We start from the raw sequence: 144,179 nt of genomic DNA, 5'->3' as shown, positions 1-144,179 counted from the left end.
TAACACACTGATGGTTTAGTTGTTGCTAAGTACTGCTTATGCTAGTCAAGGACTCTTCAGCTTCCCATGCTCTGCCAGGGGCACAAGAAACTGGGAGGGGGCACAGCCAGGATAGTTGATCCAAACTGACCAAAGGGCTATTCCATACCATATGACGTCATGCTCAGTATATAAACTGAGGGGGGGGGGGGGTTGGCCGGGGAGCCGCGGTCGCTGCTCGGGCACTGTCTAGGTATCAGTCAGCGGGTGATGAGCAATTGCATTGTGCATCACTTGCTTTGTATATTACTATTATTATTATCATCATTATGATATTGTTATTATTATCATTACTGTTTTACTTTATTTCAATTATTAAACTGTTCTTATCTCAACCCAGGAGTGTTTCTCACTCTTACTCCTCCGATTCTCTCCCCCATCCCATCGGGGTAGGGGGAGTGAGCGAGTGGCTGCGTGGTGCTTAGTTGCTGGCTGGGGCTAAACCACGACAATGTATTTTCTCAAAAAAAAAAAAAAAAAAAACCCAACCAAAAACACCAAAACAAACAAAAGAACCCCCCCCAAAACACCACAAAATGCCAAAACACACTCCTCACACCCAGTTGGGGATCTTCACTAGGCTGACTTCCTGAGGGCTCCTGACTTTTGAGATCTATGGAAATCATCATCATATCTACTTGAATTAGAGCTGGATTATCTCCTAAAGATCATTGGATTGGAATAACTAATCCTTTAGCATTAATTGCATATATAATACTACAGTAAATGTACTTTATTGCAGTATAGGGATTTACCCCTTCTTCTGTCAATAGAAAACAGTTTTATACCAATAACATTACTCATAAAATATGCACAACTTGGTCAATAATACAGAGTTGTGCTCTAACAGCATGTTTAAGTGGTTAAAATTCTGTATAACCTATCAGCCAAAGCATCACCAAACCTCTTTAGGGACACTATTTCTGTTTACCTCAGATTATACTCCTGGCAGACGAGGAACTGCTTACATGACTTTAGTTTGCCCTTACTTTTGTGAAATGAATTGGTACAGGTTATAAATATATTTTGCTATTGGTACAAGTGCATAGCAAAGATATTAAATCATAACCACCAAAAATAGGCTTCTTTTGTGGGCTCATTACATTATATACTACCCAGCAGAAATACAATTACATTAACCACAGTTTTACCTGACTTCTGAAACTACGGACTGCTTATAAAATTTGGAGAAAGAGGAAGCTGTGTAGACGAAGTTCATCTGAAAGAGAAAGTATTAAGCCAATGAAGATCTAGCATTTCTGAAAATCAGCCATACCTAGAGATATTATATGCCTAGGCTTTCCTAGAAATATCTTTTTTTCCCACCAAGAACATACAATCTGCACACATTTCCAGACATACAGCAGCCAAGCTAGGCAGAGCAGCAGACATGAACAAACCAGCTCTGCAATGTACCCATAAGAAGTCCAATATTCGCAGGGAACATCATATCTTCTGCCCATGGTCAGCTGACGTGTACAGCAATGCTTTTTCCAAATAAATGAGTTTTGAAAAGAGTGCACATTCTTTGCCCAGCAAATCCCATAGAGGGCTTCCCTATCCTGATGTTGAAACTTAGGGCCAGTCTTCAGGAAATAAGCATGTACTTTTTGTGTGTTGTTACTGAGATGCAGTTAACAGCACATATCAGAGCTTTTTCCACACAATCACAGAGATACTGAGATTGGAAGGGGCCTCTAGAGAGCATCTAGTCTAACCCCTCTGCTCAAAGCAGGATCAACTACACCGGGTTCCTCAGGCCCATATCCAGTTGCATATATCCAAGAATGGAGACTCCACAGCATCTCTGGACAACCTGTTCCAATGTTTGATCACCTTCACAGTTAAACATTTTTTTCTAATGCTTATATGGAATTTTCTTGCATTTCAATTCAATTTGTGTCTATTTTCTTCACTAACGGCTTAGTATTAACACATTTATTTCCAATACACAGTGTAATTAATTTCATGCTGTGGGACTGCCTTTGGGGAAAGCAAGCTCTCAGTTCCGCCAGTTCTCTTTGTATGCGTGTGATGATACCAGCGTGACAATAAATAACCTTCATTCCTCTTGTTCAGAGGCACACTTCTAAAGCCACAAGGTGGCATGTCCCTCAAGCTGTTCAGACCTCATCCTGCTGCTTAATGGTTAAAATTAATGCCCAAGGGGCTGTAACAGATTATTTTGAAGCAAAAGCTGTAAAAGTCACACTAACATTAGTCCCTAACTTTTAGCGTTTGACAAAAGAAGTTTGAACAATTATTTTAAGGGCCTAAATAAAATGGGTGGAGCTCAATCTTTCTCCAGATTAGGCTACAAGAGATTTTATGTATTACTGTTACTATCAAAGGGAAAAGGAGCCCATCTTGATAGGGTCTTCCACTATCATTCTGGGGGTCTCTGGGCCAGGAGTCATAAAGAATTGTTTCAAGGAGAAAAACAAAAAAAACCCTGAATTCCCTACATCCCTACTAGCAATTTTAGTCAACAGTCACATCACCAAGAAGTGCAGTTTCAGCAATGTAAAATCCTTCAGTGAGTTCAGGCAAAGTTTACAGGCAAAAAAGAAATTTCCAAGTTACATTCAAGTAGGAGGTGGTGACGTTGGCAGTTCACACCTGCTGTCACCTCTCTCCACTCTGTGTGACAACAGCAGGATGCTCTGGGACAAAAGCAAAATACAGGGCTCACAGCAGGTTAGAGCTGCTCCATGGAGAGTGGGGGAAGGACACGTCCTGCGCTGGTTGTCTGTCACCCCTGCCTGAAAGCACTTCAGTCCCTCATGTGCAGGACTGGGAAAACTAGACCGTCTGCTTTCAAGTCTTTTGTTATCCACCTTTGGGGGCAAGGGGGTGGGGTGGGGCAAAGGGAAGAGTCATCCCTCTTATCAGGAAAACAGGAACATGAGTTCATATTACAAGATGAAAAAAACTTAGCAATTATACAAGAATCTCTTGGTTGAATCTGACTATTTGTTTGCTTATCAATTTTCTTACTGTTGCTTGAATCCTTATGTGAACAGTGCTGCATTTCCTGATATTAATGTCTTTTTCCTCCCCACACCAAATGTCTTTAGAGTCAAATTCACTTTTAACCAAGATTTCCACTCCTCTCTTCCCACTGTAGAGCAGCCTTAACTTCCTACAACAGGGTGCTACTTCTGCTTTGACTGATGCAAAGTGTTTGGGAAGAATAATGGCCTTTAGAATACCTGGCATCAGAAAGAAATGTAAATGTAAATATGTTTGAGAGCTGTAGGGTAATTATAGATTTCTAAGGCAGAAGACTGGCAGCAGATAGCAATTTAAATGCAAAAGACTTCATTGCTTTAATGTCTCAAAAGTGGCAATTAGGTTTTGAAGGGCTTGTGTAAAGTTCTATTCATAGACTCTGATTTGTGGGGGGAAATAGTAAAATTTTTAATAAATGTGAAAGTTAAACAGACCTTTTCAAAACTCAGTTTGTGATTAACAAGCTGAAAGCACTCGGTTCCTTTCTGCCTCCGGACAGCCACCCCTTGTACACAGTCTTCCAATGGCGGGGGAGAAGCAGAACACCACAGTAGACTCAACAGCACCTGAAAGTTACACCTCTTGTTCACAGCTCTGATCTTTTTGCTAGCCAAACAGTCCACTCCTCTTACCACATGCTGCACATTCTGTGCCATGGAGAGGAATTCTTTCGACTCCTTCTGCCTATATTCTGGGAGAAACTCTATGTTGGCAACACGAAACAGTCCAACAAAATACAATGCATCTTTGTTTTCTGCCTGAACTGCAAGAAACAAAGACAACAGTTAGCCTCCAATTTTGAATTTTGTTTTAATGAGGTTTTTTTCTGATTAAATTCTAAACCAAATTAATCTATTCAGCCTTACAGTGGAAAGGACTACCAAATGAACACTACATTTTCACAGCCAGACTCTTCTCAATGAGTACCACAATATGAAGGCTAGTTGAGCACCTGTTCCACGCAAGATAAGATACCACCATACACATGAACCAGCAAAATGAAGGCAATATCAACATCCAGATTCTGGATCATCCCTAAGGAATCTTAGGCAATGTTAGCATCGGGGGTTTAAAGAGGAGAACATAGCTTTTACTGCTCACTTAGACACAACAAGCAAGAAGGAAACACTCCAGAGAAGTGATAATTTCTTGTCCTGTCCAGTGTTTTCACAGGTCTTAAAATAAATATTTGCCTTCTATATTCTACTCCCCTTTAATTTCTTTAAATGCATGAGAGACAAAGAACTCACTTGGCCTTCAGCAGGCCAAGAAACACAGTGGAAGTCAAAATTTGAGGTACCAATTTCATAGGAACTGTCGGGTCTGCGTAATTAGCGCATGCAAAAAAGTGTTTTGCATAAGACTTAAAATAAAAAGTCACACTTCCTAAAGCCAGCAGCTATGCCTGCTCTTATAATTACTTGTTAATTCAACTATCTGAAGTCTTAACAAAGACACCCAGAAGTCTTTCAGGCCCCATTTAAATAAGTTTCAGGTTTATTTTAGGAACAGCCTTCAGGACAAGTGAGATCCTAAACCCAGCTGAAACTGCTACTGGGGACAGTGATGTATGAAATTGGCATGAGCTTTCAGCAACTCACCAATGAAAAGCCACAGTAATGTCCAGGTTACAACTCCTAAAATGAACAGAATGAGGGTAAAGAGAATTATCTTGTTTTGAAAATTCCACAGCAACTTATCTTTTTTCTTCAATTTCAATTTGCCATGTTTTTTCCTTGCCAGAATCCTCTTTGCCAACTTGTCTTCTGCAGCTACCATTTGGACTGAGATGTTAGCTACCTAAAATAAGGTGAAAGACAAGAAAAAATGTGGAACATTTCTAACAGCAATTGACTGACCAACTAGGACAGATTTCCACACATATTTGACTGTTACTGCATGCACACAACTATAATTAACTTTGTGGCAGTTTAAAACTCCAGTCAGAAAGTAAGGTCCTTTTCTTCCAGACACTTGCTGATATAACAGAGTCAGTCCTTATTGCATAAGGGTGTAAAAAAACCAATGTACCTTAGGATAACAACTCACCATGCAGCAGCTACCCAGCATTAACCATCTGAATGAATGGTAATATCCTTGTGCCTCCCTCATTAGTGTAAATTAGCCCTCTTTAGTCCAAAAGGTAGACAACACTGAATTACCTTGCGCTGTCTGTAGCCAAGATGCATACATAGACAAGTATCGCAGAACAGCAGCTTTTCACCAGCAGCTTGGTAACATAACCTAGCAAGGTGTCTCATGACCAAAATAGTTGCTATGCTTACACAAGTTTGGTGCACACATTCAGCCATTCATTCCCTTTATGTGAAGTGAGAGGGAGGGGTTAGCATGATATTGAAATAGTCATTCCTTTTTCCTATACTATGGCTTGTCATTTCCCTGCTTAAGAACCAAGAGACAGACACATGCACACTATCATTGCTTCCTTCCAGTCCATGGTCAAAATGTCTCTGCTGTTTGAAAAAAAGCCACTTTCGGACCAGACCAGAACTATGTCAATACAAGTGTACTTAACCCATACATTCCTCATAAAAAAGTCTCCACTTCCTTTCAGGATGAGGAGCAGTGGGTACAGACATCTTTCTCCTGCATATCCAGCTCCGTCTGAGAAGTTCCCTCTAGTGAACAGGAGGACATGGTACACGTCTTGCCAGGATGGGACCTGGACAAGGTCATCACCTGGATATCCAGCCTCTTGACAGTTTATTTTGAACCACAGTCCCAGGTTTTCTAAAGCTAGATTCAAAATATCTCCTGACCATCTTATCTAGGCACAAAAGACTACTATGTGACCATTTCTGCATTTGCAGGAGCAGTTTCTGCCTACTCTAAGTATCTTATCTATCTACAGTTTGGTCTGTTCTGGAAAATCTGTTTGTACCAGACACTCCCCCAGACATTTTCCTCTGCAGGAGATAATCAATGCATTTAAGCATACAAATAATATCTATCCGTTGCTGCAGGAACAGCAAGAGCTGCCTAGGGAAATGTCTAGGACTTCATAGAATTCCCGCTTGGAGAGCTCCTATGACAGTCAAATGTTTTGTTGTGAGATCAGCGAGAGGCTCAATCAACTTTTCTCAAGTTAGTTCATTATCTTATCTATGCAGAGGTTAGCTGGTGAGCTCCTGGACCACTCAGGGCATTAATGACCAAGTGGACTGGGTATGAACACAAGCATAGCTGTGATACCCAGCTGCACCAGAAGTAGAACTATGAAAAACCTTGAATTTCCTCCCGATACCACAACTATAACGTAAGTTACATAATATTGCCACATCAATAAGGAACACTCAGGAAAAATATTCCAAAAACATGTCAATGCTGGTGAGAGGGAAGCTCTCAAGAGGCTGCCTTACAAAGCAGTGGGTTCTCCATGGCTGGAGGTGTTGACAAACACCAGTCGGCAATCAGCAGCAAGAGTTTTAGCGAGAAGCCTTCTATGAAGCACAAAACAGCCTTTGAGACAAAAAGACCTGGCTCAGGATCCCATATATACAAAGATAAAACTGAATTTCACCATTTTAAAGATGAAGACCAAAACAACAAAAGATATTTTTCCTTATCTTTGGAATAGCTTGATTCATTTTAAGGGCATCTTCAAAGTGGCCAAGTGCCAGGTCCTGCACTTGGGTCACAACAACCCCATGCAACGCTACAGGCTTGGGGAAGAGTGGCTGGGAAGCAGCCTGGCCAAAAAGGACCTGGGGGTGTTGGTAGACAGCCGGCTGAACATGAGCCAGCAGTGTGCCCAGGGGGCCAAGAAGGGCACCAGCATCCTGGCTTGTAGCAGGAATGCTGTGGCCAGCAGGAGCAGGGAGGTGATTGTCCCCCTGTACTCGGCGCTGGTGAGGCCGCACCTGGAATACTGTGTCCAGTTTTGGGCCCCTCAATACAAGAAAGATATTGAGGTGCTGGAGCGTGTTCAGAGAAGGGCAACGAAGCTGGTGAAGGGTCTGGAGCACAGGCCTTATGAGGAGCGGCTGAGGGAACTGGGGTTGTTTAGCCTGGAGAAGAGGAGGCTGAGGGGAGACCTTATCGCTCTCTACAACCCCCTGAAAGGAGGTTGTAGCGAGGTGGGTGTTGGTCTCTTCTCCCATGTAGTTAGCGACAGAATGAGAGGAAATGGGCTGAAGTTGCACCAGGGGAGGTTTAGGTTGGATATTAGGAAAAATTTCTTCACAGAAAGGGTAGTCAAGCATTGGAACAGGCTGCCCAGAGAGGTAGTGGAGTCACCATCCCTCTAAGTGTTCAAAAAACAGGTAGATGTGGCACTTTGGGACATGGTTTAGTGGGCATGGTGGTGTTGGGTTGACGATTGGAATGATGAGCTTAGAGGTCCTTTCCAATCTTAATGATTCCTAGGTTTTACTTCATTATAAATAATCCAGCCACCAAGCCAGGAAACATGAAATTGCTACTCTCCCCTTAATTGGTTTAGTGGTGGACTTGGTAATGTTAGGTTAATGGTTGGACTGGATGATCTTAAAGGTCTTTTCCAACCTAAATGATTCTATGATTCTAAAGTGGGTCTGCCCCACCTCACAGCTGATTTTATGCCACTTGTGGGCTAGGACCTGTGCAGAGGTACCTCATCTCTCAGCAGTGCAAATCAAGAATCTCTGACAGAAACCAAAAGATAACGTGTACAATTTGCTCGAGGTGCAGGTAGCCTCTCTCTGCTGAGGGACAAACCCCTGTCCCATCACCTATCCCCTTCTGTGCCCACACAGAAATACACCAAGGAATTCACAATCATGCTAGAACAGATGCACATACAACAGCACGGACCCTGACTTGGGCAGATCTGGCTGTTCCCTGTGCTCAATAGACCCTTCCTAGCCTCTGCAGAGCTTCAAGGAGTATACAGTGAGGAGAAAGGCTGCAACAAGCTGCCAGGGTATTTACCATCGTTACATTCTCTGAAGCCTCTCAGAAGGTACACTGCAGTGTGTGGCCTGTAGACTAGAAGGTGTGGACACAAGGCTCATTTTTCATCCCTACTAACTATATTTCACTTGAAGAGGGAGAAGACTATGAAAGTCGGCAAGTATCCAGCTAAGAACTGCACTCTGAGTTATCAATGTGGGATGCTAAGTTTAATACAGTGGCTACAAGAACTATGTGCTGGTGGAGTTTAATACCCAGGAAATGACAAGCATAGCCATTTGCAAAAGTGACGCTGTGAAATAATCTACCATAAGTGGTTGTCTCCTTCTGCCCAACACTAGCAGAACCACATGTGAAGTCTCTGTCCAGTTTTGGGCCCATCACAGTATAACAGAGATGTTGATAAACTGGAGTGATTCCAGGGGAGGGCCACCAAGAGGCTAGGGGCTGGAGGATGTGATGTACAGCAAAAAGCTGAGCGCCCTAGGATTGTTTAGCTGGAGACAAGAAGGCAAAGACAGTATGAGTAAATCTAATTATAGATTTCCCTAACTAACATGGGTCATGGAGAAGACAGAGCCACGCTTTTTTCACTGATGCACAGTGAAGGGACAGCCACACGCTGCAGCAGGGGAAATTCCAGTTTGGGGGGTGGGGGAGGTGGTGGCACTTGAATCTATTTCACCATGAGAGCCATGCACCTGAGCCATGCCCAGAGAGAGCAAGGAACCTCCATCTCTGGAGACATTCAAAACTCAATGGGACAACGCCCCAAGAAATCTGTTCTGGCTTTGATGTTAACCCTGTTTTTTAAAAATATAAAAAACTTCAGAAGTCCTCACCAACATAATTTTTTCTATGATTCTCTGATATTATGCCCTTGTAATGCTTTCCATAACAGAGCTCTGTGTATCCTCACAAAGGAAGCATACGCAACATCACCACAAATATCCTGCCAGTCCCATAGTCAAACACAATGGCTAGCAATCACTGACATCAGAGTAGAGGATGTTCAAAAATGAGAAGAAAAATGAGTAATAAGTAATAACGAGTAGAGTAATAAGACCCAGTAATACACTTTATAATTTCCTCAAACAAAATGTGAAAACACTGAACTGGAAGATTTCAGAATAATCTCTTCTATCTAGGTAATTAACTGCACTTGTTTTGCTTGTTCTCAAGAAGGACTCAATTTGCCCATCTTCTGTATTTTTTAACACCTTATTGAGTACAGTTCTGTTTAAGGATGAAAACCAAATTGCCTATTTGTTTGTTTAAAGCTCTGCTCTGTCATGTAAAGCTCCCTTATACACTCAGGTGTTCAATAGGACAGCTTGAGACAGCTCAATGAATGCTCAGTTCTGACATCTGAAATTTGGGCCACTTTGACCAAGATTCCCCCAATAATATTTTATATTTAAGTTTTCCCATGTCATTATTTTTTGTAGCTGCAGATCTAACCAGCCAGATTTATTCTTAAAAATTAGATCTTGTCAAGGGTTGTTAATGATTGCTCAAGATTGACATCACTGGACTGTAAGTATGCACTTGAAACAACTAATGTCTTCATTGCATCTACTGCAATTCTAACCTTATTGTAAAAAAATGTACTTCATGTATCAAGGCTTTCATGGCAAAATTCTGTTACACACAAGTCATAGGAATATTGAACACCATGCGCTACATTTTAAATATTTCCCTAGGTTATATTAGTTTACCATAAACATTTTATAGTAAGAAAAAAGGAAAAGTTGTTCTCTTCCCTCAGTAAGGATCACAATTATTAATTCAGCTTTCTTCTTTACTGCAAGTTAGTTCTTATATTCTAGAACTGGTTTCCAGCTAAAGCTGCAATTTGACTATCACCATACACTAAATTATTTAATTACTTCTTTGTCATGAGTTAACATTCATGCAATAATCCCCTTCTGTTTCTTCTCAGGGAAAAGCAAAATACTTTACCTACTTTAATGTTGCCTTTCTTGCTTAGAAATTGATTTCTTTTTGGAAAAATGTGCTGCCATGATACCAATATAAGCTTTTCTTATTGTCACACTGACATGCCCATTATTTCAATTGTCTGAAAAGTCAGGTTACTAGCAATCTGAAGATATACAAACATGTGTTGACATTTGCAGATTGAGTTATAAAACAGGAAATTATACCAAACCTAACTGTGATGTTAAGTTTAATACTTGAGAATTAGATCATAAGAGATCTAATAACATCAAGAAGTATAAGAAATCAAGATGCTTAAGTCACCTACTTACACTTAGTTCATCTTCAGGTTTAGCTGCTGGGTGATCATTTGTTTCATCCATTCCAGCAGAATTAATTTTATTGCTTGTCCCAGCTGAAAAAGAGCCTTGCACCTTTTCTCAGGCACCACTTCTACTTCTGAAGCTGAAGACAGCTAACAGCAATGTCCAGGACCAAAAGAGGCATCAATTTACTTTGACGAGTTTCCAATTGTAATCTCATCTGCCCTATTGCTCCTTTGCGAATATTAGAAGGATGCTGTCATGTAACTTTAGCCATCAAAGTCTGCCTGAATAAAATAGGCTTTTCATAGTCTTTTTAAGCTGAAATAGACTCCAAGTTGTTAAAACACAAAATCACAGTTCTAAAATCTATATATCATTAAAACTTCACAACATTAGTTGTCATGAAAAAGAAAAGTAGCAAGTAAAATGTAAATATGAGAGCAAAATCATGCAACTAAAAAGAAGGAAAATAAGTGTAAGCATCTTGAGTAAGAGTGCTGCAAATAGCAGATAACAACCGCAAACCAAGAATAGCATTTTGACTCTTTTCTAGAATTTTGTAATGTACCTTTTGAACACTCAAATTTTGTTATTTTATTGTAACCGAGAAATAAACAGCTCCAAGCAACATATTTGGTGTTGTTAAAATAGAATTATTGTAATCATATTGTTAAAGGCTTCAAACTGAGAAACCTTTTTTGTAATCAGATGCAGGAAGTCACTTGTACCATAACAGTTCCATCTGTTTTCTTTGGTAATTAAATATTTATAGAGGATGTAAAACAGTACTTTCCTCAATGGATACTAACTATAGAGCTGTCTTTACTTTTAAGTGATTAACAGCCTCAATGCCTTCCTTGGGTCAAGGAAATGCCTTTTTTTTAATTAAAAAAATAACTCTTCTATTAATTTATCTTTGAGGATATAAAACCCAGACTAGCAATCATAAAAACTTTAACAACACAGTAGTGTAGAGGTATAGAATAGAAAAGTAGTAGTCAGACCTCATAACAGGTGAGCTCCAGGCACAATCCATGTTCTGTCTGTGTAATCAGCAACGGATTACTTCAACTACAAGGCAAAAAATCCTACAGTTAGATAATGTATTTGTAATCCAAAATATTTCTTGTCTGTGTGTTAGTCTTTGGCTTATGCCCTGAAGTACAATATTTATGTCCTCAGTCATTATTATTAGTTCTAGAACTGCAACATATTTTGAACATACAAAGTGATACTTTAAGCTCTGGGCCTTACTGATGTATTAATAGCATAGGAAAATCTATTAATTTATTCCATATTACTATATATAATGTCTTCCAACTCCCACTTTTTTTTTTTTATTACACTTAATTTTTTGGGGACTACTGTGGTCTCTTAAAGTGTTCATGTAATTCCCAAAAGCCTTCCACTATCCTGTGCACAGGCAGATACTGTGATACAAATGGTGCTTCAGAAGCTGGTCCATAGATTAAAAGAGCATTGCATCTAAAAATACATTCCTTTTGACAGTATCAGTCTTTTACATCTTTATTGAATAAGTCCTCTATGCTCTGAGGAAGCACAGTTATCATCTCCAGATTTCACTTTTCTTCAGCTGTTTAACTTCACATATTTTCTCCTGAGAAGATAAAAATAACCACAATGTTTGTTATTGAAGTAGCAAAAAGAGTCAATCAAAATGTATAGTATTAAATGTGTGCTTTAAACCTGGTAAGAAAATTACATGCCATTTTCTCTAGATTACACAGAAAGACTGATTTGGAAGTTATTTCCATTCCTTTGATGAGGTAAATAACATTATTATGCACCTTTCACATACTTAAGGTGTATATGGGCTGCTTGTATGAAATAAATAAATGAAGCAAAAAAATAAAGTGATGGCGAAGGAGGAGGAGGTCCTCCAGCTGCCAGAGCAGAGATCCATGCTGCAGCCCATGGAGGAGACCATGCTGGAGCAGATGGATATTCCTGAAGGACTGCAGCCCATGGAAAGCCCATACTGGAGCAGAGGAAAAGAGTGAGAAAGAAGGCGCAGCAGAGAGAAACCACTGTATACTGACCATAACCCCTATCCTATGCGCTACTCGGGGTTTGGGGGGGGGGGGGGGGTGTTGTCAAGGGAGGCAGGCAAGTAGAGCAGTTGTGAGAGAAAAAATGAAGTGCAGCCTGGGAAAGGGGGGAGGAACAGTACTGCTTCAATGTTTGCCTTTTTGTTTCTCACTACCTAAAATAGTAGTTACATTTTTATTTTTCGGCAATAAATTAAGCCCATTATCTCAAGTTGAGTCTGGTTTGCCTGTGACAGTAATTGGCAAAAATCTCCCTGTCTTCACCTCAAACCATTCATTTTCTCTCCTTCCTGTTCTTCCCACTTTCTCCCCCAATCCTGCTGAGGAGGGGAGGGAGTTTGACTGAGCAGCTGGGTGGGAGTTTGGCTGATAGCCATGGCAAACCCACAACGATGTTGCAGTACCTGGTACTTACTTCCCCCCTCCTTCTTTTAAAAAGCAAAATTAGGGTTTGAGGTTTTTTCAAGTGCATTCTGTTTCCAAGTAAAACTAAGGATAAAGAGGTTGGCAAACTGAAATAAAACATGAAACACATTAGAAATAAAATCACCTTATGAAAGTAAGCACTGCTGTTTCCTTCTGTTTCATTAATTGCATGTTCTCTATATAAAAAAAAAAAAAAGTCTGAAGATCAAAAAATTTGAAGCCAATGCAAACCATAGGCTTACTCTTTCAGGTTCCCCTGATAGATACCAGTGATGCAAGGTCAGCTTGAAAAGTTAATATGAGCCAATTATTCCATTTCTGAGCTCTGTGGGGAAACATGCTTTCACATAGGTGCACCTGAAAGGGCTATTGGCTTTAAGCCATTACTCAGTATGCATGAACTGGTATTAAGCAGCTTGATTTTATCTCCCACAAGTAATGCATATCAAAACATGACTCTCATCTCTTTCTGACCCAAATCAGCATAACAACTATGTTGATTCATTTCAGAAGCATCCTATTTTATTGCCCTTGTCACGGCTTCCAGACCAGTTCTGCCTCCTCACACTTTCCTCCTACTGCAAAACCCACTGTCACAAACCACAGACCTCTCTGTTTATTCACACAATAGCAGTGATGCTTGGTTTTACTCACATCTTTCTCTCTTAGGGCTGTAGTTTCCTCATGCACATCTTCTTGGCAGCCTGACTTTCTGCTTCCCATCTCTCCAAGACCATCACACAACCAGGAGCAGTTTGCTAGTCTAATCTGTGACACCGCCCCCCCCCCCCCTCAAGTCCCTGATGAAGGGAAAAGCTGCAGCAGATCTGCACAACGGCCTCAAGGCACAGCTGTGATGTCTGCCTGCGTTACATAGATATCATGGAGGAAGCTGGGATACCAGTGATTGAGCTTTCTAGGAGAAAAAGCTTGTCTTGTGCTGCACAAACCTGGTGCTATGCTAGGAGAGAGATAGGGTTCATCTCACCTGTCTCGGACTGCCTAGAAGTTAGGCATATAAATCCAAGTTAGTTTTCTAGACTCAGTCTATACACAATGGTGACAGAGAAGCATTCAAAACAGAGACGATGAATCACACTTTCACCACTGAGTACAGATAGAAAAGAGGCAATTATCTTCTTTTATCAAACCTGTCATCTGTAAAATCTTCTCTGTGTAATAAAAGTCTTTCCCTTCTGACCAAAGCTGCCTTCATGATCAGTTCAGAGGCAGTCTGTTTTGCTCCTTTAACTGATAGGAGCCTAGAACCAGCTTGCCAGCAGCAGCCCATTAACACATCAGGGTGCTCTAGAGAGATACCAAACTCAACATGACATTTTTTCCAAACTGAACATCAAAAGTGACAGAGTTTGCTTGTATTTCAGGATCTCCCTTTGCTAAGCAGCAATGTCTAACAAGCTGCACAAAACCATGGGAGGAGGAAGAGTCCATACACAACACAAAGTTAATTCTACTAAAACCTGGGTTTAGCACCTATAAGAATTCCCTTGTGTATTGCTTGTATCTGTTTTTCTTTAATCAAAACTCAGGTAAAGCAGAGATCTTAACATGTCTGTAAAAACTAAACAAGGGTTTAAGTGATGATTTACAATAACATTTGAGAAGACATTCATGAAGATTCTTAATCAATTTTCATCAGAGCTGACACAGACTAATACTGTATGATTACATATTTTGTCCCTTGAATAATTTCTTCAAATTACAGCCAAGATTACTTCCAATAGAGGAAGAAAAGGTTTTGGCTGTCTTTCCCAATAACACAGCTGAATTTGTAATTCAGCTTCATTTTGAACCTAAAAGTCAAATACCTATACCTTTGATAAGTATGTACTACTAATAACTGGTATGGTATTAATAGTCTGCAAAGATCTGCATACACACAGGCAAGTCCTTAACATTTTGGATACATCTCTTCCATCACAGGAGACAGAATCTGCACACAATAGGCATTTCATTAATTTTTTGGAAGCTGAAATTGTGAGCAAGTTGAAGTGAAGCTTTTACCAAAGTATGGAGATAGGTACTAAATACCAAATTATTAATAATTGTCTACTAACGTGTACTTCAGTATCAACTGTGAACCTCTTTCTCCTCCCCCACTGAATGAATACCATGCTGCTTGCCTTCGAGATCTTTGTCATCTGGAGAGGCAGCTTCAAATCACAGTGCTCATGTTTATTTTTTCTTCTCCTTGATCTCTTACTTAATTTCCGATTCCTGACAATGCTTGACTATGCACTAGAGGCCTCTGATGTAACAAAACAGTCTCCAACAGACAAAATCATCTTGGAAAGTACAGGCAATTGAGCTGTCTTCAAAGATCCAGGCACGACACGTAACTGCCATTGACAGAGCATATCATCTGAAATGAAGCAGCTGACCGCCTTGCATAGCAGCCTCCTTAAGTGCTAATAGAGCTATTTTGCCTCGCCTACGTGTACTGAGAACAGCTTAGTTATTTGTATCCCCATCAATTTAAATTAAAACAAAAAGGCTAAGTAGCACATCTTTTGGCCACAGCATCCATTTATCAGTGTGGCATTTTAAGAACAGACAAGCCCTGCTATTCCATTAGTTAACGGTCTTGCACCACTCGCCTCCTGTTGGGGCCACTAGCTAATTTTACTCTCAATTTCTTTCTGGCTTATATGAAACTGGACAGCTATGTATGGCAGAGAGCAAGGCAAGTAATATTGGCACAGCGTACATGAATCATACTACTAGATTAAATATAACTTGTTAGGAGAATCACAGTGCTAGGAAATCTGCTGGATTTCAAGTAAAATAAATGATATATTAAAAAGATAGAGTTTCCACAATCAGGAAGTTGACCCAGTTGAGCTAGTGCTGAAGCCAATGATAATACCCTCTACAGAAGTCAAGTCATGGCAGCACTTCAGCCAAGCAAAAGCAACGTTTGTAGCTTTTCGGGTGATGAGATGTGCTGATGTGCAGACTCCCATTGTCCTGGTTTCAGCTGGAATAGAGTTAATTTTCTTCCTAGTAGCAGGCATAGTGCTGTGTTTTGGATTTAGTGTGAGAATAATGCTTATAACACACTGATGGTTTAGTTGTTGCTAAGTACTGCTTATGCTAGTCAAGGACTCTTCAGCTTCCCATGCTCTGCCAGGTGCACAAGAAACTGGGAGGGGGCACAGCCAGAATAGTTGATCCAAACTGACCAAAGGGCTATTCCATACCATATGACGTCATGCTCAGTATATAAACTGGGGGGGGTTGGCTGGGGAGCAGCGATCGCTGCTCGGGCACTGTCTAGGTATCAGTCAGTGGGTGATGAGCAATTGCATTGTGCATCACTTGCTTTGTATATTACTATTATTATTATCATCATTATTATATTGTTATTATTATCATTACTATTTTACTTTCTTTCAATTATTAAACTGTTCTTACGTCAACCCAGGAGTGTTTCTCACTCTTACTCCTCCGATTCTCTCGCCCATCCCATCGGGGTAGGGGGAGTGAGCGAGCGGCTGTGTGGTGCTTAGTTGCTGGCTGGGGCTAAACCATGACACCTATCCGAGTGGTCAGTCATGTGTGCTTGGATAGGTCAGGCCTGAGCAGAGTTTGAAAAGCCAGTTCCAAGCACTTACTCTTACTGGTGAATGTGTCTGTGCTTCTCCCTGCAAATCACACTTCATTTGGTGACCTGGTCCTTAATTGGTGCCCTGTTGAAAGTGAACAAAGATGAAATTTATAAGCTCCTTAAGGCTTCAGCTTATAAGCAGTGCTGTCCAAAAACATTAGTCCATGAGGCTAAGACTCCCAGAAGCTGTTATGATTAATGGGCACCCCATCCTCTATCATCAAACCCTATGTGCCATGTGGAAGGCAAACAGGAAAATATCTCTCTTCCCATGCTTTCATAGCAGTCAGTTGCCATAACAGATACCCAGCTGAAAAGAGGTTACTGTTTAGTGCAAGTGAACCAAAGATACGTCGCTCATGTACACAGGACTGCACGGTCTCCCCCAGGAAACACCGTGCCCAAGGCCTCCACAAGCCTTATGCGTCCTAGCCCCAGTGTTTGCCACAAATAAATTTCCCTATAAAATGCTAATGTAATATACTTGTCCTGCCTTTCCACAGTTGCATTTTCCTTGCAATTAAGCCGAGAATATCTTTGATACCCTGGAAGAAAACCAGCACTGGAAGTTTAACACCTTGTCTTCCATCCTCTCTTTCAAAAACATACCCATGACCCTTCCTTTCAGTCTTGACCTTTCATCTCATTTCTATTTCTCTGATCATCTAAGTAGGAGAACAGAACAAAAAAGCCTGAAAAAAACCCTGGCTCTTTTTCTCGCTCCATTACTTCCACCTGAAAAACTTCAGGAGGGCATTCAGGCCACCTGTGTCACTTTTATCTCTACTCTATCAGGTCTCGGAGTCCTGTGATGTTGTCATCCAGGCAGTGACAGACTACAGCAAGCACATACAATTTGAAACTGTTTAGGAGCAGAACAGATTTTTTTTTTTTAAATTTTTGGTTTTTAAAGCAAGTAACTTCAATTCACCTACTATTAAACAGTTAGATTATTTGCACTTCCAAGTGTTAAACAAGCTGTTTCACTCAGTCTGGTTTCAGTTTTGTTGTTCAGGGGTTATGGGGCAGCTCGACGTTCCAGTCCCTAGAAGTGACTGATGCTGCTGTTGTCATCCCTCACCCACCAAAAATTTTGATGAGTACCTAAAAGACCTGCAAAGGTTAATTCAAGTGCTAAAAAAAAGTACTTGACAGGGAGGGACACCAGGAAGTTAGTCAGTTAATTTGACAAGGAAAAGTTTAAACAAAAGTATTTTTAGCATTTTAATCACATAGCTCTGTTATTGGAAGGCTCCTCACCAGGCCAAAGAACATTGTAAGTGCTGGCAGAGACTGGGCAGTACAACTGGATAACTTACAAAGAAAATCTGATGTTCAGAATAAAAACCACGCACAAGCACAGACAAACCAGCCAAGATGAACCACCAGTGAGGGTTGTTAATCATGAATACAACTGACCAAGAATTGCACTGACTCCTGTTCACCAAATTGGATGGTGCCCTGCTCAAACTTTTTTTTCAGAGATGCTCCTGATGTTCTTTCTAGGTCATTGCAGTCCCCTCTGACCTTGACATCTTTGGGTATTTGCAGGCAACTGCTCTATCTCTGCTGCAGGGACACTAATCTTCATTAGGGGTTGATCACCAGCTTCAATGTCTGCTCATGCCCTTGGGCTGAGTGCAGTGAAATAACAGGCAGAAGTAAGAAGATCTGGACTGATGGAAACAAAAATGAAAGTCTAAATATAAAACTTGTTACTGTGATCCACATAAGCTGCATTCCACTCTCCTGCCTGCTTCTAGGTTCTGCATTACAGAGATTGCTGTTTGTATGTTGGTTAGCGCAGCAGGACTTCAGTGAGTTGGATATGGTTGTGATCTGTGTTTGGCAGTGTCCTTATGCATTCACTGCCACGTGATGAAATTGCAAGAACTGAAGAGCTGTTAACAGGAGGGAGCTACAGACCTGTCTGCTCCATTTACGATGTCATCACAAGGCCCTGACTAAAAAAACTGTTACTATAGTTTGAACTACAGCTAAGGGGCGGGGGGGTGTTTTGTTTTGTTTTAACCTTTTGTGTCTGCTGTGTGGAAGTTCAGCAGAGAGAAGCACCCTTTCCAGCCCTTGGGTCTCCATGCAGCCTCAACTCAAAGAGCTTGTGAACCTTCTTCCAGCACCATCACATTGTCCAGCTCCATCAGTCGACATCTCACAGCAACACTACTTGAGCCAGCTCTGTGGACAAAATCTTTATCTGGGATTTAAATGCTGTATTTTTCCACAAGCAGGCCCTACTACATACTCTTTCAAGCAGGTTCAACTCTCCCAATGTTAAAGCCAATCACCTCACAAAAGATACAATGAAGCTAATCAAGACTATTGAGGAAATCAGTCTGATCAGCCATTGGCCAAACTAGTGAGGATACCCAAGATTTGTTTAAGATCAGTACTTGAGGATCAGGAGGATATCACAGCAAACAGAAGCTGATCACACGTGTACAAGTACGGTGCCTAGTAAAGATAGCTGGTCACATAAGCTGCACTTGCTTATTGCAGCAAAATTTCAGTATCCTTTGTTCTCTGGGAAGCATGGGATAAGATCTCCACACTAAATTTTTTGTGTACAGTAATGTCAGAACCTGCCAAGATTCTGCGCTTCCTCCATGTAACAGAGCAGAGCTGAATGTCTGTGTGCCTTGACCTTCAGACACAGGGAGCTCCCTAAATCCACTTCCATGTTGGCTGGTCATCTTCCTATCTTTTGCCTGTCCAGACTTGTAGTGAATTTATTGTAACAGGCACGATGGATTCCTCATGGTGTTTCGCTAAGTCAAAAAGAGGGGAGAGCTAATTTAGGATCATCTGAGATGCATCCGAGGATGGCCACATAACAATACAAACAAGACAAGAAAGGCCTACACTTTTACGTGGACAGCCTGGACACCTCCTCATATAGCTTAGGATCTTCTGCAGCCTCATGGTGTCTTGGCTCTGAATCTTGCAAGTGACATGCACGGCTGTCAATATTTCTCCTCCAGAACCTTTACCGGGAGGCAGCTGTAAGGGCCCTGCTACCCTTCACGCTTACAGTGAAGCCATCGCATTGTTGGGATCCTGTTCAAGAGACCCAGTTTCTGAACTTGTCTCAGCCTGATCATTTCTCAAACTTTTCTCTAGTAACATTTTAAAGAATATATTTAGATGCCAGTTTCCCTGTGTTTCTTTGCGGGGGGCGGGGGAGGAACTGTATGTACAACATGATTCCTATAGTTTAAATTGGTTATAGAAATTGTATTTTTCAACAAGTCTTCACAATACATTGCATTTTCAGTGCAGCCCTCCTCCTGAGGATTTTAAAGGACTCCCAGACCATGATAAGTCTCAGAAGTGCTTTGCATTTGTAATGAATCCCGAGGGAGGAAACATGATTCATTCTGTAAAACACTGAGCAAACATCAATAGCCACAGCCTTTATCTCAAAGGACAAAATGTAGTTATGAGCGTGCAGCTCATAAGTAATGTTCTATAAAGAGCTATTTTTGGAGTTAATTTTCCTCACTCCAAGGAGATAAACAGTTTAAAAAAAAAATAAAAGAAAGAAAAAAAAATATTCCTGTTCTTTTGGAGGTCCTGGTTTCCTTTTAATGGATAGACACTTATCCATCTCAGAATAAAAAGACTTCATCAGGAACACTGTTTTTTGTTTCTTCAGATCAGTAGCTCCCACCGGACACAGGAACAGCTTATCCCAGCGCAGCAGCTTTGCCAGCAGAGGTGAGGTTCTGGAGAGAGCATGTGTGTTTTGCTGTGCATTCAGTCTTATTTTTAGACAGCCAAGTAAACAAACAAATGTCAGTTCTCTTTAAGCAATGTACATTACCGGTCTCCGCTATGAACAGCTTCCCACTAATGCGAATAAAGACCTGCCTTCCCTTGTTCCCAGCCAAGATGATAGGACTTTCACCTTCACCTGCTATATATAGGTTTTAAATTAGCAATATTAACTGAGAATATACAAGCATTGACCAAAGGGACAAGTAAAATTTGAGACCCTTGGTGACCTGTGGTGACAGAAGGAGTGGTATTGATAACATTAAGTCTGACTGTTTTATATTTCCATTTGTAGAGGTCATTCATCTTGTCTTCTTCCCAAATGAGGGGGATCCTTCTTTTTCTAATAGAGCAGCTGGTTCCCCCTCCTAGGGATCCCTTCCACTCTAGTAATTTTTTTTCTGAAAAGACCTTTTACACTGTCCATCTTTCCCTTTATTTCACAGGCTATTTCAAGCTGTTCATACATCTATTCTTCTAATTAATTTACTTTCTAATTTGCATTTCTTCCTAAAGACCCACCACATGTATAAAACAGGCAAGTCGGTAGCAGGTAGGAAATGTTTGCTTTTAGTTTTTCTTTTCTATCAGACTTTATTTCCCTACACACACCCACCCCCCCCCTCCAACAACCTCTTTTCAGGTTTAAATAAGGAGTCCAGTAATCAACAAAATGCTTTTGTTTTCTCTGCCCATTACAGGGCATCGCATGCATCATCACCCACTTAGGCCAGTCATGACCAGTGCAGTCCAGTCCCTTGCAGACTTTGCTGACCACGCAGTGCTCTGTTTGGGGCTCACATCTCACCACCATGACATTGCAAGCGAACAAAGAAAGCCAGCTGTTTCCATCCTCCATTTTCTGATAGTGATACTCTAAAAACATCACTGCAATGAAAGGTTTTGGAGTTTAAAGCACTCTGACTGTTCTCAGCTGGCCTTAATCACACATTATACCTACAGTACAGATTAAACTAACAATACCATTTTAAGAAGATAGTCCTAAACAGAGAGCTAAATCGCTCCTTTTGTTTCAAAATTATTATGAAGAAGGTAACATTTTCTGAAGTCTACTGTCTTCAAAAGTAAAGATTAATTCTAGATGAATGCTAAGGTTTATGATTCATCCCATTATAGCTAGTACACAGCCTCTTAAAGAAAGCAGACTGTGTTCAGGACTGAAACCTCCTTCCTCCATACTGCCTGCTTTTGTAAGAGGCAGCGCTTATACTTAGTTGAAGGGCACGAGCATCATCGCTCCTTCAGTTAAGTGCTCCCTGGGCCCATTTATCTCCAGCTAATAATCCAATTTGCCTGGATGTACTTGACTCCAGTGGGAGTGCAATTCACAGAGCAACTGCAGAAGGTAGTTCTTAAGGGATCATCATATTACACAGAGACAGACATTTTAAATAGAGAACATATTCTGCCAAAGTGATGTTCACTCATGCATCCTGCTTCAGTGACACTGCAGTACTATGGCTTGCTTTTATTTCACAACTCCCACTTAAAAAGCAAACGGCACAAAAACTGTTGAATCATTCATGGATTCATTTTACAGAATACAGAGGCTGCTGAATCTGGCTGTAAACAATAATTTTCCTTTTGATCCTCATCCTACATGAAGTATATAAAGAGAAAAAGACAGAGAAGTAATAGGAAAAAAGAAAAATAGCCAATTACTACAAATGCACTACTTTTTTTTTTTTTTTTACTTACTTTGACTCAACTGGTTACAGGTGTTTTACATCCAGAAAACAAAGAAACCTACCACAGCAATCACCTTCACATACTACTTCTCTTCGTGTTCTCTCTTGAAAGGTTATGGCAATAGCTTGACTTACTAACACATACCCACAAAAAAAAATCGTATCTGTTCCAGCCATTGTATTTGGCACCTTACAAAACAGCTTGGCTTATGGTAATGTTTCTGGGGGAAGGATTCACATAATTAAACATTTCACAGGAGGAAAAGAAAATAAATTTTGTTTTTCAGCAAGACCCCCAGGGCTAAGTAAATCTCTTACAAAACACACACCAGGATTTCAGTGGGTCTCTTTTTGAGATCCCAGCACAAATACTTTTTAATTACACTAAGAAATCCTAAAGAGTAAATCTCTGATACAAGTGGCAGAGAATCCAGTGCACAGGCGTCTGAAAAATAATTCCCAGGGCTCAGGAACTGCAGGTCCTTTCCTTAGGACTCACTACATTGACCTTCACCGGTGGTAGTCAGCACATACTAGCTGCAAGCCTTTCTTTCTCAAGTGAGCCAGCTGTCCTCTGCCCCCAGCAGCTCCTGCAGGGACCACACGTGCTCAGGAGACAGATGCCTTCATACAGTTGCACTCCTACACAGTTCACTTTCAGCTATGGTCATGCTGCCCCTGGTTAATAACAGCTCCAGCAATAAAATGCACTTAATAACAAACAGCCAAGAAGGATTAATAGCTGCTTTGCTACATTCCTAGCAGCCCCTGCCAATGCTGAGCCGCTTCAGGGATGCTGCCTCAGAGCAAAAGCCCCCACAACAGGAAAGCAAAATACACTTCAACTTAGGCACGTGAGCCTGAGTTTTGTTTACCTCATCTTATCTTCCCTCAGGCAAGGCCTAAACCTTTCACCGCAGTTCCTTCATGCAATCTAGCAACCAAATCCACCTGGCTACAGCTCACACTCTTGCTTTTCAGTAGTAAAACCTTCTCCAGCTGCTTGTGTGGGGACCCAGCTGTAGTCCATCTTCATAGAATCATTTAGGTTGGAAAAGACCCATAAGATCATCAAGTCCAACCATTAACCATGTTCCCAGATACCCTTCTGAGGTAGGGGGAATCCAAGAAATGCTGCTTTGATTTAATACCACTGCCACAACTGTGGCACAATGCTTGATTCATCTGAACTGTAGTGGCGGATCAGGGGAAAAGGTCTCTTTGGAGGATGCCGGGAGATGGTGATCACTCCTGGCAGATGCACAGATTCCCTTGATATCCCACTTACTCCTTCCAAACTGTACCTGAAGTATTGATTTTTCGTCCTTACGTCAAAAGCTTTTTCTATTCACTTGGAAAACCAATGTTGCCATGGTATCCAAGCACTTTAAAGACAGACCTGCATTTATGTGACTGTTTTTCTGCAAGATGTGGAAGTGGTTTTGTCTCCCTTTTACCAAGGACCAAACCCCAAAGACCAGGTCAGGTGCTCAGCAGCTCTGGGGGTGTTAAGGCACATCCATGGGGGGAGGCACTCCAGCACCTTTAAGAACCTGGTCAAAACAACATCTCTTGGTTTGCATGTTGGAAGGAGCTGGAAGCAGCAGAGCTACCCATCTGCATTATGTGTGGGAGCTAATACAAAGAAACTTAGAATGAATTGTTGACTCATAACGACACTAATGCAAAACCTGCTCCTAAAAACAACCCCTGCTCATTCTTGTCCTTCTCTTTTTCTGTGCCTTAACAAGAAATGAGAGAAGCAGAGCATTTAGCTGACTTTTGTGCAAACACAAAAGCTTTCATCCACCTCACATCTTTATTGACAAGATGACAATGCATACCCTTTCTTAAAATTCAGTTTGCAAATACCCAGTGGTCATTGGTCTCTCTCAGACACGTTGTGCTGCTTCAAGCCCCTGCAAGCCACATGCCTGCAGATGCCTGCTCCTTCCCTCTAGCGCTGCCTCTCCCCTCGCCAGGCGAGCCTGGCCCCGCAGATCCTCAGACCAGAGGAGAGCAGAGACCGCTCTTGCATTTCTGGACATCGCTTTTTCTGAACCTAAACATAAGCATTAAACGTGCCACGTGGTCTGCAGAGCACCGACTCACTAGGGCATAGGATTTACTCCTGCCCATTAACAGAGTAACATTTCTACCAAAGTGAGCCATTTAACAGAAATTTCATTAGGTAGAAAGGTCACCTCTCTAATTTCCCCTATAAATCCAATACGACTACAGACAAATGTATTTCTGCATCTGAGAAATGTCATTATAACTTTACTTGAATGTCACAGCATCGTGCACTGTGCTGTCACATGAACACTGCAAGATGAGGACAGAAAAATTTCCTTCCATCCAAGGCTGTGATTTTCCCCCTATAGTAATAGTTAATATCTTCTTCTTCATCCCCCCGCCTCCCATTTTACCTCGTGGTTTTCTATTGCTTGAGCTTAGTCACAGAACTGTGGTGGTTTTATTTTGGAGATTCAGGTAGGAAGAACAATCTCAGTGAAGTTTAAATAGGGAAATCTGTTTGTTAGAGAGGGGACAGGTGGCTGCCTGCACATGTTTTCCTAGCAGTTGCTTGTGCTGTCTTTGTGCCCATGTCACTTGCCTTTTCTGCAGGACACCAAGCCTCAAAGAAGGAAAAACAGATGTTTCCAGTCAAGAGCATAGTGTGTGCAAAACACATGCTGACAAAATTGTCTGTTCCTCTCCCCGTCTATTTGGGGATCACCTTAAATGTAGGGTGTTGCAGATTATTTGCCTTAGTAGCTTATGCGTGCATTACCAAATCAGCTTTTATGTTTCTTTTTAAATTTACAGAAGACAAAATAGCTGGAGGGGTTGTACACAGACTCGTCTGCAGCCTTGGTGGCTCCTCACTCCCTGGCTCAGGAACTACCATGGCAGTCACAGAAGGGGCTTAGAGTCAATGGCTGAATTTCTTTCATCTAAAGGTGCTCGCTTCCCTTCTCAAGGTATTTAAAGCTTATTTCTAGTTAGGAGACATTACCACATCACTGATCCTATTAATGCCTGAGCTGTTTGAGCCATCACTATTAAGTGAGCATTAGTCCTGCTTTCATACAAGAGAAACGGCAAAGCCAAACAGTGCAGCCAGAGCCAAATGCAATCGGTTGCTGACATAGAAATGAAACTGATGTCCTGAGTCCTCACCTTTCCACCCTGGTGGCTCGGTTTTGGCCTAAGCAGCTCGTAAAACAAGTCAGCTTGGTCTGAATGTGCTGTGGCAGGAGTGCGAACAACCCACGCTGGCAGCCTCACAGGCAGAAGGGAAGGGTCGGCTGGCGCCTGTCGCTGCCAGCAGCACCTTCTCCTTGCACCCCTGCCGAGCACGGGGGATGCTGTTCAGCAGAGGCAGGTTGCAAAGTGATGCACAGACAAATTTACTGAAGAGCAAAGCCTCTTCATGCCGTTCACCGTCGTTAGTTTTTATGTAAAACACATCATGTTATGTTAGCCTAATAGTCCTCAAGCTCCAGCTTAATTGAACTGGCTGAACTTAAATATTGACTTTGTGTTCATTGTATTTTCTTTCTGCTCTCCTTATAAATGGGGTTAAACTTGGATTCCATGCTCATGTATGTGGTTCTTCCTCACTCACACACCTATATAGCATCTTTTCAGGAGGCCATTAGATGCCACCTTAATGTTTAAAAGGAGTTACTAAGCAATTGTCCATAATGAGGTCACGGTCACAAAAGCTTCACAAAGGCAGATAAATGTCATTTATGTTTCTACAGGTATGGCAAACTGAAGCACGAGGGCAGCAATGTTTAAAGCATTTCTGGTCCAGCCTGCTATGATGGGGCTTTCTCTGGGGGGGAGGATATTTAATGCACTTTCTCACAAAAACCATTTTATTTTCGTTTTAAGCTGGGATAGTTGACCAAGTTACAGCCAGGCTGTAGGTTACAGGCAGCACGTGAGGGGTCTTGCCTTAGCTCATACTTGATAGCAAACTGAGTCCACAGCCTTGAGCGAGACGTTGTTCATCATCTGCAGATGCATTAGAGAGCCCAACAGCTGGGAGACGAAACACACCCCCACCCCTTCCCAAGCACTCACACCACACCCTTCAGTGCATTTTCAAAGCTCCTGTATGTCTCTATTCTAATGTATATCAAGCCTTTTAGTAGTAACAATGCAGAAGGTTGTCACAGAAACTAATTAGGCTTCTGGGAGACCTGCATAAGTGGTTTTGATGCAGTAGAAGCAAACTTAAAATAGCTTATTGTTAATATAAGAAAATTGATAATGTTTCCTGCTAACTTGGTTACTAAACTAGCCTTGTACTATATTAATTTACTTCTTAGCTTAAGATGTATGTAAACTTAGTAGTAAGGATGTTTTAATAGGAGAACATTAGTAGGCCAGAGCATGTTAATATTTAATTAATAATAACATTAGTATTTCTATATCCATCATATGGGAATATGGAAGGATAAAGTTAACCCACAGAATAAAGTATACTTCGCAGCATCTACTGCCAGATACTGACAGCCAGATTAGTTTGATGGTTTAAGGTAATGAAAGAATGCATTGTGAACTTGGGGAGAGGGTACAAAACATAAGATCCTGGGGAATCAGTCTTTTTTGCTGTTGTTCCCACACTAACCAGGTCCTGTGTCGGCAGCCATGGGGTATAGATTTTCTTTCCTGGAGCACTTAGCTGTTGTTGCTACCATGGTTTGTTAAAATTGCCATGTTTTTTTTTTTTCTGCTGCGCAAGCACACAATGTTTTCTATAACTTCAATCAGGCTGTTACAATGCCAAACCTAATGAAAGCACATTTAATTAGGGAATGTAGTTTTGATGAAAGAGCATTTAATTGGGGCATGGTCTTTACTCTGCTGGGGTGTACCCTATTGCAACCATCACAAGTGTTGATGGAGAAGGAAGGGCAGGGACCACAGAAAGCAGCTGGGCTCATGTGCTCTATCTAAGTAGCCTCTATCTAAGCTCTTAGCTCTATCTTAGCTCTGCGTAGTCTTTTGCCACTGCCTGAGGCAGAGCACCGGGCTAGAAGGACCACTGGTCCAACCAGTAGGTCTGCCTGCTCTTCTGAGTCAGCTGTGCTAATGGCTGGGACCTGAATTTGCCCATGTCCCCTCTGCTGGCTGTAAGGACAGGGAGAAAATTTGACAGAGAAGGAGGGGCAGGTGATGCCACAGCATGGCATCAGGGATACAGAAAATCAGTAACATACCCTGGGAATGCAATTGGCCCCTGGTACTTAAAAACAGTGTTTCCAGACATACAGAATGGCAATTCTGCAGCCAGACGGAGTGGGGAGACCCAGGTCACCAAGCTCAGGTCTGGCTCCTGCAGGCTGTGTCCCCCGTGCAGGTGGTGTGGGGCAGAGGGGTCAGGCTGTGACCTCTCAGACCTCTTACCTGCAAGGCAGTTCTTCTAGCTCCTCTCATCTGGCCGTTTTGTCTGCTGTGGCTGTGACTTTCTAGTTTCTACTAGGGGAAGATGGTTGCTGTTCACATTCACAAAGGTGAAATTTCTAGTGGCAGTCATTTGTCTTGCCATCAGCCCCGATTTTCTTAATCAGCTTATTTGCTTTTAGTAAGAAAAATTGCTATTCTCTTCACATTACACCTAATGTAGTATCTAGAGGGAATTTATGTGTTATACTTTGCACTGAGCTAACGCCCCACCACAGCTGAAAGGTGAGCTCCCTACCCGACATGCACCATCTGGGGTGGTCATCTGATCCTCTGCTGAGCTAGTTCACCTATATAAGAGAAAAATAGACATAAACAGGTAGTAAACAAGTGCTTGACAAGAGCACAGTGGAGGAGTTGAGATGCCCTGGCAGGTATAAGAGGAGGTACAAGTGGGGGCAGGACCTTTTCAGTGGCAGCTGCTATAGATCCCCTCGGCTCCAACCATGTAAGGTGACCTTTACGTCACTTCTCGCTTGCTGTGCTCCACAGTGCTTCAGCAAAGCTTGGTTGAAGTGGGGAGGTGTTATTCTCAACCTTCTCCTGACAGGGAGGATAGAGCTTCATCTGAGCTGGGGGAATCATCCCTTCAGGTTACTCAGAGGTAGAAGTTTTGAAGCCACATCGATCTGCGTGTCGCTGGCTCCAGGGCTACTTAGTGGGCAACTAGCTGCCACCATATGTCACTAGGTTCAAACCCAGACAGAAGTCACCCCTACCTATGTATGTAGGCACTCTGACAGCTGTCAGAAGAGATTACCCTTCATTACCTGCCCAGATATTATGTTTTCAGGCCTTCTTGGAAGTCTAATGAATTTTAAAAAAAAGCCCACAGAGTTCAATTATCATGTTTGCCTTCCCACTTGCCTGTGGGGAAGAAGTGATTGGGCTTTGTGAGTGAAGCCAGAAGAGATAGTTAACAGCAAGAAAACCCTGCAGAGAAAATAGTGTGCATCCCCCAAGTGTATGTGCCACACAGCCGCGAGGCAACCTGCACCGACTAGCAGGTCAACCTGTTCTGGTAAGCTTCTGTGGCCAGATGACTAGGTCAGCAAGTTCTTCTATTGCCTTTCCAGCAAACTGTCCCAAAATGAACACGAGCTGTGTTTACAGCCCATCACAGATTATTTGAATTTGCACTGTGAGCATTTTTCAGGTCAGAAGCATTCTGGCACTTCTATTCTTTTGCATTTAAAAACACACTTTGTGTTTTCTTTGATATAGTACCAACTATCACAAGGTAAAGCCTGTTCCCACCTCTGTCTGACAGACTGTCCTTTCATGGTGAAGAATTCCCTGAGGTTGGACATTCACCTGCTGCCGGGCGTACTGAGTCTGGCTGGGATGGAGTTAACCTTCTCCCCAGCAGCCTGTAGGGTGCTGTGCTTTGGATTTGTGACTAAAGCAGTGTTGATAACACACCAGTGCAGTGGCTATTGCTAAACGGTGCCTGCACAGTGTCAAGGTCTTCTCCTTTTTTCATTCTGCCCCCGCAGCTGGGGGTAGGCAAGAAGCTGGGAGGGGACACAGCTGGGACAGCTGACCCCAACTGACCAAAGGGATATCCCATACATATGGTGTCGTGGTCAGCAACAAAAGCTTGGGGAAAAGGAGAAGGAAGCGGGGATGTCTGTGGTAACAAGTAACTGTCATGCATGCTGGGGCCCTGCTTTCCAGGAAGCGGTTAAATGTCTGTCTGCCAATGGGAAGCAGTGAATTAATTCCTTATTTTGCTTTGTTTTCACACATAGCTTTTGCTTTCCCTATTAAACCGATTTTATCTCAATCCACAAGTTTGCCAGCTGCAGTCAACCCAGCACACTAGGTCAAGGGAAATCTGAGCTCAATTGGGTGGGACTACATGAATCAGACTCAATGGATAATAAATCTTTTCTTCTTTTTAGGAAAAATACATTGGGTGTGCCTTTAGACAAACGCTAAATTGAGCATGTAACAGACTGTAAACGCTATAGCAAGGAGTCACTCAGAGAAGGCTCTGGGTTAGAGACAAGACAGATCAACCATTCAAAACATTCAGCTCCTCAGCGCTGCACCATACATTTGTTGGTTTTAATTGCTTTTACCTCCTTTAAATAATGAGTCTAAGAAGTGTCTTTAATTTGTCTTTATTCTTAGGTCAAACAATATCATCACTGAATTGAAGAACGAGGTTACTGGTTGAAATACAAGTGCGGTGTGAGACAAATATGGAAGATAACACTTTGCAAATAAATTAATACAGAATAATTGTCTTTGCATAGTTCAGAAGTGAAAAGTAGGAGGCAGCAGTGCGCACGTGCTGTGAACTGACACACGCCACCACGAAAACCCAAGTGCCTACTTGAACTCTTGCAGCTGCAAATAAAACAAACCAAACCAAAAATACCCCGAACCTCAGAGAGCACTAACTATTAAAAAACAGGCAGAAAGGGAACTAATGAGCTTTTTTTTCTTTTTTTTCTTTTTTTTTTTTTTTTTAACAGACCATGCTGCAGAAGGAGTGTTTTCTCTACAGACAGAGATGCTTTTAGATAATCTGCCTTGGCATCCCATAGCCTGTCATACCCGACTGTGATGCTCCTTTGTTGCTGCCCATCTGAAGGCCTATTACGTTCTGTCCCTGACGAAGCTGCTCTTCTGAAAATCCTCGTCGATTCTGCTGTGCTTTCCTGTCCAGATACACACAAAAAAGCAACATACAGACATGCCATCATTCTGCATATGCCCAGAGAGAGGACCATGAAAAGCAATCTGAAATTGGCTCCTGTTAACAGACGTTCCCCCTGTGATGCAATATTTCATTTGCACCATCCCGTGGGCTGGACAATGCTGGCTGGGCTAATTGCTTTCCTGCAGTTAGAAGTAATGCTCTAGTCAAACCTACAACACTTCAGACTTTCACTGTAGCACTTACTCAAGAACCCCAAGGGACTTCCCCAGCATCTGTGACAGGTAAAATATTTATGCAGTGCTGTATATAGCACTCATGATAGGATTAATTTGTGTTAAGCCCTACAGCCCTTAAAGGCTGTAGTCCATGGGATCTGATCAACGAGACACTTACCTGTGCTCCAACACAAGTTGATACCCATCTAGAGCAACAGTACGAATTGGTATAATTTAACTCAGTGGAGTAATTAAGAGCTGAATGTACCCGGAGAAACAACAGGACAGAGAAGTGACTTGCTCATTTTCGCAGAGCAGATGATGGCTGCCTGCAGGACAGAACAATTGCTCCGTTGCCATTTCCAGATCTCCCTCCTCTAAGCAATAGACTTTGCCCTTTGCACCTGTGTCTTAACTGTATGAGAGTCCTTTATCTTCTGTCAAAACATATGGACCACTTTTGTTCAGTGTCCCTGGTCTCAAAAGCCCTTTGGATCAATGAACCTTTGTTGGTGCTTAAAAGGAGCCTCTTTTTCCAGAAAATAGCATTGAGGGCAGAAGTGGCTGCTAAGAAGAAGCACAAAAGTTTGTACTCTGCTGCCTTGAGAGAAATGTTCGTCTTGGATTAATCTTTCATTTATACAAAGTGAGGAAAACAAATCATTTACCAGGGAGAAGGATCAGTTTGTTGCTGCCAAATAAGCCCTATGAATCAGCAGAGCCCCAGACTGAGGAAGGCTTTCAATCGACCAGATTCTACTCCCACCCAGGTACAATCTTTCTCCCTGCTGTGTCTGTTTGTCCTGGGATCAGGTTACCCTCCAATATGGCATCGCCTTACAATTCCCCTTTTCTCCCCACCCCACCACCTGATGAGAATGATAGATTAGGTGGCTGCTGTGATTGAAAACCATCAACATGGTCCTCTCTGTCAGGGTCTGATCCTGTACTGTGCTGAGCACGCTGGCTCGAGTCCAAAAATGCACTTAAACTCTTTGCTAGGCTCAGGGTGTTCAGGACATTGCAGGAGAAGAACCCACGTCTGCATGAAAGCCCAGCAAAGCAGAAAAGTGAGAAAGATCCACAGGAAACCAGTCATTTTTCAGAACGGGTCTCCAGTGTTACTGCATAGACTAGTAAGAGGTCTTACAGAAGCCCATCACAGGCTCTCAGATCCCACAGCTCTTGCCAAAATGCGTGCTGTTTTGGAGTGAGGCACGCAGAACTGAGGGCACCTCAGAAAGCAACCCCCTCTCACTGCTGCTTAATTTCTTTTCCAGGATCCCTACACGGGTACCAAACTATTGCCAGGATCTCCACGAGAGGATGTTTTTAGAACTACTCCTATTACCTGATTGAATCTCAGGTTCACTGTGTCTGCTTTTATTTTAATTAAAATCCCAGGAACACATTCTATTATTTTTTCTTTTTTCCTCCTAGAATTTTGAGCTGTGTTGTGGAGTAATTCCACAGAAAGTTGAAATGTAACTACGATCAGGAAAAAAAACCCCGAGACTGTGAAGAAGAAATAAAAAGAGACAACAAAGGGAAGTCTGGATATGTTAATAAAAATTGATTACTTATACAGTTTGGATTATATAGTGTTATTTTCACCATCATAAGCACCACATTTAGTATATGATGGTCATACAGATAACAACATGTACTTTTGATTTGGTTTTAGGTTGGCGGTAATAGCCTTAACTGAGACTGTAAGAAAAAGAGGTGAGGGCAAGTCTATTCCCCTCAGTGTCTCACACTGTGTCAAGTTCTGTTTGGCCAGTCTGCCATCACCTGGCAACATCCTTACTGCAAACTGAGCCCACCATGCAGATCTGTTAACTTTTTATGCCAGCTTTGCACCAGTGGCTGCCAAACTGCAAGATAACAAACAGCCATGGATCCATGAACCTCGCTAAGGTACGCAACAAAGGGGTAATCAGGCCTGGTGAGACTGGGTATGTGAGACACTGGCAATGGGAAGTTAAAACGGCTTAGCTCAGGTGTGGGGGTATCTTAATCACTGTTGATCCCTGAACAGATACTCTTATACTATTTAATCTTGACGACTTTCAATTTAACTTAAGGCGATTAAGAATCAGCCTGAAAGCCCTGACTCATGACTAGCACTGGGTGGCAGTGAGGGGGCTTGATCTGCCTGAATGATGGGTAAGCTACTCAGAAAACAGCTCATGATCTGCCATATGTTATTTCCTTATAGAAATAACACCAGTTTTCCTTAAGGCAGTGGCTATAAAATGGTATTTCAGGGGCTGCAATAGATAGGGATTGGCTATCCAAACAGTATGGGCAGGACAGACAGCTAGGGGAGAAGGGAGGTGATCACATCTTCATTTATGCCAATGAAAACTGTTCCCACCCACAATTAAGAGTCCAGATGAAAATTAATTTTTCCATGTAGGACTTTGTTTTAGTTACATAAAACAAATAAGCCTGTCTGGGTCATAGTGATTTCATGTCTGGTTTGTATTAAAGCTTGTAATTGGATTTAAATTTTAAACCCAATTATATTCAATAAATACAAATCTCTTTGTGGTCTGTATTAAGTTAATTTAAACTAATTTCATACGAAGAATGCATAGGAGTTTGCACTTACTCACCTAAAATTCAAGTCTCCCTTAGCCTCAGTTAAACCAGCTCAAGGTTTAAGACAAACCGAAAGAAGTTTGCTTTGCTTTTGCTGAGCATCATCTAAACATCAGAAAATTCAAGCAAACCAAAGACAAGCAGCCAGCACTCTTTTTGCTCCTGTGGGGCAGGAGGGCTAAAGATGGGACGATTTCCTTTTCTTCCTGTCCCTGCTTCTCAGCCTCCCTAGCCAAAACAAATGGAGTTTTAGAGCAAATAAACAGCTTTGCCAAGACAGAGAATTCTTCACAGATAAGCGGTACTCTTCAAGACAAAAGATGACTAGGAAATGAAATCATTTTTTGTTTGATGAAAAATGGAAAGAGGCTTCATGCCTTCTTTTTGCTCGGTAACGGGGTCACTATATGGGGGTTTGCAGACATCCATGACAGCCTTGTCTTCATTAGTCTTCTGGTCTGTTATCTGATGTGAGGCAAAAGTACACTTTTACTGCCGGTTATTTTTAGGACACATGATATCTGCATGGCTGCTGCCATTTTCGTTCCCTTTGTTTCATAAATGGATATAAAGGATCAGCTGAAGCTGCTAAACAGATGAATGTCATGAAAACTGGTGGCTGAATTTCCTAAGTATCATTGCTCTCCTTCTAGGGAATAAAGAGTAAGGGATAATGTCAATGGACAAGAAAATTATGTCTCTTCTTCAGTGATCAGCGTGGGCCCTTCACACAGCAAGACAGATATGCTACGAAGGTGCCTGGAGCAGGATGCTGCATTCCTCCCTGTGTGCACTACCAAAAGCCAACCATCCAGTAGGGTCCCCACGCGTGCACACACACGCCCACACCAACACAGCCTGTAACAGCCTCATTCAAAAGGGGCACCTCCAGGAGGAAACCAGAGCTGGAGCCACGGGCAATGCGCTCCTTGGTCCTGGTACCAGTAGTGCCGTCCCAGCTGTGGGGCAGGAGGGACACATAAGCTGGCGTGACGAGGCTACATGAGAAAAGGCTGCGCTGCACAGCTCCCACAGAGCTCCTCCCCAGCAGCCCTGGTGTAACTTTAGGTTGACAAGATATGGTAAGACGTGGGCCTAGCAGTGATGCTGATAAAGTTGGGAACCAGTGAAGGGTAGAAAGTGTTGCTGCCCGGCTGGGTCTTTGCTTCCCTCATCTAGACTCTGAAGAGAAAATCTCTCCATTACAAGGAGACTTTGGAAAGACTCTTCCCCTCCTTTCCCAATAAAATTCCTTAAAGCCTAAAGGCAGATGATATTACCAGCTTCCTGGGGAAGACAGGTCTGAGCAGCTGTGCTTTGGACTTTACCTGTGAAACCAGGATGGATCCCCTTTGTAGCAGCCGTCATCCTTGGTGACTGCCAAACTGCCTAGAGCCATTAAGGTTCTCTGCACTGCTGCCATGTCCTTCCCTGGAAAGCCAGACAGTGAAATTAATATAAGAAATCCTTGCACAACAAAGAGCTTGGCACGCTGATAAACAGTCTTATCCAATGTATTAACCAACTCCCTCAGCTCCTGTGAAAAAGTGCATTAATAGCATTATAAATGCTATTTTACCGTTGCTGAAATGGAGGTACTGACATGCAAGAGCTTATTAAAAACCATCAAAGGGACAGCGTTAAAATGAAACTTAACAATTCAGACATTTCTAGGTTTCCAGGCCTCTGGCTACTTTAATGCCTTCCCCCATGCTATTTTAAGTCCTTCTAGATAACACCTTTTGCAAAATTTTCTCCTAAGAAGAGATCACTTTGGTGTACAAAGAACAGTACTATACTCGGTAAAACATGGCTGAAGGAGAACAATGTGGTAAGTAATTGTGCTGGGTCTCAGTTTCTTCACCTGTAACTGGTAAGACTGATCCCACCTTTTAACCCCTGGCAATTCCAGACAGTCCCTGCACTAACAGCTCACGACAGTCCTGGAGAGGTCCTGTGTGGGTAAGTCACATCAGTCCTTCCCAATTTACCCATCAAAGCACCTCTCAGATCCTTCCGACAGGCTTCCTTTCTCAGGCTGCCAAAAAAATCAATGTTCTGCAGTTTCATACCTTAAGTTCCAGTCATCCAGTCCACTATTCTTCCACTTTCTCCCCCTCTATGTTATCTCAGCTCATTCCTCATTTCAAAAAGTCAGGGCTCATCTCATCTTTAGCCAAGTAAAAGTTACATATCTGGTCATCACTAGTTCTTCAGGTTCCCTCCATAAACGACAGTGAGAGAAAAGCTTCTCAGGGGATAATTTATCCCATCTGTATCGAGAGGGATGAACTTGCCTATCACTTGCATAGAGGCCCACCTTCCACCTAGCTGAAAATTCACCAGGTGCCCGAGAGGGTAACTTACACCTTTGAAATATAAGGCTCATTTTCAATAGAGGTTTACATTTTAAAAATGGTACCCCCTCCTCCTGCCTCTCCTTCCAAAATCAGGATAATAAATAAATTTTCCTTTATTTCCTATATTTCCTTCCTTCAACGTCTTTTGTTGATTCCTCCAGTGAATTCAAAAAGACACAGAAATATTTAAGAAGTTAAGATTACTCCTTTTTTCTTAGTTCTGTCTCTGCACTTTGTCACTTGGTGTAAAAAGGGCAGGGAAGATAAAATATCAGAGTCAGACAGACTCTAACGCATTACCCAATGCAGATGTGGTAACTTTTGGAAAACTTGCTAGCAAAAATGAGTTGCAGCATGTATTTCCAATTCTGTGAGGTGGTAAGTTGTTGTAAATCTGCCTTTTGCCTCTCCCTTCTTCTGAAATCCTTCCATAAGTGTTTCTATGACTCCCCTCCCTTTCTTTCTGTTCCAGTTCTTTCTCTTTCCTAAAATAATTTATCTAGTTAACAGGTCTGGGTTTGACTGTAAGTTCTTCACATGGGAAAATAAGTAATTCATAAAAACATGAGATACTAGAGACATGATGATGATAACAGATTTCAGAAATACCTCCAGTGGACCAATATTAATGAAAATCGCTGTAGGCCAGCTGGAGTGTAGAAGGAAGGGAGCGTTGCACATTCTGTGTTTATGCTATGCATCATCCTGACTATACGTAGATGAAGTTCAGGGCTTTGGTTCGTACAAACCTAACTGTGTAACGCACTGGCTGAGGTGACGAAGACACCCGAAAGCTGAAAATGTCTAGCAGCTTCCAACTGTGGCTGTCATACAGCCTATTAAAGTTTATAGCAATCCCATCTGCAGAGGACCTTTTCCTCAGAAAATAAACTGTCAGCCATCCAGAATCCTCGTTTTACTGTATTTTTTTACCGCTAACTGCATCAGACGGGGTCCTTGCTTAAGAGAGGGCAGCCGAAGAGCCGACATCCCACACGCGCACGTACACAGGCGCACACGGAAGAGCGCGGGGCAGAAACACTCAGAGCTCCCCGAAGCAGCAGATGTACCATATGCTGTAACAGATGCCACACACAACGACCTTGGGATGCCTCCCCTATAACAAGGAGCGCGGTGACTGACTGGGATGAAGAGGGACGTGAAGGAGGGTTTAAAAGTGAATGAGCTGAATAATGATGGCAAGCGCAGAAAAAAGAAAAAGAAACAAAAGACGGGTAGCAAAATATGATGCTCAGCCTCGCGGAGCCATCTGGCAGCACCCCCCCCCCCGCTCTGCGCTCAGCTCCGCTTTATTTGACAGTGGCGAGTGGGAGACGCTGCAGGGGAAAAATAGACCGAGTGGGAGCCGAGCGCCACGTGAGAAAACAAAGCCACGGCGTTGCAGAACCTCCTTGCTGCATATGAGGGGTGCTGCGGGTGAGGGAAAACCCCAAATCCGTATGGGTCTTGTACCATTTGCCCTCTTCCAGCAAGGCATACAAGGGGCTCGGTGGTCAGCATATAAAGGGAAAATTTAAAATCTAAATTTTTAAATTTAAAATTAAAATTTAAATTTTAAAATTTTAAATGTGAAAAAATTTAAATCTCCACTGAGAAAGTCGCCTAACACTGCAGCCACCTGACAGAAGGGATCGTACGCATTCTCTGAAGCCAAGCTTGACTCTGGCGTTTTCTTTGCAGAAAATTGCCGCAGATCTTCTTTGCAGAAAATTGCGGTCAGTGCCTTCCCTCAGCTCCAGCACTTGCCCATTGACAGCCGCGTGGGCCTCCTGCCCGGCCCCCAGCCTCAGCCTCCCTGAATCATGCTGCAGGGACCCACGCTGACGGCATTTCTTCTGCATCTTCAGTGTCCTCTGCAGCATGCTTGGAATAGCACAGCCCCGCAGAGGAGCTTGGCACTGCCTGTACAAGGAGGAAGGGCCCTCTGGTCACTTCTTATGCTAAGCCTTTCTCTTTTGGGGGAAACCTGGCTGGAAGGCCTTCTTCTCCAGGCCCAGAAAGGGGAAGGTTCAGACCCAAAGACACAGAACTGCTCTGCACAGTATTCCTGAAATGCTCTTTTGCAAAGGCTGAACAAGTACCCAGAGGTACAGCTGCCTCTTGCCTGCCTGGAAAATATACTGGGGAGGTATCTGTAAAACCCAGTGAACATAATATCTTGGGCACGGATTAGGGAAAGCTGCTCAGCACAGCACATTTATGTAAGAAAGGACCAAAAGAGAGCAAAACTTCTCCTGGACCAAGAAGTCGCAGAGATGAAGAAAAATGCACCAGATGGACTGAGTGAGTTTGAAACAGTCAACAGCAGATTGCATCCTAAAACATTTTCACTAATCATTACTAAGCATTTCAAAGCAAAAGCTCTCGGAAAACAATTAGTGCCAGAGAAAAGCTGTTTTTCAGTCACACATACTTTTCTTTCCCTATAAACAGACATTGACATTGTCTCTCTTTCTAAAGAGGTTATGGCCCGAAGTGTAGGAGCACGGTAATTATGAAATAGTGAAAAAGAGACTGTCCTTTCTGTCCAGCTAATGCTTCCAGGTTCAGACGATTCAGCCCTGAAGCAGCACAGATGCTAGAGGTCAGAGTTACGGTTAGACACAAAAAGCTTGCAGTGACTCACTGCTGGAGAGACATACTGTTTCATCTCAGCACTGAAATGAGCAGCAGGAGGGATGAAAAGGGAGTGGGAAAGTGAGGAGACACAGATTAGTTTTGGGAAGTCCTAAAATAACAGTGGAGAAAAGTCTTGCATGTCTCCCTCCTAGGCTGTGAGTTGTGTTTTGACTTCCTGTCCTCTGGAAGTTACTAGCTTTTTTCCTTACATCTGTTGAGAAAAGGCGATGAGTGAAAGGAAGAGAAATGAGGAGAGAGCCACCATCATTAGGAGCTTTTTGTTTTCAGAGCAAGTCCCGTTTAAGGATCAATGTACCATACTTTCATTTGCCTGGTGTGAAGCCATTATGAGATGCAAAAGACTGCAGAGAACAGCATCTGAAATGAGCTATTATCATCCCTTACAAGATAGATGGAGCTTCTCTTTCAACAGCCTGCTAGGCTGAGGGGCTGGAGGGTGTTACTCCAGGGAAGTGAAAACCCCTTCAGTTAAGACATTTAAAGGTAGATTGGCTGAAACACTGAAGACTGAACTGGAAGAAACAATCCTGCCCTTGTGCCCAAAGGTAGGATTTGTCAAGCAAATCTGGCACTCTGAGAACATTACGGATCCCGGTAACTCCAACGGTTAGTATATCCTTCCCTTCTATCCACAGAGAGCTTCCTAGTCTTTCATTCCTCGAACTGTCCTTCAGAGGAGTGATGTCTTCACATATCCCGACAGCCTGTGAAAATAGACCCCACTTTTTTCGCTCCAAGTGCGTTCCTACACAAACCAGCTTTCTCGATGGATTGCTTTCCTCTTCCCACTGTTTCATTCTCATGGCAGATTTTTGACCCTTTCATTGCCCTGCAGCTGTCCTTGTGTTGAGCCCTCATGCAAAGCGTTTTGCATCACCTTGTCCAGAGAGATGCAGGATATACAGCGTCTTTGGTTAAAGCACCAGGAAGAGATGCATCACCACAGAAATGGGCAAAACCAGCCATACGAATGCACAAAAGACTCAGCCCTCCAGGAACTAGAACAGGCAGTTTCCACTTTGAGCATGGGATGGAGACAGCCTTCACCTGGGTTACTGCAAAACCACAGGGGCACTCTGAATTTTTTTGCTGTTGCCATAGTGACCTCTCTAAAAAGACTGTATCCTTAGAGAGAGATGCTCAGCTAACATGGTGTTAGCAGTGAGTTTTGCTTCTCGCTAGTCATAAACAAGCCCTCATAAGCTCCACAGAGGCATATATGCTCCTGGGAATGCATTTTATAGCTCTAATTTAAGCTTTGCTTATAATTTGAAAACTGCAATAAAATCTTGTCATCAGAAAATAAGGGGTTTCCATATTTGCTATTAGAAGCTATTTACTTGGAAATAATTAGCATAGAGAACATTTGTTTTATTAGGTCTGTGGATTTCTATCAGAATGATGAGCTTTTGTATAACACATGAGCTTGGAAAGGTTCCATTATGCCCTCAGGGCAATATAAATCCCTCAGAGGAGATAATGCACCACCGGAAGAAGATGGTAATGAGGTAAGGCAAACAGAAACAAAAGATAATTACATTAGAGAATATGCCTTAGACAAAATGCACCATCATAGCACATCAAAGCAAAGTAAAACGAAGACTGCAAGCTGACTTCCAGATTATTATTTTTACCTTCCCATAAATCCACTGTCTGGAAAATATCTGTTGTTCTTACTCCGTAGATTTCAGCAGCTTTTAAGAACTGAGAAATTTGTTCCATCTGCTTGAAAGCCATTTTTGATTCAGAGATCTTTGCAATGGGCTCATTTCCCTTTGGATGTAAACTGTTTATTAACTTGCACAGCAGCTGAGAGATAAATACAGAAATAAAATTAGAAAGCAGTCACCAAACTAGAAGGCAATTTCTGCACATGAAATGATGCTGCAAAACGCTTTTGACCTGGCCAGATTCTGTCAGGAACACAATTTCTTCAATTAAAAACAAAGAAGTGAATTGATAATAATCAAAGTATATTAGAAATGCATTAAAGCTTTCATTAACTGATGGCAATAGCCTGACCATATAAATCCTAATCTGCTAGAAACAACAAAGCAATCACTGGTAAAGGTTATATAACAACTGACAGAGAAGAAACCACATGCCCAAGCCAAAAAAATAAGCAATGTCAATTGAAATATTGTTAAAGTCACTTTGGCAGACATTCAACGATTAGCGTATTCTTACAGCCCACTGCAAACAGCAGCATCTGCCTGTTGTTCAATAAACCAATGGAATACAATGTTTTAGTTACAGAACTATTCCCAAGAAGAAAACAGTTATGACATAATCCAATCCTTCAAATTTTCTGTATCTCTTCACCTTTCCCTGTCAACAACGATTATTTCTTAACGAGGAAAGTATACATCTGATTTTAAAACAGATCTCATTTAACTGTATGAGAAAAGGTGCTGAAGGAATGAGTCATGCTCATATATAACGTGCGTGACTCATAAGAATCATAAGTACTGTGCTAATCCCAGTGCACTAGTAGAATAATTATCTTCTCAGTTTAAGATTCCTGGTCAAAAGAAAAGAAATCAGATGCTAAGATACCTATTTATGCACTGGCCACGAGCTCTAACTAATTTAGCTAGATGAAGACAGAAAATAAGGACACAGTGCATATAAACCCATGCAAGTATATAACTGGACAAAACACTTACCGTTCCATCCATCAACCAGGTCTGAAAATGTTGCCTTCCAGGAGGAGGGTGCTCTATCTGTTCTCCACACTGCACAATAATCCAGTTCACCAGCCTAGACTCTAATTCCGGGTCATATTTCTGTTCAATCTTTTCCTGAACTTCTCGGCTTAAGCCATAGCTTGGTCCTCTGTTAGCCATCTCTGGAACCAAAGCAGAACTTACTTAGCGGGTAGAGTCCTGATCTGCAGCTTTGAAGTACGCACCGGAAAATTAAAGAATAACAGAGTGAGCAGCCTGCCCTATATGTTAGACAGTTGAACAGATGTTCATCAACACTGAAAGTAACTGTATGGCACCGGTTAGAGCTGTTCTGCAGAACAGGGGAGGGATCAACGAGGGAATATCCTTTTCCAAAAGCACAGATCGGCTACAACATTTTTTTGAAAAAAAAAGAAGGAAAAAACAGAAATCCCCCTGCCCAACCACAAAAACAGAAGAAAAGCAAGACTTAAAACAGAGTAGGTTTTAAAGAGAGGCTTCTGCTATGTTTACAGAGAATACAATAGAGTCCTCAGATCAATGTTAAAAGCTGCCTGCAAATCCAAAAGCACTTTAAAATTGCCTACCTAATACTTGCTAATAAGAAGAAGGTTGTACATGGGAGCTCAAGCAATCTGATTAAAGATGCAGTCAGGGTCTTCCTCAGCAGAGATGCAGGGATGGATATCCAGAGATCAGCAAACTGAAAAGCGTTGATGAATTTAAGAGACGAAGGCTGCCACAATGCCCTGCTGCTGCTGCAGCATCGTGGTTTGAAGAACAGTGTATTGATTTGATTTTCCTCACATATGAGGAGGGTCAAAGCAGGGGCGTTGCTAAGAGCCATTAAAGAGGCCTGCCTACTCAGTCACAGCCTGGGGATCCTGTTTATCTCGCCCATCTGCAGTCTGCTTTCATGCATGTTTCCTCAGCCTTGCGCTGTTCACCCTACAGGCTCAGTTTTACTCCACCTAGTCTGCATCAACCCAAACTGCACCAAGCATCCCAGTGCCAGATAGTTAGAAATACAAACAGAGGGACTTCACCAGACTTCACTCGGTGAAACGAAGGTAACAGAAATTACCGCACATCTCGTTTATTTTTAATCACAAAGCAGAAGCAAAACCTTTTTCTCCCTGTTCTGCATTACGATGCTAACAGGCTTAGAGTGTGAAAAATCATTTCTCCTCTTCCCTGTTCAAGTGCTGATAAAAAATTTCAACCAGGGGACAATAGGATGAAAAGTCAAGGAAGAGAAGGCAGGTAATAGAACATTATTATCACTCTATCATTAGTATATATTAGGCTATCAAATGATGCAGTTGTGTCCTGAGAAAACAACTCAAACCACTAAAACCAAAGGGAAATCCCTGAAAACTAGCAAAGCTACTATAAAGCACAGGGATGGTATTTTCTGCTGGTGTGAGTCAGCATACTTCCAGTATCAGCAAAGGAGCTATGCCCATGTACAGTAGTTCACATTTTGATTATACGACTGCAGTGGTGGGAGGGGAGAGAAGGAAAGTTAAGACAAGAGACTTTTCTTCTGGTCTGATTGGTACAGATTTATCCTTTATTAAATAACATAATTTTGCTCTTCCCCGAGTTGCACCAGACTTTGCCAAAGGTCTTTCATCCATGCTGTATTATCCACCCTGCTATGACATAGTTCCCTTTTGGCATAAGATTCATGTTCAGCTTGATATGAAAGGAGGTTGATAAACCTGAGGTGGAATCACAGTCAGCTTTGCCAACAAAAGTCCTCCTGCTGCATTTAAAAAGAAAAAAAAAGGGAGGAAAGGAATACAGCTCCTTGTATGTCTATCTCATAATGGTCTCTTCATCCAGTATGTTCTCATTTTAAGACCATGAGTTCTCAGATTTATACTGCTTTGGATGCTGCCGGGCTTGAGCAGACTCAAGAGATGAAAAATTTAATAGATGACCTAATTTATTGTTGTCCTCCATAGGCATTTCATTTAGTGCTTTCTCTTCTCTGCACCGGTAGTTTTAAAACCCTGTGAAACATCTCATTGCGTAACTTGGAGCATGCTACGTGACCACGCCGCCACTTGAGTGCTTTCCATCCCAGCGAACACGCTGTTGAAGGCACAGCAAATGCGCAGGAACCAAGACTGCAAACCAAGCCTGGAGATGAGAGGAGGAGTAAACTGCAGCTGCAACAGTAAAAGGCAGTACGTGGATTCGACGTCCTTTCCGTTCAAGCAACTGTTAAGTGCCGGGCCTTACACTCTTTGGCCAGTCCCACAAAGAATAAGAAGCTTTATTTTGCACTTTCAGGTCTTTTTGCATTTTTCTGTTTAGAAGAGAGCTACCTAGGTTGCTTGGCTGTTTCTGGTCACACCAGGGTGTTCAGTGCTCATTGGCAATGAGATTTCATGAAAGCCACCTACCTTTGCATCAGCCTCTGACCCAGTTTCCTAACCTGGGGGCAGGGATGGGTAATTTAACCCTCCTAAGCTGCAGAGCAGAGATCTCCCCCTTCACAGATGTTGGCTCTGCAACCTGTTCTCGAGGGACCGTTCCATACTGTGAAAGCTGAAAAGCAAGCTTGTCCATCAATATCAATTTTTAATAAGGCTTTGAAAACCAGGAAAGCTGCAGAGGACTGGAAAAATGCCAGCTCCCCACCAATATTTCCAAAGTATGAGTAATCAAATCATAAGCCTGCTTCTGTGCCATCAATCCTGGGAAAAACAATGGAATGAATTTTTTTTTAAAGCGATAGTGTTGATGCAATTTACTAAAAACTCTGTAATACATTAGAGCTGGCTACCGTACAACACATTGATTAGAGAACTAAACTGGTTCTGAAACAACATGACACATTAAAGAGATTAAAGCTGGCTAACCACTAGGTCCTATAATAATGACTGTAACTGAAAAAATCATTAATGATTGTATATACTTTTATTCAGTTTGTACAAAAATGTGTTCCCAGGCCTTAATTATTTAATATGTTATTAGAAGTCACAAAAAAACCCCCCAGGCTCCTAAAAAGATCCCAGCTCATACAAGCCGTGATGAGTAAACAACAAAGATAAACTCCTTGAAAGCAGTCTACCTGGAAGCAGGCAAAAATGTGTCTCACTGCAGCCAAAGTCTAGCCGTCGTCAGAAAAGTGCTTTTCAGAACATAGCACTCTGTCCTATGAAAAAGCAGATGTTAAAAAGAAAAAGCAGAGGGTGATGGAAGATGAGCAGGTGGGCACAGGCGCTGGGTAAGACACTGTGACCGAAGGGCTTGGCTGAATAAAACATGGGAGGTCCAACAGCAATGGGAGTATCATATCCAGTTCTGACAATCACTCTCCAGAAAAAGTGGTGAAAGAATGAAGTAAATTCAAATAGTCACTCCAGTAACCAGAAGATTGAAACTTAGAGCCTTTACAGTGATCACTTCAGAAGGATTATCTGTTTTGCTCACCAAAACCAGAAGTTAGAAATGGCAAGCACGCGTGGCTACACAGCGAAGAACTGGAGGAACTCAAGTTCCTTCTGTTGGACACAGGCGCGTTAAAGCCTGATGGCCAGAAATGTGAAATAGAAGAAAGGGACAGGTTTTCAGTAGCAACGGTACTACCATTAGAACAGCTCACCTGCTGCTTCCAATGGATTTTGTCCTCTTTTATTTTTCTTGGTAACTCAAGATTGGAACTTGTGACTAAAAATAGAGATGAAGCTTGAATACTTGAAGTAGGATTTCATGCCTGTAAGAGCTACGGCTCGTATTATGCTTTCAGATAATCACAATATTAACCTACAAATTTAAAAATCTTTGTAAATCTAGAAACAAATGCTGCCAACAACAACAAAACTGACATTAATTAGCTCATGACCCATGTTTAGATTCAGGGTAACTCAACAGCTTTCAACATCTTCTGGCTGGAACACAGAGGGAAAAGTAAAACTTATCCTGCTACGGAGCAACCCCTAACCTTGGTTAGATTCTCTGTTTGGCAGTTTGCTCCTTAGAAAGAGCCTGGTATTTCAGCCATCCCAAAGCACTATCTTTCAAAGTATGCCGGATTAATTCCCATCAGAGAAACCTATCCAGTAGTCAGAATAACTGGGAAGTCCAGGCTCCATTTCCCAGGTCTGCCACTATGCAATAATGGACCTTTCATAACTAGGTTAAAAAAAAAAAAAAAAAAATCCAGGAAATTTTCCAAAGCTGTAAAACAGTTTACAGCACCTCCCTTCATTTCCTTCTGAAGGGCTGCTGAAAGCTGCTCCCTGCATATACGCCTATGTCATGACATCACATTTTCTAGAGTTGCAGAGGTTTGCTAAGGTTCAATACAAGCTCAGTGCAAGCAGAGGGCCTCTTTCAGGGAGCTGCAAGGCCAGGTCAGTGCTCTGCAGACCCTTGGTTTTATTCATGGCCTTGCTTTGTCTTAAGACACCTGGAGATGTTCTACACAAGAGAACTAGTCAGACTAGGGGAAAAAAGAAGCTCGTGGAATATTGCCAACTTTTTAACTGTGCAAACTGGGTGGCAGAGATATCAGAACCTGGGGACAACATTAATTTTAAAAATTCTAACTTCCCCAGTGATTTGAAATCTAAAATCTAGAGAGCCTCAAAGCCAGTAAGTGCTAACTTGCTTCAAGTATCTTCTCTTTCACCTGCAAAAGGGTTTCTTTGCCAGCTCCGAAGATGTTAAGCCCCAAGCAAGTGCGTACTTTGAACGCCTCAAATTTGGGATTAAAAGCAAAGTAATTCAGGAAGGAAGGACCTTCCTATTTGTGGGACAGAACAGAATGCACTGACACACTGGTCTGCAGATCAAGGCAGCTCCTAAGGTAGCCGTGACCAGAAGCGTTTCTGGGATTCGTAAGTCATTGATCACCTTCCAGGCAGCTTGCCAGCAGAAACAGTTACCACTGGAAAACAACTCCAGTGGATATAATTGCCAGCATTCCTGGTATTCAAGATGACCTTGGAGTTAAATTGTGCATTTTAATTCTCAGGATCTTTTAAGTCTTGCGCTGGATTTACAGACTCCTTGAAAGAAAACCAACGCATTTCATCGTAATGATTTTCTATCAGTACCCAACAAAAACAGTATCTTCTGAGAACTACCTTGGTTTGAAAACTACACATTGCAATACACACTCACCAGAAGAACAGAAGTAATCTCTTTATTTCACTGAAACATAGGTCAAAAACAGACAGCAAGATTTACAAACAAACAAACAAGATCAAATCCTCTAACTAAATAAATGCTGCTTCTTATCATTAGGGACTTAGCTTTGCTGTCAGGGACTTTTTCAAGAGTTACTGTCCTAAGGACCAGCACACCTTGGCACACTTTCTGCCAGCAAACCATATTCAATACAGAAGCAAAGGAGAGGATTCTCGTAAGACCCAGACCTGATCCCAGGCAGCCCATGTCCTTCAGGGACTGCTTTTCCAGCACCAAAGTCTGGGCAGGCCATTTACATCACTCCAACCTTCAGCATACCTTTGCCACAGACACGAGCACCTGCTTCCACCCTGACAGGCAGCAGTGACCTTCTCGTATTGCCACGTGGGAGGCAAGCAGACAACCCAGTGCAGGTCAGAAGGCCCGAAAAGAACATAACCTTTCACGTGCTAGCCTAAAAACATTTTAAATTTGTATTTTAGTTTCAGAATCATGTGACTGGAAGTTTTAGCAGCTGTCGTTTGCTTTTTGTTCCACATATAAATGCAGAGCTAGCCGAAGCTCCTTGCCAAACACAAATCAAGACGCTGTAGCAGGCTGACAACATGTCTATTCCCCACCCATGAGCAGATCGCAAGCTAAAATTACTGCATCATATGGAGGAGGCCCATTTCTCTTTAATGGAATAGAAGCATTAGACCATATAGCATACATATGCAGGACTTGGAAAGAGAAATACAAGGTCAAGCCTGCAACTAGACTGCAGTAGGTCCTGTAATTTAGATTTATGCATAACATGGCCAAGGCTGTAACTAACATTCTTCTGTCCTAGGCAAATACATATTGAAGAGAGATGAGGTCCTACAGACACAAAGAAAATCTGAGCTATAAAACCTGACCTATGAGCAGTAAATCTGTGAGCAATGTATTTTTGTCCTTCATCTCTGTCTGTTCTTCCCAATCGTTACAGCAATATCTTCCCCTAGAATCTAAACACCTGCCAGGAGAAAAGCAGCATGCACAGTGGCATTCCAACCATGTATGTAGCAAGCTGCCTGCTATTAAACAGCATAGCTTGAGTTCCCTCTGCCTTTCCTGTCCCTGCTGGGCTTCAGAAGAAGGGCGGAAGAGCAAGAGTGCACACTGATTTTTGGTATTTCTGCATGCATTCCTCTGACAGTTGTTGAATTTTAACCAGGCTTTAGTGAAATTTCACATTCTCACACATCTGACTGAATTTGTACATCAGCTCAAAGCAGAGATCACTGATCTTAGAGACAGGTGAAACATAACGCTCTTCTACTTCCAGGGAAGTCATTAACATAATTTTTTAGCACTTTAAAAAAAAAAAACCACAACAACATCTGAAAGGGTAAGGTAGGCCTCTCTAGAACAGCACAACTTTGTAACTTAGAAAACAAGGAAGCTCAAATCTCATCATTCCCCAGGACATGATTTTCCCTCCCACTCGTTCCCCCCACTAATGTAACGACACTGACCAAGGCACTGGTTCAGAAAATGTCGTAACTCTGTATTGCAGCACAACTAGAGCATTGAAAACATTTGGGCAGCTGCAGACACATAGTTGGTTGAAAGTTTCTCTCTAAGCACGTTTTAATTTGATATGAAAAGTATGGTACCATAAATCTCTTAGCCCCATTGAATAACAGCGCGTCCAAGAGAGCACGTAATCAAAATTAACATAAAAATGAAACAGCAGGAGGCAGTTCTTCTAAGTCCTATCCAGCTAGGGGTTTTTGTGAACACTGCTTTGTTTGCATTTAGTGTTGATGCAAGAGAAAATAAGTTAGCTAAACTGAAACTACATGAAACACTTAATACCATTTAACTAAAAAAACCCCAAACGAGCTCAAGTGTGTAATACAAAGCCAAACAACAGAAGAGACAGAACAAGCAGAATACTTGACAACATAAAAATACATACATATAAAACTGCATTAGTACAGCTCAATATACACAGAATAAGAGCACTTGTTTATTAGTAAACAAGTTGAAAAAGTTTTAGACTCTGTCAACACATACTGGTCTATTGCAGAGTTTAATCCCAAACACGGGAAAGCATGCCTCACCATTTTCTTTCTTTTTAGAAGGCAGAATAGTTTGTTTCACAAGTTAAGTCTCCAGTAGTTTGATTTTGCAACAGATCTGAAACAAAAACGTTGGTAAGGACTAGGGATAGTTGAGGTCAGCTGGTAATGCTTTTGTTTCTTTTTAATGGAAACTCTTACCTGCTTCTTTGGTATTCTATGCTAATCAAGCTTCCTGCGTAGCTTTTTGTTACTTACTCATGAAACTTGAATGACTGTAACTAACTCCTCAGCAGGAGTTAATGTTATGTAGTTTAAGCATTACATATAAGACAAATATCTCCAGGTGCTTATTCAACTAGTACCGTTTGATCAAAATGAACAACACAAGCAGCTGAGTTGCTCAGTTAAGTGTCCAGAGCGTCCTTGTACTGTGACAGCAGTGTCAGCCCCAACATGTCCGTACTACACTCAGTGACAGATGAGCCCAGAAGTCATTTTCAGACCTGTCAAAAGTGAAAGACAACGAGAATGCTAACAACTTAAGCTAACAGTACTACTGGAAATAATTAAGTATAGATTAAGGTATTCAGAGAAAACCAACCACCCTGGGCAGCACAAGATAGGGTTGGTAAATTTGAAAGTGTAAGACACCAACCATTTTGTGCGAATCAAGTTGAGGAAATACATGTTATACGTTCACAACACATACTTTGTATTTGGCAGCAAATTAGAAGTCCGTAAAAAAATTAAAAAACAGAACATAAGAATTAATTACAAAGTATTTCAAAAATTTGCACCATGCAGAGCTTTCCAAATGTGTAATACCCTAGTTTAATACAGTATTTCTAGAGAGGAAAGAAATATTTGTTTTTAAACATGACTAATATTGAAAATAATTCACTACCTAGGCATCTACTGGCAAAGACAAAAGAGATGCCAAAGGCGTCAACTCAGGCAACAAAACATAGTACTGAATTGGAATGACACCATCATATGTGACTATTACATTATTCAAGATTGTCAAAACTTCCTGGTAGGTCAAGAACTATTCATGGGTACGATGTAAACCTCCCTGGTTATCATCTATCCCTTCTTTCAGCCATTTGAACACACCAAGTTGAGAGTAATCACAAAGCTGGTATTTCCAGCATGAACACAAGGAAAATGCTATGCTTGCAAAGAAAAATACCAGTGGAACTACCGTGGCAAAGTTAGAGGAAAAAGGCTGTCTGTGCAAGGCCTACCTCAGAGCCACCTCTTCATATTTAAGGAATATAGACTGAATTTAGAAAATGGTAAGCTAATACAGAGAGAAGGGCACTAGCATTCACTGAATCTCAAAATACTATCTGGACTATTGTCTCTATGAAGAAGGTATCATCTCTGCCTTTGCATTTACGCTTTATGTAGCAAATTTGGGGTGTACTTGTAATGCAAATGCTACCACTAATCTCCACTCAGCAAGAGGAGAAGAAAAACAGAGAGAAAGAACTACAAGTGGCACGCAAAAAGAAAAACCCTCCCTGGGATTAAGTTTCAGTAATGTTGTTTGAGGAACCGATGCTGCAGTTTTATATCCTCAACAATTGTGTCAAAAACCCTGTTATGCTGCCTCGTCCCACCTAATGTTACTACAGCAGAATAATGGAGAAAAAAAAACAACAAAAAACCACCACCAAACAAACCAATCAACCTGAAAACTACTCACACAACTGCTCCCCTTCATATTTGTTTTCAGCTATTGTGCTCTAAGGCATTGGAACAAAAAGACCTTAGCCATGAAATACCAATTATTTAATAAAAGCTAAGGTGAAGCTTTGAACGAATACAATGCAATTCTTTCAAGAGAAATACACAGCTACAGTTTATGCAGACATATACTTTTCCCTGCCTGAAGTACTACAGTTCAATCTAATGTTTATAGGTATCGTTCCCAATTCAAAAAAAATAGCTCAAAACTTTTCAGTTACTGAAATAACTTTGATACGTGTGAACAAAAAGTACATCTACCACAACAGTAGCTTTGGGCCTTAATTAAAATTAAGTACTTCGGAATTACTGCAGTCTACTTTTTTCAACTTCTTCTTCCATTAAGAGACAAAGCAATCTAACAGAAGTGACAAAAGTGGATTAAAATATTGTCATAGGTAAGCTAAGAGCAGAAAGTTCTGAAGTAACTTAATTTTGATTTGACTGTGTCTTTAAAACTCACAAAAATCTATTTTTCAGGTTTTATTAGATGCAAGTCACATGAATACACATAAAGAGGACAACTGTTTAATAATACAAAAATATGAACACAACTCAACCTTCAGGAATGGAAGTGGTTGAGCAATTTGCATAAATTATCTGAATTAATTTTTCTCAAAAGTAAAACACATATTCAAGAGGTTTTAAAGCTTAAGAAAGTAGTGAATTGCATATTCATACAAAGAGAAAAAAAATCTACTCCCCTCAGAAACACTTGGAAACAAGATTTCATGGAATGTTGTAATTCCTCAAACAAGTAACATGAGCTAGAGTAATTGAATTAGGGAATTGGTACACTTGAATTACAAGGTTTGCATCTAAACTACAGCCATCTTTTTTACTCTCATACCAGAATTCAAATTTTTTTTACATCACAGCTTCTTGTTTTTTGCAGTATTGAAGCCTAAATAAAACTGTACTTCACAGGAACTCATCTGACATTTAGGGTTTTTTTGTTTTGTTGTTGATTTGGGCTTATTTTTAGGTTGTTTTTTTTTTTTTTTTTTAAATTAAACCCCACTACCTCAGCAAAGCTCTATGCAACATACTTCTACTGACAATGCCAAAACTGAAAACAACAAACCCTCTACAAATACCTTACCCCCAGGAGCTTTAGTCTTTTAAGGTAGCAATAGCGATGCCATTTACTACTTAAAATAGTAAAGCCAGAAACAACTATATACTTTTGACTGTTGTTTCATATTAAGGCCAACCTGAATTAATTCCAGCCTCTCACCTAAGCAAGTTCCTCTCTCTCAAGTGTATGAATGGCACTCTATTTTTGGACAAAACCCAGGTAATAGTCACATTTGCAAGGAAATCCGTTTACTATTAAATTCTAAGGATTTACGTTACAAGAATTATCCAACTATAAAGTTTCAATTACAAGTTTTCAGGCTCGCAATCGTGTACCTCAAATTCCTAACTCTGGAAGACACTATTCCTAATAATCTACAGTTCTCAAGTCAGAAAAGAGGCAGTGATGCCCTATGGTCCTGTACTCCCCACTTTAAAGAAGTTACTATAAAAGAGTCACTATATTGAACTGGTTTCACGTCACACCAAGATTATATATTGTTCCCTTAACAGTAGACCCACAAATTAACTATTACAAAAAGACAGCCTGGAGTAGAGGACATAAACCCTACTGATAAGCATAGATGAGAGAGCTCCATCTGCACTTTGAGGCCCTGCGTTCTTAGAAGTTAACGTGTTCTTTATGTAGTACCCCAAGCACACCATCAGGGTGTGCCTTCCACTTTTCAATTTTAACAGTACTTAAGAAAAATATAATTATTATCTGAAATGTTTATTATGCTTCATGTTATTTACTATTTCTAATAACAATAACTTTAGTAAATACTTAAGTTGATTTTGCCTTGCACAGATGGTTTCAGACATAAGATACAAGAATGTTACAGCAAAAGGACAATACCCAAAAGGTGTCAAAGACACAGGAGATTAAACTTTTACCATACAGGCCAATAATAACAAAACTGAATCAACACCGCAGTACAAAAGTGTAGGAAGCTTGCCAAGAAAAGGTGTAAGTGGTGAAGGAGAGGTTCTGAACACAACAGCAGCACTCCTTCACATTCTGGACTGCCTGTGCAAATGCAGCATTAATGAAATACCTGTATTTATGAAACAGAGGTAAGAAACAGCAGATAAAGCTCAGTTCCTACTGTGATAGTCACAGGCCTGGCATCATCTTGTTAAGAACAGGGTTTCTGCTACTCATGGAAAAGAGTCAGGTGTAGAGTTCATGCATGTATGCTACTCTGCAGCTTATACTAGTGTTGCCAGCTTGTCAATTAAATCATCAACGGTATTCACAAGAAGTTTTATATCCTCCTTCTCACTCATCCGATGTTGGCCAATTTTGCGGAGGATAACATCCACATCTTTGCTCAAAACACGATCAGCAACTTGCATAGAGATCTGCCAAGGGACAACATCATCCTTCATGCCATGAATGAGTCGTATGGGACATGTTATAGGAAGAGGGCTATTTAGCACACAGTGATTTTCTGCTTCTCTGATAAAGTTGTATGTCAAGGAGTAATACCCTTCCTCATTATACTTTGTTGGAAACTTCCATTCACCTTTTTCTTCTATTTCTTTTTGTGCCTGTAAAAAAAGAGAGCAAAGAATAAACAAGACAGATGTTACGAGTTCTTCAGAGTGCCTCAACCTATTTCTGTTCTAAATGCAGTAAAACTTCCCCAGGCATACAATTTCACTTTGTCCATTTTTATTAGCAGAGAAGGTGTATTCCTGTTTGCCTTCCAGCATCTGAGAAGACAAAACCCCTGCCATGTCACAAAAGCTACTCTGCACGTCTCTTCTGCCATTTAATCTAGTTAGGATTCACCAATAAAATTAAGTTTCTCAGCCAGACTCTATCAAAAAAGATGTACAGCCACAATCAACAGCAAGTCTCTCTGGCTTCAATCAGTTCACTGAACCTCAAACAAGGAGAATCCCAGGAAAACAGAATTTTCCAGTGATCAGTCTTTTCAGTCTGAATACACACACAATAGCTGTGTCTAAATACTGTATTTCCAGAATCTTACCTTAGTCTTAAGTAGCAATACTGACACTACACAGTGCCTTACCCCAAAAAAAAAAAAAAAATCAGGAAAATATTTTAATTATTCTAAAGCATAAGCTATTTATTGCCATGTTTATTTGTCACATTATAACACCTGATTTTCTTTCCTGAAGACAGGACATTACCACCATCAAGGAAGCAACTCAGAAAGAGACTTCCCAGCACCTAAATCTTAGAGTCTTCACAAACACACTGATCTGAAGAATTCCCCTTCTACACACACAACCTGTGTCAGATTCATCTCATCCAATGTCATCTCAATTGCTTTAGCAGCTACTTCTCCATCCTTGAAAGCACAAGGATCCAATCTGAGTGCAAATGTAAGATATTCAACACTGAAATCTAACGGAGTGCTGAACTGCAGGGATCTGACCACATTCTATATGCCACAGTAATAATATAAACACATTCTAGGTAGTGTTCACACTAGCTTCGTACTAAAAGCACAGTATTTTAATTATTTAATTAACAGTATTTAATCTAAAAGACTTTTAGATTAATGTAAATTTTCAGCTTACCTCCACCGCAAACACAGAAAAATTACTGGAACACTTGCAGGAAAAGTACAGTTTGAGCAACAAAATTTCTTAAATCCTTGATGCATTTTTTTAGATTGCACAAAAGCCAACCATCAGCATTTACCTCAATGGGAAGCTTCTTAAAAGTTGTTACAAGGTGGTCCGCTGCCACAGCTACTCCAACTAGAGCAGCTACTTTATCTGGGCGTGCTATTGCAGCATGAAGCATCAGCCATCCACCCAAGCTGGCGCCCACCAGAATCTTAAAAGAGAGAAAATGAGATATTATTTCACAGGCAATAGCTATTTTTTTTTCTTTTACAAAGCATCAGTTTTCATTTCATTTAACTACTTAAACCTTGGGCATAATCCTGCTGTCCTTACCCAGGCAGAACTGCTGTCACCTCCAGTGGAAATTTTGCCTGAGTAAGCACCACAGGATCTGGTATTCTATTATTCTTTTTGTTTAGCATGGCTGGTTATTGCTGTCTGAGACTGAAACGCTGGAAACAAAATGAGAGTTGAAGTAATTCAGTATCACATGCATAGTTTCCTCCTTAAAATAAATGCACACAGTAAAGGCTCAGTGCAGTGAAAGAGGTCAACAAAAGCAATTCATAATACAAAACTGTTTTAAACACACCACTAGGCATTTCCAGGTTGCAGGAGATTTCAAGTTTCTCACAGTCATTTCTAAAGTAACTGGAAAAGTCAAATGCTGCTTCTGCTGATTTTTTTAAGCTATTTTATCATATAGAGTGTATTAACTTGTAGCATTCCTACAAATGCTTTAATTAATGCATCAGCATTGGGACAGTGACACACTTTTTCATGAAGAGGGCTGTGCCACACTGGAACAGTTCCCTGTCAGGTAGAACCTCCGCCATGAGGCTGTCTCAGGCTCCCCGGGAGGACAGCCTTGCTCTGAGCAGGAGGCTCTAATAAACAACCCCCAGGAGGTCCTGCCAAACCACGTTCCCATGATTTTGTGATCTACCTGCTTGCACAAGAGCTCCTATGAATATGACCTCTCAAATGATTCAGCCTGAAAGTGAGCAGGTGTAAGCTGTTAAATAGAAGATACTGTTGACCAGAGCTATTATGGCGTATTTTTGATTAATGTTCTACCTTGGGGACAAAAAGCATTCTACATTTAAAAATAAAATATAACCTGTGGTCCATCTGTAAGTTCATCCAGTATAGACAGAACATCTTTTCTCCACTTCCCAACTGTACACTCCTCAAAGTTACCACCTGAACTTCCACATCCTGTATAATCAAATCTGAAAAAGTAACCATCAAAATGAAACTCATACTACTGTCTACAGCAACACAGTTAGCTAACTAAACAGCACCATTTAATCAAATTAAGCAGGGGACAAGACATCGCATTAGATGTTTTCTTACTTGGTCCTGCATATCACTAGCACCAGAAATCACATGAAAAGAGGTTTAAATACAACCGATACAATTAAGTGATGCAGTGTTCTCTTACCATTTGATACAACAATACCCAAATTTACCAGGATATTTCCCAGACAAAGAATTTCCCTTACAGCCAGAACGCAATATACTTCAATTTTAAAGGTACTTTTAAAATGTACAAACTCTCTTTCAAACGTTATTCCCAACTACGACTTATGAAACTGAGCATTCACCCTAGTCTATCAAAAGAGAGTATCACCAAGCACGTGCATGTTCCTCTAAACCCACAGAAGGCACTGGATAGCTTCATAAGCTTTGACAGTTAAGCAGCACACTTATAGTGATAATTTACAGAAATGAGAACTCCAGGTCCCAAAACTAAAATTTCTACTGTTTTCTTCCCTTTCTTTTTCATTTTTGTGTCTGTAGCCTTAATGTAAAACATAGCATTGGCTAGACTACAGAAATTTGCCAGAGAATTTCCTGAATTACTTTCAGAATACATTCTCCTAATTTATCTCAGTCTCTCTTACAGACCGAAAGTCTACATTTGAAATGGAAGAAAGACACTACTTAGCTTGTGTACAGCACAGCATGCATTCCAAACCAAATGCCAAAGTTTACATATTTTTGTTAAAACCCCTTCCCCCAACCCACAATACTTGTTTCATTTTCGCAAGAACGACGCTCTGAATGTACCTGATGAAGGCATGACCTAGAGATTTGCAGAAATCTTCAAGGGCAGTTGCTTTCTGACCATTCATATTTGACTTAAAGCCTGGAAGGAAAATAACCCCTGGATTCCTGCCTTTTAGTTTATGATAAGCAAGATTTGGTCGATCTGGTCGAGTAAGAAAGCTGACCGATGATTTCAGCCTGCAAACTAATAAAAAGAGCTATTTAGTACAATCATCAGGATAACCTTGGCAGAAATACTAATATTTTATAAAATTAGGATTCAGGAAAATATGGACATATTATGTGAAAATAAGATACTTTAGCTCAAGAGAAAAGGAAAAAAGTATCTGCTATACTCTTCAATGACTAACTAGTATTGATTAACCTGTTAGGGAAAGCCGATTGTAATTCATTCTCAAATCATTAAATGCCAACCACGTAAGCAGTTCACTCAGTGACTAGCAAAGTGGCCAACTGAAGCCAAATGCTAAGATTTCCTATATTTCATTTGTCCTTGTGTTGTATACCATCTTGAAAATATTTACTCATTTCACAGGAAATAAGATTTTTCATCTGCTTAGTTTAACTTTCTATTTTTCCTTTTTGTTTTTCCAGACTAATTTTCAAAAATACAATTTTGGGACTAAAGTACTGTGTGCAATGGTAAGTTTACAAGTACATGATGTGGCAATTTTTTTTTTTAGTTCAAGACAACAAACAGACACATTTTGAAAGCAAACACGAAGTTAGATTCTGTTATTAGCATTAATAACCATCAAAAAAAAAGAGTTTGTTTCAAACTGGAAAAAGAAAAATCAAACAAGATTAACAAAGGAAATGCTACCTAATGAATAACTATGCTGAACCTCAACAGCTGCTACAGTATTTAATCTAAGTTTAGCAGTCAATTGTACCTATACTGCAGGTGAGGGCAAGTGATTCGTAGAGAGGTGTTACAGAGACTTAATCCACGTTATTATCCCACTCAGCAACCTAATTTGTTAAACTGAAAGCTTGGTCAAGACTTCTAAGACCTTGATACTCTTAATTCTTAGATTAGAAGACAACTGGTTCTTCAATACTGTAAATCAATAGCAAGATACAAAAACTATGCAACCCCAAATAACACATCAGGGCTTCCTAGTGGTGTAACAACTGGATAAATGCTGCAAAACCAGGCTGTGACAGTATCACACCACTTAACTGTTCTGCGGCTCGGAGTTTTCTCACGATCAGAGAGATTACATTCAAGGGGTTTTAGGGGTTTTGCTTGTTTCTTTTTAAACTTGCACACGCATGAGTAAATGTGGATGCATAAAAGATGCAGAATGCAGCTAGTATTCAGTGCCTTTCTACAGTCTAACAGAAATTATACCATTTGAACCATAGATTAAAATCATTAAATCTTTCCTGAAATGACAGGACAGTTCTTTATCTATTGATGCATCAATTATTATAAAGGGGAATAAATGCCACTGTAAAGGTATGTTTATTCAGATGCATCGACGCTATAGCTTTTGGTTTGTGTGTGTCTCGATCAGTGAGCCCATCACCTCTTCACCGGCCAGTAACAGAGGAGATACACCAAGAAGTGCTAAACTTGATAGGAGAATAATTAGGACCATTTTTCTCCCCCTTAAGCCCTGATAACTGTCGCTGAGGTCACTGGTTTTCCATCCTGCAGCATTCTGGAGGTGCCCTCAAACTGTTTCGACACTGGGCAGGGTTTAAACTGCAGCTACAAGACACAACTGCTGTCTAAGCTATTCCACAAACTAGTATTCTGCATTTAACAAATTACTGTAAGTGCACCAGCACTTACTAACCTGAATAATGCAAAACCCTAAAGCAACCACCCCAGCCAATCCAAAAGCAAGGCTCACTGGAGTCACACTGGCAGACTTCCCTTCAGACAGACAAAAATATCAATAACTGAGCAGCTAGCCAGTAATTTCTCATCCTGGTTTCAGTGAAAGACCTTGGTAAGAGTAGGGAAGCACTTCTGCAGGGTGCAAGGTGGTACTTAGTATTTGCAAAAGCAAGTAACAGACAGCAGGAACTAGCTACAGGGAAGACCACTGGCCCCTTGCCTGATGCTATGGAGCTCTCTTCATATCAGAAACACTGCAATTTTAATTGTGTTATGACCAACAGAAACTGTGATTGAGACCAGCACCACATGTCAAAGGCAAAGAAATCCTCCAAACAACCTTGGGAACGCTCCATCACTGTGACCTGCCCGCTGCCAGCAGCAGATGAACACAGCTCTGGTAGATAATGGACTCAACATTGTCTACACTTTTTTTCATGCAATCACCTATGCTACGGGAGCAAGGTGGCCACCAGTTCCACCAGCAGGAACCGCTGCTTAGCCCAGTCTCAGAGTACCTAACGGCACACTCAATAACCAGCTATTCTGGCTATGCCAGCACTCTAAACACACAGAAAGAAAAAACATCAGCAAAAGACCACTGTATTCATCTCTTCACGCAGACACAAAATGTGCACCCTTAGTGGCAGGTAAGTTTCACTCACTTCTACACTGAGCAACCTCAGATGAGGTTCATTACCTCACCAAGAGCCGCAGCTGTCTGTCAAATTTAAGGCAATGAATAAACTCAACAAGTCAGAGAAGCACCGAGTCTGGAGCAGCAGGAAGGGGCACTGTGCGTTTGGGCAGAGGACCGTCTCGCTCACAAGTGCGAGCAAAGCTGGTTTAGGTGCCAGGTGAAGCCCCACACGCAGGCACGCTTCGCATCCCAGCAAGCGAACTGGCCCACTTTCCTCGCGCTTCCAGTCCCTCAGGAAGCAGCAGGAGGGGCTTAGGGGGAACTCAACCCCCGCGGGACGGCAGCCGCTCTGCAGGCACGCACAGGCTTGCGGAACCCCTCGCCCTCCCCTGCGCACACCCCCGGCCACCCCCCGAGGCTCGGCAGGGGAGCGAGGGCCCGCCAGGACCCCGGCCCCGGGGCGGGAGCGGCGCTTACCGCCCCCACCCCGGGGGACGCGCCCGGCCCTTCCCCACCGAGACACGGGGCCGCGGGGGACGGGGGTGCCGCCTCCTGCTCTGCCCGGAGCAAACGCACCTCCCCGCGGCCGTCACACACGGCGTGTGTGTGTATATATATATATATATATATATATATATATACACACACCCCCCCGCCGCGGACACGCATCCTCTCCCCTCTGACTGACTGACTGGCAGCCCCTTCTCCCCGGGCTCGCAGGCCGGCGGCGGAAGCGCGGCGCCGGAGCGCCAGCAGAGGTGCCCCGGGGCCCTTCCCTTACCCGGGAGCCCCAGGGCCGCCCTCAGCGACGGGGCCGGGGCCGAGGGACGGCGGCGGCCGCCGCCACCGCCCCGCACCAAGCCCCGCAGCGTACCCGCTGCCGCCGCCGCCGCCATGGCCGCTGCCCCGCGCCGCACGCGCCCCGGAGGGCGGGCAGCCTCCTCCCTGCGCGCACGCGCGGGGCGGGCGCATGCGCCCCGGCGGGTAACGGTAGGGCCGCGGTCGTTGCCGTTAGCGCCGTGCCGTTGTTTGTGAGGTAGAAAACGAATTTTTGTCAATAAAAACACGTAACGGGCATTTCCCTAGGTGCGTGTGTATTCCGGGGAGGGGTCCCTCCCGGAAGGCCTCTCCGGAGCAGGCGAGGCTGGTAAGGCCCGATCTGGCAGGTTGCCTCTGTACGTATGGGGATAAACTGCTCTGAAGTACGCCTTTTGTAATACGTGTATAACGTAATGCACGTAAGTACCTGGCCCTTACCGATGGCCGGAAAGGAGGTTTCAAAAGCCGCGGTCCCTCCCTCGGTCACCTCTCCGGCAGTGTCGGGGCTCGGGCGCTCGTCGGCCCACAGGGCACGGAACCAGCCCTCGCCTCCTTGCCCATCTCTGCTGGGTCTTACGTGCGCAGGCATGGTAGCCAAACCAAGGTTTTCCTTCCGGAAGATCTTTATACGCTGTGCCTTTTATAATACAGGCCACGCAGAAAGGGAGAAAACAACGCTAAGAGAGGTCGATGCCTGCAACTGGCTTTTCCCGAGCAAGTGCCAGCCCAGCCCCTGGCAGCAGCTGTAGGTCAAGGGACACAGCGGCTGAGGCTTTTAAGACACAGCCTACGTGGTTTGCAATTGCCCGAGGTCCTTCAGGGTAAGCGGGTACTTGACTCCCATGGGGGTAAGCTTGGAGGGCTTGCAGACTGACCGTAAGAGATGTTGCCTACTGCCCTGCTTTCTTTACGTTGTCTTGATGTCCACTAGTACAAAATCCACTGTCCTAGAGTTAATTTTCTTCCTAGTAGCAGGCACAGTGCTGTGTTTTGGATTTAGAATGAGAAGAATGCTGATAACACACTGATGGTTTAGTTGTTGCTAAGTACTGCTCATGCTAGTCAAGGACTTTTCAGCTTCCCATGCTCTGCCAGGGGCACAAGAAACTGGGAGGGGGCACAGCCAGAATAGTTGATCCAAACTGACCAAAGGGCTATTCCATACCATATGACGTCATGCTCAGTATAGAAACTGGGGGGGTTGGCCGGGGAGCAGCGACTGCTGCTCGGGAACTGTCTGGGTATGGGTCGGCGGGTGGTGAGCAATTGCATTGTGCAGCACTTGCTTTGTATATTATTATCATCATTATTATACTGTTATTATTATCATTACCATTTTACTTTATTTCAATTATTAAACTGTTCTTATCTCAACCCAGGAGTGTTTCTCACTCTTACTCCTCCGATTCTCTCCCCCATCCCATCAGGGTAGGGGGAGTGAGCGAGCGGCTGCGTGGTGCTGAGTTGCTGGCTGGGGCTAAACCACGACACCCACCACGCTTTGTGACGATGCTAGGAAACTTAAGTGAAAAAGCCATAAAACTGCATAGGCTCTTACAATGAGCTAATGCGTCCTGCAATTTGAGTCATGTCTAAGTCAAATATGGGAAAACTGGGAAACCCTTAAACTTCAGCAATTTCTGCGTTGCAGTTGAACAAAAAATTTATCTATATCCAAGGCTGGTGATAAATTTTCCAAACAGGGTCATAAAAAATGAGAAAAGTATTATATTATGTACACGTAGTAAACAGACTATGCTCCTAATTTCACTGCCATCTGAAAGATCATTTTCCATAGCTCTTTTATGGGAAAACACATGGAATGGTTAGATTAAACATTACTAAGAAACACCAAATTGCTTGCACAACTGTATATGACTGTTTAAAAGACATGCAGAAATGTCTCAAAATGAAGCAGCAAGTGAATATTTAAAACAAGTGTATTTTTAAAAATGTTTATTGAAATGCCTTCATTGCATCATGCAGGATACAAAAATCATTATTAGAAAACCTTTATAACCATACTTAGGAGTAAAATCAAGATACAATCAGGGAAAAATAATAATTATATAAACCAAAGCAATTTATTTCTGATAGTGTTTTAAATCATTAGATTACAAGCTGTGATCTGCACAGATGATACCAATTACCTTGTGACAACAGTCCCTTCTTTCATGATTCAAGTCGAAACTGATGTTCATCATGCTACAGCAACCGTATCACCTGTGTATACCACAAAAAAATTCAACCCGTTCATTACAGATACAGGGTTTAAAAAGCATAACAAAAATATTCTGCCAGCATACTTCTATTCTGCTTTCAGTTTTTTATTTGTTCCATCAAAAGCCATTAACTTTTCATCAAGGAAAAAAAAAGGCTAATGTGCTTGCTTCTATTACACAAACCACATAGCACAGAAGTTTGATTACTGAAATAGAACCTCTTTCAAGTCATATTATAAGAGACTTTCTTGAAGTTCAGTTCAATTAAATAATTTATGTTTTTGCAATATTATTCAAGGACTTGAAGTGATTTTAAAATGGGAGACCACTGCACCCTCAGTATTTTTGTTGTTTTAGGAATCTCAATCTCTGCTACTTAAAATGTTGAGGGTTTTTTCTATTCATACACTGTTCAGCATAAACTCTTAGAACTTGCCTCTCTTTTTTTTTTTTTTTATTCTATTTGACAGCATTATTCTGTTGCAGATATGCATTTAAAAAAAAAAAAAAAAACTCTCGGGGGCCAAAAACTTGGCTCCAAAGAATTTAGATAGGTAGAGATTTTGATGCTGGCTTCAAGGGAACCAATGTTTGAGAGGTTTCCATAGAGCGTTCACCTGGCACAGGGTAAGGTTAGAACCATGCTGGGACCTTACGACATAAAAGAAAATTGCTGTAGGGTCTAGAATTAGTTCATTCTATTCAACAGGGAAGATTAAAAAACCCCTCCTTATGAGGAAGTTAATACATGTGTTTCCATTTCATATCCTTGTGGAAAAACGCATCTTTATAAAGCTATCCTCTTTTTCTGTTGAGCTCCATAGATGCAAACTTTAAACATACAGTTGGTGTCACTGGGTGTTTGAACACACAGAATATCATAACAATTTAATTTCTTTAAAAGTCATGAAGAGTTTTGGCACTGTCCCCTTAAAGTTTGGTGCAACTAACAATTTGAAGACATTATGAGAAGGGAATCGTGTAACTCTTTGGCTCTGTTGTAATACTTAACTACTAAGGCAAGAACTGTGTGTACCTTAGGGTTGCCTTTTTGTTTATATTTTTATAAAATACTTGACTAAAAGTTTTAAAAAGTCACCTAATCATCTATAAATGTCAAATACTGCATATTAAAATATATGCTTATTAGAACTTTCTGTTCCATTACTAGAATTTTTGCATACTGATGAGAACACACGCATTTGTAAACTGTTTAGTATGAGTTTAAGAAGACATTCTCTGTATAAGAGAATTTGTAGAAAACTTTCATTGAATCAGGATGCTGTAATTTAAATTGCCCAATTATCCATTTTGGAGCACTAGGATTCTCTCAACAGCTTTAGCTCTTTCATTCCTATAAAGATCAACTAAAACAAGTAACAAGCCCCCCTTTTCAATGCATTTGTAAAACCATCTCATTCCGAGGTTTTGGGTGCACATCATAAGGCGGACATTTCGGAGTATTCACTGGCTTTTCAGATTTCACTACATATGGCTAACTTCATATGTTACGTTATTGCAGTATGCCCTGTTGCCCCCTTTTATTATAACATGAAGTGGGTGTAGCCTTCTGCGCCTGTAACAATAACATCCATCCATATCCTCATGGCTTCTGGCGAAGGAGCAACCATATAGTATATCCGGTCGTGCGTCTTAACACTGAAAGTGAGCAACGGGTTGGGACTCTAAAAATAGGACAGAAAGAAGGATAGCAAAAGAATGAAATCAAAAGCCATTTATTGGCACCAGAAGTAAAATTACTTACAAGGGAGATTTACAGTAGGGCTAAGGAGAAAGGTAAAATGCAAAATGGTGCAGCACTGCTTCCTACATTGCAGCACTGGAAGCGGAGATGTGTTTAAAGTGTTTGCATCCAGCATAAACACTTTTTACGACATATTTCCACTAGACTATTACACAGTAGTACTGGGCTCCAAATTGTTGTTTCATGCCCAAACAACTAACTCCTCGACTCTGTCCAGTGGTCAATACCACCTTGGCTTTCACAAATCCACTTGCCAAGGATATGTTCAGCTTGTTCACAGCTCGTTTAAATTACAGATGAGAGGCAGAGGGTGCCATGAGCTGCAGGCGCCAGTTACCTCCCTCCCTGTGATCAGGGATGATACAGCCATCCCTTGATTTACCAAAGCCACTGATTTCAGTGGTCTCACCACTGGGCTAAGGAATTCCTCACAGCAAATCCCTGTGGGATCATCACTTGGCAGGTAGACACTCTTACCTCTGCTTTCATCAGTATAAAAAAACCCCAGTGCTAATCACTGATCTGGCTTCATCTTCCTTTTCGTCCACCCCAGGGTTTTTTGTTTGTTTAATAATGTCAGCTTATAATAACAATTTTGTATTTTTTTAATAATGTCAGCTCTCCCTTTGACTTGACAGCAGCTACCATACTTTGGGTACTACTATATGATACTCAGTTAAAACAACAATAAGAAAGTTTACCTTATATGCATTCTTTAGATGATCATAATAGACTTCTTCAATAGCTTGAAAATATATTACACCTTTTAATTTAGTTTCATGTTTGTCTAAAATGGAAAAGAGAAAATGTCTTTGAGAACTGAAATGAACAGTACTTCAAGAAGCAAAAGCTTAATTCTCATTTCCATATATGTTCAGCTGATAAGTAACTGGATTAACACTTCTGCTGGTGAAATCCCACAGAAATCTTCAGCCTTTCTTACAAGTTGGTCATTTTTGTTGAGAGATGCATTTCCTACTTTAATATGTTTTCTTTTCCACCTCGTTTCCAAGGAAATAAAGCTTTTGCAATTTCCTCATCTATTTGCAAGTCACTCCCTTCACTGAAGTGAATAAACATCATGGCCGCTATTAGCCAACGGAAGGACAGATGTCTCTGGGATACATCCGATCTTCCAATTTGTCCTGGTTTCGGCTGGGATAGAGTTAATTTTCTTCCTAGCAGCAGGCATAGTGCTGTGTTTTGGATTTAGTAGGAGAAGAATGTTGATAACATGCTGATGTTTTTAGTTGTTGCTGAGTACTGCTTATGCTAGTCAAGGACTTTTTCAGCTTCCCATGCTCTACCGAGCGCACAAGAAACTGGGAGGGGGCACAGCCAGAATAGTTGATCCAAACTGACCAAAGGGCTATTCCATACCATATGATGTCATGCTCAGCATAGAAACTGGGGGGGGGTTGGCCAGGGAGCAGCGATCGCTGCTCGGGAACTGTCTGGGTATGGGTCGGCGGGTGGTGAGCAATTGCATTGTGCATCACTTGCTTCGTGTATCATTATTATTATTATCATTATTATACTGTTACTATTAGCATTACTATTTTACTTTATTTCAATTATTAAACTGTTCTTATCTCACCCCAGGAGTGTTTCTCACTCTTACTCCTCCGATTCTCTCGCCCATCCCATCGGGGTAGGGGGAGTGAGCGAGCGGCTGCGTGGTGCTTAGTTGCTGGCTGGGGCTAAACCACGACACAATTCCATGAAAGCCAGCCAGACTTCACATAGCTCGCAGGCTAAGACCTACAGTTTGCCTTCAAAGGAAAACTGTTATGATAAGCAAATTTGAAATACAATTTGATAGCAAAAGCTTTACATTAGAACATCATTTGTGCTTGTACTTACTAAAAAAAAATGCTTCTTCCCCGCTTATAATAATCTCCCTCAGTCTCAAGCTAATATTTATTATTAAAATATGAGGTTAGCAGCTTGTAGGCAAGTTTCTATGAGCTCTGACACATGGAAAGGTTTACAGGAGGTTAAATGTTCCCAGGCACCAGCTGCAGCATCACAATTGTCTGTTTGCACTCTCCTACTCTGACACCCAAGGTAAAAGCCAAATTAATTAGACGCAATTTGCCCCTGTCGTGAAAGGGACCTCCCCTTTTGCTTCAGAGTGCCTGAGGTAAGAACACCTGAATGGACAGTTATTGCAGGGAGGCTGCTAACAAGGAGTAGTTGCTATCCAGTGGTACTGTGTTTCTGGTACCAACATCCCACAGCAGCAAAGCTGAAATACAGGGTGGGAGTCTTCTCACTTAAGTTCTGATACCTACAATGGAGACACAGCTGACTTAAATCTCCCTTTAAAGGCAATGGAAAGAAGCAGACACTTGCAGGGGGTCAATTCTAAACTATTTTAGACATCTGATATTGCCTCCTGTCCCAGCATTAGCTAGTGAATCACTAGGGCAAGGAGGATACAAATTGTGAACTTAACGTCTTAACAGTCACAACTACAATGTTGCACAAGAAAAAGGAACAGGGCAGATGAAGCATCTACAGTACCCTCCATTTTCCTGCAGATACTGTTTCCAGATACTGTTAAATAAACCCGAAGGGTGTTAAGAAGCATCACAACTGCATGTGACACTGAAGGGCAACCTTCCTTCCACTCCCGGTACTTTTACATTATGGGAATATTATGCCTTCTGACCCCAAGTGAGTGTCACCTTAACACTGAACAGTCATGCAGAACATCTTTCTCAGTCCCATGAGAGATTCTGCTGTCATTTTGAACACTCATGAAACTCAGCTTACATCCTATCGGTAGCTGCAGGCAGTTTCCAAAGCTTCATATGATGGCACAAAAAATCCCAGAGACCAAAAAATACAGCATTAGGAGTCTCCCTGCCAGCCCCCGGGGGACCAGCAGAAGTACCGAGGTATGAGATTACGACATTATAGCACACATTATGCTAAGCTAAATGCAATACTATACAAAGTATACTGTCTACGCAGTACAAGCGGTGATCCGCTCTCCTTTCAAGCCCCACCTGGGGTCTCGGTTACAAGAGCATTTCAGGTACCCACAAGCTCCCATAACAACAGTCTCTACAGAGTGCCCTGTGTGCTTCAGGTCAGAAAGTGCAGATGCTTCAGTCACTGCACTAAATTGTCAGACTTTAGGGCAAGTTCTTTGTTCAGTACACTTGCAGAACTAAAACAATATACCAGTATATTCAGTTAGAGTTCAATTACTCTGAATTTACAGCATCAATATTTATTTTGGAAGTCTACTATATATTTAAAGATCTAGATGGATCCTCAATCATACAAGCAGCTGCATTTTTGCACAGCTGGTACAGAATTGTCATGAAACTATGTTTGTTGGCTGGAGTCCTTGAGACACTATGAAAAGTTTTCTTTGGTAATTCAAATTGCATTATGGCAACTGTACTGCACTCAAGACTGTTAACTATTAACATTACTACTACAGAAAAAAAAAAAAAGAAAAAAAGAAAAAATCAGTACCAGATGGGAACACTACTGTATGTTACAGGCCTTGCTAACCAATAAACCAGATGTTAAGAACAAAATAAAAAAATGTTTGTTACATTCCTCATAGTATTACTGCAAACTAGTAAGAAATATTCAGTGGGTATGTAATGAATGAGTGTAATGAATTCAAATATGTGTTTTAAAAAAGATGGACTGAGCAATGCATAACCCTACCATCAATTTTAAGTTCCTTATGGGTTGCTGAAAAGCAGTAGTGTCATAAAAGGAAATGGAACTGTTCGGGCGGTTTTTGTACTTGATGTTTTCTTCTGCTTCTTAGCAATGACCATCCTACACATGCCCCCTGTCTGACCTGTCTCAACAATAAGTATTCAGAACACAAAGTAATTTTTCTGCCTTCCTCTGAAACTTCAAAGTCAAACCATGTGTAGATTTGCTTAGCAACTGGAGAGACGTACATGTTTTTAAATTCCAAATTTCTGGGTTTACCCCAAGATAACAGATTAACGTAATGCTTATAATGGCTTCAGATAGTGTATAACACAGCTTGGTGTACCTCTTTAGTGTATTGCTTACTGGTCATTTGAAATTCCTTAAACTCTCAAAGTATGGCAAACTCAAAAAGTCTACTCCTGTGTATTTAATTTCCTGAAAGACTTTTCAGCCCATCAAGCAATGGGACTGCAGACTCCATTTAATTTTCATGGTAAGTATCATAAATTATATTCTTGTATGAAGGGTACAAGAAATCATTCTGTCATTGGGGGAAGTATATAATTTAAAAATAAATTATGTGGAGCCATTATTCTGTATACTAGGAACTTGATGATCTTCCATTTTTTCCTCTCGCCTATCCACATCTCTGCCTTTGTCTGTTATGCTCATTTCTGTCTTACCTGGCATTAGGATTGAACACTATAGGGAAGGGATTGCACGAGCTCTGAGTGTATGTATAAAACACCCGATGAAATGGAAATGTAAGTTTTACTCAGGACTCCCTACATGTTCATAACTCAGCTGAGGTTGATAGGAAAGTAGAGGGACAGGTGTACCCTAGTAGTGATCCCACAACCTACCTGCATAATAAGTAAAAGTTCTCTTGTTTCTGTCAAAAACAAACCATCGTTTTTTCCATGTTTTAATTTTTCCTCCCATTTTAATCAGAAAGCCGCGGCACGTCTTCTCTGTGAGGGAGACATGGTAACAGGTCTCTATGTTGTGACCAGCTGTTTCGATGTGACTTCGTAGGTCAAAGTCTTCCTTTCTAATGGGCAAATAGCGAGTCAAGGGACGGGCCTACAGGAAAGAAAAGAAAATCATATTGTTTTTAACAGAAGTCTTAACTTCTCTTTCACTCCTTCTGCTGCAAGGACATAACTGTAAACTGCCCATAGATTTTAAGAATAGATGTAAGAAAAATAAAGAGCTTTTGCTGCAGCCCTAATTTTTTAAAAGAAAAATCCTTAAAACTTATAACTTTACAAAGTGTTGAATAACTTTCTAAAAGCAAAATTAGAGCATAGGAGTTTCTTGAAATCATCAGGTGATAAGCTGGTAAAACAGGGACCACAGCACAGAAAGGTGGTTTTAGAATTAAAACATTAATTAAATTTAAAGGTGCATTCCTGCTTTAGATGAAGTGCAAGAACTTCATTTGCATGATGTTAAGCAAACCCTTTCTCTGGGCTAGATACTCACTACGCATATCTTGCTCATCAATATTTTACTACTACAGGTATTTTCATGCAAAATATAATATAAATAATAAGATGTCCTGCTTTCGGCTGGGATAGAGTTAATTTTCTTCCTAGCAGCAGGCATAGTGCTGTGTTTTGGATTTAGTAGGAGAAGAATGTTGATAACATGCTGATGTTTTTAGTTGTTGCTAAGTGCTGCTCATGCTAGTCAAGGACTCTTCAGCTTCCCATGCTCTGCCAGGTGCACAAGAAACTGGGAGGGGGCACAGCCAGAATAGTTGATCCAAACTGACCAAAGGGCTATTCCATACCATATGACGTCATGCTCAGTATATAAACTGGGGGGGTTGGCCGGGGAGCAGCGACTGCTGCTCGGGAACTGTCTGGGTATGGGTCGGCGGGTGGTGAGCAATTGCATTGTGCATCACTTGCTTAGTATATTATTATTATCATCATTATTATATTGTTATTATTATCATTACCATTTTACTTTATTTCAATTATTAAACTGTTCTTATGTCAACCCAGGAGTGTTTCTCGCTCTTACTCCTCCGATTCTCTCGCCCATCCCATCGGGGTAGGGGGAGTGAGCGAGCGGCTGCGTGGTGCTTAGTTGCTGGCTGGGGCTAAACCACGACATAAGAACATGCTATTACAGGGAAAAATTAATAACAAGAGTGAACTATCATCTCTAGTGAGTTTCACAAAGATTGCTGTGAACAAAATAGAATTATTTTCTTCTGAACGAATTAAATGTGGTATCTAGTTCAGTGTCAGCAATACGGTATAGAGAGCTGAACTGCAGCCCTCTGCAAGAGACAGCAAAGCAGCACAGGAAACGGTGCCTCATTCTTGACTGCAGTTCAAGACTCTGCATCACGCCTGGACAGTATCAGTTGGGAGAACAAGCAGGAGGAGGTAGTGATTTGGGAGCTCTGCCAGCTGAGGGAATATGCGTGTGTTCTGTGCCTGAAGGGTCTACGCACAATGCCCCCCCTCAGTTAAACACAGAAGACAAGTCTCCCAATGCTCCTGCTGCAGTCAAGGCAGACAGGCCACATCACAGGGCGATTCAGAACAGAAGCTGAAATTAGGTGCTGTGAATGACCCTTGAAAGGAGCATCTCCCTCTCTCTCTCACTCCCCTGGCTCCGGAGAAATCAGTGACCTGGAGAATCTAACCTGCCCCTGCTCGATGCCTAAAGTTAGCCTGTTAAATCCCACTGTGAGTCACAAATCGAAGGGACTTTCCCTCACTGCAGTCTCAAGAACCTCTTGGCGCAATGGGAGCTGTGTTGCCCGCAAGAACTCTTAGCACCTTTCTAAAATTACGCAGTCTTGTATGATACAAGCTGGCACCAGCTTTGGCAAGCGCAAAGGTGGCGTTCCTTCCCCTAGTTCACATTTCTAAGTATCAGAAAGTGCTGAAAAAAAAATACCGTGTCTTACCATACAAAGGAAAGAAAAAGTTAACAAAAAACCCATAGTTATTTTTGACAGATAGGTTTTGTCTTCCTGCCAATTCAGCCTTCAGCCCTCAGCCTCTCTGCCAAGTCTGCCAATTAGCAGTAGCTGGTAGGGCATTCTGTCACAACACATGCACACTCCAATTTGGGATAAAGATATAACTTGAGTTGTCATTAAAGTTTCTTAGAAAAAAAGCAGGCATTCAAGTAAAGTATGCATAAAATTTAACATTTGGTAATTACACTTTGTATAAAAACAAAGGAATGGTATCCATTTAATTAACCATCTATTATAACCAGAAACAGCTTAAAGTTCCTCTGGGGTTATCCTATTGTTCTGATTTAGTGTTATCAATTAGAAAGGCAAGTTATGTGGCTTGTATCAGGAACAGTGTGGCCAGCAGGAGCAGGGAGGTGATTGTCCCCCTGTACTTGGCGCTGGTGAGGCCGCACCTGGAATACTGTGTCCAGTTTTGGGCCCCTCACTACAAGAAAGACATTGAGGTGCTGGAGCGTGTTCAGAGAAGGGCAACAAAGCTGGTGAAGGGTCTGGAGCACAGGCCTTGTGAGGAGCGGCTGAGGGAACTGGGGTTGTTTAGCCTGGAGAAGAGGAGGCTGAGGGGAGACCTTATTGCTCTCTACAGCTACCTGAAAGGAGGTTGTAGTGAGGTGGGTGTTGGTCTCTTCTCCCAAGTAGTTAGCGATAGGACGAGAGGAAATGGGCTCAAGCTGCGCCAGGGGAGGTTTAGACTGGAAATTAGGAAAAATTTCTTCACGGAAAGGGTAGTCAAGCATTGGAACAGGCTGCCCAGAGCGGTGGTGGAGTCACCATCCCTGGAAGTGTTCAAAAAACGGGTAGATGTGGCACTTCGGGACATGGTTTAGTCTAGTCTACCCTTGATTGGTTTAGAGTAGACTTGGTAGTGTAGGTTAATGGTTGGACTGGATGATCTTAAAGGTCTTTTCCAACCTAAACAATTCTATGATTCTATGTAGGAATGTTTGTTAAAAAAAAAAAAAGTAATAGTAACTCATGAAGCAAAGATTTAGCAAAGGTAGCACAGAGAAAAGCAGAAAGATATTAAAATATGACATGGAATCTTCTGCACTCAGATACATATTTTAAGGTGGAGACATTGTCTTGCTATACTATACTAACAATAAAATGAGTGCCTAATCTATTTGCTATACCATGTAGTTGGTGTTGCTTGTGGTGGAATAAACAAATAGGTAAGGCCTCTGAGCCTAAAGAAAGCTCAAGATACTTCTAAATCCTAAGAAGCAGCAAGAAAATGCAGGAGGCAACACTGTTTTAGTTAAGTAATCTTTTCCATATTGTATAGTCCCAGTAACATCAGGAAAAATGACTTCCTCTCTAGAGTAGATGTAGAGCTGGAAAAGCTTCTTTTTAAATTTTTTTTTCTCAGTCAAATATTTGGAAGTGACAATTCACATTCCAAGACATTTTATGTATTAAAAGAAAGAAAAAAATCACCAATGGTTTATAAAATTAACACACACACAAATTTCTGTTGTTCAGGCTAAAAAAAATCTGCTCTGCCCATACTCAGTAACAAACCTTATAGGATTAATATTTATACTTTAGATATAAGATGCTAAATAGATATCTATGCTATTATTTGACTTTAAATGAATACCCAGGTGTCTGTCTAAGGCTCCAAGAGCCCAAACATACTTTTAGCAGCACAGTTACACCTCAGAAATACCAAATCCATCTATTCAACTGAAAGCAGTTCTATTTACCATTGGCAGAAATACAGTTAGTCCCTTCTGTATGTCAAGGGGAGGTCTTGCACTTAAAAACCATTTCATGTCAATGTATCTCACCTGTGCTCTTTGTTTCTCACGTATTTTGACTTCCTTTTCAATTAACTTTTGCCTCTGGCTAGTTTCTTCTTCCAATCTTTTCTCCAGTTGCTCTCTGCGGCGCTTCTCTTCTTCCAGAGCTCGTTTTTTAGCTTCCATCTCCCGTTCCTAAATACCACAGCACATGCAGAACTTCGATTATATTTGAAACTATAGCTGATAATGTAATTTCTAGCTAGGATTAAATCCCTTTTTGCCTCTTAAGTAGGCAAAAGTATGTGTCCAGCAAAGTGGACCGAGAATTGGAATCAGAATTGCAAATATCACCACTGTAGAAATTAAGGTTCTTCTCAGGCAGTGCTCCTAGCAGATGTAGAAGCAATGCTGACCTAGCTTCTGATGGGATTTTGCCATCAACTCACCCACTGAGATAGCACCTATTGCATATGGGCTCAAAGATTGTAGTATGAGGGTGAAACCAGACCAAACTAAGGGGGGAGAGGTAATTTTTTAAGTGTTTATTAGGTGTAAAATATTTAGGGTCCAATGTTGCATTTAGGAGGATGTTATCTAACTAACATGCCCACTCTTAGTTTTACTCATAAAATTATGTTTACCCTGCTCTCAAGCAGCCTAGTCTTTTCAGCATGCGCTTGTTTCAGAAGTCTCTCCATCTCTTCTATTCTTGCAACATTTGAAGTGCTAGCACTGCACAAAAAAAATCAGAGTTATTTAAAAGAATACTCAGTATTTAAAGGCATATTTTACAGTCCAGCATTAGACAGTTTAAGAATGGAGTTGATACTGTTCTGATCCAATTCAGTGCAGTAGGCACTAACCAAAAATTATGTATAAAGCATACGGTATGCTCTCAATGTATAAGTTCCCCATGCAGAGTTGGGAAATATGCAGACTCAAGTGCCTAAAAATGCATCTTGTCAGTCCCCTGTGATCTGTCATCTTCCCTCAGATAACAGAATATGGATGGAGGTGGTTACCATGTCCTAGCAAAACACACTACTGATCCTCAGAGCTGGCATTTGTAGCCATCTAAATATACCATTTAAGTCTTTCTGGCTGTAGACTGCCTCTGTCTGAGCTCATCATCATGAAACGCTCAATAAAAATACGGAGGATTAAGATGTATGCATAAAGGCCATTCAGTGACAGAGCAGTGTCAGGAAGGATCTACTAGTTAAAGTAATGGGCAAGCCAAAGAAACAAAGGTAATCACAAAGAGTGCTAGATCCTGGCCCAGGACAACATAGCTATCACCCTTGCCTGCCCTTTTTGCTTTTCTTTCTTTTTCTTTCTTTTCTCCAGTACAATTTCTTTGTTTCATCTCAATTTAACAGCCATTTCAACTGTGGCATTTCCATGGTATGCTATTCTTTTTTTTTTTTCATTTTATGCTGTTCAAGAAAAACAGTTGATGTTAAATATTACTATATTATCATTAATAATGCCATTAGACTAAAGCACAACATGAGGAAATAGAATGGATTCAAATATTTAGGGCAGAGAGAAACTTAACCTGGGATTGTACTGACAATGCTATCTGACCACTCAAGTGGAAGTGGGTGTCAGATGGCAGGTTTATTCATGCTACTGAATAACATACAGACCAACTGTGAAGGGACACAGGTAGAATGGAAGTAGTCCAAATATGTGTCCAGGGCAAGGAAAAGAAACAAGCAAGAAAAACATCCTTTGTTTTCTGAGCATGCCTCTGACGGTTATGTCTGTAAGACCAGGATTTTTGTCAGAAGTGTCCCAGTCATCAGCAGACATTTCTCTGTCTGATACTGGGGATATAGAATCATAGAATCATTTAGGTTGGAAAAGACCTTTAAGATCATCAAGTCCAACCATATACATTTCATGAGAGGATACAATACGATACAAAAATAACATAGCTCATTTAAGCCAAGCTTGCAGAAAAGGTATGATCCATGTGAAATCTAGCTGAGCTCTAAAAGCTTATTGTCTCTGAAAAAAAACAGGGCCACTGACTTAGATGCCTAAGCCTAGTTTGGCCACACTGTGCTTAGTTGATGGGCCTGGAGAATCTGGGTCAAGTAACTTCAGTAAAAGCAAAGGGGCCATAAATTAAGTCAATTGAGCAACCTAGTAGATGGTCAATTGCATTAGATTTTCCCATATAAAACCTGTCAATACTTCAGCTTAGTGAAATTTTTTCATCCTTGATTTGCTTGTCCTGTTCACAGAAATTAATGCATAAGAGAAGATCATAATCTCTGAAACCTCAACCACGAAAAAACAAGTTGCTAACGAATCTTGAAACAACTACTGTTTGGTGAGTTGATGAATTACTACAGCAGTTCTGTTTCTTCTGTAGTTTGAGAACAGACAGGTTTTATGCATTTCCAGCAAAAAAAACAGTCTCTCTCACCTTATACAAGGTAATATATACCTTACATATTTTAAATGTATCAGAACAAAGCAAGATTAATTGTTTTCCCTTAAAGTCTGACATGGCTAGAAAAGATTCTCAAACACCATCTAAAACAATCTGAATTCATTTTGCTTAAGGGAAGTTTTGTCAAGGAAAATTAACTGCCTATCTTCCAAGACTTATCAACAAAATCAGCCCATGCTCTTTTCTTCCCTCACCAATCTTTGCCTTGTGAGAAACTGAAATGTCTGTTGTAATGGGTCCTTTTCTGGTTTTTGGATTTTTTTTTTTTTTCCTTTCCTTCTGGTATTGGAAGCTTCAGAAGAGCCAGAGGGAGACAGATGGGCAAACAGCACCAGTGAAATTTCACAGCTGTGGGGGCTTCCCAGTCCTGGGCTGGAGATTCCATGAGATGGCCTCGAGATAGCTCAGACACACACCATCTTCCTCCAAAATGGTCAGAGCAGCAAATCAACAAGAGACAGATTTTGTACCACTGCCATGTTTGATTACTGCAGAGATAAGAGTTAATTCCCAGCCTGTCTCCAGCTATCAGAAACTTGCCAACTGCGTATCTATTTAAATACAAGAATCCTCAAAACCTGAGTCCTAATGTTTTCACTTAAAAAAAAAAACCCAAAAAACCCACCAAACAAAACAAAACAAAAACCAGCCAGCAGAATCAGTGCCGCTGGTATTTTCTGAAATGCTTAACATTGCAGTGATAAAGAGTACAAGAGGAAATCAGCGGGCTGATACCCCGTTACAGGAAACAGATGCCGAATAAAACACAACATGCTAGCCAAAAAAGCTGTCCTTGTGTTCACAAGGGATTCTTAATCCTGTGACAACACGGTACTTAATTATCAGCCTCCACTTATGCTTGTTAAACTGCTGGGGCAGGACTGTGAGCAGAAATGAAAGCGCTATCATTAAAACCAGACTCTCGGAAGAAAATTGTTTGCACACAATTTTGAGACTCAGCTGGACTTTTCTTTTAACACGGATCATTGATGTTCCTTTTATCCGAAGAGGGGTGTCTGAGCTGACAGCCTTGGAGGATAAGAAAAGCAGCCAAGGGCTCTAAGCCTTTCAGTGTCATCTATTCATTTTTACCGACCCAGAAAAGGGAGGGGAAAGGGCAAAAATAGATCACCAGAGGAGCCCTAAGTGCTTCAGCATAAGGCTCTAGTAAGTTAACGTGTTGGATGTGCAGAACAAGTGTACTTCATGGCCAGCAGATGTCTTCAAGAAATTTCCTACCACAGGAAATTCCTTCCCTGTAGTGACCAGGGAAGGAAGCTCAGGTATTGCCCACTCTGAAAAGAGCATTGACAACATTATTTCAGTTCAGGACTGACACTGATTTTTCTGTGGCTTTCAACATTATCACTTGGCCTCTCCATATTTTTATTTTCCATCTTTAAATAAACAAGTGAGATGATAGTTAAACCTGGAGGCCTACACAAATACTAAATATTATGGCTGTCTAGTGATCTTATATTTTCTTAACCAGTTAGCAGCATTCACGTTACCATAGCATCAACATGTACCTATTCTCTTTTTTTTTGATATAACCCTATGACCATTACAACAGCAAAAAGAAAGATGATTTACCTGGAAATGTTATCTGGTGAGCATGCTGATATGCTTGTCTCCATACTGTCAGAACTGTCTAAGCTTAGTGTATCAAAGGCATGGTCCTTGTAATTACGATCTGGGTAATGGAAACTATTCAAATACACATTCGATTCAGATGCTGTTCTGCTGTAGAATTCAGGAGACTTCTGCCTTTGGTTTTCACAGATACGCTGATGGTTATACCCTACAGAGTACAGAGGAAACATTTATTTTACACAGAAATTTTGTGACCCAAACATAACGTGTTAGCAGCACAAACATTTTGACCGCCACCTCAGTCTTAACTGCGCCATGACCAAGGTACTACAACATTACAGTTAATTTCACAAGTTAATCATAACTGAAATAAAACCTTTAAATACCTATTTTATCCATGATGGACAAAAATATATGCAGATTAGTATGGCTGACTTTTCAATATACATTCTTATATGTGTATTATTAAAATTCAATTTGAATGAATGAAATTTGCATTTTAAAATGAAAATTAGGCCTGATCTGGAAAGTAATGCAGCTAAATTCAGGGATCTAGAAGAACTGACACTGATTAAATTAAAGAAAAAAAAAAAAAAGTCCTGATGTTCAATGGTCTTGAGTACTTGCTGGGTTGATTTTACTGAATGTGGATTATTTTTTGTCTGGGGAATTTTGCCTTCTGGTAACTGCAAATTGGGCTGAATTAATGCAGGCTGCTTGTCACATCATTATAGTTACTAGTGTAGAGGTACTTTCCTAGAGTTTTGAAACTGCAGTTCACCCTGTGTGACTGAAGCAGATCCCTATAGCTCAATGACTGTAAAGAAAAATAAGGTTTTGGCAACATCCGAGTTCTTTGCGCTGTTTTCCACAAAATCATCCTTTCTGAAAAGCCATCCTTCTTGAACACAGGGAACTTTGTTTGGCTATGTGTCCTTTAAAAGATATTTCTTCAGAATTATTTTTATCTGATGTCTCCATTGCTCTTTGTAAATAATGCAGCAGTATTTGTACAGACTTAGAGAGATTGTTGAGCTTGCCTAATGAAGAGGACAGTATAATGACAGTCGTCGTTTTAACTGCTGAAATTATTTTACAGTGCCCTTTTAAGGTTTGTTTAATCTGTGTTATTATAAATGCAACTGCACCGCTCATCTTTTCCTTCAGTCAATGCAAGAAGGGAGACTTTCTGACGGTTCTGATACTCAGTCAAGTTTATAATACTCTCTGCACATTCCTGACCCAAAATCTGAGCTGGTGGCAGAGTTGGAGATTAGGAGAGACTGGTAGACTACATGAAAACCTCCCATCCATACAGGAAGGCAGCCACTGACATTCCACATATTTAAGATAAACAGACACAGGAAAAATGCAGACAAATGTACAAATGCAGAAAAGTCCAGATAAAAATTTTTACTAGACACCATTAAGACACTGATGCTAGGAAAACATGCTTAAAGTGGGAATATTTTCCTGCCTTATTCTCATTCTCTATCTGCACAAGATACAAGGTTACTGTCTGGTATTTTTTGCCATGCTGGAGTGGGGAGAGTCCTGGTTCAGGGAGCCAACAACTGCAGCTCTACCTTGAAAAGGCTATAATAGTCTCCAAAAGGTATCTGAAAAGCATGACTGAAGCTGGATAATTAAAGCATATTATTAAGGAAACCATGTCCCACAAGCATTTCTAAGGCAGATAGTTTCCTCTTGCATCCTCGCTTCCCTCTGTACCATAAAGGTTTCTTGCAGACAGTTAAAGCTGGTTTCTAAGGAACTAATAGGACTTTACTTGCCATTTGAAAGAACACTAATTTTCAGTAAGAGTTCAATTGCACTGATTAGTAAAAGAGACAAAAGGGACAGAAATACACCTCAGCAGTCATAGATAATAGCTTCACACAACACAGGTGTTACTGATTCACATCTGCAGTTTGTTTATTTTACCATTATTATGGCAAATGCTGCTGTTATTGCAGATAAGCAATTACCTTTCATACTTGAACCTTTGGAATGACTAATTGCTCCTGTGAAATAGTTATCAATTATTCATTATGGAAAGAGAGAAAAAAAAAATAGATTACTGAAAGAACTTTATTCAAATGCATGTTTTTCTATTGAGCCCTTTGCAAAACCTTGACTACTCGGAAATCTTAATTCCGTATCTTATATTTCACTGAAAAATAAACCCATTTAAAAGGCATAGAGAAACACAGCAGTTTTACAAACACTCTCGGTCAACTTTCCATGAAGAACCCATTTTTAAGTAAAACATTTATCAGTTAAATTTATGTAATCATGCAAATGCAGCTAAACACTGCAAGAAATATACAGTCGTTAGGTTGCAAAATGAGATGCATTCACAGAAACAAAACATAACATGATATTCTCATTTTCTCCTCATGCCGTAAGCAACAGGCAGTTCAAAGCTCAGGATCAGCTGCGTACCAACACCGAGAAGCCTCGCAACCAACCTGCCTCCATTGCAGCCGCACTTACGCATCACGTAGGCACGATCTATTGCTTAAGGAATTTTTAACTGCTCAGGTGACTATTCACAGAGCATGCACTTAAAAATATTAGGCTCCTCGTAAGATCCAGCACTTTACTAGAATTTTCCCACAAGCCAAGACTTGTATTAGCCAAGTCTAAGATGATAGAAGAGCCAAAATGTTTCTTGTTGCATTGGCTTGTATTCTCCGTAGTAAAACAGTGAACTTAACACTGTTAACAGTCATACTGTTGAGCAAAATATTGCAAATATCCATAAAGCCATATTGTTAAAAAAAAATCTGAAAGCGTTATTGCAGAGTCACAAAAAACAGATATACCACCACAAAATTATGATGAGGTCAGAACTATAGGTGAAAGCTGTTATTGAAAGTGGCACTGTCAAGTATGTTAAAAAAATAGTACTTCATAAAAAAGATCATGGTACAACTTTTTCTTTTATTTCCATTCTTTCTTCTTTTTTTTAAAGATTGACATTAACATGTCAAGATACATTTTTTGTATGGAAACATGCCAAAGTAGGAAGCCCAAGTCTGTCTACCTTGTCATTGTCACCCACAGATCTGCAAAGATTTCTAAATTTTCTGCTCTATTTGTGTGGCTATGAGCAAAGAAGCAAAAAATTAGGCCTGCACAAAGCTGCAGTTCTGCAGATATTAGCATTAATCAGAAGTTTTGTTGAGACAGGGCATTTGACAGCAGGAAAAAAAAAGAGATTTTGAAGTGCTGTCGTTATTTAACAATTATTTAAAAGTTTTCCAAGATTTTGGGAACAACTTGACAGTGCTGATGCAATTGGTACTTTTGCCAAAACATGTCAATGATAGATACAGCCATGTAAAGGGATGTTTCCATACCTCTTCTGGCTTTTCCTGAGTTTGAAAAGAGAGGGGAAAAAAAAAAAAAAAAAAAGGCAAACTGCTTTGAAAAGCTTATAATTTGTTTGTACATATATACCTTGCCCTCAGTATACTGTTTTTCTGTAGAGCTTAGAAAGAATACAAGTAATCATCTTGCTGGTACATAACTTCTCTGTCCCAACAGTTTTGTTTCCAGTGTTGTGTCTGGTCTTACATCTTAACTCCCAGCTAACGGTTCCCTCTTCCCTTCTGGAGTCCATCCTGCAATCAGTGGGACTGAATTGTCTAACCCTCCCTCCTGCCTGCCCTTGCGCAGGCTTCTGGCACCCAGCACCCCACGGGAGCTTCCTGGGGCCAAGTTTTGACCTGCAAAGAGCGAGGTCTCTAGATTGTACCAAATAGCAGCTTCTTCGTTCTTTTTTTTTTTTTTTTTTTTTTTTTTCACATGGTTTGCTTGCAAAGGCATGTACACAGCAGGTGAATTTATAAATACAGTCCTTCAAAAATACCTCATGAATGGCTGCTAACAAATAGCTTTTTCCACTAACGATTTATATCAAAGATGCATTCTCTTAAACATTTTACAAGTTGCTCTTAACTCAGGCTATGATTACCGATACTGAGTGTTTCTTTCAAGAACAATACTTGAACTCACATGACTGACTAAACACAGTTTTGGTAATCCTACAATAAAGGCTATTTAGTACTTAAAATCTTTCCTAAAATATTTCCTACTGGATCTGACCTAAAATTTATATTTGTAGACATTACTTGTTCCTGCGCAAAGACAAAGAGATTAAAATCCATGTTCAAAGTCAAGTGGCTGTTCTTCATTTTCTGACTTCATTTTTTACTTTGAATTTTTTCATCTCGGACTTTTACATTTACCTTCTTGGACTGAAATTGGAAAAACTGGAGAAGGCAAATTAGAGAAAACTCATTTGATACCATTACTAATTTAGAGATGATTCTCAGATAATATCTTCAAACTAGCTGAGCTACCACTTCTTCCTCCACGCACTGCTGAATATACTTTTCTTCAGATCTATATGAACACACCAAAACATCTGGCCTAGAAGTTTGCTCAATACTTTTAAGGCCTAAGGAACGTGGTAAGCTACTAATACTGCTTCAGGACCGCATCATCCTCTTTGTGTAGCAGTGTGTGGGACACTGCATGATAGCCAGTGCTCCAGCGTGGATGAAATGGCTTTTATCATTCGAGACCCTGGATCTCCACCAAGCTGAGCACACCCAGCTCCAATGCACGTGGTGCAGCTATATGCTCAAGGTATCAGTAACCCGAGCCCGCCATGTCGTTTGCAATACATCACCTTGAACACAGAAAACTGACGGAGTGAAAAACCTGCCAAGTGGGAAAAGAAACACAAGGAAAGCAAGCAGTGGTTCAATACACGTGACAAGTCAAGAACACTTTTTATCTATTCATCACCTATTTTAGGAGAACAACTAATTTTTGGAGCCAGAAGAGAAGTGAGAGCATGTTTATCAGTATAAGCAGTACCTATACATTTGCAGAGTTCCACTGATTTGGTAGAAAATCTTACTCCTCCAAAATATTCACTTAGTCTGAAAAGGCAAATCTGATCTACCTCAAGAATGTTTTTGTAAGAAATACAGTGTATTTATCACAGAGTGATGGAGTAAAAGAACATCACCAAAGGTGTCCACTGACATGAGATTTGGCTTAGTTTTCAGTGATGTATTTAAGGATGTCTGCTGAAATTAATCTTAGTTACACAGACTCGAGTATCATTGATTTTAGTGGAAGCCAAATAAGATTTCAGAATTTTAATTGACAATAATATTCCATTTCAGTTTTACTCTGTGGTATGTTTAAGTAGTACACCATGTTCAAAACATTACCAAATCTCACTGTCCCGCAGAAATGCACATCCTTTATTCATGACTTGGAAGAAACGCTTGGTTTTTCCCTCTGCGCGCTGAGTGTGGGTATAAGGTGCTAGGGGAAACCAGAAATCATATCAAGTTGAACACAGACCCCTCTCTGCTTGTACCACAACATTCATTAAGGCTATGACTATAAGGCTGAATGAAAGATGCCCGAGGATTGCTCCTCCAGCCTGAGCTGACACAGCCTGGGCTGGTGTCTATCTCACGGTGTAGGGCTGTCCCCCTTCAAAACCACATTTGTCATGGAGCAAGCTAGTCGGAGCAGCCCAGAGCAGTTTTGGGGGGGGATGCTGACAGACAGTTATGCAGTATGGATGATCACGTCTGTCCAGCATGCCCTGGCCCTTTTTTATAGTTGTATAGAAATGCTCTAGGATCTGATTCTAGCCACCTGACTTGGACATCTCTTTACTTGCTGAGTTCTGCACTGCAGTGGGATACCTACATACCAGCAGAAAGAGCCACGCGAAAACTTTTGTCATGTGTTACTGAGACAAAGAAACCTAGAAACCTAGGAACAATGGCACTTAGGAACAAGAGAAAGCAGTTACACTCTTCAAGCTCCTCCAACAGCAAGAAATTCACGGAGCTCCATGTTGAATGCAAAGGGAATAAACCCTTCACTAATTACTACGAGAGGTAGTCAAGCCACAAATAATCCTTGCATTCCTATATCCTTCGTGTTTTGACTCTTTCTCTTACTTTGCAAATCCTGTGAGAGTTCAAGTAAAGCACCTGCCAGCAGCATCATTTCCCTTTGACAATGCTGATGTTTCAGAATAGGCCGTTTAGAACTGTCCTCTTTCCTAGTACGAATTAATCCTATAAGGCTCTCTTCCTAACCTGGTATTTCCATTCAAACTGCTGGATCTTTCAAAGAATAATGGCCATCTTCTAGTCTGGCAGGCAGTACAACACACATGATTCTTCATGGAATATGACAAGTACTGAGCCAAGTGCCTTAACAAATACATCTCTCATTCTCCCCTGCCTCTCTTCTTTGTCAGGCCATAATTCAGTTTTGGTTTGTGGAGGTATTTTTTTTTCCTTTCTCACTCAAGTCAAGAAATCTGCTTATACTCTTAGGATTTTCTTAATTGTATGCCAACAAAAAGAAGGAACATTAAAACTGATCAATTTATTTTTAAAACTCTTATCTTTGCCTATATTAGGTTTGGTAACGCTTTGTAATTGTGTTTTAGGACGCACACTAATGCTCTTTTGCAACCATTGTACAGAAATATTTCCGCTTTTAAACATGCGATCTCATCGTCAAAGTTTAGCCAAACCATCCTTACTGATTTTCAAACTGAAACAAAGTGTTTTCTGCACAATGGCATAACAATGCGTATGAATGTACTTGCAAGCAATTCTACCCTTGCAAACACATTACTTCAAGGAAACTTTCCAAGCTGAGCATGAAGCTCCTTTCATATCACATCCAAAATACTTCAAGATTAGTTAGCCACAGCTTGGTAGGTTTGTGGAAGGCCTGCTGCCTAACGAAAGCTCAAAAAAACCCGAATCACAACTGGATCAGGTCTGTAAAGTGAATGTAGTAAATCATGACCCCTCCTCAGCAAGCTTGTTCCATCCCTGTATTGAGTCATCTTGGTGCGTATGGCTGACCTCAGTCGGGCTCTTTGACCTTTAACAGCTGCTAGCTCTGCCAAGAGCTCTGCCAACAACAGGATGGATCCTACCTCAGCTCAGGCTTAGTCACTGCAATTCTACATAAGGACCTTTGGCACTTATATTAATAACAATGCTGCAGATGCCGGAAAGAAAAGAAACTGACAGATGGCACTGAAGCAACTGCATTTGAAGCTGGGACACTTATGAATAATGCATCTCGTTAAAGCAGAAATTAAGTGTATCGATTCAAGTCAACAAACAACAGACACAGAATCCCATAGCCTAAAAGCTCACGCTTCAAAGATGTAACCTCCTCTTGGATCCAGAACTGTCATGTCCCTATTACAAAAATGCAGCTATCTATCCATGATAAAACACTTCTCTCCTTTGCTATTTTGTAGCCCAAATATTTAAGAACGGTGACAATAGCACAGTTACAGATTCTCAAAGGTAAGTCATGATACTGAATCTCTGTCTGGGGAATTACTTTGTCCAGGCAAAAATATACACCTGTGAAAAGCAATTTTTAAGATCACAAAATGAAAAGAATTATTTAAAAAAAAAAAAGGGAAGAAAAAAGAAAGCAACATGTAATATCTTTAACATATTGCCGCAAAGTGACTCACAGAAATTACCCAGTTAACCCAACGTGTATTTTTCAATATACTTTTCTTGCTTACTTGCTTATATTTGGTGACCACATACTTCAAAACTACATGTGCGCCTACATCATCATCTTAACAGCTGGTATCTGCAAATTACATTTAGAGCTTGCTTTTTTCACCAAGAAGGAAACTTTTATTTTACAGCCCTGTTGATTATAGCAACACCAGTTTCAGACTTATTTTCTGAAAAATTGAACACTAACAGCAATGAATCAAATAAAAAGGCCTTACCTTTGTGCATCCTTCTCGACTCTGACTCTTTGGTCATGGTTGCCAGGCAGTGAGGAAGTACGCTGCCACAGCTGTTGCTCTGTCCTAATGGTAAATGTCCCTGCAGGAAATTTTGTAAACATGTGCTTAAAACTACACTTCAAGACTTTTTTTTGTATCAGCAACTAATGGTAAAATAACTCGCTTTGTCATGGGTAGCAATGTCATTTCATATCAATCAGCCATAGATATTTTAGTTGTGCACAGTCTCTGTTAGACCAAAATGTTTTCAGAGTAACATCTCCACTTTGCTGCTGTTTGTTGATTTACCACATCACAAATAAAGAGTATTTTCACTTTATACACAACTTTATCTTTGCCATTTAGAGGCCTTAGCTAGGAAGGAAAACAAACTGTCGAGTCTCTACAATGAATTTAAACTAAACTAGCCTGGAAATACAATCCGTGAGATACCTTAATCAAAATGCAAGATTGCTATTACAGCACGCATTTCCAGAGGTGAGAATAAAGGCTAGGAGTATGGAAGGCTTCATGGATATTCCCATATGTTAATAAAACTGAATTTCTTTCAAAGTCAATTTCAGATGTGATTTAAGGGGTTACGTAATGCTTACAGTGCTACCCAACCTTACGTCTGATATAATATAGGTTTTTATATAGATGTTGGAAGGCTGTTAATAGCATGCAACTACGTACTTTAGATGCAATGCTTCGTCCAAGTGTAGCGCTATTGAAGTGCGGCGATACAGACGGAGTTGTTTTCTTGCGAGGTAAAGTATCACTCATGTACATGCATTCCCTGTGCTGCTTCTTTCGCTCTTCCAGATTTCTGAAATGCTTCAAATGTAATTTGTTACACAGTTTTGACAAAATGAATTGACCTACTTGCTCAGTTATGCTATATACGGAATATACTGAAGGTAATAGTCTGGGAACTTCACTGGAAAGAACAAAATCTAAAATACAGAGTACCTCCTGCTGCACAATACTTTCCAGGATTTCTACAAATATCACATTAAAATCAAGCTGATTAAGAAAATACATAAAATTCATGTGCACATTTTGTGTACATGTCCCTGTACCAATGTTGTTTTTTTTAAAAAAACTCATGTCTAGTGTACAAGTGGAATCCTATTACACAGAAAAACATTTATTAACAGGTTATTGTAATGAATTGGTGGCTTAAAACTGGTACAGCTTTTAAAAGGCATTGTTCAAATGTATATGAAAAATTAATTTAGGATTTCAAATGCAGCCACCTGTACTTCATTGCTGCAAGTCTTCTGACAGTTACAATGGCTCCTAAATATTAATATTTGCCTCTGGGTTGTTTATATAAGGAGAATTTCTGTTCAGTAACATTCTATAATGCAATGTGTTGATTTTTAAATGGCAAAGCCTTTAAGCGCAACACTCTGCAAGCACAATGGACTAACGATCTATCATATCACTCAAAGAACCACACATATATATCAACTTCATGGCCACCATAACAAAACAAAAAAAATAATAATCCCAAGTTATCAGCTTTGAATCTGTTACCTGTTGTTGCCTGCGGTGTTTCTTAGCTGGCAGAGGTGGAGGTGTATCAGATAAAGGAATAGGATCTACATGAGTAGCCATGACCTCAGGCCAATGGACTGATGGAAGTTGAGCAATAGAGCGAGGAGAAAGAGAGTGAGGAAACACAAATCCAGAACAGAGAGGTGATCTTAGCTTTATAGAAAAAAGAGAAATTACACACAGAGTTTTCTTTTTGGAATTGCTCAAAAGATACGGCACATACAAGCTGCAGTTTTAGCACTGTGTTTGTTGGAGTGTTTAGCAGGAAAAAGATGTGTTGCATTGCAACTCTCGAGGAGTATTTAACTACCAGAAGCAGCACAGAAATGCCAAATTCTAAACACGCTGCTGCCTTATTGCAACACAAAGATAGATGGCTTTACATTCATAAGATTATTCCATTCCTTTAAAAGGGGATTTATTCAAAATTTGCTATGGTCATTACAAAGGCAAAAACATCACAAAGAACGAGGAAAAGAGAGAGTAATCTAGAAGACACAGGTTGGACAGACTCCATGAAACAGCTAAGATAAGTAGAAGCTACCCATCTCCCCCAAATATTCAAGATACACTTCTACCACCTCACAGAAAAAAAAAAAAAAGCTACAAACCATACAAAATTAACACCTAAGCACCACTGAATGAGTAATTATTGTCACTTGTTGCTGCTTGGGTCATAAGCATTCAGGTTTTTTGGCCTTCGAAGGCCCGTCTACATCATCAAAGACAGTTTACAACTGGAACAGTAATTCAGCTTTACTATTAAATCATTATCTGACTCGGTAACTGGCAGACAGCAGTTTGCCTTAGGGTCAATTTGTTACATGTTGAATTACCAAAAAATTAAAAAAAAATAGAAAGAAAATAAAAAAGCAGCCATGAAAGAACAATGCAAACAAAGGGAAATGTCTCTCAAACAAACCTCTTTATTTTGTGGCTGGCTGGTCAGCACAGCCGTGGAAGGCTCAGTGGCAATTGCTTCAGCATCTGTGGGGGTCTGAGTGGAAGGGGATATATTCGTGGAATTGCCATACAGCTCACTAATTTCACTTACACTGATATAGCCCTAAAAGGAGGAATTCAGAAGTTAAAAGGAGCAAAAGCCAAAAGACGTGCAAGAGTATTAATGTATCCAGTACGATGAAAGTTAGTTTAGAGTGATACAGCCAAATATTTGTTATCATTGAAATACTTCATCATAAATAAAAAAAAATTATCATCAAGCTTATCAAATGTTTAATACTTGGATTCTGAAAATTGTTCTTCATTTAAACAAATACATTTGTGTGATCAAAAAGCAAAGGTACATTAAGTGACCAAAAGACTTTACTGAAATTTAATACCCTTTAGAAATTATGTAGCTCTTTCTCGGGAAAGCAGATTGGGGAAAAAGGAAGCACAAATCTTATTCACCCATCTTTTTATTTCTTTTTTTTTTTTTTTTTTGTCCATGTTTAAATAAAATAACTTACCCTGATTTGTTTCTTGCCTAACTATTAAGCCAGTTTGAGTAAACCAAATGACTAACAGAACTGGGAAGAACTTACATAAGGACAAGCCATTGCTACTCTGTCAGTTACACTGACACAACACCTTCCATTTGCATTGTCCGGAAGTTGCTTCTAACTTTTAGGTGTTACCAGGAGACTCAGGTAAGATGCTGTTAGCCCCATAACCATTACAATTTGCCTTTTTTTTTTTTTTAAATCATACAGGAGGTGACAGACTGAGGGAAGGCATGGACATCAGAGTGTGCTTCTGCCTGCAGGGAAGATTTAGGCAGGCACATTTGAGATATAATGGCAGAATGCAATTATCGCATGTGTTCTGGTGTTACCTGAATAAATGTTATTTAAAAAATAACATATGGATTCTAATCCATAGTGTATAGGATGCCAGACTGTAAAAAGTCAAATGTTTCTGTTACTTACTGTACCAGCACACTAACATGCCAGTATGTATACTTCAGCAGTAAGAGAAGCCACAGACTGCTATAGTATTTCTTCTTTTAAAAATGCATAAATTTAGCAATGGCCATAGAAGGCAGGTTGAAAAAAATACCAACCCTGTTATCTATTAGCATAATTTTCAGTGCATTTTATCAGCTATTTCAAGCAGGTGCACAGTTCTGGAAAATTAAGTATCTATCATACTGTGAACAGAGCACTCTAGAAATAGGAGGCAAATCTTGACTCAGATACCATGTGATGAACTATTATATGAGAGGGAGACTGGGTAAGATACTAAAGTTTCCCTCTCAAAACATGTGGCCATATTACAGTAAAATAGAGTCCAGTGTGATTAAACATAAAACTTGCTTAACCATCTTCTTGTAGCAGTATATCAGTAACCAAAACTTGGCAAGTCTAGGACTGCAATACTGCATTCATTTTTATAGATGATAAAAGCACCTTCACCATTACATTCAGTTCAGACTCACAACCCCAAAGGGGATTCACCATGGGGTTAAAAAAAGCAAAGAACGAATGACGTCACCGTGCATTAGCTCAGGCCCCTATTACATTAGATCAAATAAATGGTTTCAAGTCAGATCAGGCATCTTTGTCAATGCTAAACTTTTAAATAGCATTGATTTTGCTCAGTTATTTAAGCACAAGGATAAGCATCCTGCCTCTTTACGTAAGGCGTGTTACTCTGTTGCTGTGCATGCAGGGAGTGAGCTTCACGATGGATGGGAGAGTCACAAACATGTGCTTTGGTGAGGAGGGGCTGGGAAGTGTTGGACCACAGACTCGGCCGATACATGAGCAACTGCGTGGTGAAATTAGCTTCTACGTGCAGGAAGTCTGTTTAAGCCTGTGTACTATTTGGTGCCTGCTTTCTAAAGGTGCCTGAACAGTCAGAGAAAAAAATAAAACTGAACCAAGACAAACAACGTCTGGCAAGGAAAGGCATTTCCTTTATAGGAGAGAGTCTATGAGGACACTGAGCTTAAAACCAATAACCCATGGCCGTTCCTTCTCTCTTTTACCTTAGAGTAAGCCCTAATGGACTTCATTACAGTGAACAGAACAACACTGATGAATAATTCATTTCAATAAAAAGACTGTCAGGCTCACTTAATGTAGTTGCATTTTGAAATATCCATGGTTAAACAAACCATTATGTAGATACAAAGACAAAAATGAGAGAGAGCACCCACTCTCCAGCGAGAAAATGAGCAGATTCATCTTAAAAGAACAACAATGAAGCTTAGACTTGCCAGATGTCCTGGTGGGAGGTCAGATGTCCAGCTCAGAGCGCAACCTAGGACACTGAAAGTCTAAGCACCTGCAACATGGCTTGCAGTGAGGGAAGGTTCTCAACCCCACTGGCATGTGCTGGGGGTTCACCAGGATCTTCGAGGCCAAATAAGCAAGATCACATTTCCCAGGTGCTGAGAGGACACGTGTTTGCTTTAGACTTCAAGAGCCCCACTTCCCACAGTGACACCTACATTGTTAGATGGGGCAGACCTTGTTTAGGGCTTTGATGCAAGCAGATCCGGCAAGTTCAGTCAGACCTCTTCAGCAGAAGTTAATGAAGCAGCCATAGATACCTGTCAGCGTATTTTAAATGCTAGATTTTCTGCTTCTCCATTTATAACTCCATGTTTATCTACAATTTGCAGATTCATCAAGTCAAGTCAAGAAGATAAATATGGGGAGTTAACGCTAATATCGTACATGCTGACTGAATCTTTGCAACAAGCCACGGCTTACCTTACACTGACCTTGCTCGCAGACCTTGAGGCGTAAAGCGGTACCCTCAAAGCTATGAAGTCTTGACAGCTGCAGGTAAGCTCTGGGTCTCACCATGCATTACCCAAACTAACTCAGTTCTTCCAGCAAGAAATATTTGACACCTTTACTCTAACTATTCAAAATAGTTAAATGAATAGCTCAATAGGTATCTTACAATCAAAATAGCTTGAAGTCTTCAATTCAATGCTTTTTAAAAAGATCAAAACGTACAGATGTCATGCTTTACTGCAGAGCCTTAGTATTCTAAGGGGGGGAGGCAATGGTAAAATCTACAGTGCAAAAATAAGACTGAACTGTATTTGTACTTGAACAGAGTTATTCCTGGACCTCATTCTTCTTCACTTCAATGAGATTTAATTGTCTATTTTGAGAAAATTACACATCCCCTTCCACACACCATTTCCCCCGACATAAAAATGATCATTTTTCCAGGGCAAGAGATCAAGGCGATACCAGTCACATCTGGGAAAATGTCAAGAGAAGCTATTTTTGCTCACCCATGCATTTGGACTTCCATGAATAGCTTTACAAAGTAATTGCATCACATCTCAGAAAAAATTGTGTAAATAGGACTTCACTCAATATTATAGTGCTTTTGCATGAAGTGTCGCTCGAAGTTACTTATGGTAACGTAAAACGCAGTGAATCTCTTTACCTCTTTTAGACTGTTGGGACTGACAGGAAATCCCTTTCCTCCGGAAAGTGTGGCATATTTCTTTTCCAGATTACAGAGATTCTCTTTTTCCTGTTGAAACCCAAACATTTTGTATTAAATACCAACAGCCATGTAGTGAAAACAAACTCTAGCCATTTTCTTAAATGTGTAAAGAAACACGCTGGGATAGAAAGCTAGAAACTGCATGGAGGAGCTTCAGCTTCATCCATTTACAGCAGAACTGAACAAAAATAGGAGGTACAGAACAAAAAGGTAATGAAAGGTGTTATTTAATAACCACAGCCAAACCAAAAGGTTTTTTCTTCAGCATTTTGAAAATGCTGGTGCTGCTTAATGAACTAAACATGATTTCTCTGACGAATAAATGCAAAGCATGAAATGGATGTGAAGGGTTCATGCCAGCTTCTTATTAAGCAGATGTTAGCTGATGTTAAGGAGCTCATCTTGTGGCCTAGTATGGGCTATTACAAGTCAAAAATCTGAACTGTCTGAGCACACTTCCAGCAGCCAAACAGGGGGCACAGGCTTCTAACAGGTGCTTCTGGTTGAGTCCTCAGAAGGGGCACACATCAAACCCTCTCGATTATCAAATGCCGCTACTGTTTTCTCTTAGGAAATCTGCTGATTAATTACAAGAGATTTCTTTTTTTTTTTTTTTAAACGTTAATGGATACAAAAGATGTCTATCATGTTAATACCTTCTTGCTAGCTTCTGCACGACTGATGCTTTTCTCGTGCTCTACGTTCTTTTATTCTATGAAACACTCTTTTATTACATGCCAAAAATACTTGAAAGACAATAAATACTTACCCTTTGCAGCATCATTATTAAGTTGTTTTTCTCTTTCACAAAATGATCTTGTTCTCTTTGTGCTTGTTGGACAATATGATTGGCTTGTTTTTTGAGAGCAGATATCTTTTCCTAATATAAAAAGAAAATAATCGCAATTTATATGTTCTATTTTCAAAGCACAAGGCAACCTGCAGCAAGGATCCTATTCACGAGAGTTCACTCATTCATATGAGTGAAGCAGTAGGAAAAGAAGTTTTTACAAGACTGCTCTGAAGGAGATAATGAAATAAGATTTAGGCAGTAAAGAGACAATTTCTTCAAGAGACAAAACAGAAGAACAATTGCACATGTTCTTTGATAATATGGTGACTAGCTTCCATATATGGAACAGAAGTGGTTTAGACATGCAACTTCTGATCTCTGAAAAACTGGCATTTAACTGGTTGAGGCAGGACCTTTACAACTTATTTTTAAAATTAAGTTATTTTCTTAATTTGGTGTTCTATTATCATCTTAACAAAATCATTTAAAATCAACACCTATCATGAGCATAAAATAACTGTAGTTTTCTCCAGACTGTATGAATCTCCTTTCTTAATGAAAAAGAACCCAACACTTTGGGAATTTTTGTAGCAAATTCAGGGGTTTAATTTTCGTATGCAAATATACAAACAGAGCATGGAATTTTATTGTTTTATTTCCTTTTGAAGAAGTGCATGATTTGATATGTGTGGGATGTTACTGAGCCATCACCCTTGCTCTGCTGCAAAAGGTTTTTCAAAGAGGGAAGTTTTGCATTATTTCTTACAGATAGGTAATTATAGATAGACTATTTCTTACAGGTGGGTTGTAGATCCATTTCATCTCATTTATGCTCAACAACAAAGAACAAAGGAACGGAGTGTTAGTGCTTTTACCTTTCTACTGACAATGCTACGCTGATATTCAGCTACTTCACGCAGGAGCTGTTGTGTCAGATTTTCTTTCTCTTCATCTAACCTGCTTTCATGTTCAAGCTGCTGAAATTCCAGGTCTTCAAAGTGTTTGCTTTCTATGTCCAATAGATCAGCATCCTTTAGCAAAAAAAAAAAAAAAAAAATAGTAATCATGCTTTCACTGACACCACAGTAGACATACTTATAGTACAAACACACACAAAAATCACAGTCCAAAATGGTATTTACATATCTCGTATAACATGTTCAAACAGGACCTCAACACCTTTAATGACCTACTGTCATAATGAGAGAGCAAAAGGGCTAATCATTATTTTGATGTTCCTTTCCCCATCACTCCTGCTGTACCCCCGGCTGAGAAAGATGAAGCACCTGCATGGTGAGGGAGCTGTTTTGCGGGGTTCAGAGCAAGCTGGAGCTTCTTAAGCAGTGAGCACACTCTGGCTGGGCAGATCACCCTACTGTAGCCTAGCTGCAACACTACCAAAGTCTGAACCCATTTGGTGATGTTGTCACATGCCAAACTGGGAGAACATCTGCTTACCAACCAAAAAGAACAGATAGTGTCATCCCAGTAACACTGGAGAACTGCACACTGAATTAACTATGGGAATACACACTCAAATGAAGGAGTCTGGACTGCAGTTAGAATTTCTTCAGGTCTAGCCCAAGTACCAGCACTGCCTTTAGTAACAGACATACAGTCAGATAAGATGAAAGGTATGTGGAGCTGTGTGCCATCAGCACACTCCCATCACCTCAGCAGTGATGTCCAACCATGCTCAGCTGGAGGCTGCTCATGGACCGCCAAATTGGAGCTGACAGTTGCTCCCTGTGCAAACACACAACTAAGGACTCTAGTCATCCACCCTAGCCAGCAGGTGCGTTACTTCAGAACGGGCATCAGCCCACTTTTATGCATTCCCCTGGACCATCACCAGGTTTTGTCAGGAAAAGAGGTTGAATGCTGCAGAAAAGACCCAAGAAATAAGAACACACCTGCCTTCCACTTAGGGATAATGAGATAAAACTTACAGTGCTTTTCAGCACAAGAACTGAACACTAATCTTTCTCCTGCATCATTCTGTGTATTCATAACATGAATCCCTACTTACAAGTTCCAGGCTTCTCAAGAAAAAGGGATTTTAAATAATCACAGTATTATTAAATGCTAAAGCTCTTGAAAATAGGCACACTGTACTTAACTTGTTACATAAGAAAATCTATATCCTGTAAGTAATTTGTCATATTAGAGAAATGAAAACTTAGTCCTTTTCTTATTTCGACCTAAAGGTTAGTGACCGAGATAGGCAGATAGGTCTCCAAAAAAACCAGCTTCCAGTGTAGCGGGGAAAGACATGGGATGCAGAAGCTGAAGAATCCAAGTTACTATATGAAATACCAACATCTCCCTATTATTCTTCAAAGATGTGCCTTTCACTTGTAGGAGATAGTGAAGAGATCAAAAGCAAAGCCGTGGGCTAAAAAATTACAAGAAAGTGGTTACCTACAATACAGAAACGCTTCACTCAAGCCAGTCAGCCATCTTCAGCATTCAAAACAAACAGAAGGGCTTTGCCTAGGCGATGAAAGTCAACAAATTCAGCCTATTTCATACCACATTAATTGCTACTGAGGCAGAAGAACAGACTTCAGGGGAGGTAACCAACAGCCAGAAAGGCAACTGGTAGCCAGCTGAGCTCACGAAACACTATATTCTTTGCAAGAACAGACTATGGAACAAGAATTTCACCACATTCTGCACCATTGTGTCCACTGGGGAAAAATAAATGTACTTAATTTGAAACCAAGTCCAATTTCAACTTAAAAACCCTCCAAAGGGTAAGTGGCAGTACCTGATCTCTACCAGTGGTTGCAAGCACATTGCAGCGAGATCACCAGCCATGCAGACCCACGGGGACCGAGACCCCAGGCAGCCTGTGGGAGCAGGGCACAGTGGCAGGGGCACAAGGTCTGGCTCCGAGATGTGTCCACAGAGTCCTCACCATAACATTCACAAGGATCCTACTCAGCAGTGTGGGATTTGTAGGAGGATAATTGTTGTCACTGTAGGTAATGGCTTCCTGAACCAAGTAGCGAGTGTACTCCCTCCCTTTTATTAAAACAATCGACACCAAAATATTGTAGCTTATAATCTATTAACAAACAAGAGACACAATGTTTCCATATTGGATTTCCAAAATAAAAGTTTGTCTGGCATCTCCTTTACTTCTGTAATGGCACTGGAGAAAATTTGATGGGAGAGAACCTGGCCCTTACTTCAGGACGTGGTGGGAGGTCCACAGGCCCACAACATCTGCAAAAATTAGGAGAATTTTATCTGAAGAGTAAGGCATTTCCTAGCACTGGATAGTGTCTTTTCAGGTCTCTGCAGGAATCCAGGCATCTATTCTCATTCTCCTTTACGCATATCTCTACAAACCCAGGCACATGAGAACAAGGAAGCTTTGGTGCTTTCATACTAACAGTGAAGGATGAAGCGTGCTAATTAACTTTAAATAAGCCATCAGGAAGATCAATGACTTCCCTCAGTGCCCACAAGCCCACAGGTTTCACCAGTCTCTGATGAAGCATCCTCCCAGCCCAACAGGGACAGCGTATATTCATTACAGACACTGGGAAGCATACAGAGTGTGCCAGCTGCCCACTGCAACCCCAGCCCAAACTCCAGACCCACCCTGCAGCCAGCTGCTACAGTGAAATTGGCTGCCCACTCCCCTGAGCACAAATTATGAAGCTACTGAAGTCCTAGAGATGAAGCAATAAGGGAATTCATCACCTTCACACCTACCGCGTTGGCAGTAAAGTAGCACAATATAATCTGCTGCAAACTCAGGTATTTAATCCTGGGCTGGTCTGATTTGGGTGGCAAGAAGAGATTTTTCTGTCTTTTGGGTACGATACTTAGAGTAATTTCATAACTGCTCTCACACTTTTGTGTTTGAGAGAGACTGTGCGCTAATTCAGTGATAACTTCTACTGCTTCAGCCACAGCAGCCACAGCTAACTTTCACTGCAGTTCGCCTAGAATAATGCAATAAGACCAACTGTACATTTAACCACACCCCACATTTCAAGTTTTGTCCCACTTTCAAAATTGTTATTAAGCCAACTAGAGAAGGTAGGAAAAAAAAAAACCCACCCAAACAGATTTCTAGAAGCCTCCTGGTGGTCAATAGTGAAAAAGTATTTACTACCATCCCGCAGCAACAAGACTGCAACTTCTCATTAATTTATACTTTCAAGTATGTGACTGCACAGGAAAGGCTTTCTTTCCTTTTAATATGTATGAGAGATTACATAATATTGATTTTTTAATTTTTTCTTTGAAGGTAACTTACAAAAATCCTTAAGTCTCTCAAAAACAGCAAACTTCTCAGCACAGAAGAACTTAACATGGTTATTTCCAAAGCTGGACTTCTTTACTTTTTGCTCCTCAAAAAAAAAACCAAAACAGAATTCTGCAAATAAACCAAAATCTAAAGAACATTTCCCATAAAGCAAAAAAGCCCTCTTTTGGTCACTGCTATTACAGACCTTATTCCTAATATAAACACTCAAGCCAGAAAACCAAAATGAAACAAAAAACAAACCCCACAACTTAGTTTGACTTTCAGATGGCCTCTTGAGCTTGCCATACTCATGCTTTGAAAATGATTTCTCCCCCTTCCAAAGCTAGCTATATTTGCTGTAGAACCCAATTAACAGTAATGAATACTAAAATCTTTCTACAGAAAATAACTGTACCTTCACAGACAATACTGTAGCTTTTTTGCTTACAAATAATACAAAATAAAATCAAGTTGCAATTAGCCTTTATGCAAAGGTTATTATATCAATGTGCAACTGTTGAAAATGTGGGAAAAAACAAAGCTATTTTAATAAGTGGTATAATCTTCAAAATTAATTTTTCAAAGCATAGTTCAGGCTAACAGCTCAGTTATATCCTGAAAAAAAGAAGTGATTCATGGCTTCACCGAGCATTGTAAAGGAGGAGCGCACAACAAAATCAAACAATAGCGTCAAGAAAGTGCTGCTAAGATGGCTGATCCCACTGACCAAAGTTCAATTCTTGTCTTTGCTCACACAGGTAAAGAACAATGCTCCACCATCCATCTAAACATCACAACAGTGTCCACGCCACCCAGCAGGCCTAAGGTGCCAATTACAGGCAAGTAGCCCAACGCTTTAAAAACCTTCAACAAAGCGATTTCTAATCTGCCCATTTGCACACTACTTGTTTGCCCCCGTGCACATTATCTATTACAAGCATTCCACAAAAAAAACGTAATCCTTGTTACTATTAACGAGTATAAGCTGCAAATATGTTTAGACACTTTGTTGGATACTTGAAACAGAATATGTTATGCTTAAAAAAAAAAAAAAAAAAAAAAAAAAAATCAAAGTTAGTGCAATCTTGAAACTTGCTACTGACCCTCTTCAGCTGCTGCTGTAATTGTTCCCTCATGGACTCAGGGCAATTATCAAGCTGCGTCTTCTGCTCGGAGTAAAGCTCCTGAAGCCTCTCTAGTTTTTCCCTCTCAGCATCAAGTTTTAATTTTTCCTGAAGCATGAACCAGAAAACAAACACAATTACCTTCAAACCCAAGCAGTTGTTAGTGATTATGACAGTGTGCGTGGCAAAACCTTAGCGAACAGTTGAATCACGTAGGTCAAAGACAGAAACCTCTTGTTAGTTGAAATGCAATGGTGGGATGCAAAATGATCAAAACAAAACATTAATAGTTTTAGCGTGGTGATTAATTCTCTCCCTCATCACTCTGTTTTGTACCCATGCCTGGATGATGCAGTTCAAGCCCACTGCCCAAACACTTGTCTCACCTAATGACAAAAAAAAAAAAAAAAAAAAAAAGGAAATGGTAGCCATGTTAGTGAGGTAACTGATGAAGAAGAGAGAAAAGAGCAGCTTTGAGGAAGCAAAATGGATGGAAAATGACTGTAGTCTGGCAGTGAGGGGAAAATGGATCTTCCCAGGAGAATGAATTACATGTCTATGTGCCTCTGTACAGACAAGTACATTTAGCAAGCAGTGAAAAAAGCAGAATGAGACAGAGCTTTATAAAGAAGTAACTCGGCCAGGAAATCCTCTTGCAGAAGAAACACCAAGTGATTTGGCAAAGTAATTCATTTGCTTCAGGGTACAGGAACTGTAACCTGTTGTCAGGGATCAGAGGGGACTGCTCGACCTCCCTGGTCTCCTCCAGCGAGTTCAGCTTTCCTCTTGTTCCACTTGAGCAGCAGTACTCAACACACTGCTTCTCACCCTCAAAAGCCTTTACCCTTTAAACCTTCGTAATAAAATACTACATGATTTACCGTGCAGCACTGCTCTGAAGACTGGCTGTAGATCACTTAAAACTACCTTGTAGACTATTATTCATCTACGGACCAAAGTTTGGGAATGAATAAACCAGAGTGCGAAGAATTTTTTTCGGTGCCTTTTACTTGCATCTACACTGGCCAACACAGCAGATGCATTTTTTCCAACTGAGCAGTTAATAACTTGAAAAAACCAATATGCCTGATATGCCAGGCATAAATAATCAAGTGAGTCCCTGAAGCCCAGTGCTCTGCTACCTTCTAGAGTCACACTGATATAGCTGCCTTTTCCTACTCTTGTTCTATAGTTACACATCTCCTTTCAGATGGTTTCTCTCTCCTTTAATACTCAAAAATTAACAGTATCAGCCCCAAAATTTCATCATCTTTTGGATGCTCCAAGAACATCGAAATTCTGTCATGGCATCCACTCATTTGTCCTCTTTCCAGTCCCAACTATTATTTAATTTTAAGATCAGATGCATGGCTCAGCAGGTGCTGTATGATCAGACTCTGCAGCACCCTGACAGCACAGGCCACAGAGAAGCAACTTCTTTTAGTATACAGCACTTGCCATTTCAAACTGTGGGATGGTCTTTCCCCAAAACCTTCTTCTTGTTTTTCCTGACAATGTTCTCAAACCCTCACACATGGTAGAGGCACATTAACAAACATGTATTAGCTGCCTGCTTTCTTTATGGTCTTATCTCTAAACCTGAGTGGGATCAAGGGGCTGGGATTTCATTTTCCCAGTATTTCAAAAACAACAACAGGAAGCATTCTCATTCAAGCCCAATGTCAAGCAAATTCCCAGCTCTGTTATTTTCATTTACACGTACAGCTTCTCAGCTCATATAATCAGATGAACAAAATGCTGAACACAAAAGGTTTGGGGTTTTTTTTTGAGCTTGTAAAAGTGAGGAACTGAGCCAGCATATTCAATTACCTGGACTTCCTGTACTAGCCTCTGTCTTACAACAGCAGCATCAGGGCTCAGAAATACGGAGGATGTAGGATGTGCAAGCTGCACAATGAGGGAGAATCATAGAATCAGTTAGGTTGGAAAAGACCCTTGAGATCATCAAGTCCAACTGCAATCCTAACGCTGCCAAGTCCCACTAAACCATGTCCCTAAGCGCCACATCCACACATCGTTTAAATACCTCCAGAGATGGTGACTGCACCACTTCCCTGAGCAGCCTCTTCCAGTGCTTGATAACCCTTTCAGTGAAGGCATTTTTCCTAATATCCAGTTTAAACCTCCCCTGGCGCAACCTGAGGCTGTCTCCTCTGTTTTAGCGCTTGTTACTTGGGAAAAGAGACTGACACCCACCTCACTACAGCAATCCTTTTCTCCAGGCTAAACAACCCCAGTTCCCTCAGCTGCTCCTCATAAGGCTTGTTCTCGAGACCCTTCACCAGCTTCATTGCTCTTCTTTGGACACACTCCAGTACCTCAATCTCTTTCTTGTAGCGAGAAGCATGCAGCTCTTGAGAGGTTACCTCTAGCCCTCTGTCCCCAAGGAACCCTGTTTGCTGAGTCATCCTTACTTCCAACACAGAAGGAAATCTATGAATAAACTGGTAATTCCCCTCCTCACAAACCCTGCTGTCCATTTAACATGCAGCCTACGGTTTGCCACATTTGTTTCTCGCTTTCCTTTTCTGCCCACCTAGCAATCTAAAGCAGCAAGGACTTCTCTGACATTAGCTGCAGTATCATGCCTCTGAAGCTATTAATAGCTCTCTAAATGTCAGCGCGCTGCAACAAGCATGCTCATTCATTAACAAGCAAGTCAAATCTCAAGTGTGAGGAGACATGATCAGCAAGCATAAAACTCCCTGAGAATCCTGCCAGAGATACTGTTACTTCCCTCAAGAAATTAGAAATTTATTCCTTTGAGATTGAAAGTGATACTCATCTGGTCTATTTATAGCATAGGAAGTGCTAACACCCCACCAAACTGGCTCCCTTCAAAATGAGCAGTCTTAACAGGAAATATCACTTTCAGCAATGAGAGGCATTATATGTTTTGCAGCTGTGGAGTTAAGTTCGCTGACATCTCTGACTGTGCATTGGTAAAGTCGACTTAATTCACAAAAGTAATTCGATAAATAAATGAATAATCAGAATTTTTTCATATAGTCTCTTCTATAAATGGATCAAGGCAAGTTCTTCTAGCAGGCAAAAGATTAATAACTTTGCAAGCTAAGTGCAAGATGCAGCTGAGGCAGGTCTGCGGCTGACTCCGCGAGCTGTTTGCTCAAGAGCAGCCAGTGGCAGAGCTGCGAACACAAACCATGTGCTCCAGCTGCTCATCCTCATCTTAACCACATGAGCTTGTACTTGTTAAACATTTCTCTGCAGACAACTGCTTCCCAGCCCCAGTGTTGACTCCGGGGTTGCATTAACGGTAGTCTGGCTGAATTCTTAACATCCTGTTTCCAGAGAAAAGAAGCACAGCTTAGTAAAGCATAACATCTGCTATTAGCCTACTGCCCAACTTGCCCTATGGTCTGCCTCTAGATACACGTTAAATGAACTTGGGGTCAGTTAGGATGCAGAGCAGGACTGACTTGGATTTTGATGATGCTGGGGCACAGCTTGGATCAGTTTTGGAGGATATCTGAATTTCACGAAGGATGGCAGTAGAAGGAATTGATGTGTGACACCATCCCCCAAGACCACAGACACAGGATGTCAGCAGAGCACTCACGGTATGAACATAGATCGTAAGTGAGCAACATGGGTCACAAAACGAAATCAACCTTTAGTTCTGGTAGAATTTATTTTAGGGCAGAGAGAGAGAAAAAAAAGAATATATATCCAACACATCTCATAGACTATGAGGACACAGAGGAGATAAAAGGACAGCATTAAAGACAATCATAGCCCCTAGAAGAATGGGAACAACAGAAAGAAAGAGAGAGACCAATTGCTTCTCCGGTGTTGTCTCCTGTGGTTAAGGCTGCCCTATGCCTGATCAATACTGCTACTTAAAACCCCAGCGCGTCCCCACACCCTTTCTGCAGAGAAGTCATCCTACTTTTCAATTTGTCATTCATCACATTCTGCTACTGCAAGCAGGCAGGCTGAAATTGTAGAGCGGCATATGTCTGCATGTGTATGTGTCTTCTGAACTAACCTTCCTGCATAAACTGGTAGACTATGCAGAAATGAGTCAGAGTAAACGTGAATGAAACAGAGAAAGCATCTCAAAAATCCAGATAAAAATTGGAAAAAAACCAAAGCAAGAAACCTATCATTTTTACTAGGTCACTGTGAAATAGATTGTATGGCTAGGTGAATTAGGTTCACTCTACAACCTTCCAACCCCCCTCCGCAAGACCCCCCCCCCAAACAAAAACCCAAGGTATGTGTTATTTTCAGAAAGAGAAACTGCAGAGAAACCTACAAGCCATAAATGAAGAAAAAAAAAAATACCGAATACCTTCCCATCCAACAGGCTCTTATACTTTTAATGTTCCATTCTGAAGTACTCCAGGATCTTCCTCAGTCCAACTCACATGCTAATCATCATGTTTTAAGGTAGCAGCATCTTATTACCCACACCAAGCTTCACGCATACACGCTCTGTCTCTCAGTACGGAACTGGCTAGTCTCACAACTCTCACAGGGTTCTGAGAAGTAAGGAGAAGCACATGCAGTTCTTTGTTCTGAAAAGCTTCTCCATCTCATCTTCATGCTTTCACCTCTAGCCAAACTTTATTCTTTTACACTCCAAAAGAACATCCCTCCCCTTCTCCAAAATAATCTACAGCAAACAGAAGGACTGCAGAAGCTAGAAGTGAAGGAGACGGAGCAGACTACAGAAATTATTCCTTTCCACTTGGAAGTGGTGTGATGCTACAGAGTTTGTCCATTCAGTAAAACATTTTGGAGAGTAAGTGGAAGAGCAAGAATACTTGACTTTACTAACTCACTGATGAAATTGGCCTAACCCTTGCCATGAATTTGTAAGAAAATAGTCTAGTCCCTAACAGAAGGCAGGCTAGGAAATGTTATCTGCTCTTCAGCGGTTACTTGCTGAAAGGGGCAAATGGTACACATGGAGAAAGTGTTAAACCTGAGGTCTACCAACTCTTCCAGCACTCTTGCAAATTGAAAGCATTTCCAATGCTATGGCTGATACAAATCAGACCGCATACAACTCTGATTAAAAAAATACTGTTGAAATGAAATAGAACCTCCTGTGCACAAACTGTACATGCTCCTCTTCTATATTTTTCAGACTACTCTTTCCTGCATTCTTTGATCGCTTTCAGGACAGAAGCATAAAACTTGTCATGATTTAGTGACAAATAACTAAATCCCTGCGGGTTTCATGAAAGAAGCCATTAAGAGGGAAAAAAAAGAAAAAAGTATGCCAGGCATATGAAAAGGAGCATAATATGATGGAAGAAGGTATTTCACAATAGTTCTTTTTACTGTACAACTGGTAACTAATTTATTATATGCATCATAACAGACTGTATACAGTGATGGCAGCTGTATGAGAATGCAATTGTTTTGTTTCGCATGCATGTATGAAGCTCATGTTAAAAAGCATTGTAAAATCAGAGTAAGCAATCCCTCTCTGCTACAAGTAAAAAAATCACAATAGTTGGACACATTAACTTGCTCCTAGGACGACTCAAGTTTTTTGGAATTTCTAAGCTCATTCTCCAACCATTGCAATGTGTTGTCCTAGTGAACAGATGGGGAGGCAAAAGAAAATCCCTGATTCTAGAGCACTGTTCCTTCATGAATGTAGAAGAGGAGGAAATAATCATCCAAACCAGAAGAAAAAAAAAAAAAAATCAAGTGAGAAAATTAAAATTCTGTATAGTCTTCAACATCTAGATGACAATAAGAGGATTTCCCTTAGTGGTACAACCCATTCTGCTATTTCCCTTATGAGTGTTTTAAAAGAAAGTTTGTGAATTCAGATTTTTCTCCTTCAGTCTTCATAATCATCTTTTTCCTCATTAGTGTTCTCTCTACAGGATATCCTTACATGGATATATACAGCGGATGCAAGTATTCCTCATAATACTTAATCTTGTGTATCTTGTCGTAAGGAGGTTAATAATGTTATAGACACGATAACTCATCCATTTAAAACACTTGCTTACATACATCTTGTTGAAGTGGAATCTGACCAGGAAAGATTTAGAAGGCTATGCTACGAGGCATAAATTTGTCAGATTCATCAGGATAAAAAACAACAGCAGGAATTTTGAATCCAGAAGAGCAAGGACTGAGGAGAGACCACCAGTATATTTAACTTTGATTGCTGGTGTCCCCCTTCATATGGCTCATCAGACAGCTGCTCTTTCCTTGGCTCAAGTCATGCAAGTCTTTGCAGTACTAATTCAGCAAAGAGGCCAAGCTTTAAACATTTTGGCACGTCTGGGAGATTCTGTTAATGACTGAAAAATATTTCCACAAAAGCATGCAGACAAAATTAAACGTATTCCAAAAAAAGATGAGTTATCTGCTGCCAGCTGCTCCTGATTTCTGCTCTCAAAAAGGGACAGGAAACCCAGTTTGATAAGAGTCCCAGAGTACGTATTTCTACCATGACATAAGGCAAAGGTCCTCCAGAAAAAGAGGAAGAACCTCCCTCTCCTAAAAGGCAGTCTAAACCTTTGCATAAATAATTGTTTTGAAACTCTCTGCCAAAACTCCCATTTAGCTATGATTACCTCCCACAGCACTTCTGCTGAATTCATTACTCATTTTCAGTTATTCCTGTTTATTCATGCTTGCTGATCTATTCTTTCTTTCCTCAGCTATGTTGTTACTTTCAACCTCATGCTTTAACTTGGAGACATGAGGCATGGTGAATCATTAAGCATCCTTCTCCACATATGCTGGACTTCATGTTTTAAAACTACACAGACTAAGGAAGCACTATACAAAAAGAAAGTACTTTGCAAGTCCGGATTACATCCAATTGAGTAAATACAATTTTCTCCAGCTTCTTATAGACAAACGTCAATCCTGAACTAAGTCTCGTGAGTGAAGAGTCATCGGGAGGAAGTCATAACTGTAAATAGCACCACGGACCTGAGGTTCTATTCCACTTGAAACAATAGCGTCATTGTCGTACACCTACGGTGCAGTAACATGAATGACGGCCGCGGTAATTACAGGAAGCCTGGTGGGGTGGCAGGGGAAGAGGGACATGGCTCACCTGCTTGCTTGTTTCTGGGTACTGCCCAACTCGGCTCTCTCCTTCAGAGCAGGCTGCGCTCAAAGTAATTTTGTCAATATCTGTAGCAAAGCTCTTTCCTGAAGATCTTCAAGCTACACCTGTCAAATCGTGTTACTAGTGACTTATCAGGGCTGCCCCTGCATAACTGGAACTTGCAATTAATACCGTAAATGCTGCTATTCAAATACACAGTTGATCATATTTTTCTGTGGATAAAACCAAATATGCAGCACATGGTAGTTAAAAAAAGAAAAAAGAATGAATGAGGCAATTGTAAGTTGTGCCCAAGACGCACAACCATGGAGGCAAAGCTAGACCTTCCTCCATACACTAACACGATTTCCAGCATAGCTGAGAGCACAGGCCATGCCAAACAGCATTCCCGTTCCCCAGCTCTGGAAGTAGCAGGAGTCCTGTCAGCACTTGTACCTGGCAGAGATGCACCACAGCCAGAATTACATCGAGTTCTGCAACGATGCTGAAAGGCCTCATCGTCTTCTTTCTTCTTTTCAAAACAGGAAACGCTCATAGCTCTTATTTCCCAAACCTAAGTAAATCAACACTAACTGCTTTGTTCCCTACAACGTGTGCGGTGGCATAGTCACAAAAGCAAGGGAAAAGCTTTCAACTCACCACAAGGTGTGCGCTACGTTATCTTCCCCACCGATTCATTTGTTCTTCCTCACCATTAGTCCTGCCACGTGTTCAGGTAGGGCTGAGCACAGGACTTGAACGAGATCAGAATGCAGCGTACCATATAACAGACAAACTCACTTGCAAAATCCATTCCTGATTTACAAGCAAGGTGTTGGGACACAGAGACATTGTACCACAGCGAAGAGCACACTGGGAAAGCCCAAAACTGAACTCACAACTCCCTTTGCCTTCTGCCTTCGAGTACATTTTCCAGTCGATTATCTTGCCTCGCAAGGGCTAGAAACTTATTTTTAAACTGTGGCTTTAAAACTGTGCAAAAGTTAGCAAAACTTTGTGTCCTCATCAAAATGAATTGTGCACAGGGCATAAAAAAAAGAAAGAAAAGAAAGGAATCAGGTAGAAAGTAACACAAAAACTTCCACCTACAGTCTATTTAAAGTACTCAGGATGGCACAATAATTAGGTTGTAGTTTATGATCTCTCTTTTTAAGAATTTCACAAGTTTTTCAAACAGGTGCATGGGTAAGGATGAAATACAATCAGGCAGGGGTTTCCTGTCAAACAGGTGCCGAGATCAGTGGCAAATTCCAGGATACGCTCAAGTCACTCCAGAGACAAGTGCCATCATGTACAGCAGTAACGCCCCAGCATCGTTTTGTGAGTGGAATTAACTCTCCCTCTCACCTCAAGACGACACCATGCAGCATATTCAGATATCACTCCCTTACCCTGACAGAAACGTAACCACTGTCTGAGCAATGGGACCCGACAGCTTCTTGCCAGGAAGCACCACCAAAACCAAGACCGCCAGTATTATTAGGGGTGAAATATTCAGGCAACTAGAAGAAACTGTGACCACTGTGTGGACACCGGGACACTTGTTCTCGCAAGAAACAACACAAAAAGTACCATCAGCAGGGTAGTAACTACTGGCCAAAACCTGAGCCTTAATTCTGTTGAGGAAGTCCTAAGTTTCAAATTATTTCAGCAAAAAGGACCACCTAGCACTTCCCCCAAGCACCTCTTTTCTGGTCCTGTACTACTACAGAGACAAGATGTTGCCTATCTTGGATCAGATCTGCCAACTGCAACCTTAAATGTACCCACACAAATCAAGCTTTAAAAAACACTGTTGTTTCAAGTCAGCCCGAAGTTTTATTTGTTGACATGATGAGCATCTGTTTTGCTGGCTGACACTACTTTCTCCAGAACACTTCAGCTGTCACTTTATATTTTGCCTGTTCACAGAAGCTTGTCTCCCATTTCTTTTTTAAACTTTCACTTTGATACAACGCTTTCAGACATCTTCCAGAACAAAACCTGTGGGCTCTCTTAAGAGTTTATTTCTACAAAGACAATTTCACTATTAACTGAGGCACAGCTTTAAGTCTAGAGCAGGTACTCACAGCTGGGGGTTTTGTTTGTTTGTTTAAAAAAAAAAAAAAAAAGGAACACAAAAGAAAAGACAACTAAAATATTGTAACTGATCTGACTAGTGGTGCTTCATACTGAAAAAATGTTTTGAGTGAACTTGCCTTTTAAATAACAAAAGTGCTTTTTCTAGGCTGTTTTCCATATTTCAGTTCAACTGAAAATTTAAACTAGACCTGGCATTTTGATTTTCTGACTGCTACACACTAATGTTCCATCGTACGATCGCAAGGAAATTTAAATAATTCCCATTAGTGTCGTTGAACTTTGAGGCTGCTGAAGAACAAATATAAAAGGCAAAAGATCTCTTGAATTTCTGGATATGTTATTTGTTACCACCTATGAACCAAAACTTCTAGCAGCATCCTTTTGGAGGGTATCTGCTTGCACCACCCTATCTGCCGTTACCAACTTTAATCTCATCTTTATACTAAAAAACAAGTATGAAACACGTTCCGTGGACAACTTAAAACATGACTGCAGGCAACACCAAAAGCTGAAGAATCACTGAGGGGTACGTAAGAACAAGGAAAAGTGCAGGCAGGAAAGTCCACAAAAGTTCAAGCTTAAACTGGATGTGAGCTGTCACTCCACAGGGCAGAGAGGTGGGAGCACCGTTCTCCTCCTCAGACAGGCACGATGAGTACAGCCGCAAACCAGCATTCAGCCTCAAGACAGGGCAGGCAGAAATTGAAGATGAAAAGCTCAGAATAAAACAGTGCAAGCTGTAAGGGGTGAATTAAATGGAAACTGTGAAAGAGCTAAAAACGTGCAGCTTGTCTAATCAAAAGCAAATAATGCAGAGGACTTCCAGATACTTCTGGAAAGCTTAAAAAAAGAGCGGGAGAGACTAGCTAGAGTATTTCCACAAGTGACAGGTTTAAATTATGAGGTAGAGGATGAAATTGAAAAAGGAAACATTACTAGCTGAAAGCCGCGGAAAAAATTCCTGACCTTGAGATATTATCGGCCATGGCACATCCCCTGTGGAGAAGGGAACTGCCTGCCTGGAGAGGCCAGCAGAGATCCTGCTGGAGGGAACGAGCTCTTCCTGGTTGGAGTGGGACAGCTTCATCTTGCAGGCCCTTTCCATTTCTGTACTTAAACTCGTATTATAGTGCTATCTTATTTTTCAAATATACGTTGATATATATTTGCTGCATATTTGATGGCAATTAAGTAAGTATCTAACTGTATAGGAGAACTAATTAATTCCTTTGACTTAATCTCAGAGAGAGTGTTCTGCACTACTAAAATTGTCAGTCCATCAGCAAACAAAATAAATCCACATAATTGCTTTAAAACTATGTACTTGACAGATGTCTTACACATCATTCTATGCAATAACAAATAAAGCCACCTTCTGAAACCGCAGCCTTCTTTCATTCTATTTCTTTGCTGAGAAAGGATTAATTTTTATTATTTTTTTTAAATTCAAAATATATAACCTACAATGGAGGGCAGTGGAACAGTTCAATTAACACTGTTCTTTTAAACAACAGATAACCCACATCCAAGCTCTATATGGATTTTTTTATTAATCAAAAGTGTTTTCACAGTAGGTCAGGTCTTTTTACTTAAGCGTACTATATTTTGCTTGCCAATCATACCTTGGAAAACAAGACTATTATAAGGAGGTGATGGTGAGACAACTATGTTTTTCTTCCATATTTATCAAGTAAATTTACTTATAGACAGTACTTCATAAAATAACCTCCATCAATATGTTAATCATATAAGTGTATTTTGAAGATCAAGGGGAACAGAGCACACAGCTAGTGAAGAGAACTCAATTACCTTTGTTTTTTCACCAATAACATTTCTCTCCAGCTCAGCTATTTTTCTGTTTAGATGATCCAATATTTCCTTCTCTTTCAGCAGCTCTGTTGTTTCAGATTTCTGTTCCCCATCCAAAAGGGCACATTCCATATCCAACTAGGAACACAAAACATTTTTCAGAAGCAGTCCAGATTAAGAAGAAATCTTGATAGACATTATTTTCTGGGGGAAGGGGAGGGAGTTGGTGATTATTCACAAGAAAGAAACATTCAAAAAGCAGGGGGGGAGAAGTAAGTTTTACTGCCACAAAAGTTAAAAAGAGATCACAAGTCTGAGAAAAAGTAAAACTGCAACATAAAATACTGCAAAATAAAGTCCAAACCAACTTTAGTTTGAAGATTCTTTTTTCCAAAGCTTTTTCTTTTCTATCTCTTCTCTGTGCTTCCTCCTGTTATAACACTGTACCGACTCTGTGTGCCCAGGCTCCGTAGGAAACCCTTCTGGAACAGCTGTTTCTTTCCTGTCGCTGATAACTGGAACAAGCACAACCCAAATGCCTGGCCCGCTTAGTCTGCAACTGTGAGATTCCAGAAGTCAAGAGGGTGCCAACATACCCTTGGCACCGTAAAGCCAAGGAGGTTTGAAAGGAAGTGGTCTCACTTCCTTTCTCTTTAAACGGTCACAGGAGATACCACCATAAAACTCCCAAGTGACACAAGGTATTTAGATCGAGTGACCATTAAGCAAGCAAGATTGTTCTAATTCCACTCAGAAGTATAATGGTTACAGCTGGGAAAGGCTAATCTGAGCATCACATCCACCTCCCAGCTGGGGAAAAATAACCTTCGTAGTAGGAGACTGCCAGATCCGTGATTCCGTGCCTAATCCTGGTGAGAAAGCACAGAATATGAAGGCTACATACATCCATGAGTTCCCTATGTACTTGATGAACCCATCAGACTGATGCTAGGTAGACATACCTAACAAGCAAGACATTTAAAACTAAAACATATTGCATACCTCTCTTGAGGATTCATCCATCTGGTCATTTAAATCTTTGATCTTCTGCTCAAGTTCTTCCAAGTTATTTAGTATTACTATGCGCTCCTCCTCCAGTCGACCAAGCTCCTGCCCTCTTTGCTCATCACTTGTGCATTCCGGTATCTGCAGTTGCATGTTACAAGAGGTTCATTAGAAAGAGTTAAACACTGTCTTTCTTTCCCCCTTTCATATCGTGTTCATTTTAGATAAGTATGGTACTGCTGGTTTTGAACCCGTTACATATTTCTTATCTACTATATTGCTATTTCTATATTTAGAAGGTGTACAAGAGAAACAAACATGATACTTTACTTCCAGGCATTGGAAGTAAATACTATACTTAACAGTAAATACTATTCATTCTGCAGGAATTATTAAAACCTAACCTTTGAGAATACTTTACATGCTGTGCTATTTAGGTTGTAAAAATCCAATTTTTCCCTTATAAAAATAACACAGATAGATGAAGATGCTTTTTATGTAAATTTCAGCTGTTCATATAATAAAAGCCAGGAGGTAGGACAGGACGTTTTTGTAACCAGCCATTAGGATGGACAGATTCTGTAAAGTAAGGACAAAAGTCGGTTCTGTCTCCCCAGCTAACACGGAGGAAGTAGTAACCTTAATGCTGCTCTTTTCTTTGCCATTTACTGACTAGATAACTGTGCCAATAATTAAACAACATCATTAAGAAAACACCTGTGATCTTATACCAGCAAAGGCTAGATCAAAGAGTATTGAGTTTCAAATGTATTCTTCATGTTCATCTGATCCAATTACTCTGGTAAGGCTGCTCACGCATTGTACCCAGTCAGGATTAGAAGCGGGTGCGTGCAGGGCTTCGCGTTAACTGCTGGACCACCCAGCCTTGCTCAAAAGAGGCTCAGCTCAGCCACTGAATGGCTATTCTGAGAGCAGGCATTTTATCCTGGACAAATCTCATCTCGATATTTTAAAACAATGAGCTGTGTTTCATTAACACGGTTGCTTGTTATTGCTTTTCTCAAGGCTTAGCAGAACACCCTTTACAACGAATGAATGGTATTCCTTGATTAGCGTTAGTAATCCTAGCAGGAAAGCCTCTTTTTGTCTGGTATCCTGTTCGGATAATGCCGACATAACATCTTCGATTTCAACTTCCTAATAAGGATTTAAAATAGGATCTCCAACTTGCACGAAGAAAGCAACAAATGGGAAAGAAATGCAAGACCTGTAAACAAAATGTCTTACTCCGTTTTCAACACAGAAAGACCTGGTAAGACCTAGTAAAGCCCTAATAGCACGTTTGCGTTCAACGTAATTTCACACTGAAAGGCTCAGCAGATTTCCAGAGACAGCCCTTTAAAAAATAAAATGTTTTTCTATCACACCTCTCTCTCCTTTTACACATACACGCTTCTATTGACTGTGAAGACGTATGTAAGTTAAGCAGAGGTTAAATACAATTCACGTTAGGCATATAAATGTGCTGAAGCTTATACAGTGCGTAAATAGCAGTAAAAAGGAGAGACACAAAGTATTTTGAAGGTGTGAATTTGTCAAACAGAAATCTGCTTTTATGGCTTAGCTTGGTCGTCTTATGCTCCTCATTCTAACTCTTGAATAAAGTTATTTAACACGCTGCGTGTCACCAGGATTTGCTGCACTGCTGGTCTGGCACACCAGAGCCTAGGCACTGACCCAAGACGACGAAAGGCCCCGGCCCCAGCCTGGAGGAGGCTGCTGCTGCCCTAGCTGAAGGAAATTGTTAGGAATGCTGTTAGCTTGGTCTTTAAAGGACAATTTCCCTTCAGTCATGAAACAGCAGGATGAAGTACACAGGCAAGGAGCTGCAGCTTATTAAACTCAGGAGTTGGGTTAGAGCGGTAGGAGGCTGGCTACCACCGCGCACCCCGTGAAAGATTTGACAAGTGGCACAGGTCCAACCCTGGGAAAGGAGACAGGACAGCAAATTTGGCTCAGGCAACTCCACCTCCCGTCTGACTGTTCCGGTTTGCCCACGAGAAAACATCCTCCTCTTACAGAAGACAGGAGCATCAGGCTGGGAGAAGATGGCCGTTTCCCTTCCCTCCTACATCCCAGCACGGTGCTAAGCAGGGGTCCTGAAACCTTCCTTATTTAAGTAGTTATAATTGTTCAAGCAAATCCTCTTCCCTCGGAAAAATCTTAAAACTATTCCCGAACTGTACATCCCTCTGAAAAATAAAAGAGCCGAACCAAAACCAAACCTTCCAGTACTAATAGCTTCCACAGAAAACGAAATACTCATTTGCTGGCTGCTAAGTTGTATGAGCTCTGAGATTAATTCTCACACCTAAGCCATCCTAACTGTGGCCCCTGCCAAGTCAGCCGACTCCTAGAGGAGAATCCCGAGCAGTCGAACCTGGGTTGTCCTCTTTCAGCATTACCTTTGGTGTGATGCTTAGGTAGGACGATTCGGTGGCATCCTTCAGGAAGCCGGGAGCAGTGAAAGGTGGAGGCTTCGCGCTTTCGCTGAAGTGCTCGTCGGCTCTCAACCCTCTAGAGGAGAGGAAAGAAGCAGTGCCGCGACTGTGGTTGCTCAGCTCCGAGAAATCCGAATCGCTTGCAGATGATTTCAAGTGGCTTCTGAACCTCGTTTCCAGACTCATCTGGGAGTCTTCGAACACCGAATCCTCGTCGGAGAGCTGAAGTTTTTCAAGTTCTTTGTTAATTTTTTGAACATCAGCAACTGTTGTAGCTGCAGCGGGGTCGCTGTCAGATTTGGAGTATTCTGCACACAGATTGAGGATTGTCTCCAGCCGCTGTCGTTCCTAGTTTAAAAAAAAGATAATAGCATTAAGCATCACATGTGAGCTAAAGAAAAGATGAAGATAAAAAAAAGTTTGCTGGTGGGGTTTTGGGCTTTTGGGGGTGGGGGGGTGGTTTTGGGTTTTCTTTTTTTTTTTTTGCGTGAAGGATTGAAGTCCTCCAGTTCCATGTATGTCTCTAGCACTTAGAGATAATAAATAGATATACATAAATAAATTACAGTGCAAGATGAAGAATCAAAGTTAACATGCAAGGAGAACCTAAAAAATGAAAAGTACATTTCATAGAAATGAATAGCTACTTAAATAAGATGGCCTAACATTTATTTATCTTTCCAGTGTAGAAAATTTTAATATTAGTGTTGTTTATTCAGGTTGTTGTAACCATACCCCGTTTGTATGTACACATGTCCAGTGAGCTCACTGTATAAATCACTAATTGTTCCACTTTACACTTACGCTATACTCCTACCAAGCTGCAAAATATCACACAGATTTTCCATGAACTCACTCACTCCTGACTTTTTTTGGATTTTCTGTTTTGTTAACTTTGATTCCCTTTTTTGGGAGAGAATTAGTCCATGTTTTGAAACACACAGTTTTAGGAGCATTAACAGAAAAATGAGGGATCATATCTAAAATACAACAGATGTCAAATGTACAGAAGTGGGGAAAATCTTTATTTACCAGTTAACTCAAATTCCTTGAGGATTCATACTAACATTTCAAATTTGAGGATCTGAATAGCTGTGACAGTTTGACCTGACATGCTTCAAGTTGCTATAAACATTTAATTCCCAAAGGATTTCTAGATCTCTATGATACTTTATAAAAAGTATCAGAAAGCTATATTTTGTTTTATTTTACTGTATGCATAGCTTCCTCTAACTTCTGTTTCAGATGAATTTTTTTTACATTTTCATTTTTAGGAGGTAATGCTTTTATGTAATTTCATGTTTCTTTTGCTAAAGAAGAAAAATAATGTAAATAAAAAATTGCTTACCATAAGCCTATTGAAAATTCTGCTGGAAAAAAGACCACTGTGAGAGTTCCATGTTTGGCATTAATACCTGCACTAATGAGCTCATTTTGGATTTCTAGGAAATCCTTCTTATTTTTAGTAGTGTTTTAAAAGAAAGCCAAAAAACCAAAATCCTCAGCCTCCCTCCCCAGGAACCACTGCAGTCATATTCACTTTCCAAGTTCTACCTGGCGTTACATTTGCAAAGAGGATTCGCAAAGCAGCTATTACTGACAGTCCTAAGACTCCCTATGCCCAACAGCAAGTGATAACAAGGATCAAGCAAAGCAGTTCGGGCAACGCGTTGCCTGCCCTTTCCCTGCAGCAAGCCATTGGATTTTTATGAAAATTAACACCAGTGTACAAGCACCCAGCTTTGTATACAGCTACCAAGAGATTACCCAGTTGTACGCACTACACGTCCACATCACCCCCGCATCACCCGCAGTTAAGAGCTGCATTTCCGAGCTGGAGAACCCATCTGAACCCATCCGTTTCCAAGCACTACCCAACCGAGAGAGCACCGCGAGACAGAAATTTTGCCTTCAGGTAGCTTATTCCCAGGTTCCCGCTGCAGGTTTCCTCTGAAGTCTCCTGTAACGGCATCGGCAGAGACGAGCCGCTGAAATAACGGAGCCCTGGGCAGCTGCGGGGCAGTAATTGCTAGCTTGTATTTTCCATGAAATGGGTCCAGCAGATTCTGCAGACATCCTTCAACCCCAAATGATCGACATAATTACAACTCCCCAAAGCCTTGTTCCCTCCAGGCAACCACTGCCAGACCCTAAGCCTCTTCCCTTACCCCTCCGACGCCGCTATCCTCCCTCTTACTAAGTCTTTTGGCCGCGCAACCCAATTCCTAAAGCACTGTGCAAGTGCTGGCTGGGATCACCGGTAACTATGCAGCTCTCCCTGTTGTGACAGCACCGGGCCTGGTCCTTTCACACGGCCGTCGTAATGGTTATAGATGGGAAACACGGCATCAGGACATGAAGTCCCATCCTTCCCTGCAACAACAGGGTATATCAGGTTACCCCGTGCCAAGCCTCCATCCCTTCAACAATAATAGGAAACGGCAAATTTCAAAGAGCAGCTGCTGCTCATCCTAGCCCGAGCATTCAGGTAATGGGCTCTCACTGCAAACCTGGCCTTTGCTGAGCAATCAGGGGGAAAAAAAAAAAAAAAAAAAAGATTCTTTTTCCCCCAAGTCTCAGATGCTCAGGAAAGCTTAAAAATTGCAGGAAAACCTCTGCCAGTCTTCAAAAAATTCCTGATGAACTTTCAGACACATTACAGAAATACCGGTATCTCTCACTTCTATTTTGACATGTGCCGAGAGGCTTACGGACAGGAAGCTCTGTGGTTATTTTATACGCTCTGTTCTCATCATTTCATCTCAGCCAACTCATTCCAGCTCCAGCACACCTGCATTTAACTGTTTCCAGCATAAATTTCTGAGTCAAGCAGCAAGCTAGGAAAGCACCCCTGCAATGAAAAGTGCAAAAGCAGTAGCACATGGAAAATCCAGTCACTAATCCTGCCAGAAATACCACACAAGTTATTTGTGATGCTGAACAGAGCAGAGGGGAAAAAAGGTATGTCAAAAGAAGGAAACTGGTTTAAAATTGGCTCTGGTGGGAGGAAGGGGTGTTGGTCAAGCCTTGTAAGCCTTTCCGTGTATTTCCCCATAAAATGTCCTTTCTAACAGACTAAAACATCTCCTGGTATTTTCAGTGGATCTCCTACCTGCTACGAAAAGGGGTACACAGGTCTTGTGCACTTTCTGCCTGAGCAGTTTCACCACTCCTGGCTTTGACAAAGCTACACACCACCTATGGATGGCTGCAAATTTAGGTGCTGAAGGAGAAGGGTGGGATAAGGGAGATAGTGACCCTCCTCTGTTACTGATTAACAATGATATTAAGAGACATCCCAGGCACACTGTAAAGAAGAATATTCCAAAACAGCAGAGATAAATACCTCCCGCTTTTTTAACAGCGACCATGTCAGTTGATTCCTGGATTTGTTCACGTGCTGCACGTCACGTATATGAATTTTACAAATGCGTTGAGGTGATGCTGTATCTACGTATCAAGGCAAGACTTGGTTAATCAGCTGTGGCAAGCAGGAAGCTTGTTAGATAAGTGCCATTAGCAACTGGATAACCCCAGATTTCATTAAAAGTACATGCGCAGTCTACCCTTTGTGACCAATGCTAACGAGAATTCTGGCTAGTCCCTGCAGCCAGGGCTCCCTTTGCCTGAAGAAGAGGCTGTTGGTCTTTTCAGCTACCAAAGAACAGCACTTTTCCACTGTTGCTCTTTAAAAACCTCAAGGGCAGGCAAAGCAACCAACTTCACAGCAAAAGCTTGGAGCAGCAGCTAGTCAAAAAGGATGGGGGAGAAAGGCAAAGAGACCGGGGAAGAGAGCAGCAGAAACTCCCCAAACTTTCTTTCTTACAAATACATTCAGTACCCCATGGACAAGAGACAGGAGAAACATTTCTCTTTCCTTCCTGCATTTCCAAGGAGCTGGTGATTTCGCACACGTCTGACATCGAGAAGCTTATTTCAAAGCGAGATTTTAACTGGATCCGAGAACAGCTCGCCAACTGCTCTTCCCCTTCCTTCCAGTTTGCACCAGTTTCTCACTCCAGCCTCATTTATTTTCTCATTTTCAGTCCCTGTTTTGCTCTAGTTAGCCTTTTGGCTCTGCAGTTACCACTAGCAGCACAGAATTCAGAACAAGTGCCCGTATTTCATGCCCATCTCGCAGGCGGCGTGCCGGCAGGCTTTCCGAGCAGAGGCACCCGCACGGAGAAGCGCTGCAGAGAGACCACCTCGGCTCAGAGCAGAGGACCGGCTGCGGGGACCAGGCTGGCACGCCTCGTCCTTACCTTCCTGGTACAGGCACAGAAGAAACGGGCTGGTAAAAGCAGGAGAGATCAGGGGCACAGGGTAGAGCCAGCCTCCAGGGAGGAACCGAGCAGACAACTTTCTGCAGAATTAGCTCCTGGATCTGCAGGCACGTATGCGGCTCCTGAGGAAATGCCGTCTGCTTCCAAAATAACAGCGTTATTCAGACCAGTGCCCTTTTGCCCCTACAGTACCTATGCAGACGCTCCTTTTCAAGTCACACTGAGGGCAGGAGACTGAAGACCAGAGCTCCAGTGCAGTATTTAAGTTCTGTAAATGTGAATAGGTTTCCTGAAATTGATTTCTTCCTGGCCCATACTGTTCACTTGCATAAAACATACAGCTGCAAAAATTAAGTCTATGTAATCCACACTTTGGATTATTAAAGATCCCACAGAAATGGTTGGGAGCACAATTAAAGCTGAATATTCCTGAAAATTTACCGCGTCGTCAATAGTAGTTACATTCCGCGGCGGTTTCTTATCCTGTTACACGGCACTTGTTCATTTACTAAACTAAATTGATGTTAAGTAGCTATTCTGTAACACTATAGAGACTGTCAAACACTAGTTGTGGGAAAAATTACCTTGATCTAGCCTTTGTCTACTTGGCTGGGGTTCCTGTAAGAGGTTCACATACAGCTTGGGTACTTTATGTTTAACGGGTCTATAAAAAGACACAGTGCCAATATAAATTTATAAAACATGTATATGAGGTTTTTCCAAGCCGTGTGGGAGATTTGCATAAGCTCTATTAACCATAATTTTAAAGCAGTACCACCTTGAAAATTCCAAAATATTTTCATTTCATTTTCCCCTCACATGAGCACATCTTACTAAATTGTAATGCATCAATGCAAATCAGGCACAGGGATATTCTGTATTATTTCCTACTTGCTGAATAAACTTAATGAAATTCAACGCTCTTCTGACTGTGAAAAAGTGGACTATGGAATAAGGTCCTTGAACTTTATTATTGCTTATTCGGGCACTGGTCATATAAGCTGAAATCTCTCCCAGCACAATTCCTGGATCTAGTAAAACTTCATTAACAAGCATATGTTTACAGATCCATACAGACAGCTGGACTATGGACGGTATCACACAGATACTGCACATGTAATTTTTAAGTACCTACCACCATCTAGAGGAAATACATTGTACTGCCTAAAAACCAGCAGTAGAAAAATCAAGGTCAGTGCTATTCAAATGAGTGGGTATCAAACAAAACAGATGGTCTTAATATCTGTCTATGTTGCCTGTGCTGTTCCACCCTCAACCTCCCCACGGGCTGAAGAGAAAGACTGCCTTTCAGTTACAGCAGCTACCACAATTGGGCTTTTATCTCAGATAGGAAAAAGAGAGTGAGATTTCCTCTTTTTTTTTTTTTTTTTTTTTTTTTTAAAAAAAAAAGTAGTTCAATAGCTAACTGAATCTCATTGACTATTCTTAGATCACAGCAATAAATTTTTTCCTTGTTCATAAGGCTCCTCGGCTAGCTTCAGCATTCACTTCTACTTGTGTAAAGCTTGTATAAACATCCCTACGCCAAGATGCAATGTCCGGTCAGCTGGACTGGAGAGGAAGCAGAAGCAGACCGTGACCCACAGCCCGCTGGCTGTGCAAGCTCCAGGAGCAACCCTGTGCCGTCCCACCGGCTCCCGCAGCCCCCCGGTCCCCAGTGCCCAGCAGTAACGCCGGAGGGATGGCAGCAACGGGAACTCCGGTTCCTCTGGCTCCTCAAGTCATAGCGGAACAGGCTGGCGAAACAGAAGTGGCACCAGTCTTCAGCTAGTTGGAGTGAACCCAGCCATAAAAAGCAAATCAAAAGAGAGAGGGAGAAACACCAAATCCCACACAAGTACATCCACGTCTTTTCTGTCTGGTGCACAGGAACGAATTAAAACGCAGACATTTAAATCATTCCAGACCCCCCCCTGCAATGGGCATTTTCACTGTTTCTACCTTTTTAAAAAAAAAAAAAAAAATTCTCTGTTTATTTCTTTGGGCAATGACAGCAGGCCATAGCAGCAGCTCAAAACGCAAACTTCCCGAGGAGCCTCTGTCACTTAAAAAGTGAACTAGGCACAAGTAAAACTCATAGAATAATTTATATGGAAAAGAAAAAGAAAGAAAAAAAAAAAGTGAAAGGAAATAGAAGACACCAAGGGCAGATAGTAGGACAGACTACAATGTGTGCATAGGTTTTACTAAAAAAACCAACCAAACAAACAAAAAAACCCCACACAACAAAAAAACAACCAAACACCAGAGGTAAATAACAGCTATCAAACACAACACCCCAAAATCACTCTGTGCCAGCACGATAGATACAGGGACAGTGCTGGTGCAACTGAAGATGCTCTCCATTATCTGAGCTGTAGAACAGTCTAATACTCTAAAAAGGAGGCTCATGTTTCTGTTTAAGTTCTCTGAGTAGTCCTACATTTTTCTTCTCTCTACCTTGCTTCAAAAACCACAGTATGTAATAGTCTAATACTTGTGCAAAGAGACACTACATTTCCCCTGCCGTTTACCTACCAGCCACTCAATCTGGACTTTTACTCAGTGCTGAGAACCCAAAGCACACAGTTTTGCTATCCATGGGTGCTTGTTTGGTTGGGGTTTTTTATTCACACCTTCCCCCACCCACCAAAAAAAAAAAGAAAAAAAAAAAAGAAAAAAAGAAAAAAAAAAAAGAGACCTGAGCAGACCTGATGTCTAACCTTTGCCCAGCTCACATTTCACAAGGGTCAGACAAAGCTGCTCTTTGGAAACTCAGGCTGGATATGTAAAGACCCTGTTTGGATAGACCCATCCACTCAGAAGGACAGAAATAAAACAAACAGGATGGGCCCTAATGTACAAAGAGCTGATGTGGGGATTTTTTTTTTTTTTTTAAACATAAATATATTTCTTCCTCTCAGAGATCTTAAAGCCTATTTATGGCATTTTTCAGACCTTCAAACCATTGGAAGGAGGCACTCTCCCGATATGCGACTCCTCCACTAGATAGCTCAAAACAAGGGGGAAAAAAAAATATTGAGCAGGATCCTTAACAGAAGATGAACTCAAGCAGGAAGAAGTTCCTTCATGTTGAAATTATATGCAACACACAAAACATCATCTTTTTTTCAAAAGCTTAAACATGCTTAGAAAAACAGGTTTCAAATTCTTGTTTTAAAGAATCAAGACTTTACAGAAGTATTGTCCAGTGAGAAAAAAAAATAGCGAAGAAAAAAAATTATATAGTCATTCCACCCAAATGTAAAACCAGAACAATTTTTACCATTACTGAGTACTGAAACAACCCCATATCTTCCATCCCTCACCACAAAAAACAAAACCAAAAACTCTTCTCTTTGAAATACAAATACACTCCACTACTTTGTCTTTTATGACTGATTATCTCAGGTTTTACAGCATGGCTGTCTGGAAAACCCTCTGATAAGAAGCAAACACCACTTTGCGCACACAGAACACCAGGACTAGGGAGAAGGGGGGAGATTTCCAAAGGGAGTACAGGAACGGCAAGGAGAAGGCGGCAGGAAGAAACAACCCACCAGCATTTCTGCTGATGCTTCCCACTTTTGCGTGCACAAGCGCAACCTTTCCTAAGCCGCCCAGCCATTTCCACTCGCAGCTGGCCCTCCTCGCCCCACGGAGCCCGGCCCCTGCTCCCGAGAAGCTGCAGCTTCAAGGGGAGCCGGCGGAGGTTTCGGGGGGCAAAGGGGGCAAGGCAGGGCAGGGGCACGCACGCCCTGCCGCTCACTGAGCGGGGAGAGGGGCAGTGCCTGCCACCCCCTCGCACCCGCGCCGGGACTCGGCAGCCCTGGCTCTAAGCAGGCAAAGATGAAACATTTTCACATCTTGCAGACCAACAGCGTGTATCTTGCAAATTACAGGGCTGAGCGGATTAGGGATGGAAAGGCAGGCTCCTGCCCGCGGAACAGGTTCCTCACCAACTTGCATCAAGTGAGACAGGAGGGAGACGTCTGAATGGGTTACAATCCTTCAGCCGAACCTGCTCACTGGCACGGCTCGAAATGGGAGCGGTGGTCCTGCACAGGCACCAGGCCATTGCCAGTGGTCCCTGACGGGCAGCCCCTGCTCCCGCATCCCACCGCTCCCGCATCCCACCGCTCCCGCATCCCACCTCCCCACAGCTTTTCACCCCAGCCTGCCCAGGAAATGAACTTCACTGCAGGCTCACTGTCTGTACGCAAACTAGACAGGTTTAAGAGTATCCTATCCTCATTTTGCCCAAATCCATAAAGATTTGAATTAAAGCACAGAAACGGGAAGTTAATGTCTCAAATCTAAGACTCGGTAATACAAGTTGGCCCATCTAACGACCTTGGTTTCTATGCGGACGATAAAATCAGTCCAATACGAATGCATGTTAATTCTCTTCTAGCCACTGAGAAAACTCTTTTCAAAGAAATATTAAGTATCCTGTCAGAGCCAGTTTCAATAAGAAACTGTTTCAACCATCTCTGTGTGTTCTGAAGACCTTTTTCTTTTTCCTACCCGAAAGTTGTTTCAATAATACATAAATTACATTTTACTACCAAGTTTAATCCCAAGCTGAAGCAATATGGACTGCTTTACATTGACTAGAGACAAAGAGAGAAACCCTGTCCCCCTCTGCTACTCTCCATTTTGAGAGGGGGAGAAGCAAGGAGGCCTATATTTTCATGAAAATACTCAGAAGGAAAAAACACAATCAAGCAGAGAAAGCTCTGATGATGGATGTTGAACCCACACCAACGTATACCTGACTCCACAGCACACACGGCTGAGCAGCTTACAACAGAGTCTCATTTTTTTTTTTTACCCACTTACCACAAAACAGTGTCATCATCTAAAACAAAATGTGCTGGATCCCTGCAGTGCAATTTGTGGGTTTTATGTACGTAGACATTTTAACAGAGCCCACAGGATGACTGAATGCAATTTACATGGGTTCCAACATTTTTTTTTAAGATAGCTGAATGGTACTGTCTATCCGAGCTGTTACAGCGGCACGCTATTTAAGCATTAGCTTCATGGACTGCAATAATAAACAAGGCAGGCAACATTTGAATTTCAAAAAACGGCAGCTTATGCTTTGCTGTACCCTCCTGATGGCTAGATCTGGCATGGACGTCTTGCAAATGCTAACTGCCACGAAAAACTAAGAGGAAGAGAAAAAATTACCAGCCGTTCCATCTCCTGCTCCCGAAGCCGCTCTTCCCTCTGCCTCCTGTGATAGTCCATGAGGTCTTCTCTTCCCGAAATGGAGCTAATGCTGTTCTTCCGCTCTCGCATGGACGTTTGCAGTGAGTTTGGCGTCTGCCTGTAACTTTCCAGATCGGGGTCGTCAAGTTCCACAGAACTGGTGGAAAGGTTTCTTCGGACAGAGAACGACCTGTCAAAATCCAGTGGGGAGAAAGAACTGCTGGGACTTGTTCCTGAGAGTCCAAGTCTATCTAAATCATCGGACAGATATGGGGAAGAAGAAGGTGCTAAAAGCATTTTTTTAGCAATTCGAGGGCTTGCTGGAACACTAAGAGTTGAACTGACATAGGGATTATTCCCAGAGACAGAGTTTGCATGTGGTGAAACCCCTGAGCTGCAAGAAGAAAAATTCAGGTAATTATCAGCATCTAAAGCATTCTGAGGTAGATCTTTTTCTCCAAGTTTTTTCCTTTTAGTATTACCCAGAGAGCTTCTGGGGGGCAAACTTAATGGCACCAGCTGGCTTTCTGTTGATTTATAAAGTCTGGGTAGGGAACGACTGTACATTCCCATATGACTTAGAGATCCACCAGAGTATTTCCTAGGCCGTGAACCCAGAGCCTCCATCATCACATCCTTGTGCTTAACTGGTTTTATGTGAATGGCCAGGCTGTCTTCAATATTCATCCTCCTGCCTTGCTTGGGGCTAGAAGGCATGCTGGATGCCCCTGAATTGCTAGCAGGTGAAAGCATCAGCTCGTTCCCTGAGCTTCCATTCCACATGGTCAGAAGAGAGCCCGAGATCTTCTTTGTCTCCAGCATTCCTGGGAAGTAGACATTGTCGTACGATTTGTTTTTCTGACTGTACTTTGAGTAGTGAAACTTATCCACATGTCCAAGGGATTTTTCATTTTCTCTGCTGGCATGAATATCAAAGTCTGTCCTTCCTAAACTGTACCCGCTGAGGGATGGAGATGTGCCCGATACAGAACCCAAATGCTTTACAGAGATGTTTTTATCTGGAAGATATGGGCTTTCACAGGAGAACTGCTTGCCTCCTTGAATTTTGGTAACAGAGTGTGTATTTTTAACACCGGAGGAAGGATTAGGTTTAACTGGCATAGGTTGTGAAAGGGTTAAGTATGAGCCAGCATAGTCCCCGTTTGTTTTAAATTTGAGACTTGATGAGTATTTCTTCGGGTTGAGGTTTTCCATAATATCCTGGAGACCATTTTCAAGGGAATTCACCACAGAATCCTTTCCCAAACTAGCATTTTGTAATTCCATCTGGTTTTGTGTGTGGCTATACTCTGCCATAATCTTACTGGAATCTGTAAGGAAGAGAAAACAAGTTAAAAAAAGGGTTTTAGCAAGTAAGTAGCCTCTTGTATGTGCATGTCTGCACATTAACCTGAAAAGAACACTTTTTGTAATAATTACTTTACATAATAAATGTGTCTCGGATCATTAAGCAAAGGAGAGGATGCACAACTTTCCCATCTCTGTTTTTGCAAAAGATGGAGACTAAAAAAGAAGGGGTAGACGGACATCACCAAATTCATAGTACCAATCAGCACCAGTTATGAAGAGGCTACACTCTTTCTTTGCTGTCCTATCCATTGCAGGAGTCTGTGGCTCAGCCTTTATAATCCTGAGGCTCCTAAGGTGTCCATGAAGTAAGGAAGCATTACTGTCCAGATGTTTTACAGATGAGGAGCTGAGATGCAGGGAGAAGATGCAAAGCAGACAGCAGAGTAAATAAGCGAACACAGGTGTCCCAGGGCTCAGGATACAGAATGTAAGATACTGCTCTGGCCCACCTCTTCTTTTAACCTGTGCAGCTAGTGCATCCGATCTCCAGTACACTACTAATGAGCTCAATTCAAAGCTCAGTAGGAGCTTGCCACCTTTCTGCTTATTCTGTGGATTGTCATGCAAAGCTTCATGGAAAAGTATAAAACCGAGGTCCATTTTTCAAGGTGTTTCAGCTCAGTGCTCTTAAAATACAAAGCTGTAACTACATCTGCAAAGAGCACTTTAGTTAAAAGATAACCTTAAGGAAGTATAATGCTAGGCTCCATGACTTCATTCAAAACAACAACAACAACAAAATCTTATGACCATTAAAAACACTGACAGGGGTTTAAGGTTCCAGGTCCTAACGCTTGTTCGGAATTATAACATATATTCTGGAAGAGGACACTGACCAAAAAACCCTTTGCTGTGGTGGATGTTATTGTTCAAGCTGTGTCAAGCTCCAGCCTACAGTTCTGAGCCCCACTTTGCTGAAAGCAAAGAAAGGAATTCAGCTCCTGATAGTGCCAGTCACTGCTGGAGATAAACAGGACCCCAAGGAGGCTTGCACTTAGACCTCAGCTGATGTAGAAATGGCACCATTAACATTTACAGCAGCTCCCTGGATGTGCTAGGCTGTGCTTTGAACAAATAAAGCACTCTTCAGTGCCAGTTCCTGCAATGCCAGCAAGTGTTGCTTCTGAAAATAACAGTCAAATCTGGGATTTACTCTTGGCTTAGTCCCATTTCACCTGTGATTTCAGCCACCTTGTGGGAAACCTAATCTCAGCTTGTCACTCAGCAGGAAAACCTAACATCCAAATGTGTAAAGCGACTTTAAAATCCTCAGAGGCAATAATTTAATCCTCTTCCAAGTACCACTTCAGACAATTATATGAACCTAGACACAAAACTTGGATTCCCGCCCCCAACCAGAGCTGATATGATCTGGTTTCATTGGGGATCACTAGGTTCAGACACCTAGTGTAAGGTGGCAATGCATTCTTTGAGCATGTTCTCATTGCTGGACCTTCCTTGCTAACAAGGCAAAAAACCCTGGAATTCGTTACTGTACCCCTAGGGCATCATTCAATAGACTTCTGCTGCACCTCTATGCAAACTGTGGTAAGTCTAAGTGTAAAAACACATTCTCCTCAATTCTTAAGGAACAAACCCATAAATTTAAGAACAAAGGTAATCATTATTAATGATGTAACTGAATAGGTGGAAGATAAAAGGAGTCAGCATTGGCGGTGTGCAAAAAGAAAAAAAAAAAAAAACAAACACCTTCTTGAGCATAGTGGACCTGGCTAAGCATGGCCAAAAATATTAACTTGCAGCTTCAAAACAAAGCCTCAGGTTTACTGCTACACAGAATTTAATATGACTGATTTTATTTGCTGTAATTTTAACGCATTTGTTACGATGATACAATTATCTAAGTTGCCTTTGAACCAGTAAGTTCACAGAGCTCTCTGCCAGACCATCACCGCTGTGAGCAGTGAAACTGCAGTTTCTTATAATTTGACATTTTACTTGACATTTTTTAGCTATTTTCCCAACTTTTGATCAACAGCAATGATGAAGTTCAAATGAACAAGAGGAAGAACATGACCCACGTTCAAGAGAACTCTTGTCGGGACAAGACAAAATCATCTGGAAAAGATCAGGCATTCTTCTTATTAGTGCTGTCATAAGGAAGCAGAACAAGATGTAAAAGTTACTTAAGAGCACAGAGATAAAGCACAATGTATGTGCCTTATATAATTAGCCTTCCATTGTGGAATGGAACCTAATTTCCATCCTCATCTCTCTTTCTCCCTCCCTCTTCCTAATCTCTCTTAAAATGGAAAGCTAGTCTCATATCAAAATTGTACTGTCCAAATCATAACTTGAACATAGCTGAAGTTCAAATGTTTTTGCATAAATTCCACTGGCTCCTATATAAATAGCTTAGCAGACACATTAATGTGACATTAATAATTGTTTATTACTCCCTTGCAACACCAGTCGGGCACATTTAATCCTACAAAGACGGGATGTTTTTTGCCAAAAAACAAGTTAGCTCATGGAAACTTTCAGGCTTGTTCACCACAGCAATGAAGGGTCCATTGTATTTGAAATCCAGACAAGTACAGTAAGAAAAGGTCACGATACCTCCGTGTAGCCACTCAGATTCAACTTTTTCTCTACTACACCTTATGCCAGTTCTGCGTTTTTGGTTCCAGCACCACCGTGCCCGCAATCATACGGTTAAATCCCAACTGGACGACAGCACATGTTTGCTGAACCGTAGTTGCTTCCCACAAACCAGATCTTGTTCAGTTTGTTTATTTTTAGGGTAATGTTTGGGATGAGACTTTATGAATATGCCAGGATGCATTACACAGCCCGGCTGACGCTGCCTTCGCATGCAGCTATAAGGACTGAGGCTGGGAGCTCCGGCGTATGGCATTCCCTGAACCCATCCTGCATCCAGGTCATCCCCAGCTTTCGCTTGGTAACCTTCAGCGCACAGTGCAAGGCTCCTCAGTTTAGAAAAGTATTTGCTGCCTGGAGCTATACAGAAGGAAATTCTTCCTTTTTTAATTTTATTATATTCTTTTCCCCTCATCCCTTTTCTGCCTTTCCTGAGTTGTTTAGCTGGGGATCACTGATATCTATTCCAGCCAAGCATTAAACTGATGGGGGAGGGTTGGCCGTCTGCAGCGTATCCAGCTGTGGCCTTATTTTGGCTGGTAAATGGAGTTAGACAAGGAATAAGAACAGAGTGCTGATCTTACCCACGTGTCAGGAGAATCAAAGGACCAAAATCAATAACAAATTTTGAAAGATCTCTCTACATTTACAAACAGACTTCATTTTTATTAATTGATTACCTGATCTAACATTCTGAAAGGAGGACAGGTTACTTCTGTTCGGCATCATATTTGTCTTCTACAGGATGGTTAAAACAATGCTAATTTGAGTGAACCAGATAAATTTTGACCTGCAAATAAAGTAACAAAAGATAAAAAATGTTGTGTTAAGAAGCGTATCCTAAGAACATTTTTCAAGTGTGTAATATCGACCAAAATTGGCTTTTCTTACGAGACAACTCAAAAAGAAATATGTTAAAAGGTATTTGGAAAGGGCACTCCATGTCTAATGTGGAGACTGTGAAAAAAAACTGTCTGCAGTTGTTTTATCAGTTTAAAAGTCCATATAATTTGATCTGATAATCAGCTATTATCTATGATCCTGACTCTGTGCAGGCAGCTACTAGTCACAGCTCCAGAGTTTTGTCTGTGATCCTGTGTCTTCCTTAAGAAATCATTAACAAGGTTGGACTTTTCTGCTGCAGATTTTATTTTTGAAAGCCCATAGCCCAATTTCAGCCCACGCAACACCAACAGCCTGCAATCATGAAGAAACCTATGCAAAAACAGGTATGCGATCCAAAAGACAGAAAATGTTTTGGCATGCAATGATTTCTGAGGTTCCAAAGAAGCCAGACTAGGAATGCAAAAAGATTCTTTAAAGTATATTAAAAAAAAAAAAAAATACAAAAAGAATTGATACGGCTACAGGAGAGACTTGGCTTAAAAGAAATGCCAAAATTAAATCCCAGCCACTCAAGACTAAAATTAAATCTAATTCCAATTAGAAGATCTCTAGTGAGTTGCTCTATTAAAAGATTTATTTATTTTTTTTATACACACATCTGTTTTTGAAAGGTCGACAAAAAAGCTTTAAAAAAATGGCATCAAGTGACAAAATTAATGGTGACCATCTGTAGGTCCTCTGGGCTTTAACTCTGGACAAGCAAATAGAAACGCAGCAGAAAAACAAGTGAAGAATGGAGACAAATGTCTGGGGCTGTCCAGATACGAGCCACCTATTTAATTAACCACAGTCATCACAGCCGCAACGTTTCGGGTCTCCGTTGCACAGACTTTTTGTGCCACGCTTTTTCATGTTATTCTCCTGGGAGGACAGCCCTGGGAGAAGGGAGCTGGCTTCTAATCCCTGCAGAGGGAGGCTCCTTCGCCATGACCTCTGGCTTCTCCCTCACCTGCTCCCCCCAAGGTGCTCTCCCATGGGGGGCCAGGCCCTGTCCCTCCCTTCTGCTCCCCCAGGAATCCCCCTGCGCTGGTCTCACTTCACAGGGCTTTTTCTTTGTCTGCAGAGGTCATTCCTCACTCCCAAGGAAAGAGTTTCCACCCCATCGGGCACCTCTCTCCCCATCACGGCGAGAGGTGGGCTTCACCCTGACAGCCTCTTCCAAGAGCACGCAATCTAGCGTTCCCCAAAACCAGCGCTGCTCTCCAAGGAGCCAGGGTGAGGAAGGAGACCCTCAGAGCACCATACCTCTTGGGGGGAACCCACCCACTACGTCTGCCCTCTCCAGCACCACAGGACTAAAGTTCTCCAGAGCAGATGGTGGGAAACAGCCTGGACAGCAGATAGATAGCTTTTCAACCCAACTTTCATGCTCAACAGGTTATTTTGTTGACATGAAGCATTTACCATACTTTTCACCCCACTGGGTCTTCCACCCCACGGAAAGACTCCTTCCCTAATTCCTTCCAGCTTGCCTTGCATCCTCCAAACTCAAAAGCTGCGTAGCATCCCAAGCACCTTCCTTGCCAGGAGTGGGGCTGGGGGGCTGCCTGCGGACCTCCCGCCAGGGCTGCGGCCAACAAGCAGCTGACCCCGGCAAGAGTTAACAGCGGTTCTCCCACTTGTCAAACTGGCTCTCTGCCTTTTGCCTGCCTACGAAATGTGAAGGACTAGGACAGAAATCCTGTTAAAACAGCCGCTATGTTGCCATCTTGGCATATCGCTTGTGTAACCGCTATTAAAAATACTGCACTTCAAGCCCAGAGCTCCTCAGAAAAGAACCAAAATTTAACTTTTCAGAATACGTTCAACTTGACACAGAAAACTAGCGACTCTCAACACTGTTCTGTAACAAAAGTATAATTATATCATCGAACAGAAAACTAAAATATAGACAACTTGGAATTAAAAGACAGAAGAAATGGTTGCTTTAAAAGAAAGGAAAAGGTATAATTGGATTTCCTGTGTCTCTAACATTGCTGCTTTGTGGTTCAAATCATTGGTAAGATGACCAAAAAACCTCATCCTTTCTGTCTCATAAGGTGATGGCTACCACTTAATCAATGTGACAAACACTGAGGAGAGAACAGCTGAGAGGGAAGGGTTTCTATGTAACTGAAAATTCAAGCTTCAATTCAGTTCAGTGAATACCTGGGTTTGCTAATAGCCAAAAGGAAAAATGTCTTTTTTAAGGTTAAATATTTATATGGTTTCAGTTCAAGTTTGAGAACTCATTACACACCTCTCTTCCTAGAGGATGAGAGATCAGAGAAGTCATCACCTCGCAATAATTGGATTTTTGGGGGGAAGAACTTTCTAAAACTCTCCACTCTGAGCATAAACAAGAAACAATTAATGAATTAATGAGCTAAGCAAATGAACAGCTCAAAATCTACAGTTTATCTGCTCTCATGAAATCATATTCTTTCAGATGAGGGCTATGCAGGGCCTCATCCAACAACTAGCGAGGCTGACTCTCGTTACAGAGCACATGCCGCGCTCTGCCTTGGCTGGAAGGAAGCAAAATGATTTCATCTGGGATTTATAAAGTCATCTGAAGTGAATGTATACAGCATTACCAATCATGTTTCATCTCTACAGTGCCCAGGCCAAATTAAGTTTTGTTTCACTAACGACCAGAAGGAACAGATTCATGACTCAAACAGGCGGTGAGTCAAACAAAAGATTCCAGTTTTAAGATATTATAACACAGGGTGGCTTTGCAGTAAAAACTCCTTTCCTTTGGCGTAGGAGCCTGCAGCTGCAGCTCAACCAAGCCACAGGTACAGCTCTATCCAGCATTTAGTCCACAGATTTAGGGCAACGTTTTCTCAGCACGTTGTTTCTCGCCCCTTCCTTTACTTCTGCCTGAGCTGATACCCACCTCCCTTTAGCAGAGTCTGCTGTGGCACCCACTTTGCTCTTACATTACCAATTGAGTGGGTTGCAATGCCTCAGGCACTGCTAAAGTGCTCCTCTGACTGAAAATAAACATCCAATTTTAAATGAAGCTCTCAAATTTGGCCATCTCTCCTTTAAGGCTTTTCTGCTCTTCATTGTTTCTTCATTTTCAGTTTCTCGCAAAACGTTACCAGTGGTTCCCAGCAGCTCCCGTCCCCTCTCCTGTCTCTGACACATCTCTTCAGAAACTCCTACAGCAGTGTACAGCCACCGACGGAAAACAGATGAAACACAAAGTGATGGAGGGCGAGGACAAAAACCCATCACTGCCACCGCCAGCAAAACATCATTAGTTTAATTTGTTCTGAAACAAGGTTTTCAAATTATTAGGGTCTGTTTCAACTGTTCCAATAAAACACACACAGTTTCAGAAACAAGAAAGCCTCTTAAATGTTTACACCCTGAACAAAATTGCGTGAACGAGCGCTGATGGCTTCGGTGCCTGGAGATTTAACTTTCCCACGGTATAGCACACCTACGTGTATAAATGGAGTGTATAAATGGACTGCTCCATTACAAAGTTGATTTACCTTTTCCCTGCATAATCTGAGGACAATGCACTTGCTCCCGATTAAATCAAGCCTGTTTTTTCCCCTGACTTACTTTGCTTATTTACAAACAAAAGTCTTGATAGGCTCAAACTGATGGGAAAGTAGAACTCACTGGGATCTGTAGTTTATCTCCAAAAACACTTAAGTGTAAATCCATCTTTCCCCAATCCCTTAAAGCCTACTGTCAAACTAAAACAATATATTCGCAGAAAGGCACCTGCATAATTTGGTGGAGATTCTGTACCCATAAACTAGCAAATGGACGTATCCTTAAGAGAGCACACCGCCATCTCTGCCAAAAACTAGGCAACTCGACAAGGCTGTTATCTAAAGGTCGCCTTAAACATCCTTCTTCATTTCCTCCTCCTCCTCCTCCCCCGCAACACAATATACTAGACTCTAAGCTACAGCTAATTTCCTGCCAGCATAGCCCTGAAGTCTGCTCAGTCCCTGGCTTTTCACGATATAGGTCCTGCAATACATTGGTCCCCGCGGGGCAAGTGAGCGCAAGGTCTGGTTACAGGCATAGGGTGTTTTAGTTCCCAAAGTTCACAGCTTGGCACCTTCACCAACACTAAACAAATTAAAAATCAAATATCTGTGAATCAGATTTGACTAAGTCACTCCCTTGCAATCCTGCAGGTTTCCGATGTGGAAAAGGGAGCGGCAGAGGAAGTCACTCTTACAGCTTATCTCTTCCTCCGAGAAATTATCGTGTTGGATATTGGAGAAGGAGCAGAAAAAGGGCAATGCAACAACAGAAAACACCCTAAATAACTTTATTCCCCTCATAAACCACATCTATTTTGCTGGAATAACTACTCCAAAAATTGCACCAAAACCAACATTTTTAATTATTCTGTCCTACTGTATAAGCATGATTCTCTCCTACTTGATAAGGATTGATGTTGCAGGCATTGTCAAATCAATTGCTTTTTCTGGTAAATGGAAACCACGTAATCACTTTAATCAGGTCATGACAACTGACAATTTTAAATGCGGATCAAAAATTAAAATATTCATTACCATATAAATACTATAGTTTGGTGACTACTAATTGAGATTTAAACCATTGACATAAGCGACACCGACTGCTGAGTGTGTCCAAATAAAAATGACAGTGAAAATGTTGAAGCTTTATAACTTTTGTGCCTATTAGCTACTCTTACCTGAAATTGAAACTGTTAAAGTACACATTTCAACGAATCTAATCTCATTCCTATGCATTTGGTAGGACAAGAAATTAGACCACCTACTCAAACCGCATTATTTTAGTAGACATCACTGCCTCCTCCTTATTTTGCAATCACACAAACCATTGTTTCATCTGGACTAGTTCACTGAGATAAGTTGAGGTGAGAAGGAGAGTTAATTCTTTTTGGCCCAAACAAAAGCCACCGACAGGTAGAGAGGTATTAGAAGAGATTTCTATTAAAACAATGAGCTCCTTTCTTCATGCAGAAAAACAGGGCTGGCAGAGGACAAGACAACCTCAAGTCACACTCCTCTTTTCTATCTTGGTACCTTTCTGGTAGATAAGCTTAACAGTCAGTTATCTGACCCAATGACTGATTCATCTCATGCCAGTAACAACAAGCTCCCTGGTCTTATTCTGACACTATTTCATTAAGTCCTTTCCTATTGAAAATTTGAGCGTGCTCAAAAGATTTGCAAATCAAGACTTAAAAATTTACACAGACATGGCAAAGGAATCTCTGCTGGTGGACTGTGATTGCTTTTATATCACTGTGCAGACTAACAAAACCCAAAACAAACAACATAGTGTAGTAATAAATGTACATAAATATTCTAGACCAATATAATTCTCACTCCTGAAGCCCAGGAAATACAGACTTTCTTCATCTAAAGTTTCAGGAAGGGGGCTAAGTGAAAAACAGTTATGAGTCCAAATTCCTACTGTACAGGAGCAGAAATTCTCACTGTCCAAGAGCAGAAAGACCCTAAAGAAAAGCTCCTCCTTTCCCATCTTACCTGACACGATAACCTTGCCTCTCGGATGCCCCTAACAAATTCAATGAGAGCTTGCCACACACAGCAGGTAGGTAAGTCCCAGAAAACCTAAGCAGTTAGAAAAACTAATCAAAACAGCTTCAAAATCATCTACTCCCTTTTCCTTTTTTTGGCCTTCTTAGACGTCCTTACCATTTTTTCCTGCCTCTTGCATTTCCCCCCTCTCTCAGGCAACCTTTGCCCACGATCTGCTTTCCTCTGTGCCGATTTCTTTCACTGCCACTTTGTGCCTGTCGCTTCCTTTCGTTAAATCAGTTCCCTCCAGTGCCCACTTATTCTGACAGTTTCTGTCTCTCTTATTTCGTTTGTCCATTTCTCCTCAATTTGTCTCTCCTTCCCGAGATGCCTGCCCCATATTTCCAAACGTCCCCTCTAGCTCTTTAATGCTTCTTCATTTTCCAGCACTCTCAGGGCAGCGAGCATGCCCCCAGACTAAATGCTTCTCATCACGCTTGCTTGGCAAACCACATTGTGACAGCGACAGCTCAAGTGGCATCCGCCGTGGCTGTTGTGCCACCAAGCCACAGGCCTGCCTGCGCAAATACAGGGCAGCATTTATCAGCAAGTCCCAGGACTGCGTTCCCTCAAGCGAGGAATACAGGTACTATACCTGCAGTTACACCATTTAATGCAATTAAGGAAGTTAAATAAAATGGTTCACTTAAAAACTGGTCCCACCTGCATGAGATCTGAGTAATAAAAACAAGCCTGGCCACATCTATGGAGTTCACTCCCATATTGCAGTCTCTGCAGGACCTTCTACAGGGGACAACTCCCCTTGGATTTCCGTGGCATCTTGGATGTGCCCCATCGGTCTAAAACAAAACCTAAATGAACGGCATCTGCTCTGAACACCCAAAACAGGGCATTGTCTTATAGCTGTTCAGTTAATTCAGTGGGAAGCGAAGTTTGCTGTACTGGCAATCACCACCTGTCAGAATTAACTGCTTGTTTTAACAAATGAAAATGGAGAGGATACACGCCACGTGCAGAGAACACAGCATTAATTCCTTCATAAACAATCACCAGCACTTCCTCACGTACACTTTCATTATTTCAGCTTTTCTCTGGATCTTCAAGTGGAAAAGACAGGCAAGATCTTCCCATCCAAACCCCTTTAGTCCTTCTGATCCAACTCTGGCCTCAAGGTGGACCTGCAATCTTTACCTCACCCATCCTCTGCTTCCTATCTAAAATGAAAATACTCCAAGTTTTTCATTATGGACTTTGTTCCTTCCCAACGGTCAACCGGTGTCTTTGCATACTTTCAAGGAGCTGGTTGCTAATCGTGTCTGATAAGCATAGACAGTAACTGATATGGAAAAAATGGAAAAAAATGACTACTCTTCCTGTCCTGGTTGCTGCCAAAGATTTCCATTCCCTCAGTAAAAACACGGACACACACAAGAGTCAGTTTAGCGTTTGTCAAAATGGAAGGGAAAAAAATTTCTGGTGTGGAAAAGGAACAGCGTAAAACAAAGAGAAATGGTACTATGGGCTCTGGAAATAATACGGTGTTACTATTTGACTGCCCTTAAAGTATCTCCTTCTCTGCTACCCTCTTAGTTCACCCTACCCCTCCCCTTGACAGCAAAGGTAGGCGCTCTTCCATCTTCCGATTGCTTCATCTCCTTTCTCTCCTACATTGCTTCCTTCTGCTGTGGGAAAGCAAGCCCATCCTCACCCTTGGCGATTCCATTTGGCACTACTATGCCTCACCTCCTCACCTCTCTCTTCCTTTCCCATGTTAATACCTGATCTACAAGAGCACAGAGAAAGGAAAAATTGAGACGTCCACCAAATGTGAGAACTTGCAAACCTGCCTCTCTCGTCTCCCTCTTCCCCCAAAAGAGAGGGGATGTGCGGCACAAAGATGAAACGTTCACCATGTTCTGACGGGCAACACGTCCACCCGGCTGCCCTGGAGACGCAGACATGGAGGATTCGGGCACGTGCAGAGCCAAGGAGCGCTGACAAGATGGCACGCTGACGAGATGAGCATTTGGGGGAAAAGGAACTGGTGACAAAGCCATGTGTTTAAGATCACACAAGCACTCAGCGGCAGCAGCAGAAAGCCCATCTCTTGAGCCTTTATGTAAGCACAGCCAGCTTATTTACACTTCGGCACATGGGGAAATTCCTCAGGCAGCTTTGGGGGCAGGAAGAGAAGGAGCAGGGACTGTTAGTCTTCAGCCCGTTCCTCCTTTTGCCGGTGGGCAGCAGGTAGCTTTCCGAAAAGGCTCTGACCTCCAAGCTGAATTCACCACCGAGCGTGCGGCTCCGGGCATCACCGAAGCACCCCCCCCCGGCCCCGGCTGCTGACAGGGCTACCCGAGGGGTGACTTAGGAGCTCCAAACCTGTCAGGGGCGACCGAGCCCAAACCCCTCGATTCCCGCAAGCCAATCAGCCGTACCGCCGGGTTCCCGTTGCGGAACCCCGGCGATGCCGAGCCGGCACCCACCCCCAGCTCGGCCCCGGGGGAACCCATCCCCGCCGGGCACAGCAGCCTCCGCACCGCCGCAGGAGGCTTCCGAAGCCGCCCGCCTAACAAAGAAGCGCGGACAAAGAGCCCTGTCCTACGTCCTTCCCTCCGCCAGGTAGATTACTGACGGCGGGAACCCACGCCGAGCCAAGCCCCGCCGCTCCCCCCTCGCCTCCGCGGCCCACGGACGCCCCCGCCGCCGCCGGCCGGGGCAGAGGCTTTGTTCGCCGGCGGGGACGCGGCAGCGCCCGCCGGCACCGGGGAGTGTGCGTGTGTGTAGGGGGGGACACCCGGACAAAGAGGGAGAGGCGACCGGCGCCGAGAGGGACGCGGGGGGAGCCCCGTCCCCTTCAGCTGCACGGTCTCCGCCGAGCCGGGCGGCGAGGGGGGGTCCCCGCCGCCCCCACCCGTCAGAAGCGGGAGGGGGCGGAGGGGTTTGGCACCAACTCCCCTAAAAGTAGGCAAAAACCGGGGACAGCTGTGCGCAGCTGAGCCGGCGTCAGCCCGGGCTCTGCGCGCCCGGCAGGGACCCTCTCGCCATCCCCGCGGGCAGCCCCGGCGGGGGGGGCTCCAGCCGCCGCCGAGAGCGGAGCCGCCGCGGCCCGGCAGCGCTACAGCCACCCCGCGGGACGGCGCTTGCCCCCGGCCCCGCACTCACCGCCGCCTCCTGCCGCCGCCGCTGCCCCCGGCGCACCCCGCTGCCCGCCCGGCCGCCGCCGCCGCCGCCGCCCCCCGCCGCGGGAGCCGCCCCCCGCGCGGCAGCCAGCGCCGCCCCGCGCAGGGGCGCGCCCGCCCCCCGGCGGGGCTGGGGCGTGGGGCACCCCCGCGGGCGGAATGGTTCGCTCCCCTCCGGCCGGGGTCGCGGGAGCGGGGCGGCCGACGGGGAGCCGGAATGGGGGGTGTGGGGCGGAAGGTGGAGGGGCGGGGAGGGGGGGAAGCGCGCACAGAGATGGGGGCGGCGGGGGGCTCGGCCGACGAGGGCTTGCCGGGGTCTTGCCGGGGCCGCCCCGGGGGACGCCCGGCGCGGGGGAGGGGGGCAGCCGCGGGCGCTTCGCCATCCACAAATATGAATCGCGAGGCAATTTCCTGCCCGCGAGATTAGCTGAGCAAACAGGGCGGCTGTGGCAGGGCGCGGGCCCGGTTTCCCTTGCCTGGGGCTGGGGGTGCGTTTACCTGCGCCTTTCCGCCCCCTCCTCCTCCTCCTCCTCCTCCTCCTCACCATCCCTCTCCGACGCGGCTCCCCCGCGGGGCCGTCCTCTGCCCGCCCGGCTCGGGAGGGGGCCGGGTTGCCCCCGTGCCCTGTTTGGCGTCCCGGGCGCTCACCCCAGCCCGGGGTCACACCCTGCTGCCGCCTGCCCGAAGCCTTCCTGCAATTTAGTCTTACCTGAAAAAAAGTACACATGCACATGTATCTGTGTATACATATATATATGCATAAACATATATATGCTCATAAGCACATGCAAGGCCCCCAAAAAACCCCCAGTGCAGGCCCTGTGCACCAGCGAAGGGTGAACGCAGGTGACAGCTGCCACCGCCAGCATTTCGCTGTCCCAAAATGGGGAGTGGGCCCGTGAGCCCGGCCGGGCCTCGCTGACGGGGCTTTCAAACCAAAGCAAGCGTACAAACCAACACCGGCTTGGCGAAGCGTGTTTGCCCAAGCAGCGTGCCTCGCCTGTCCCGTGTTTGGCGAGTGTCTGGGGGCGCGGATCCAGACCCCTTCAGAAGTGCTGCTCGGGAGGCGGCTCAGTGACAGGGGCAGCGAGGCTAACCGCTGGGTTGCAGCTGTTACCGAGGAAAACAGAAAGGGCGAAGAGCCTCCGGGGAGGTGTCATCCCACCCCCGGGATCAGTGGGTGCTGGGAGCCCAGGGCGTACAACGCACTTTCGCTTTCCGAGCGCGCATACAGCGTCAGCTCGGTAAGGAAAACTCCAGCGCTGAGAGATGCGAGCCAGCCTGGACGACTGCGCTCAGGGCAGCGAGCCAGAGTATCCTGCATAGCGATCTTGTTTCGTGCTGTGTGGCCTCGTCACTCTACCTTTCCCCGTCCGTTTCCCAAAGAGGAAATTCGGGGATTGCAGCACGTACCTGCTGCGCAGGGGTCCTGCGGGATGAATCAAAGCTCACGTGGCACTCAGCAGATGTAAACCGCTACCGTGATCACTGTCGGTTCCCATCTGCCATGGGGAAATGGGGTTCGTTGTGATCTGCTTTCTGCCTTGAGTATTCCAGGGGATATTTTACTTGGCTAAAACTGTTAGTTTACCACAATATAAACTTTGTCATAATTAATTAAAATCTGGAATCCGTAAAGTAACATCCACAGTACCAACGAATATTAAAAAAAAGAGAAATGGCCTTGGCTGTCCTGGTCTCCCAGTTTATGTATAAAAAGATAAGCTTTTGAGACTAGTTACTGTAATAGGGCAAAACTGAGATGAGCTCTTCTTATGTGATGCTCCCGCAAACATCCGAGTGCTTCATTTACTACAAGTGTTGAACCTGGTTCTTCTGTTTTGTTCACTGAACAAGCAAGAAGGAGTACGCACGGTTAAAAAAATAAAGGCATATAGGTGTAAGGAGTGCAGAGTTAAGGACATGCTCACAGCTGGAAGGGGCGAGAATGACTTTTAACCCTGCCACAGCCAGAGCCAAAAGCAGCGAGCCTTCCTTTCATCTCACATGATTTTCTTTTTCCTTTTAAGCGGGAAAACTGTAAGTAATATCCTGCAAAAATCTCCCTAGGGAAAATGATGCCTAATAGTACAGAAAGGAGTAACTTTGCACTTGCGGTTAAACTGTTACTCTAAAGGACTTTCGGTATGCAGGCTGAAATGTTCCTTTAGTTCCTACGCAGTAGGTGAGGTGGCAGCAAAGCAGGATCAGGCAGAACATGTGTTTCCCCTCATATATGTATGCTGGGAAAATTTTCTTCGAGTCAGTGTCATCTGTTTCTTGGCAGCAAAGGAGAGAAAAATAAGGAATAAAGCTTATTTCTAAAATAACAAGAGGTACTCAAAACCAGCCATAGCTGAGGCCCTAAAATAACTTGATAAGTTGGAACGCCTAACAGACAAGAGTCTGGCAATTTTTTTTTTTTAAAAAAAAAAGCTCTCTTGGACATTTTATGAGTAGGAAATACTTAAAAATTAGCAAACAAGTGAAACTCCAAAAACTAAAGAGCTGAAAATGCTTGTTGGAACAAAAGCAACAACACTACTATTCAAGAAAGTCATGAAAAAGGGTATGGAAACTCGCACGAGAGCTACAAGTCATTGATGGGTTCAACAGTCCACCTAGCTAGCTTTAACTGTTTTCATGGCAGTTGCACGGCTACATCGACTGTATTGCATATCATAGCGGCTTTTAAAATTCTCTGCCCCTGAGTATGCAAGCATGCCCAATAAAAGTTTAGTTTCCATGGTAATTCATATAAGGAGAAATCAAATGTTGGAACGTTTGCAAAAAGTATGCTTTAATCAAGAGCATTGAAAGTGGTAATAAAATACTTCAGCGCCATGCTTCCGTAACAGGGAAGGAGAGATCTCTTCAGCCACTTCAGAACTGAAGTCACACCCGAGCAGGCACCTGCAACCACAACCTCTGCATTACCTGGTCCCTCACCTTTGCAGATTTTATCCACATCAGGTGGGGACATGACTGCATTTCCATCAAATGAGCCAGAGCCCACAGCGGGGAGTTGGTTCAGGCTTTACGCTGCCTGCAGGAGGAGAGACAATATCCAGCCTGACAAAGTCGGTTGAGATGAAGCTATCCATTGAAGACTGGGTCTAATTACACCCTGTCTTTTCTCTGGTGGCAAAACTGGTCTGGTTTCTTCCCTTTCCTGCCTTAACTATTCATTTGGGTTCCCAATCTATAGTTTGTGACCTTCTTTGGTGGGCTGACGCAGTTATCTGTGAAAACCAGATCGAGAAAATGATACAGGTGAAACCTCTTCCTTCCCTGCACCTCTCCCCCTTCTGAAAAAGGTCCAACCAGTAGCTGGGTGGTTGATGAGAAGAGGAACACCACAAATCTGAGCAGCTGTGCTTGCGACCAAGCCTCTGTTTCTTGAATTGGTGTCACCAAATGCACAAATGGATTATTAAATTGCACCCTTTTTGAACAAACATGTGGCAACAAATGAGGTTGTAAGGATTCAGTGCTTTGCAGCATGTAACCAGAATATTTTGAACCACCGCCTCAGTGAAGAAACCCAGCTGTTGCTTGCGTGTTGCAGAATAAAACTGCACAATTGTTTATAGCTTGAAAATAATAACAATGGTCACAACCAGAACTTCTGGTGAAACTTCAAAGTGAGCTGTGATTCTTCTGTTGTAACTTCATCAAAGACATTTTGAGGCTGGATTCTAGGTACTGAAAGAAACATGGGTTTTAACGCTCCTTGGGAATCTTTGCAAAATAAAAATTGACTGATTTAGGCGGTTAGTTTTCTGTTAATAATAAGTAGTTACCTTAAAAATGTCTCTATCAATAAACTGCACAACTCATAATGACTCATTTAAGTAGTAGCAATGTTGTAGCCATAATGGCCTAAAGTTATAAACAAGACAAGATTTGTTGGAAAGGTAACCATTTTTATTAAAGCAACTAGACTATTTAGTGCAATAAAAAATCATGCTATTTCTTCTTTAAATGGAACATTTTAGTAATCAAAAGGATTTTTGCTAAACAGGCTAGATATTACTCTACTTCAAATCACAAGAGCACTACCCTATTAGCTTGTGTATGGCTATCTGTCTTTGCAGCTGATTAATTGCTTCCTTTTGCCAGAAATCAGCATGCTTCTGTGAATGGGGGTGGCTTAGGGCTTAATTAGTCAACTCTGATACTGCAGCTAAGCTCACTACAGCATTACTTAAGTTTTTCTGTACACAAGTACATTTTTGATACGTGATCTGTGAGCAAACATGTTGAAAATTCCAAGCGCTAGGTCTACAGGCAAACCTTGGTCCATGCTCCTCGTAGATGTTAAGCGAGTAGGCAAATGGTTGGCAGAAGTCATGGCGCAAATGCCATAGCTACACTGGTTTACAATTACAGTCACAGATTAGGGCAGCAACACATTTTCTACTCGGTGGTTGGATACAAGGGTATCTTCATCCTACAGTTGCCCCTTCTAGATGTCTCTTTTTCCCAGCAACAAAAACCTCATTTGTAAGTTCCTATATGCACCTTAGTTTGGGGCCTTATGATTTGTCTCGGAAGCCAAGACAGGGAAGTTTTCTGTTCTCCTTTGGTCTCTATCAAATATGGATGCAGAAGTCTTTTATATATCTAACAATGTGGTGGGTCATGTCAGTGAGATACTATCTTCTTCAGTAGGAAATTAGAAGACATCTAAAAGCATTTAAACCGCTTGTCCAAGGCTATACAAGAAATCTCAGCAAGAGCAAGGCATTGAATGCAAGAGCCCAAGATATGACCTTAGTTTCACAATTAACCTATGTAAAGATAGATCTCTGTGTTGAAATAAATACTCACTTGGTTTCTTGTTCCTGCAAAAATATTCTTCCCCTTCAGGTGAAATTCAATTAATTAGGACAGAATCAAAAAAGGTAAAACAATACATTTCTACCAAAAGGAAAAATGGTTGCCAAAACCTACTGCATTCTGTTCAGAGTCATTTGGGCTGGAACCGGTGTAGTGGTTTTCATAAGGGAAAAAGCTCTGCCTAACAAAGTTTAGATAAAATATATTCTCACAATTGATTCATGAAGTTGCCTTTGCTGACAAGTTTTTACATGTGCATTGAGAAGGGTTGCAGAGGCTTTTCCTCAGCAGATGGCCCCCAAATGTGGAACTAAGTCCCATTAGCAGCACAAAGGATGACACACTATTGCTACTACTTTCTTGCACGAATAGGGGCAGAATAAAATGCAGAGACGTATTTTAGCCTCAGGTTTCTGGGCTTTTTCTCCAAATAGGGGTGGTATGAAAAGCTACTGAAAAATATAAATCAGAATAATTTTCTCCCTATGTAGCCCTTAGTCAAAACTGCCTTATGTGCTTAGGCAAAATATACAAACCCCAAAGATAAACATCCAGAAGATGCACTAATGCCCAGTGCAAAATCAACCTAAACCAAAATAGCAGTCAAGTTACAACCTCCCCACTGCACTTGCACCCCCTACAACCAAATCCTAAAAATATAGCAGGGTGGAGGAGAATCAAATACATTCAGGTCCTGTCAGAACGTGCAGGGGAAGGGGGCAGATTGACCAGCATCTCCCTGAAGGTTTTCAACTGATGGGTGCTGTAGGAATCTGGCTCCGGAGGCCAGGGCAGCTTTTGTACCAGACAGCTTGTTGGCATGCAAGGCACGACATGGCACGTAAACCTCGCATATGCCCAGCGGCAGATTAATCGGTAGCCTGTTCTTCCCTTTCCTCCTTATGTCAGGCCCATTTTGGGTTACCCTGGGGAATAAAGGGAGACCATCCTACTGGTAACGCTGTTTCCCTGTGCCCGCTGTTGCAGATGCCACCTTCGTCATGGGGTCTGTCGGCACGCCAGTAACAGGATTGGCCTCCCGCAGGCAGGGCAGGGGGTGAAACCGTGGGAGAGCTCCGGATGACCCTGCCCTCCACGCCTGCGGGGAGGCTGTGAACTGCTGGAAGAGCTGTTGGCGCCGTGAGGTTACTCTAAAGAAAGTAAAGCAGCTGGGTACTTCAGATTCAAAGCTCCGCATCTCTCTACCTGCCCAGCCTGCGGTGGCTAGGGCCCCTGCGTTTTAAGCAGAAGCTGAAGCTTTACGGTGCAACACCTCAGCTAATGGTACGATGGTAAACTGAAAAGCAACCAACCTCAGCTATTCGGGGAGCATGAGAAGTTTGGGAATGCTATTTTACAGGAGCTAGACCGTGTAAAGCCAGCTGATTTATGCACGTATTCTTGTCTACGTTGCTCACCTGAGAGCATCCGTCTCCATCCCGCAGTGCTGCTCCCAGCAGCCTGGGTAGCCTGTTTGCAGAGAAGCCCTAGACATGCTCTTCAGTCTGGGCTTGCACCGCTGTGGCCACGACACCACACGCTTCCAATGAAATTCCCACTGACTGATGTAGGATTAGGCCCACAGGAAGCAATAAAATATGCTTGCTGATCCCAGAGTATCACAGGAAATTAACATATGACAATCTTTAACACATTGTTTTAATAAATTACAGTTTTGTACTGTAGTTTAAAGACCACTGTGAAATCTGAGATAGGAAGCTGAGGGTGGTCTCGCTTCTTTTTCATAATGCCTTGTTTGCACGTTGCTTTTTTTTTTTTTCCCCCACTCTTTGTACTACTGAAACCTTAAAACGGTCAGGGAGACATCCCAGCGTTCGTGAGCAACAGCCTTCATTTTGGTTGCAAGCTCCCCAGACCGCCCTGTAAACTAGAAACCCATTCTAACCAAGAAGAAAAATGCACTTAGTGATACACTTTGCTGACAGGACATGAATTAGGTAGCAATATGAAATAGGGACACAAAAGTAGCCTACAGGGCCAGGCGGTTCATGCATAAAGAGAGAAAAGGGCTGACAGTGGATCCTCATTAGACTTAGGAACGGTTTGTCATTAGCGTGCTTTTTTAAACCTCAGAAGTTTAACGGGAGAAAAATGTTTCTTTACGCCGCAAATCTCCTCTTTAGTTAACGGAGGTTTCAGGTTCCCCCTCCCCCCTTCATTTCTGTTGAGGCTGCCAAGTTTTCCCAGAGCTAAAAGCAACAACTTTCTGTTAAACGTTACTTCATGCTTCTGGTATTAATCTAATAGGAGGCTAGATGGGGAGGAGGGGGAAGCAGCAATGAAAGCTGATTTCCTGCCATGCAGTGGGAAATCCATAGAAAATTCAGATCTAACACTGATTTTAACAGCTGGATGACTGCTTTGGCTTTTACTTGCCATAGGAACATGCAACTGCGTACTTTTTTTTGTTATAAAAAGAAAACAGACGTCAAGCAAAAGGCAAAATAAAAAGAAGGCTTGCAATTGTAAATACCCTGATAAAACCACCCTATTCAACTGTGCTAGAAATACCAACACATTTTGCAAATTGCCTCTCATTTCTAATAAGAATGTTCGTGGAAACAGAAAATATACAAGGAAATCGTCTTGCTAATAAGCATTTCAACAAATATTTACTTGGGAAGTGCTCCAGCAACCACTTTGAAAAGAGTCTTAGCGGGTTTGAGAATCATGCGATCGGGACATTGAAATAATATTCCCTGATGGAGGTGAAAAAATCATAGCAAAAAGAGCAGATTGTGAACACACAACATATAAGTCAGAGACAACAGTGCTGTAACAGTTCATGGCCATACATAACCTACAGTGAGGAACTGTTAGCAGCACCTCTCTCAAGCATGCAGCATGCCGGTGGATAACTTCTTATATTCAGCCTCCATTCTCTGAATAAGTTCTTTATTAGGAAGGGCTTGACTATTTGTTCTGATAATGATCATTGGGAGGGTGATGGCTATGAGTCTAGTCCTTGACTATTAAAAAAATGCATTTTTTCCTCCTTTCATGCTTTTTGCTCAGCCTTTGCTCCACCTGTTTCTCACACGCCATATGGCTCAAATCATGACATATTGCAGAAGATTTTTTTACATTGATGCAAAGAAAGCTTAATACAGTACACATGCTGAAATTGAACCCTGTTTTGTAGATAAAGCAGGGCTATAGCTTGTTGTGCATGTTATGTATACTAGGAAGGATCCTTACTGCAGATTATCTTGATTACAAAGCTTTACCTGCCCACTGATGCATGGGATCAACAGAACATGGCAGCTGGTTTTTATGTCACTAGCTGCAGCCAGCTGTTAGACTGCAAGTGTTAATAACCATTTTCATCGGTCCCAGGCTTGCATTAAGCAAACTGGAAGACTCAACGGCTCTCGGGAGTAGTGATGGCAGAAAAACCCCAGAAGCTAACACCCAAAACATGAAGTAGAAGCTACGCTATGTGAGCCAGGAGGCTTCTCACGGGGCAGATAAACACAGGGCTGGAACATTTGATAGCTTGAAGTACTGATGGGCAGGAGAGACGAAAAACAAAAGCCTTGAAAACAAGTGAGAGAATGAGACAAGTCGCTGTGGATATCACATTAGAAAGAAGTTTAAAGAGATGGAGCTTCTTAGGGGTGCAGTACTGCTGAAAAGGCAGACATGTCTAAAGAGAAAACTGTTTCCAGTTTCTTTATTCTGTGTTCATAAAAAATAGGGCATTATGCACAGTTTTTAAGTCAACAGGACCATTGCCATCGCTCCCTCTGGACTCTAAAAATTCCAGCTGGTATCGGGTTTTCCTTGTAATGGAAACAAGCTGGCAGAACTTCAAAGACTTGATAACAGCTTATACAGAGAAAGGACAGCAATAGTTAGTTATACTTCACTATTAAAAATGTTGTTTTCACCTCTCTTTTTTTTTTTTTTTAAGAGAATTTGGATAGAATTTGGCAATGCTTAAAATGCTGCCATTTGTATCTGGTTGCTGCTCAGGAAGAGAATGTGAAAATGTAGGTGTACTGGAATTTGTTTGGGAAAGGCTATCTAACAGTTCAACTTTTGTCAAATATGCTGTGGCCAGGGGCTACGAGCACCATGAAACCACTGAGCTCAGTCGGACAACTTTTAAACGACTGAAAAGCTGAAACAGGAGTTTTGAAAAATAAGGATATATGAGTAGCCTATTTATTCCTTTCTGCCTCTTTGAAGGCACAGAAAGCACCCAACCCTGATAAACATTGTCTTAAGGGTGTGAACACTCCAAAGAACCTAGGAAACTGAGTGAAAAAGTGTTAAGAAAGTGGAAATAAGCCTTTAATTTATAATTTGATATATTAAATTATAAATTTGCCTTTGAAGGACAAATCCAGTTCAAACAATTCCCTCTCAGTCTTAATGTTGCTTCTTTTATTTTCTAATTTTTGACCACAGTAGGACTGTGGGTTCAGTTTCAAGACTGTCCTAACTTTCCATGTAGTGCCAAATGGCCTCTGTAATATGTTAAAGCGATGTGATCTGTGCCACTTTGCAGAGATTTAAGAATTATGCTGGGGCTCACAGTAACCAGAGGCTGAGTGTCTATATAAATAAGACATTTTTAGTTCTCTGGAAAAAATGTTTCTCTCTTAAAAGTATTACAGTCCCTCATTTCTTTTCTTCCTCCTCTCCTTCATATGCAACTGAAGAAACGGCCTTTGTTTTTTTTTTTTTTTTTTCTGGGCTGGCAAGAAGCCCAAAGATCCAGCTGACAAAAACCTCAAGTCAGCAAATCCAGTGGGAGGAATGTCCTTTTCAGGGCCCCTGTTTCATAGTCTCCCTGTCACAGAGCATCTCAATAGCACCACACAGAAGAGCCTTGCATGGCCCTTCCTTACAAGGTGAATCATCCTTACTCTGTTCCTTGGGCTTAAGTAATTAACTCTCGTTACCCACCCGCTGCTGCCCAGCGTTTGCACGCTGAGGTCTGGCGGAGGCTGATGTGACAGTATTGGTACAAAACGAAGCTCCCATCAACGGGTTCAAGGAGCAATTGCAAGGCTCAGTGGATCGGCTCCTGTCTCTCCCACTCCTCGTTATGCCTGTAATGTGGCATCCCATACTCAGAGGGAAGCAGCTTGAGAGGGCTGTGTTAGCCTAGACAATGTACAGTCAGCAAAGTTCCCCGAGTTAAATACGCATGTGCTGCTGTAAGTCCTAGCCCACTACCGGATCACTGAGTTTGTGCCAAAATTTCTAACGTGAAAGAGTCAAGGACTTCACAGAAGCTGCTAGATCATAGTGGTCAGTAGTCAGAAAAACAGGTGCTGTGAACAAACTTGAGGGTCTATCTATCTCATGCATTAGTTGGGTGAGATGAGTTTTGAAATTTTTTCCCCAAAGGAATTCAGTGCTTTTTAAGGAAATAAAGAACACAGTAAATAAAGACTTCACCAGGCAGCACAGCAATCTGCACTATGGCTTCACAGCATGGAAGTGGTTCATCCTGCAATCAGAGCACTTCATATAATGTCAAAATAAGCACTTATTTCTCACGCAGCTTTCTCTCCTGAGCCTTCCTTAGCCAACACAACAAGCAAACACTGTTCTTTCTGCTCTTCCTCCTCCCCTTTCCTCAGCGGTCCTTTGGTATTTACCTCCTCTTATTTTGGATTTCCTGTCTGCACCCTAGGGAAAGGATTTGCCTGTGAGAAACAAACATCACACTGCTGATCTGTTTGGATGCCAATAGACCAAGTCTATCCTCCATGTGAAGCAAAGCTCTCATCTACCTGCTATCAGAATAGTACTGCCCTCAGATTTCTTTTCCTGACACATTTTATTTGGAACCGGCTTTAGAGAATTAGCTTTCTGGTCCCTAGCAGAGCTGCTATTTACATGTATTAAATTAAGATGGATTCAACTGTCTTGGGTAAATGAAGACCTAAGCTGGACTAAACCTCAAAATTAAAACCAAACATCAAACATTTTGAAAACATGCCTACTTTCTACAGGGTTCTGCATAACACATATCTTTTTGGTGACTGTATTTGACATTTTGGTCTGAGAGGGGAAGAAAAGCAACTGAGAGTACTCTGTATCTCTTCTGCACATGTACAGAGAGCAGGGCACAGCGACTCTGCCAGAAGACTGTTTCTGAAATTACAGAAGGTGATTTTTCATGAGGGGGGCAATCTTCCTGGCAATTCACACCTACTTATTCAGGGAAATGAAAGCCACCAGCAGGACATGGGAGGAAAAAAAGCTCTGCATCTGAGCAGTGAAAGTCCCAGGAGATGTGCCTGCTCAGATCATTGGGACCCAAAACTTGCTTCGTCTCAAACAGATTAGAGCTTTTGTCTTTCCCCAGCAACCGAAGACACCAGTAAACCTTTAGCCTCTGGGCTGGATCATTGTCAAGGCTGTGAAGCCCCCAGGCAGCTTGCTGACAGGCTTTGGACGTGCTTGGGAAGGACAGAGGTGCCACCTCTCTTCTCTGGCTCTGCAGAGGCCAGAAGACACAACACAACTGTGCCGTAAAGACAGAGGGTATTTTCTGGAAGATCACTGGGGAAAGTGTTTATGCGCATACATGCTCAAGTATAAGGTGTGCATGCTATATTGAACACATGTAATACCGGCAGAGTGTGAAAGTGTGGCAAAAGAATGTGGTAGGATATATTGCT

At 41.9% G+C, this 144,179-nt stretch overlaps 4 protein-coding genes across 5 annotated transcripts in view; all 4 read right to left on the bottom strand.

Annotated features, from left to right (window-relative positions):
• The window catches only part of TMPRSS7 (transmembrane serine protease 7), a 23,967-nt gene extending 22,709 nt beyond the window's left edge, over window positions 1–1,258 (bottom strand). Inside the window, exon 1 of the mRNA XM_075719833.1 lies at window positions 1,191–1,258. Coding sequence (XP_075575948.1) covers window positions 1,191–1,258 — 68 coding nt within the window. The remainder of the gene's footprint in view (window positions 1–1,190) is intronic.
• A 28,600-nt stretch (window positions 1,259–29,858) lies between these two features.
• Window positions 29,859–40,693, bottom strand: TAGLN3 (transgelin 3). Its single transcript, XM_075721866.1, has 4 exons — window positions 40,512–40,693; window positions 39,480–39,654; window positions 34,153–34,255; window positions 29,859–30,000 (listed from the first exon to the last, which is right to left on the bottom strand). Exons 1-4 carry the CDS (start codon window positions 40,689–40,691, stop codon window positions 29,859–29,861), a joined length of 600 nt encoding a protein of 199 aa, XP_075577981.1. The 5' UTR covers window positions 40,692–40,693.
• A 10,806-nt stretch (window positions 40,694–51,499) lies between these two features.
• ABHD10 (abhydrolase domain containing 10, depalmitoylase) lies at window positions 51,500–58,719 on the bottom strand. The gene is made up of 5 exons (XM_075711578.1): window positions 58,529–58,719; window positions 55,259–55,435; window positions 54,306–54,417; window positions 53,259–53,396; window positions 51,500–52,132 (listed from the first exon to the last, which is right to left on the bottom strand). The coding sequence occupies exons 1-5, from the start codon at window positions 58,717–58,719 to the stop codon at window positions 51,791–51,793; spliced, it is 960 nt and encodes a 319-aa protein (XP_075567693.1). The 3' UTR covers window positions 51,500–51,790.
• Window positions 58,720–62,332: 3,613 nt separating this feature from the next.
• Window positions 62,333–120,401, bottom strand: PHLDB2 (pleckstrin homology like domain family B member 2). Of its 2 annotated transcripts, XM_009478245.2 has the most exons (17): window positions 119,055–120,401; window positions 109,540–109,923; window positions 107,111–107,254; window positions 106,109–106,246; window positions 95,098–95,226; window positions 90,603–90,758; window positions 89,704–89,814; window positions 88,872–88,961; window positions 85,375–85,518; window positions 83,586–83,726; window positions 82,890–82,989; window positions 75,056–75,263; window positions 71,640–71,730; window positions 71,044–71,190; window positions 67,110–67,329; window positions 63,255–63,340; window positions 62,333–62,473 (listed from the first exon to the last, which is right to left on the bottom strand). In XM_009478245.2, exons 1-17 carry the CDS (start codon window positions 120,390–120,392, stop codon window positions 62,333–62,335), a joined length of 3,768 nt encoding a protein of 1,255 aa, XP_009476520.2. In that variant the 5' UTR covers window positions 120,393–120,401. The 2 variants fall into 2 exon arrangements, with proteins under 2 accessions (XP_009476520.2, XP_075576440.1); XM_075720325.1 differs by lacking the exon at window positions 95,098–95,226 and having other exon boundaries at window positions 119,055–120,398.
• Window positions 120,402–144,179: the final 23,778 nt, after the last annotated feature.

Source organism: Pelecanus crispus, chromosome 1 (assembly GCF_030463565.1).
Source record: "Pelecanus crispus isolate bPelCri1 chromosome 1, bPelCri1.pri, whole genome shotgun sequence".
NCBI classification, from domain to species: domain Eukaryota; kingdom Metazoa; phylum Chordata; class Aves; order Pelecaniformes; family Pelecanidae; genus Pelecanus; species Pelecanus crispus.
Note: the sequence above shows the minus strand (reverse complement) of the source record. Positions and strands in the feature narration are given on the sequence as shown.

Excerpts from the sequence above, each read along its gene's own strand:
- TAGLN3 (XM_075721866.1), bottom strand. The coding sequence starts at position 40,691 with ATGGCTAACAGAGGACCAAGCTATGGCTTAAGCCGAGAAGTTCAGGAA. Across the intron at positions 39,655-40,511 it reads CCTGGTTGATGGATGGAACG|CTGCTGTGCAAGTTAATAAA; the intron begins GTAAGTGTTTTG and ends TTTATCTCTCAG. Across the intron at positions 34,256-39,479 it reads GACAGTGGATTTATGGGAAG|GGAAGGACATGGCAGCAGTG; the intron begins GTAAAAATAATA and ends CTGGCTTTCCAG.
- ABHD10 (XM_075711578.1), bottom strand. The coding sequence starts at position 58,719 with ATGCGCCCGCCCCGCGCGTGCGCGCAGGGAGGAGGCTGCCCGCCCTCC. Across the intron at positions 55,436-58,528 it reads GGCGGCCCTGGGGCTCCCGG|GCTGAAATCATCGGTCAGCT; the intron begins GTAAGGGAAGGG and ends ATTAGTTTGCAG. Across the intron at positions 53,397-54,305 it reads AACTTACAGATGGACCACAG|ATTCTGGTGGGCGCCAGCTT; the intron begins GTTATATTTTAT and ends CTCTCTTTTAAG.
- PHLDB2 (XM_009478245.2), bottom strand. The coding sequence starts at position 120,392 with ATGGCAGAGTATAGCCACACACAAAACCAGATGGAATTACAAAATGCT. Across the intron at positions 71,191-71,639 it reads CTAGGCTGCTTGAGAGCAGG|GAACGGGAGATGGAAGCTAA; the intron begins GTAAACATAATT and ends TGTGGTATTTAG. Across the intron at positions 67,330-71,043 it reads GTGAGAAACAAAGAGCACAG|GCCCGTCCCTTGACTCGCTA; the intron begins GTGAGATACATT and ends TCTTTCCTGTAG.